General features: G+C 45.3%; 1 protein-coding gene across 4 annotated transcripts; it reads left to right on the top strand.

Annotated features, from left to right (window-relative positions):
• Nucleotides 1-26,537: 26,537 nt before the first annotated feature.
• Nucleotides 26,538-142,216, top strand: LOC119160777 (uncharacterized). Of its 4 annotated transcripts, none has more exons than XM_037413007.2 (7): nucleotides 26,538-26,673; nucleotides 35,494-35,571; nucleotides 39,568-39,706; nucleotides 63,333-63,453; nucleotides 81,485-81,541; nucleotides 127,597-127,642; nucleotides 133,799-142,216. In XM_037413007.2, the coding sequence occupies exons 2-7, from the start codon at nucleotides 35,494-35,496 to the stop codon at nucleotides 133,925-133,927; spliced, it is 570 nt and encodes a 189-aa protein (XP_037268904.1). In that variant the 5' UTR covers nucleotides 26,538-26,673; the 3' UTR covers nucleotides 133,928-142,216. The 4 variants fall into 4 exon arrangements, with proteins under 4 accessions (XP_037268904.1, XP_037268908.1, XP_037268907.1 ...); XM_037413011.2 differs by lacking the exon at nucleotides 133,799-142,216 and adding an exon at nucleotides 128,121-128,280; XM_037413008.2 differs by having other exon boundaries at nucleotides 26,544-26,625.
• The last annotated feature ends 1,963 nt before the right edge of the window (nucleotides 142,217-144,179 follow it).

Raw genomic sequence — 144,179 nt, 5'->3', positions numbered from 1 at the left:
TGTACATATTATCGCTAATAATCTTCACGGCCGATATAGAAAAAAATAAAACTAACATTTACTATTCATATAGCCTTCTACAGATGCACAAACTAAGAGTTCCACGTATTTTTTCCGCGAGCACACAATTTTAGTTGTCTTAGGAAGGCATCTACCTCACTATGCAGCTTGACCTGTGCTTTCCTCCCCCCCCCCCTTCCAATCAAGGTAGATGTTTCAGCCGACGAAGGTTGGAATGGTCGACAAGTAACTGCCAGACCAATAAAGCACCAACGAAAAAAAGTAAAGAAGTATGCAACAGAGTACGCACTTTTTTAGAGCTGTCTGTACCAATTGTTGTTAATTTGGTAAACATAGCTGCTTTATTGTGCTCTATACACACGCAGAAAGCAGCTGCGACAAAGTTCCTTGAAAATCAGCGTGTCATTTGCTTAGGTGTCTGCAGGTGGAAGTGGGAGGAACAGCCGCCCTCACTAAGAAGAGGGGGGAGAGGGAGGATTCACAAGTGGCCCCGTACATAAGATTACTAGGGAGGATAGCTGCTGCGATGAACCTCCGCCCTCCTCCAAGGTGGATGTTTGAGCTGGCAAAGGCTGGAATGGTCATATACAGTAACTGCCGGACGGATAAAGCAATAAGCAACGTTTGTAGGCAACAAGGGGAAAAAAGTACACAGGTAACAGGACCCACCTTTTTTTTTCAACTGAGTTATTTGTGCTGGCCAACTGTTAATATCGGAAATGACCTCGCTTTATTGTATTCTTCTGCATACACAGAAAAGAGCAGTGACAAAGTTTTTTTGAGGGGGGGGGGCTGTAAAAATTTCTATTTTTTTGCGAAGTGTTGTTTCAATTGGGGCGCTGAAAAATTGAAATTTGCATTCAGCTATTGCTTGGATTTTACTTATTGGTCTTCCTTATTTATTATGTTAAAGTAAGTACATAAATTTTGTTTATCGCAGCTTCTTAATATGTTCAATACTTAAATTTCTCATGTGTTCATGAACTTTTGGCAGTGGAGGCGGCAGACAGCGCACAAGCTTATCGTCTACTTGTGTCTCACAGGCGATACCAGGACAGCTGCGGTGGTCGAGCTCGGCATATGTCAAGGAACTGCAGAACTCAAGCCAAGCTAAGCTGGTAGCGTTGTCACCTAGCCACGTCGGAGAGAAGATTATTCAACACCTACGTAACTTTACTGTACCCGTCCTGCGCCTGCGTGGACATTGCTACGCAGCTATAAAGGAGCGCAAGGCCGGCTTCACGGCATTTTGGCAGCGGAGGCGGCAGACAGCGCACAAGCTTATCGTCTACTTGTGTCTCACAGGTTTGAGTATTTCTAACCTTTTAACCTCTTCTTTCTGTTGCCTCTGTGGCCAATAGTGTAGTTCTAAATTGTGTCAATTCGTCTTTTTGAACTGTGCCCCAAAATGGGAAGTGAAAAAGAGAGTTTGAAGCGAGAATTTCGGAAAGAAATCGGAGACCTAAAGAGCAGCTTAGACTTCATAAGCAAGGAATATGAGTCCATTAAGAAAGAATGCTCAGACATCACGAAAGAAAACACAGCATTAAAGGCAACTCAAGAAACCATTTTGCAAGAGCTCGAGTTCCTCAGGAAGACGACGCAAGAAAACGCAACGCGCATCACCGCACAAGATCAATATTCGCGGAACAAAAACGTCGAGACTAAAGGCATCCCGGAAGCATTCAATGAAAACCTTGCACAAGTGCTTACTAAAATAGAGGATGTATTAGGCGAAACTATTACTGAACATGACATTGAGGCTTGCCATCGTGTTCCCGTCCGAAGTGCAAATGCTCGTTCGAATGCTTCCGGCAACCAAGACAGCTTTGTAAACTCAAGTATTGTCGTATCTTTCAACCGCCGGGTAAAACGTGATGCCCTAATGGCTAAGGCAAAACGAACTCGGATAAACACGGAAGACCTTAGTTTTGCCACAAAGCAACCGGTGAACATTAACGAGCATTTGTGCCCACAACTAAACAAGCTACTTGGGCTGACGATTGCACAAAAACGAGAACTGAACTAGCGATTTGCATGGACCAGGGGTGGCAAGGTGTTCGCTCGAAAAACAGACACATCTCGTGCTATCCAGATAACCAGTGAAGCAGACCTGGATAAGATGCGTGAAGGTGGTCTCACTTCGTAAAGTAGTGACTACCTCGTCACATATTTTAGCTTTCTGCTTTGCTTTTTTTTCTTTAACATGGCGTCACCAAAAAATATCGCACTACAGAATGATGGTGCTCACCTGCATTTTCACACTGCAATGCACGATCGGCTCGAAATAAGTACGATGAGCTCACCACCTTCCTAGAAGAATTTTCCTATAGGTTTGACATTATTATGGTTACGGAAACCTGGTACACATGCGACGAGGAAGTTTTTAGATTACCAGGCTATAATAGCTTTTTCTTGAATAGATCTTCCCGCCGAAGGGGAGGAGTACTGCAGTTAATCTCGGAAAAGCTATCTTGTAGCTTACTCACTGAATTTACAACAATCACGTCAGATTATGAAGCTTTAGTGCTAATCCAAGATAACCATGTTTATGTTATTCTTTATCGCCCACCAGATGGGTGTGTTGAAAAGTTATATGTCTTCCTTGAAAGGCTACTAACTTTTGTAGGCACAAATAAGCTGTGCGTCGTAATAGGTGGTGACTGTGACATCAACCTTTTACAAAGTAATGCAACGTCACGTTCATTCCAGCTGTTGCTTGATTCTTATGCATACACAGTCACATTAAACGAACCAACTCGTGTCAGTATTCACTCTGAAAGTCTTCTAGATATATTTATGAGGAATAATAGAAACGACTGCGTGACATCAGGTTCTGTTATATCGGATGTGAGCGATCACTTCCCTGTATATATGATGTATAAAAAGAATAAGCTTTCTAGACACCTAAAACCAAGTCCTTTGGAACCCTATCAAATACAGCGAATCAATTTAAAAACTTTGGAGCAATTTAGACACCATATTGAAAGGCTAAATCAGTGCCTTGTATAACTGCAAAAAAGCTGATGAGGCTTACAATACTTTGATGCATCTTTTAAAAAATGCATATCAACATTGCTTTAAACTAAAGACTGTGAGGGCCTCAAAGAAAATTTGGAAGCCGTGGTTAACAAGCGAATGCCATGAAATAATTTGTAAAAAGAATGCTTTATATCATAGATTTATCAAATGTAGAGACAGCAGTCATCTGGCCGAATTCAAGAAATTTAGAAACACGTTAAACAAAACTTTACGTAACAAAAAGAATGCTTATTTTCTAAACCTATTTGAGAGGGCAAGTTCTCGTAGTGATGTTTTATGGCAGGAAATCAATCGGCTGATTCACTATGGCACTCGCCAAACTAAGGAGCTGGAGCTCGTAGTGCATAATGAAATACTTAGCGGTGAAAAACTGGCAAATAATTTCAACAAATATTTCACGACTCTGGTTTCAAATAGCACGCCATGTGTGGACAAACGCTCTATTTTGCAACTTATAAGCACATCGAATATGAAATCTGCGTTCTTAGAACCAGTAACGGAACAGGAAGTACATTCCACTTTTATAGGCCTGAAGAATAGTAAAGCGCGCGATATTGATGACTTTCAAATTGGCCCAATTAAACACGTACTTGACCTTCTAGTGCCTCCACTTACCTCTTTGTTCAACTTGTGTCTAGCCACAGGAGTTTTCCCCGAGAAAATGCAGCACGCTAAAGTTAGCGTGTTGTACAAATCGGGAAATGAGAATGACTTCTCAAATTACCGTCCAATCGCAATATTGCCTGTTATTTCTAAAGGGCTAGAAAAGGTTATCTGTAAGCGAATTATATCTTTCTGCAATAAGCATTCTTTAATTGCGTCAGAACAATTCGGTTTTAGTCAAAGTTTATCAAGTGTGTACGCTTTGCTAGCACAAAAAGAAATCATCTTAAAGGGATTTGAGAAAAGGAAGCTAACACTGGGCATTTATATTAATTTTTCTAAGGCGTTTGACAGAATACACCACCAAACTCTGTTTATTAAACAAGAACATTATGGTTTCCGGGGTGTAGCCCTAAATCTCGTCAAATCTTATCTAGGGAATAGAAATCAATGTGTAAGCATTAAAGATAAAAGTTCTTCGCTATTACACATAAACACCAGTGTTCCGCAGGGAATTTTTTTAGGCCCCGCGTTATTTAACATCTACGTAAACGACATACTAAGAGTTAGCGAGAACGCCAAATTTTAAGTTTACGCCAATGACACAAGCTTGTTCCTCCAATCCGACGACGTATCTAATCTTAGTATACTAGCTCACGACACGCTAGAAAAGCTACAAAAATGGAATGAAGTGAACTCTCTTGTTATCAATGCTGCCAAAACAAAGGCTGTTCTATTCAAACTAACTACTAAAAATATATTCCAGCTTAGACTTACACCTCGGTGACAAAGAGATTGGGATTGTACAAGACGTTAAAATATGGGGGTCACTTTCAGTGAAGACTTAAACTGGGACTCGCGTGTGTATGATGTTGCTCAAAAGTTTGCCAAGGCATGTGGAGTGCTTTCAAAGTTCCGAGATATAGTTTCTCCAAAAGTTAAACCCCTCATTTATAATGCTTTATTTCACTCGCACATCAATTACTGTACCCTCGTCTGGGGAAACACCACGCAAAAAAAACAAATTAAAATTGATCAGGCTACAGAAGAAGGCAATACGACATATTGCAGGTGTTCCATACGACGCTCATACATCAACATTATTTGCAACATATAACGTGCTCCAAGTAGAACAACTGTACAATTTCATTCTCTTTGCTAAATACAAACATGGTTTGAAAAGTAAAACCAATTTTCTGACACTGTGTCAGCTCAAAGAGTCACCCGCAACACCTTACAACATAAGGAAAAGAGACACATGGCAAATACCGTTTTCGTGAACGAATTACGGTTTTAAAAGTCTTAAGCATATCATGTGAAACTTTTTGAATCACCTAAACAATAAGGGCATTATGTCTGATACGCTGACAAACAAGCAGTGGAAAGAATATTTAATTAGCAACCCCAGAGAGTCTGGGAATGTGATAAAATAATTTCGAGTTCATTTTCACTATGTATTATTTTATAGTATCATATTCAATTTGATAATTCATTCGAATAAAAGTGCATTTCTGACTTTTCATATGCACATGTACAGACATGAACGGTTTCATGTATTTGTGTTTTCGTTATTCATACTGTTTCAAGGTAGTGTTTCTTATATATATAAATTTTGTTCGTTTGTATTCCTTCTCACTTTGTTCTCCCATATTGTGCCGCATTCTTTCAGTGTTTGCGATTTTACATTATGTCTGCAGTTGAACTTTGCTGCTAAATTTGTTGATATTTTACTTGCTTGTGTTATGCGTTCTTGTACTTTTTCTGTTTCACTTGCTTGTATTTTATTTCTTTTTTACATCACCACGAGTCTGCGGCCAATCTGCTCAGGGTCACGAATCCCGTCATGCTGCTTTTTAGCAGCTTTTAATTTCTATCCCTTCATCTTTTTCACTTTTTAATCTGATTTACATTTTGTTTTGTGTTGACCATTGCCATTGTATGAAAACATTGAATCACTGTACTTTAACATGATTGCTGAAAAAGATTGCTAAATAAACTGAAACTGAAACTCAACTTCAATTTATTGTCTCCTGATGCTGATGTTTATTTATTTATTTATTATTTAGTACTTATTTCATTGAGCTATACTTGTCTTTCTTTCTTTTTCACTGTTCCCTCACATTCTGCATCAAAACACTTGTCCTTGCGTCTTTCTATCTGGTTGTTGTATTTTGTTTTTATATGCTACAACAATAAATATATATGAATATTTATGTCTTCATATTCAAACGCTACTGTGTGAAAAAGAATGTTAAAAAACTGGGACTGTATCCCCGAATCAGCCAGTATACTCTGAACCTGGCAGTATACTCTGAAGATCAGTTCTTTTTCCTTTGTTTACAATTTATCGGTAATTTGTGTGACGAGCACAACGAGTTTGTATGTTACCACAAAGCTTGTTTCAAACGAGAAATGCCTGAGAGTGCGGACTCAGACGCGTCAATGCCGCGTGCCAGTGAGTGGTTGTGCCCTCTGGAGGCTGTATCGTAATATTTTTCAGCTTTGCCACCTTGTTCACAACACTAGGAAAAAGTTTCTAGCCACTATATCACCACAAAACACATGATTAACGGCAGCCGCTCAAGCGCAAGCTACTGAATGATGAATGGATGGATGGATGGATGGATAGATGGGTGTATCCGGCTGTGCCCTTTAGATCGGGCGTTGCCATACGCTACTTAGCCATAAAGTTAACCACTATCACTGTGTAAGGATTTAATTTCACTCGCGCCTCAATTGTAGCCGCCAATAAGTTAGCCTCCTCCTGGTTATTTCCTCCCATTTAAAGTCAATTTTGCCTTCACTGTCCCTAAACCCCAATGCTTGAAAATTTTGGCATCATTATCTTCGACTATAGGGTGGAACCCTTTACAGAACAATATCAAATGTTCAGGCGTTTCCTCCTCTTCTCTACACGCAATACATACCGTGTCTGTGCCTTCGTGTTTTGCTCGGTACGACAGTCTTGGTCCACAATAATCCCGTTCCAGCCTCGAAGAGCAAAGAACTCCCCCGAGAATTATCGTAGATCTTATCCCTTGCAATTTCCTGCTTAAAAGTTTGGTAAGTCTCCAGAAGCTCATGCTGAACCAGTGCCTCCTAAATTTTTGTGCCTGCCGCGTCAGCGCCGCTGCGCCCTCTCTCTTTACTCTCTCGATTCTATCCCTCGACGCCGGTTGGCGGCTCTGCGCTATTACTCTCTCAGTTCGCGTCGTTATCGGAGCGAGTACAGGTCGTGCAAGATCGAGCAGGTCCGTTGGTGCAGGAGCAGCGCGCAACAAGAGACAAGCTTTCCTTTCTTTCTTTGTGTCTGTGAACACCATTATTATTAGGGGCGAAGCTCCTTATGGCGTGGCTTGTGCGTCCCTCGTAGAACGTAACCACCAGTGGCACATACCCGAAATAGCGGTCCTTACAATTTCTGCTGGATGAGGGCACTTGTATATGATGAATACATGATGAAAAGATGTGAGATGGCTGTGCTTGGAGTTTTCTCTAGACATATGGACGGACGAACGGACTGACACACGCACGGACGTACAGACAGAGGGGCACACGGACGGATGGATAGACAGAGGGATGGCCGCAAAAAGAGATGGACGAACAGACAGACGAATGAACAAACGGACGGATGCACCAAGGATCACACAGATAGGCAGACGCAAGAACGAATACACAGACAGACTGACTGACGAACGCTGCGCCCCACCAATCATCATTGACTCCGTGGATATGCTGTGATTTTTTTTTCTGTCCTAATTAATAACTTGCGTTGCGAGTACTGTAGGTGTGAGGCACGGGCAACGTTCCAGTGACGTTGACCTCGTGAACGAGGTAAGCGGCTGTTTTGAAAAAGTTCGGGGCGCCAGGTTAGTTGTTAAACAGCTAGAGCCGAACACGAATGGGACCTAGTGAGGGTCTACTAGCGAAATTGAACACGTGTGTATACGGGCTAGGCGACAGCTTCTAACAGTTGTTGAGGTAGTAGAGTTAGCGGAGGTGGCTGGATAGCGGGATTAGGGTGGAGCTTAGGGCTGTCGGGCGCTTGGTCCGATGGTCAAGCGGGCGATGGCCAAGGAGGCTAGAAAAACCATGGTCGAGAGTAAGCTGGTGCAGTGCGAAGAATGTAAGCGCTGTTGCAACTTGGACGAAACGGAATTCTCTAGTTTGGCCAACGCGCAGAAGGCGAGCTTCGTGTGAAGGCTGCGTGAGGCACTGAAGGTAGCCGTGCAATGCATGGAGGCTAGCATCAAGGGGCTTCAGGGGGAGCTTAAGGTGGACCGGGAGCAGAGTATAGAACTCCAAAAACAGCTCGGAGCGTCGCGTGAACGGGAGGAGGCTACCGCCAGCCTACTAGAGCAAATGAAGGGTGACCTTTCAAAAGAACGGGAAGGGCGGACCGAGCTGGAGCAGCGGGTAAAGGAGCTAATGGCGCTTTGCTCCGACCCCGAGCGGTGTGAGACGGAAGGCGTGGGTAGCGGAGAAGGCGACAGGCGGGGAGGAACAGGCAAGAAGGGGGGTCAAGAGGCCGCAGTGTCTGGCCACAGCATGGAGGCTCTGAAAACATACAGCACCGTGGTGCGGCAGTCTTCGAGCTGGGCAGAACCACAGGACAGACGGCAGAGAGAGAAACAGGTGAAGCAAACAGCGGCGCCATCACAAACAGGAAGCCAGTGATTGGAGCGTGGAAGGGTCCTAGTGGTGGGAGGCTCTAACATGGCCAGGGTTAGGGATGGCGTCTTCAAGACAGTGAAGGAAGATGGGAGAGTCAGGGTGGAGGCCCAGTCAGGGAAGAGCATGTTGAATGCACTGGCCAAAGCTCAGCAGCTTGTAGAGAAAATCATGGAGGGCGAAAATCTTGTCATTATTAATGCTAAGCTCAATGATGTGTTGAAGAGAAGGATCAGAAACATCACAGACAGTTAGAGGATGGGATGCGTAAGCTCCGAGAAGCCTCTGGGATTGCGCAAGTGACCATATGCACAGTCCCAGAGATCTGGGAGCAGTCTCGTGGGATTGAAAGGAGGGTACTGGAGGCCAATTGTGTGATCAAGATTATGAGGCAGCAACTCGGATACAGCGTAATGGAAGTTAGCCAAGACGTGTATGAGCCCGGCGCTCGCCCATTTGCACAGGATGGTATTCACTACAGTGGTGCGATGGGCAGGAGGGTGGGTAATAGAATGGGTTGTCAAGCCACAGCTTTTTAGGGGGACCCAGAGCCCTGAGGACAACACTGTAGCCAAAGACGGTTCTAATGAGCACAAATATTCATGCCACACGGAGTTCGCGGGAGAAGAAATCGACGTAAGCACAAGGGCCAAGCTAAGTCAGACGTAGGCTATATTAACATGCAGAGTGGCAAGAATAGGTTAAAGTGGGAAGAGATAGAAGAGCAGTTGAGGCAGGAGGAGCTGATGGTATATGGGTTTGTGGAGACACATCTTCGGGACATGGAGCAATCACTGTGAAATCTGGATTACGTATGGGAATATTGCCATAGAACAGAAGGCAGCAAAAAGGGGGGTGTTATTGGTACATTCATGCATGAGAGCATGGGTTGGCAAAGAGTCAAGCGGGGATGCATGGAACATTTATGGTTAAGAGGGAAAGTAGCTGGGCAGATGACACTCCTTGGTCTTGGTGTACTTGTGGACGGGAGCAAAGGTCAGAGTGGAAAACCAGGCAATGGTGGAGTGTTTATCAAAGGACATTGAGAAATTAGGAGGAGAGTGCGAGATAGTTATAATAGGATGTATGAATGCACACATAGAAGATGTAGATGGGTATACTGACTCAACAGGCAAAATAATCTTGGATTTGTGTGAAATACGTGATTCGATAATTTGCAACAGTACTGAGAAGTCTGAAGGGCAAATGACATGGGAGTTAGGAAGGCTGCAGTCAACGATAGAATACGAACTGATGTCCCATAGGATGTATGATAAGCTCAGGGGAATGCACATAGATTAAGATGGCTCCAGAAGTAAGGGTAGTGATCACAAACGTATCAAGCTAAGTTTTGGAAGAGCAACGAAAGTGGGAAGGAGACAATATGAGCAAGTACAGGTAAATTTTCATTCATAGAGACAAATAGAAATTGCTACTAAACAAATTGAGAAAGTAATCACTGAGGATAATAAAACAGTGTGGACATGCACAAATCTAATTAGACTGTTGGGCTAGAGCTAGCTAAGGCACGTGACAAGTCACTCCGGAAAAGAAGACACAAACCCAAGAGTTGGTGGGATGAAGAATTTAAGAGAGCCATAGAAAAACGTCAGGAAGCTTCTAGAGAACACAGACATGCTAAGCAGCGGGGTGAACCGACATATGATGTTGAATGAAAATGAGACATCTTTCTGAGCTCTAGAAGGGAAGCATTCCTCCTGATCAATCAAAAAATTAGAAGAAAGGGTTCTCAGTGGCTGGCAGAAAAACATAAAAAGGACAGAAAGGCAGCTGCGAAATTTTGGAACCATCTAAACTCTCTAAGAAATGAAACAAACCTAGAGCAGAGGTTTATAACTACAGCTCAAGGTTCTAGGCTAGAAGGTGACGAAGCTGATTTGATTTTTGGGGTTTAATGTCCCAAAACCAAGATATGATTATGAGAGGCGCCGTAGTGGAGGGCTCCGGAAATTTCGACCACCAGGGGTTCTTTAACGTGCACCCAAATCTGAGCACACGGGCCTACAACATTTCCACCTCCATCGGAAATGCAGCCGCCACAGCCGGGATTCGATCCCGCGACCTGCAGCTCAGCAACCGAGTACCTTAGCCACTAGACCACCATGGCGGGGCAAGGTGACGAAGCTATTGAATATATAAGAACAAGGGTGACAGAAAAATTTCAACAAAGTGCCTTATGCACCATAATAGACAAGGATGGATCAAGTGGCGCAATGGCTCCATTTTCACAACGAGAGTGGGAAAGGACTGACAAGAGGGTTCCAAGTAGTAAATCAACAGGCCCTGATGGCATTTCAATTCTGCTGATAAAGACATTGGGTCTGAAGTCTAAACAGACTTTGAGAGAGGCAGTGAGCAGAAGAATAATCGATGGGGAAGTCCCAGATGGATGGAAACTTAGCAGGATGAGCATGGTCTATAAAGGAAAGGGGGACAAAGCTGACATAAACAACTACCATCCTAAAACAGTGACATCAGTGGTCTTCAGGCAGGCGATGCAGATTAAAAAGGAAAGACTGCAGGCATGGATAGAGGATGAGGGGGTGCTTGGAGAACTGCAGAATGGGTTTCGGAAACAGAGGAGGTTGGAATAAAATCTGTTCTCACTGACGCAGTGCATCGAAATAGCAGAAAAGTAACTAATGCCCCTGTGGCAAGCATTTTTAGATATTAAGGGAGCGTACGATAGCGTGGTTGAAGAGGACTTCTGGGGAACACTGGACACACTATGTGTGGAAGGTGGAGTCACTAATCTTTTAAAGTATATCTATAAAAGTAACAAGGTAGTTATAAAGTGGGAAAAATAGGTATCCAAGCCCACAGAGGTAAAACGGGGGCTTAGGCAGGGGTGTCCTCTGTCACCCTTGTTATTCATGATGTACCTACAAGGATTAGAGGCTAAATTAGGGGAAAGTGGACTTAACTTCAACCTCTCTTTCGTCAAACAAGGAGAACTCATTGAACAGGCACTACAAGCATTAATGTACGCAGATGATATAGTGCTAATGGCCGACAACAAGGAAGATTTGCAGAGATTGGTGGACATCTGCGGTAATGAGGAAGATAGGTTTGATTTCAGATTCAGTATGAAAAAATCAGCAGTCATGATTTTTAATGATAATGAAGGTTGTGAGCTTAGGATACACGAAGTCACGCTACAGATAAGATATAAATACAAATATCTGGGCATATGGATAAGCAATGGGACCGAGTACATAAGGGAACACGAAATATACATGACGACTTAAGGTAACAGTAATGCAGCATTGAAGAAAAATAGGGCACTGTGTAATATAAAATAGTTATAATGTTGTGAGAGGAATATGGAAAGGGGTCATGGTTCCTGGGTTGACGTTCGGCAATGCCGTCTTGTGCATGAGATCAGAAGTTGAAGCAAGATTAGAAATTAAGCAACGTGGATCAGATAGGCTTGCTTTAGGAGCTCAGGGGAATACACCAAATCGGGAAGTATAAGCAGGCCCCAGAAACTCTCAAGTTCAAGTGCTCACCTGTAGGAGGCGAAAAAATCAACCGCGGCGCGTTTCTGCTTCAAACACCCAGAGTTGATCTACTAACCTCTCTCACCACTGGCGCTATTGCACTTTCTTGTAGAGGCGCCTTCATCGGGGCCAAGTTTTATTTTAAATTGATCAAATACTACATGTTTGCTTACCGCTACACATAAAAAACATTTTGTTCTTCTAGCAAGTAGTTTTTCTTAAACATGTGCTGCGTCATAAACTTTTTCAAATAGTTTTTGCTCCAGCTGACTCGATGTCAGTAGCAGCCTATCGACATCATTATCCTTATTTCCACGGAGGAAGAAAAGGTAAGGAGAGGCCCTGACGTCACTCGCTGTGAAGCCGCGATGAAGCCGGAAGTCGGCCATATTGACTAAGCAGATGCTCCTCTCTTGTTTACATATGAATGCGAAGCAGAAGCCGCGACTCCCTCTAAGGCTCGGAAAGCACGTGGGCTGCGCAGCGCGTGTGTCGTGACGATGCGAAACTAATGGAACTGGGCTCATCACTCTGAGCCAGCGGGACACCTTCAGAGAAATCGCTTCGTCCGAGTAATAACAGGGAGTAACAGCTCGCCGACAACGAAGCAACTACGAGAGAACACGCGCTAGATGCACTGACAATGCCGAGTGCTTTCACGTCATTAATTCAGCAACTGTACAGACAACACGATCGGTCGTGCGCCTTCTACGGTTGCATTCCACCACGCGGCCGACGCAGCGTCCTGCCATTGTGTCCGTGTTCCGCGTGCAACTCGCCGGCGTGAGCATTCTGCGACCATGGTGACTTTGAGCACGGTGCTAGTGACAGTTGAACGTGGTTGCTGTTACGTTGAGATTACATGCAATGCTGGTAGAGAGTGTACCAAGCGGAACAGAATGGATGGATGGATGGATGAAAACTTTTATATGGGTCCTGAAGGATTCCACCCCCGTTTTATATTGGTAGGATCGCGGGCCGCTCCCACGTTGGGACGGGGAGGCCCAGCCTCACCGCCGCATCGTGGGCCTTCTGGACAGAAAAGGTGTTTTAATACGAACATGCAAGTTGTTACTGTACACACACAACACGAAACTGCGTATGTGCACATGGTCCTCACGGCGTCTTGCTGGGCTCAATAGCGTCGTCCGTTGTCACAAGCAGGAACACTGCTCAACCGTCACTGACCTGCAAGGCGTTCGTCGTCATTCAGCTTCGTCATGGTGCCCAACGCAATTTCGCTGAACACTAACTGCTTCATCCGCGTCATCCGCCGCACGACACATAGATATGCACTTGTTCTACGCACTGTTGAAACCCCGGGATGAACAAAAGGATTTGTAAACGTTGCTAAGAGTAATGTAATAGCCAGGAGAACACTGCGTAACCAATAACGCGACGCAGAGCACAGATATTGTCCGCCACGGCTCAGCACGAGACCTGGGGAGGCACACATTCCGCCGCCAGCCGCGGCCGCTCACTGCTAGACCAACTCAACTGCACAACACGTAACCATCACGGAGGAAGGAAAGGTAAGGAGAAGGCATGCCCAGCCGGCGCAGGGCGTCAAAAATGTGGCGGAAATGACATCTTGGCGGCCATATTCACTAGGCACAATGGCGGCGTTGCTATGGTTACGTGTTGCGCAGTGGAGCTGGTCTAGCAGTGAGCGACCGCGGCTGGCGGCGGAATGTGTGCCTCCCCAGGTCTCGTGATGAGCCGTGGCGGACAATATCTGTGCTCTTCGGCGCGTTATTCGTCACGCAGATTTCTTCTGGCTGTTACATTACTCTTAGCAACGTTTACAAATCCTTCTGTCCATCACGGGGTTTCAACAGAGCGTAGAACAAGTGCATATCCATGTGTCGTGCGGCGGATGACGCGGATGAAGCAGTTAGTGTTCAGCGAAATTGCGTTGGGCACCATGACGAAGCTGAATGACGACGAATGCCTTGCAGGTCAGTGACGGTTGAGCAGTGCTCCTGCTTGTGACAACGGACGACGCTGTTGAGCCCAGAGAGGTCGCCGTGAGGAACATGTGCACATACGTAGTTTCGTGTTATGTGTGTACAGTAACAACTTGCATGTGCGTATTAAAACACCTTTTCTGTTCCGCTTGGTACACTCTCCACCAGCATTGCATGTAATCTCAACGTAACAGCAACCACGTTCAACTGTCGCTAGCACCGTGCTCCAAGTCACCACGGTCGCAGAATGCTGACGCCGGTGAGTTGCACGCGGAACACGGACACAGTGGCAGGACGCTGCGTCGGCCGCGTGGCGGAATGCAACCGTAGAAGGCGCACGACCGATCATGTTGTCTGTACAGTTGCTGAATTAATGACGTGAAAGCACTCGCCTTTGTCAGTGCATCTAGCGCGCGTTCTCTCGTAGTTGCTTCGTTGTCGGCGAGCTGTTACTCTCTGTTATTACTCGGACGAAGCGATTTCGCTGAAGGTGTCCCGCTGGCTCAGAGTGATGAGCCCAGTTCCATTAGTTTCGGATCGTCACGACACACGCGCTGCGCAGCCCACGTGCTTTCCGAGCCGGAGAGGGAGTCGCGCCTTCTGCTTCGCATTCATATGTAAACAAGAGAAGAGAATTTGCCTAGTCAATATGGCCTACTTCCGGCTTCATCGCAGCTTCACAACGAGTGACGTCAGGGCCTCTCCTTACCTTTCCTTCCTCCGTGCGTAACCATAGCAACGCCGCCATTGTGCCTAGTGAATATGGCCGTCATGATGTCATTTCCGCCACATTTTTTACGCCCTGCGCCGGCTGGGCATGCCCTCTCCTTACCTTTCCTTCCTCCGTGCTTATTTCAAAGTTTGCGGCGGCCAACGGTTGCGACGGCAGGTAACGGCTCGCGGTACGTGCGGATGTGTCACGGACTGCTTCGTTTCGCTGTAAGTATCTCGAGCCTCTGCCGACCGACACAATCTTTCTCATTCTGTTTATTTTGACTTGTTCAAATGCTTTCGCGAAGGGAATTCGAGTGACTTTCGGGGAACGAAGCAGCCGTTGAAGCTTTCATCGGATGAATACCCGTTGCAAGCCCGGGCCGGTGAGTAGAAACCAATTCAGTTTTTTAAGGATGGTTGCTTGCGGGGCTAGTTGGTTCATTTCAACATATGTAGTTTTTTTTTTTTTTTGCCAATGACTGCCTAGGCGTCACACGGTGGCAGCGCATCGCTGTAATAAATTTTAAAATTGTTGAACGTCTCAATCTGTATCCGGAAAAACGTGCGTTACTTGCGGCGCGCATGGCTTCACGTGGGAACGAGTCGCTGACTCAATAGTTAATTCTGAAATTCTATCACCAGGTAACACCAACCAGGCCGTTGCAATAAAAGAAGGTAAATAAATCACTGTCGCCTCGCATGTGTCTTCTTAGCTAGCCCATATATTAGTGCGAAAAACCTACTAGTTAATAGTTTACTGCAGTCGCGTTTGAGAAACATCACATAATTATGGGTCTGGTTTTGCTATAGTGTGACAAAGGAACCATCACATAAATGAGAAATACTTCTTTTTCTGCCACAGCCTCCTGGCCCACCTGACATGGAAGCAAGTGTGAACAATGGGCAAGGAACCTGCTACATGACATGCCTTGTGAAGAAGCAGCCCTGAGTGATATACGTGTTGGGAGGTACCACTACATATATGTATAAAATACTGCTGTTTACTAAATAACTGACTTTATTTGTTTACTTTGGAAAATTTCATGCATTGATTTCATGCATCGATATCTGGTGATGTTACTTGTTTTTCCAGACTGCCATGCAATTACAGGAAGACTACTCCCGAATGTCCACTCTGTAAGTACGTTGAAACATCTGAATGTCCACTACAACAGGTCATCTCTAACCTCACACATGTAATACTGTATTTGTGAATGTTTTACCGTGCATATCGTGGAGAGGTACTTTAGATTGGCTACAAGCATTGCCTGCCTACCGTGGCATGGAATCTACACTTCAATAATGTTGAAACTGTAACACTATTAGTTAGACTGTGTGGCGCTGCTGAGCTCAACAACACACTGTTTGATCACAGCCACTGTAGCCACATTTCGATGGGCGTGAAACGCTAGGACGCTTGTGTGCTTCAGGGTTTGTTCGATTCGCCTGCACCACATGATCCATTTTACAAAGTGCTGCACCTCGCCATTCGTTTCAGTGGCGCAGCAATGGCATCTTCCAAATCTTGCCATTCATTTCTAAAAGCGTAGGAGAGATACAGCACCAAAACTATTTCATGACTTTCCTGTACCTTCTGCTCTGATGGCGCTGGTTTGGTGCAGCCGCTCGCACAGCTTAACAAACAACATAGCACCAGACGTATGTGCTGTACCCATTCATATAAATGCGGCGTGTTTCGCCAAGATGTTTGCACCTCATTAAATTAAGCGAACAAAAATAAGGATTCCATCTTGTCGGCACCTTGTCATTCACTTGTGGTGCCGCACCGCTGAACTCCTGCCGCACAAGTTCTGAACTGCTCGTGCACAGCTGTGAACCAGTTCGGATTGGTGCAGGTGAACTAAACTGACCCTTAAAAGATGGTAGCTTGAAAATATGAAAGATATGCTAAAATAAGGGGTCAAAGCAAATGTTCCGACAAGCAGTCTTGTCTCCTATGAGGCTACAATGTCATTTGTTTGAACCCCTGGAAGCCAGAATCAATCTAAATTTGACCACTACTGTACGACTCACGATCACTTCATAGTTGGCATGTGAATCGTCGGAAAATATTAATTGCACTATGAAATGAACACACCCACAGTGATGGCCAATAACACGCTTTCCGACTTTTAGTTGTGCCTTGTGACAGTTTACCGACAACACCCAGAACTGTTTTGTCTTAATTAACTATGTTTAGCTCATACAAATTTACAAAAAGATGCACCGAAGCTCATAAGACTGCACTCACTTGCTTCAGCTTTTTACATATGTTCAATGGGCTCCTAAAATAAATAATCATAAAGGTGATGAGCAGTTGCAGCACAGCTTCCTCAAAGACGTGATGTCATGAAGAGCAAGATTGTGTTCATTGCATGTGGTACTGTTTTTTTTTTTTTTTTGGCAGAAAAACGTTCCAAGTTTCTTTGTTCACACCTGCTTCTGTTTAAATTGAGTTTTCATAACTATAGTTTCTACCACTGCAAATTGAAATTCTGTGCACTGCGGTCATGAAAAAAAATCTAGGAAATCACACAGGTAGTTGAAACATACATGATCTTCACTTATCTAAAGCCTTACTGCAAGATAGTACGTATTTCAAGTCCTAACCTCTAAAAGTAGCAGGAAGAAAACAACTTCATTTTCAAGCACAAGTGTACTGAAAAAGTAAACGCAATAACAAGTGTGTAATAAATGTGACCTTTATTGATCCAGTATTCGGACAGATTCACATCATGTACCATCAATTGATTTCAGGAGTGCTTGCTTGCAAGAGAGTACTCAATTTCTGTGGATATGTCTATGCAAAAAAAGAGATTGTGCTCAGGGCTGAGCAGATAGTGTTATGTAAGAGTACCAACAAAGATGTACAGACAACAAAATTGTACAGTGCATACCTGAAGCTTATTTTTTTAGAATCGGGCCTTTTCGATCTGTAAGCACACACCTCATAAGTGTCCCTTTAGCACACATCTTCGCTGCCTCTCCCCCATTCCTGAAACGCCTAATTTCTAGTGAGGAGCAGTGGGAGGCTGCCTTGCGCAGCTCGAGGCCCGCTATCCAGGAGGCCATCCTGGAGTGGGCTGAGAGGGTAGAGGAGGACTACTTCAAGTAGTTCATCCCCACCACACCCTTTCCTGTTGCCCCCTTCCCTTTAACAAGGGATAAATAAAGTTGTTCATTCATTCATTCATTCGCTGCATACTCAGCAGACTGGTCATTACCTGCGACGAGAAATTTTAGCTGTGGTAACTGTGTAACTTAACTCTAACATTAAATGTAGCAAGTCTGAAATATTTTTAGGCTCATCCCCTAAATACATAATACCTATGATATGGGCTCACGGCTGAGTATTAAAACTAGTGCCTACCCTCTCGACACGACGCGACATTGCAGAATTGTGAAGTACTCAATGTAGCATCGCAGAGCGAGAAAGATTCAGAAATGCACGCATCCGCAATTGCTTAGTTAACAAATTTAGCAAAACTACATTGCTCTAACTGCGCGAGCTATCTATCAGCAATGTGCAAGTTTCCTTCCCGATTCCACATCATGCGTTCACTTCAAGATCAACACTGCGGGGCAAGCGCTGCATCTGACGGCAGAATCGGACCCTTGTCCTGAAGCCACGCTATTAAAATCGAGTGCCGCAACACAATGAGGGCGACGTTCATTCAGCGATTTTCATGTTCAGTTATATGCATATGCTTGTTAGGTTTCAAGAGTCTTTCACAAGGGTTGAAAGCTTTCGATATGTATGAGTGACTTGTTTTGTTCGGACCCGACCATATACATTGATTGTACCAGCTTGGACAGTCGCAATAAACGATGCAAACCTTACTTGATTGACGTTGTTTTTGCCACTCGAGGCCAGCTAGGTCCCCTGGCGATAATTACAGACGCGAAACGCGATTGGGCAACGAAAAAAAAACCAGAGGAAGCGAGCAGCGCGAACCAGCCGCGCCCCCCCCCCCCACCTGCAGCAAAAAAAAGCGTCTGTTTATTGATGATGATAGTACTACTAGCGTCATCTCGCCTCGCGGTATTGCAGTTCAGTACGCCGCCGCTACGTATTTGCATGTTATTTTGGTACAACAGCCCAAAGGTACAGTTTCCGTTCTCTGAACTGGTAGGTGTTCTGTGGTACAAGGTGATAAGGGATGGACATCTTTTGAGGGCTGGGAAGCTAGCAGCAAGATAAAATTTGAGAAGCGATTGAGACAAATGGGGGAGGAGCGTTGGGCTAGGAATGTTTTCAGCTACTTGTACATGAAGAATGTCAATACAAAATGGAGGAAGCGAACGAGGAATTTGACTGGTAAATACTTAAAAAACAGCAGGTGGCCAAACCAAAAAGAACTATCGGTTAAGAAGAAATCGAAGGAAACGGAGACTGACATGTGGAGAATTGGCATGATTAAGAAGTCCGCACTAGAGATCTATCAAAATTTTTAGCAGGAAATTGCCAAGGAAAGGATCTATGATAATACTCAGGGTAGTTCTCTACTGTTTGAGGTCAGGACGGGAGTATTGCGAACCAAGACATATCGGGCCAAATACAAAGGGGTAGACACGGTATGCAGTGCATGCAGAAAGGAGGAGGAAACTTCCGAACACTTGATAATGTTTTGTAAAGGACTTCACCCTATAGTTCAGGATGATGGCGCAGAGTTTTTCAAAGCACTGGGGTTTAGAGACAGGGAGGGCAAAATAGGCTTTAAGCGGGTAGAAGTAACTAGAAGGAGGTTATCTGATTGGTGGCTAAAATCAAGGCACGAGTGAAAATTAAACCATTCACTGCAAAGTACCAGTTATATACTTCACTATTTAAAGGAGAAAAAAAAAGATAGATCTAGTTGGTGGTTCACTAAGTATTACAACTAGGTGGCGTTAGCCGCTGCCCGATGTAAAGGGTACATCCACATCATTCCATTCATCCATCCATCCTAGCAGATGACGCTCGCCACTGCTCGCGCACCGGTTTTCTGCGCTTTTTTTTTTTTTGTCGTCTGCTATCGTGCTCAATGCGCCGGTTCTCGTCTGCTTGGAGTAATAGCGAACCTTGCTCGGAGTGTTTGCCATCACATTAAAGGAAGTAGTATTTGCGCGCAATAAATAGTAAAAGTGAAATAAACTGTCCGTATGCCTCTTACCGGAGTGATTATTCGCGTCCCAGTCACATCGCAGACGACAAGTTTAACCCGTCAATTGGTCGCAGTAGCAGTTGCAGGTTCGTGTGTTTCCTTCAGCGGTGATGTCATCCTGCTTTTTTGTCGGTCACCAAGCGCTGCTGTTGCGTTCTGTTCTGCACTACTAGCCAGTGAAAGAAAGAAGCAGGTGTGTCCTTTCACGAAATTCCAGCGAACACTCAGGTACGTGAACGATGGCTACGAGTTATCGCGCGGAAAAGCTGGGTGCCAATTTCCACTTCGAATTACTCGGCCGTGTGCAGCCTACATTTTGTGGAAACTGACTTTAAGGAAAATACCAAAAGACGCATGCTAAAGCCCGATGTGGTGCCGGGTGTCTTTCCGCATTACCCATCCTACGTGAGGAAGGAGCCACCAACGATGAGAAGCTGCAGCAGCACTCAGAAAAGTAAGCGCGATTCCTCAATAGACACGTTGGTAAGTCTGCCAAGTCAGGAAATCGATTCGCGCCCTGCACCGGCACCAGAAGTTCGCGCAAACACGCTTGACGAAGGCACTGAGTCCAGTAGTCGGCAACAACCAGAAAGTTTTGCTCCAAGTGACATCCAAGATTTGGCTTTTGTAGCAGCAGCTTGTCACTACTGTCATTTCGTAAACTTTATTGAGCCAACTGATGTGAAGCCAGCAGAAGAGGGTGCAGGTACGCGTCCCTTGAGGACCTTTGGTGTTCAAGCCGACAGGAGAAACACTGCAACAGCCTTCTTGGAGCGGCAAAAATGGCGCGACAAAGAAAGAGCGTGGAAGCAATGAAATGAAAGGCTGCAGGCAACACTAATAGAAGCCTACAAGCATAAAAGGAAGAGTGCAAAGTAAGCAAATTTCTTCAAGTAGCTAAAGACTGCGACCAGGGCTACGCTAAAGCCAGAGTGATAATGAACCAAGTCCTAAACTACAAGGTGAAAATACCAAAGTGGTGGGAAACCACTATACAACAGCGCGTGATTCTGAGAAGCCTCTCAACAAAGTTATACGAGTATATCAGGACCGAGCTCCTCGCACTCCCGTGCAGAACTACGCTACAAAGATACATGGGAACAACTGCCGGAGAAGTAGGCTTCAGTGAACTAGTGAAGCAGAGGCTCAACACTGAAATCAAGTGCCTCGGGACAGAGCAAGCCAAAATTTGCAGCCTCATCCTGTACGAAATGAAAATAAAGCAAAGGGTTGAACACCACAAGCAACGAGACGCCTTTTTGGGAGACATAGACATGGGCGCTCTCAACCATAGAGTTTCCTACAATTAACTAGATGGGACTCTGGCGCTGCGATCGTTTAGCGACCATGGGAATGAAGGGTAGTACACACATTTGCCTAGTCTTCGTACTTGCGGGCTGCGAATCGTACTTACGGCTTCGTTTATTGCTGTTGAGGTTTTGTTTTGAAAGAAAGATTCAACCCTTTTGAACTTTGTGACCCGATTTGGAAAGGTAAGTGTTAAAAAATAAGATGGTGAAGCGCAACCGCTGAATATTTGTTAATATTTGTTTTGTAAGAAAGCAGCTCCAAGCCACACGAACACACACGGAGCAAAAAGCAGGCCAGAAGTACGAATATTATACAAATGTGTGTACTACATCATTCCCATGCTCGCTGAAGCACCGTGCGTTGCAGCTCCCACAGACACTAGTGCCAGAGTTCTTTCTAGTGTATATTAGGAAACTTTATGCTCTTAACCAAGTGTTGTCAGACTGGGAAAGAAGCGAACTTGCGAACTCGCTTTTGTGCTTTTCGATCTGTGGCCTTCACGCTAGGTTTCGGATCCCAGTGGGATACTTCTTTACCAGATCATGCTCTGGCGAACTACTTGCGGAAACGACCAAGCACGTCATCAAGAAAACTGAGGAAATGGGATTCGAGATACTTCCATTTGTGACAGACAACCTCAAAATAAACGTCGCTGCAATGAAAATATCAGGTGGGCAATTTAAAACCCAAGTGCGTCATCCCACCGACCCAAGGCGCAGTTTGTTTCTGGCGTTCGATCAGAGTCACATCCTCAAAAACATCCAATCGCAATTTCTGGCATGAGAATTTGGAATAAATGGCGAAATTTCTTCAACCTACATAAAGGACCTTTACAAGATGCAGCGGGGCTCGATTATCAAGTTGGTCCATTTTCTCACGAGGAAACACGTCTGTCTGTCTAATATAGAAAAAATGGGAGACAAGCCTGCCGTCCACTTGTTTGCACCAGTCATGACAGCGGCTTTTTCCTTCATGAAAGATCATGTCGGGATCACGTGCGACGTAAAGTTCGCCAGCGTTGGCCCAACTGTTGAGTTCATTAATAATGTGAGCACATGGTTTACTCTCATGGATGTCAGCAACTTCCCGCAGCATATTATCTAGAACAATCCGGACACCAGGCAGTTTGATGATCTGGAGGACTCCAGACTTCATTGGCTGGAACTTGTTTTTTAGAATACATTGAAGAGCTCAAGATGGCAAGCGCACCAATGAACTTTCTAATGAAAGAAACTCACCATGCACTGGTATTCACCACAGTCGCCGAAGTCCAGTGTATCAGATTTACGTTAGATAGAGGGTTCACATTTGTGCTGACTAGAAAGTTTTCAAGCGACCCCATCGAATCCTTGTTTGGGACGCTTCGACGCAGCGGTGACTGCAATAATATGCTTGATGTCAGAAGTGCTCTTTCGGGCCTTGAGAAGATACTGAAGACGGGCATCGTTGCGGCTTCCCACACAAGAAATGTGCAGAGCTCAGCTTCCTTCGATTCCTCGGGGAGCATTATTAGGAGCGGCGAGTCAAGCAGCACAACAACAACAAGCGCGGTCGCAGCAGTGAACTCGGTGCAGCACCTACTGCAGGAACTCTGCACTTCGACGAAGCCGTTTATGCCCACGCCAGATTTAGCACTAGTTTCTCTCATCGCAGGATACATATTCTCGCGTCGTGAGTGAAAATACTGACTGCGAACGCTGCGTGTCGTTAGTCTTGAAGGCAAAAGAGAGCAGTGTTACGGACGGCTTGATATCCCACCAGGGCAGAGGTGGCTTGTGCTACCCCACTGTGGAGCTCGTGCGTGTGCTGCATACCCTGAAAAGATTTGTGAACGTAACGCTTCTGCACAGCGCAGCTCTCTTTAAGCCTCTACAGACGTGCGTCGTGAAGAGTGCGGATGTAATTGTTGGCCTGCCAGTACTGCTGTGTGACCGTTGTGACCAAATGCAAAGGCGAAAAATAATAGAACTTGTCTGCAGAAAGTTCATGAAGCCACTGTTCACAAACTATGCTCCGACTTCGCCGATGAAAAATCTGTGGCCATGCTTTATTAAAGGAAGCCGTTGTGACGTAAGTTTTCGAAGCTTTAAAAAGCTTGCACGACACGCGCGCACCTTCAACGTTGGACTGACAAGTGGTTTCAGTTCAACCGGCTGTTTCTTAACTTTTTTTTTGACTCATTTCTTTTTATTTTTGTCTTTTGTGCATATAAAATTGCTATGTCTTGTTTCTTTGCTTCAACCTGTGAATTCCACTTATATTTCAATCGACATCGATATTCGACAGAGCACTCCTTTGAGCGCTTGCAAACAAAGAATAAGGCACCTTACGACGCGTTTTTCGTAACACGTTACTAAAACAAACGCACAAATGCGAATTTACCGAATACGAAGGGAAGTAATCGCATAAAATTGGAAAAAGCCAGTGGCTGCGCCCCATCCACCCATAGCAGTCAAGCAAAGAGAGACCACGCGAGAGGATAATAACCTGACGCTACCACGTGGTTAGTCGAAAAAATAGAGCGCCAATCGTAGAGAAATTAGAACGGGTGCGACACAACAGGCACAGAAAAAGTAGAGGAGGCGCTGGCTGAAGCGACTGAAGCGAGACGGGTTAAGCCCAAACTCCATAAGCGCGAAAATGCACGCGACAGCGACGAGCGACGCGACGTAGATCGGCGTCGCGCGATCAGTCACTAGCGCAGGCAAACCTCATTCACGCGACGGCTTCGGCGAGCGAATTCCACTGTTGCTGACATGAGGCCGTCCACTCGCACCAAGAAAACCGCGTAGCGAGCGGTTTTCAATTTAAAAATAAGATATATTGTTGTGTAATGAAACGGAAAGTGTTTATTATTGCCTTGCAGCATTTTTTATATGCGCATGCGTAATAAACATTGCGTTATTTCTTGTTGCGCAAACGGGACTCGGGCAGGGTCACGTGCACCTATGTAGTCTTCGTCTTTTCCGGTTTTTCGCTATTGGCTGCTTGAGCCCAGCACTTCCGGGCGATGAGCGACGGTTTCCAAATCTGGAGAACCGAGCGATCGCGCGAAAACGCGAACGCCCTGTTTCGTCGCTCATAGCGTCGCTCGTCGCTGTCGCGTGCATTTTCGCGCTTATGGAGTTTGGGCTTTAGTCAAGTTCACGACCTGCTGTACTCCTGACCTGCCCAGCTGGTGGCGGTCTACGGAGCTGCCTGCGCCGGCTCGGATTCCGAACTTCGCTGCCTAGGGGGCGCTCGAGTTACCCCAGCTGAGCTGACAAGGATGAATCAAGTGGCGCAATGGCTCCATTTTCACAACGAGAGTGGGAAATGACTGAGAAAAGGGTTCCTAGTAGTACATCAACAGGCTCAGATGGCATTCCAATTATGCTGATAAAGACATTAGGTCCGAAGTCTAAGCAGGCTTTGAAACAGGGGCGGCGCCAGGATGTTTTTACTGGGGGGGCAACCACGAAAAGTGAGTTCCTCCGGGGGGGGGGGGGGGGGGGGCAAGCTAGCTCTGCTCCTACTAGGTTTTCAATATATGCTTCCGGGCACTTGGGTGGGCATAGGGGGGGCAGGCGAGGATTTTTGGGGGGCTCCAGCCCACCCTTCCCCCCCCCCCCCCTGGCGCCGCCCCTGCTTTGAAAGAGGCAGTGAGCGAATTGATAATCGATGGTAAAGTTCCCGATGGAGGGAAACTTAGCAGGATGAGCATGATATATAAATGGAAGGGGGACAAAGCTGATATAAACACCTACCGTCCTATAACAGTGACATAAGTGGTCTACAGGCTGGCGATGCAGATTATAATGGAAAACTGCAGGCATGGATAGAGGATGAGGGGGTGCTGGGGGAACTGCAGAATGGGTTTCGGAAACACAGGAGGTTGGAAGACAATCTGTTCACACTGACGCAGTGCATCAAAATATCAGAAAAGGAACACAGACTCCTGTGGCTAGCATTTTTGGATATCATGGGAGCGTACGATAGCGTGGTTCAAGAGGAATTGTGGGGAATACTGGACACACTAGGCGTAGAACATGTAGTCACTAATCTTTTAAAGGATATCTATAAAGGTAACAAGGTAGTTATAAAGTGGGAAAAACTGGTATACAAGCCTGCAGAGATCAAACGGGGGCTTAGGCAGGGGTGTCCCCTGTCACCCTTATTATTCATGATGTACCTACAAAGATTAGAGGCGAAATTAGACAGAAGTGGACTGGGCTTCAACCTTTCTTTCGTCAAACAAGAAAAACTCATTCAAGAGGCACTACCAGCATTGATGTACGCAGTTGATATAGTGCTAATGGCCGACAACAAGGAAGATTTGCAGAGATTGGTGGACATCTGCGGTAATGAGGGAGATAGGTTAGATTTCAGATTCAGTAAAGAAAAATCAGCAGTCATGATTTTTAATGACAACGAAGGTAGTGAGCTTAGAATACAGGAGGTCACTAGATATATCAGATAAATACAAATATCTGGGCGTATGGATAAGCGATGGGGCCGAGTACCTAAGGGAACACGAAATATACGTGACGACTAAAGGTAACAGGAATGCAGCAGTAATAAAAAACAGGACACTGTGGAATTACAATAGGTATGATGTTGTGAGAGGAATATGGAAAGGGGTCATGGTTCCTGGGCTGACGTTCGGCAATGCGGTCTTGTGCATGAGATCAGAAGTTCAAGCAAGATTAGAAATTAAGCAACGTGGAATAGGTAGGCTTGCTTTAGGAGCTCACGGGAATACACCAAATCAGGGAGTACAAGGTGATATGGGATGGACATCATTTGAGGGCAGGGAAGCTAGCAGCAAGATAAAATTTGAGAAGCGGTTGAGAGAAATGGGGGAGGAGCATTGGGCTAGGAAGGTTTTCAGCTACTTGTACATGAAGAATGTCGATACAAATTGGAGGAATAAAACCAGGAAATTGACTGGTAAATACTTAGAAAACAGCAGGTGGCCAAACCAAAAAGAACTATCGGTTAAGAAGAAAGTGAAGGAAACGGAGACTGACATGTGGAGAATGGGCATGATTAAGAAGTCCGCACTAGAGACCTATGGAACCTTTAAGCTGGAAATTGCCAAGGAAAGGATCTATGATAATACTCGGGGTAGTTCTCTACTGTTTGAGGCCAGGACGGGAGTACTGCGAACCAAGGCATATCGGGCCAAATACGAAGGGGTAGACACGGTATGCAGTGCGCGTGGAGAGGAAAAAGAAACTGCCGAACACTTGATAATGTTCTGTAAAGGGCTTCGGCCTATAGTTCAGGATGATGGCGCAGAGTTCTTCAAAGCAGTTTGGTTTAGGGACAGGGAGGGCAAAATAGACTTTAAGCGGGTAGACTTAACTAGAAGAAGGTTATCTGATTGGTGGCTAAAGTGAAGGCCCGAGAGAAAATTAAACCCTTCACTGCAAAGTACGAATCCTCAAACTCACTTTTTAAAGAAAAAAAATAAAATAAATCTAGTTGTTGGTTTATTAAGTATTACGGCTTGGTGGCGCTAGCCACCGCCCGATCTAAAGAGTACAGCCATATCCATTCATCCATCTATCCATCCAGGTACAGAAGGTGGAAGTCAAGTTACAGCACGTGTTTTGTGACAGTACACTGTAGTCAAGTGCCGTTGTGGAGGTGAAGTCATTTTGAGCGTGTATCTTCAATTGTGCCTTTTTGAGCAACGTGAGTTGAACTGTGTGGAAATTTCTAGTGCAGAGGCTAGAACTGTTTGCTGTCAACATTGAAGGATGAGGTCTACGAGCGGGCACTGGTATTCGCGTTCGTGCACTGCGTTGGACTTTTCGCCGTTCATTAGACACAACGTCGATATGTTACCGTAATTTAGCTTCCCTTGCTGAACGCCTGTGTTTTAGTGCAATAAGACGGCTACTTGCGATAATCGCTATGGGTTCTTTTTTCAGTGTATCCGCGCACAAAATATTTCTGGATTGACAGGCAAAGGTCGACGTACACAACAAACGATGTTGTATCGTTATTCGCCTTTCAGACCGGTTATGTTGCTGTCGTGCGCTGTTACACTGAGGTATGCGTTTTATCGTGCACCGTGCGCTGACACTCGCATTTACCAGGCCAGTTTAGCAGGTATCGGTCGATAGGGCTGCAAGGGAAGGTATCACAAGCTTCATCGCACGAAGCGCATGCGCACTTGGAAACTTGCATTCTTGTGTCTTTATGAGAAATACAAAGATAAAGTGATCGTGTCCGCCCGCGTTTGCTACCTTCTGTCTACTGTGCGCCGTGACGCCGCGGCTACGAATATATGCATTTGTCGTTTTCTTTCTGCGAATGAAAAGCCAAGCCCCCAACAGCCCCCAAAACGTACTTATAAGTGCGAGTGCACTACGAAAAAGTAATTACAGTACATCTTTGAGAGCTAGTTTCGGCTCCTCCTGTACCCTGACCTCACAACGAGGCATGAGCTTCTCGTCCCATGCAAGATATCGTTCTACAGCCGCTCTGCTCCGTTGACCCACAAACGGCCACTTTGGAGGTGAACAGTGGTGATTATGGAAGTTCTAGTAACTGCAGTAATCACAACTAGCCAGATTGTGGCGTGAAATCACCAGCATTTCTACGCCGGAAGATTAAGAAAGTTGATGTTAATAGCAAACTAAAACATCTTATCAGCATTTGCTGAGCTTCACAATTGAGAATCGTCTCTGATCACAGTAGATTACTTTGACAGAGTAAACACGCTTTTGAAATAATGGTGTCAGTATGCGTTTCATATTCCTGTCACACGGCAACCACCAAACTTTGCCTCCATTCGACATTCAACCCCCTACTGGAGGTTTAGTAGAATGGAGTTGTGGCTATGCTACATGGCTTCGTGCAAGCTTTCGATTGCACTGGGAGATACTGTACAGCTGCGCTTGTCAAAACTTTCATCTTTCACATATGCAGTCACCTTTAAGGCAATGTACGTGTGTCTCCTTTTTTATGCATGCATTCTAGTAAAGTGGAAGCGAGAAAGTAGAGTGTGCTCATGCATGTGTGCATATCGTATGTGTATGAGCAAACAGTGCAGTGAAGCACTTGCTTTTGGTAGTTGAGTGAAGTGTTGGGTGTCGAGGGTTCAGGCATTGAGGTCCTCAAAAATAGAATAGAAACTTGCACTACACTGTTTATAATGCTACACTGAACAAATGTATTCAGTTAAACTTTATAATTCAAATTACTAAGTTGATTTCCTTAGTACAGTTCTCTTCGTAGCAGTAGCTATGTGGGAACGAGAGTATTCCATAGAACCTAAATGGCCATTATCGAACTCTCTTACCCAAAAGCTCCATTTAACTTCCACGGTGAAATGGAGGCAATGTGACATGAAAAGACGAAGTACTAAAACGAAGTTCTGTGGTGCCCGTGTGACAGGGGTATCAGAAGGTGTGTGCTCGCTCCTTTCTTAATGGCCTCTGTACGGCCGGACTAGTTGGATGGATGCTATGAGCATCCCTTTTATTACGAGGCAGTGGCGAGTGTGCCACCAGACTCGACAAATGAAGCAAAAACCTTTTTTTAAGCTGGCATAATTCCTTCATTATCTATTTGAAATAAATCTATCTTACTACAGAAAAAAAAACCTCGCTAATTCATAGCCCAGTTCTCTGCCGTTTACAACAATAACCCCGTATTTCCCCCACTATTTATTCTTGTTCTTTCTTGTTTTCTGCCACCAATACCTGAACTGTCTTTTGCATATTTCTATTGTGGGTGTGTTCAACTTTCCCTTGCCATTCCTAAAACCCAAGGTTTCTTGTAGGCTCGGGCAGAAGCATACACCTTGTTGCATATATTCACATTCAATCAGAAAGTGCTCCATTGTTTGCTTTTCTTGCCCACAGCATGTGCATTGTTCTTTACTAAATCTCGCTTCAGAACTTCTAAAGCGACCCAATCTCACTTCAAGCGATAAAGTGCTTCCCCTTTAATTATCATAAAATGCCTTCTTTCTGATTTTACTTTCTGCCATTAGGTAGGAACTCAGAACGAATAGTCTTCTCTGCCCCTCTCTGACTTTTTGTTTAACACTCTTTGTTGTCATACCGCTAGCACTGCCAGCCGTATATCCTGCTGAGCCTCCTAGTTCTTCTTTTCCATTATGTGTCAACACTCATCCTGTACAAATACCTGAACACTTTGGCTACCCATCTACTCTCGTTCATATTCCTTAACCTCTCTTAGAAGCTTATTTAGCTCTGAGCTTCCCTCAGCTCAAAACTTGTACTCCCATGTCGCCCTTAACAGCCTCATTTGTTGTCTTCCCGTAAGCGCCCAAAGCAAGGCGTTTCACATTCCTTTGATTTGCATCCATTCCTGATTGCACCTGTGACCTCATGCACACCACTAAGTTACCAAATTTAAGCCCTGGAATCATTACGCCTTTCCACTAACCTCGAAGTACCTCGTACCTATTGTATCCCCACAATGCACTTTTTGCTCTATTATTACAGCATTCCTGCTTCTCTTTGCCGGCGAAACTTTTTCGTGCACCTCAACGTATCTATCTCCCTCATTCACCCATACTCCGAGGTACTTGTACTTGCTTACCCTCAGTATATCTTGGCCCTGTATTGACACTGCCTAATCATTAAGATTAATCCACATTTTGTTACACTAAATCCTATTCCAACAAAAGCTTCACCTACCCTGCTGCGTACATCAGCCAGCTGCTGCATATCATTTCGACTGTCTGCAAGTAAGACAATATCGTCCACGTAAAAAAAAAAAAAAAACCTGAAAGCGTGCTCAATCATCACACTGCTTTGCTAGTATGACAGGTTAAAAGCAATGTTGCTACCTCATAGCACTTTTTCCATGCTCACTATGTGCAGCCTGAATAGCAGCAGGGACACCCTTGCCTTACCCCCATATTCACGAACGCTCCTCAACTCGACTTTCACCCTTCACCTGACATTGTTGAGCACTGCGCCGCTGCTCGGCTGAAAATGGCGCTGCGCTGCTCAAGAATCGAAGCAGATTATCACTGATATACAGTGAGTTGTCCTAGAGATGGCGCTCCCATCGGCTTTCTCGAGTAAAGGTGAAGCGTTGAGTGAAGGGGCATGCTAGAATACGGGGGTTAGCTCCTAGCTAATATCAATGTTTTCTTTGCTACGTATTTGTTCCTATCCTATGCAAACTATTGTTATAGTATATCTCTCTTAAAAGCTGTACACAGCAGTTGCTTATGCCTATTCCTTTCAATATATTCCCATAGAATTTCCTGAATAATGTTCTATGCACCAATGATGCCTAGAAAAGCCACACACAAGGGCCTGTTTTCTATTTTAGATATTTGTATGCACCGAGTGAGAGAAAACAGGTTAGTGTCACCGCCTGTCTGCTCAATATTCATTCCGAAGTTCTCCCGAAATATTATGTTCTGCTCAAGTTTCTATTTTTGTATGTACTGCTCGCATCGCCAACCTGTATAGCACTGATGTAATGGCTAATAGTCTTTACGAGGTAACATTATCCTTTTCTTTCTTGCCTTTGCCTCGCTACGGTGGTCTAGTGGCTAAGGTACTTGGCTGCTGACCTGCAGGTCGCAGGATGAGTCCCAGCTACGGCGACTGCATTTTCGATGTAGGCGAAAATAATGCTGTAGGCCCGTGAGCTCGGATTTGGGGGCACATTAAAAAACCCGACGAGGTCAAAGTTTTCGGAGCCCTGCACTGAGGCATCTTTCATAATCATTTAGTGGTTTTGGGTTGTTAAACAGCAGATAATATTTTGAGGAACTCAGTTGGAAGAATACAAAGTGTTAGGTTACATCCGAAAAGTAATAGCCAAGTCTCATAAAAGGTCGCCCAGGAGACTACCCCGATGAGTATGATGGAGAGCGCAACTGCAGAAGAGCTAGTACATGAGAATATAAACTGGAAAAATGACTCAAGGAAAAATTCTACAGCACACTGTGCTGGTTTAGTTATGGTTCCCACCAGCCTTCTTAATGAGCTACAACTATCTTGAGCTAGAAATTTCTTGTTTTGTGCTAGCGATGCCCAATAAGGGACCTGTGCAGTGCAGTAACCTGTGGCAGCGAACAGTGTTCCCCGCACAAGCACTTGAGGGAGCTTGCCTACGTGCAGGGAGGATGAAAAGAAACATGAACAGCGCATTTCGTATTTGTCTTCACCGTGCTCTTAGCTTGGGGACAATAAAAAGATGCTAATCCTGTGCATATATATCATGAATGACTGGTCTTTTTATCCAAAAAACGATAGAAAGGGGAACATGAAAGCTTGCGATGAAAAATTCGTAAACAGGGGTTGTGTCGAGTTGACGTTCCGACAAGCGGACTTGTCTTCCTGAAGGCTTGAGGAAGACAAGTCTTGTTATTATCGTTCAGGCTACAAGTGCTTGAAAAGTTATGTCCAGAGGAGCAAGAGATGTACCGCTCGCTTTTGTTATCTGGAGAACTGTATTCACCCACTGGCTAAACAGGGCGATGTGAATGCATTTAAGCAGGGCGTGACAATTTCTACTGTACAGTTTGGCCTCGCTTATTATAATAATAGCCGGATTTCCCATTTTATTTGCACTTCCAAGGAAAACAGTGGGCTTCTGTCTTTTGAAGAACATCGAGTCCTCCAGCTGAAACATTATCAACAGTGACATACTTTTTTTAACTCTATGGTGACTCTCTTTTCGTGAACCTTTCTTTTTGTGAGTTTATCCCACTAATGTTATACATAATCATAATCTTGAATACAGAATGAAATCGTACAAATTGAAAAATGTTAAATTACTTTGGTGACATAAAAAATTTGGCTACGATACTTTGGAACACCCATGTGTAAAAAGGAAAAGAAGACAACCACCCATTTGCAGCACGAAGCAACAGGGAAATCTATACAGATTTCTTGGAAAGAAAAGCTTCTTAGTTGCTGAGAAATTCGTCCTGGCCCATGGTTTGAACTCGAAACCAAGGTCTTTCCGGGGTGTTCGCCCTACCGATTGATTTGATTGATATGTGGGGTTTAACGTCCCAAAACCACTATATGATTATGAGAGACGCCGTAGTGGAGGGCTCCGGAAATTTAGACCACCTGAGGTTCTTTAACGTGCACCCAAATCTGAGCACACGGGCCTACAACATTTCCGCCTCCATCGGAAATGCAGCCGCCGCAGCCGGGATTCGTACCCGCGCCCTGCGGGTCAGCAGCCGAGTACCATAGCCACTAGACCACCGCGGCGGGGCGCCCTACCGATTGAGCTAACCAGAAAGCTAGCAATTGACAGCACACGGACGAATTCGACAACTTGAAGCACATGGACAAATAAGTATTGCAAATAAGTCCTGCGGAAACCCGCCAGTTGGTAGAACCCCGGACGAGGACGAATTTTTTGGCAACTAAAACACTTTTTTTCTGAGAAATTCATTTGTAGTTTCTTGGATTTCCTCGTGGTTTCGTGCTACAAACAGGTAGTTGTCTTCTTTTCCTTTCTTAACCCTTTCGCCATCTTGTGGGTTTCCGCAGAACTCATTTGCAATACTTGCGTAAAATGAATAGCATTTTGTTCATATATTGAATGAATCAAAAACTGTCTTTTCGATTAAGTTCTCTACTGACCCTGTAAGTGAAATACATATAGGTGGCCTTTCAATACCGTGCAGAACCCCGCAATTATTTGACTCTGGTGGCAATTATGATTCAAAGTCTTTATTGTTCTTGAATTACACCAAGAGAAGTACAGAAGCTAAAGGTATGGCAATACCTGACGAAAGGCCTCTGTACGGGTTTTACAAAAATAGTAAACAGCCAAATACAGAAAATTGTTTGTAGCATACAATTTTTTATTTTAGTGCAGATTAAAAAAGACAGACAACAACACAGTTCGCAATAGCTAGTGACTGAACTAAAAAAGTTCTTTTGTACAGAACTAAAAAAAGATTATAACGATAGCGCACCTGCTAGTACAATATTGAATACAATATTTCTATCCAAAATAAGTAAAAAATGGACAGAAAAGTTTAAGACAAGTTCATCTAAACATTGTATGACATGCCATGATACAGAAACAAAAAAAAATGTATATTTATACACAAAATAGTATGTATAGTATGTATTTTGACTTCACAGCCTGAAAGTGAGCACATTGTTTTATAATACCCTTTTTAGTTGTTTTTTGAAAAGGTTTGGGCTAACATACAAGTCCAAATCTCTGGGTTATTCTATGTCTTTTATTATAGCCTATCCGTGTCAATACGGCCGTACTGGTTCTATTAGTGACAAATATCTGCCACTTGTTGCTATTAATATATATCTATTGGTTTTGTAGGGGACAAATAAGTGTCTTCTATTGAACCCTATTGGTGCCAGTGCATGTCTATCAAATGCATCAGCAACGAAAAGGAATACACCAGCCAAGAAAGGAATCGAATACAGAATCTTGTGCCTCAAGACCTTTCTCTACTCCATAGATCCTGACTTAAAATCAAAACTTCCATATCGCTTTCTTCATCACCTCAAGACACTTTATCATCGACTTCGCCGCAACGCAGCATTCACCAATAGCTGCATGTGGCGCCTTGGGTTGACAACAGACCCATACTGTGACAACTGTGGTGCTTTAGAATCAGTCGAGGATATTTTTTGTTAGATTGCCAGGCATACAGAGAACAAAAATCTTGTTTCCAAAGTAGACTGGGCTCAACTTGCGATGAACTGCTCGGTCTCGAGGAAAATAGCTGTACCTGCTCCTTCTCAGCAACGTCACATTTAAAAAATTCTGTTGATATTTCTAGGTGGCATTAACCTAATTGATAAACTGTAATGTAACTTTCATCATCACCACTACATGGAGACATATAAATATGACCATCGTAATATTTTCATTTTTTTCCTACCCTCCTTCTCCTAGGGCCCTTCCTCCTCAATCCCCTTCTATACAGAGTAGCATATAGGTGCCTTATGTACACCAGCATAATTGTTTGTTTTTCAGTAAAGAGCTTTCTCTCTCTATTGGTGCTATGAGTGACCAATAGCTGCCACTTATTGGTGCCAATATAAAATTATGTACACCAGCAGAATCGTTTGTTTTTCATTAAAGAGCTTTCTCTCTCTATTGGTGCTATGAGTGACCAATAGCTGCCATCTATTGGTGCCAATATAAAATTATGTACACCAGCAGAATTGTTTGTTTTCCATTGAAGAGCTTTCTCTCTGTAATGAGTGACCAATAGCTGCCACATATTGGTGCCAATATAAAATTATGTACACCAGCTGAATTGTTTGTTTTTTATTAAGAGCTTTCTCTCTGTATTGGTGTTATGAGCGACCAATAGCTGCCACCTATCGGTGGCAATATAAAATTTATTGGTGTCATTGGTGACAAACAGATTTCAATTGGTTTCTATTGGTGACAATAGAATTCAAAGAAGACATGTAAAATGCAGTTCTTATACAGCCGGTAACATTTCTTTTAGGACCAAAATATTCTATTGGCATTTTTGTTATTGTTATGTTACAAAGTAGTTTGTACTGTGATTGTGTGCATGCAAACCTAGGAGTGTTAGCCAGCGCTGCTGGTGGCCTGTGCAACACTTTTGTTGCCAGCTGGAGGACACTTGAGGGAGTGGGCTGAAAAACAAGTTGAGAATTTTTGAACATGGATATGAATGGGAAGTGGTATGTCATAATGATTTGATGGGATATGATGATGCCGAGGAGTTGAAGAATATGTTGAGATTATTCGGCAGTTAACAATTTTGACAGTTTACCTATTTACTGTCACTCGCCATACATTCCTGCGGACTCTCCGTATTGCGCATTTTTCAGCAAAAGCAAGCATGCGCGCCCCACACTTCCTTTTCTCAGCGTCGTAAGTGCCTAGCCAAAGTATTTCTTAGTAAACACATCAAAGTACATATAACTAAATCTCTAAAAAATTCATGTCCTGAAGTTGTTTCAGTTCAGAGGTACTCCTAAGTGTTAAAAAGACTGAAACACTGTGTCATGTGTCATTTGATTCTTTTTATGCAGAAAGAGAACATGAATGACCTCAAGTGCAGGATAAGTTGATGTGTAACTACACTTAAATTACGATTATTTGCTATAAGATGCATAAATCAAGATATAGCCTTTTTATGAGATAATTCTTGTTGAAAGAAAAAAACATATATTGCCTTAAATGAACATGTTAATTGGAGGTAGGGTGACAATTTCGCATAGGTCATTCCTGAAAGGATTAATTCAAGGTCCTTCACATTGCATGCCTTGTCCTGGAATCAATTGTGGAATTATTCTGCTCCTGGTCACTTATGCGTTTCATGCAGTACGTCTAGACCCTTCATCTGTTCAATGCTTTTTTTTTTGTCAGTACACCGATATCTTACTGCACATTTTGATAAGTGGATGTATACAACCTGCACGGTGATAACTCTCCTATTAGCTGTGCAAAAGCAGCATTAGAGGCCATAAATTTCATTTGGAGTAAAATTGATTGATCAACATTTACTTTCATTTTTCTATGCAGATGGGGAAAGTCAAGGTGAAGCCTACCGAGAGCAATGTTCGCAACAAAGCGAAGATACAGTTATATCCAATGCCCTTGGTATGTTCATCAGAATGGTGGTCAGGCTATGCTGGTAATCTATAAGTATGAGCAAATAAGCGGGAATTGACATAGATGCGTGATTAGGGCATGTGGTCGAGCCGTCAAGACGCTTTTGGACTGGGGGGATCCATGCTCAAACCTCGGGTTCGGAAAAAAACAAACAAATTATTTTGTTTCATTATGTCTCGACCCGCTGCAAAGGTCCAGTGATAGTGCAAAGTGTTTGGCTGATTAGTGGTCATGGTGCTTGGTCAAGAGATCAAATCCCAGCCACGGCAGCTACACTTGATTGTAGACAAAATGCTTGAGGCCTGCATACTTATATTTAGGGGTGCGTGAAAGATTCCCCGGTGGTCTAAATTGTCAGAGCCCCACTCTGTGGCATCCCTCATAACCATATCATGGTTTTGGAATGTAAAACTCTTGCAGTTATCATTAACTGCAGAGCTGTTTAAGCTCGCCATAATTTGACGGAAACAGCAGTGATGATCATCGTGAATGAACATGCGCTCTCTTCTTCATCTTCGGTCAGCTTCGCTCCCAGAACGCGTGTGCTGCTTTCTCCGGTCTGACCTGTAATAATTGCAATGGGTGAGGAAACTAGCACACTGAGGAAGAAAGCGAAAGAAAGGGATATAGAGAAAGGGAAGTTTGTTGTGAAAAAAATTTGGCAGATCCCACGTACCTGGAACCGACGTTACGCGATGCAAGCGGAGAAAAGGTGGCCATGTTGCATTTTTTTTATTGAGCGACACGTCATGAAATAACGCTAAATATATGTACAAATGTTGCACGCAGAGACATATGCTGAAGAATGGCAGATGTTTATATAAGTAGTTGTTTGCACTTCAGCAACGATGTCAACTGGAACATTCGTATTAGCAACACCAGAAGCTGATATGAAGCGGTGATGCTCGCGAAGATGCTGGCCCTTGATACTGGTACTTGAATCGATTTCAGCGCATGGCACCTCACCACAATTGACATTAACCCGACTTGAAGACTGTTTGAAAGGAGTACATATGTAATGTTTATAAAGTTGGGTAGGCAGCACTGCAACCACTATTGACGTTTCACGAAGATTAGCCTGTATTTGAAAAGCAGTTCCGAGACCTGGTGTAGCTTTGTGGTAGAATGCTTGACGGCCATGCAGAATGCTTGGGTTTAATTCAAGCTGGGACCCTGCCATTTATTCTTTTCATTCGTCGGGTCGACGCTACTGGTGTCAGGTATTTCTTAACGCTCGCGTGTTAAAATTGCCCATGTGTGTTCTCTTCTTTCCTGGTTAGATACTAAGTGTCAATCACCTGTGGCTTATACCCGCCCGTGGGTATGTGCCACTGTGTGGCGGCAAGTGTTTGACGACGTACACATACACGACGGGAATCTTACCATCCATGCTAATTTTAGTTTACGCCAAGTTAAGTGGGTGACCACGAGAGCACCCAAACGTAAGCGGCTAGGTAGATAGATACACTCAAAGTTGCCGAAGTTCGCTAAGAAGTGCTTCGCATTTAAAATAGACCTTCACAAGGCAGCATTCGAACTCGCGTACCCTTGGTCCAAAAGTGAGCGTCCTGACAACAGAGCTGTTCAGGCATGCTATCTAATAGCCTTGTAGAGTATACGTAGTATAGCAAGGGGTGGGAAAGGGAAATGTGTGAGGAGGAGAGATGTGATGAGCTGAAGGAGGGGAGAGAGCAAATCATGAAAAAGACGAAAAAAAGGGGGAATAAATAATACAAAGAAATTGAGTAAAAGACAAAAAGAGAGAGAGAAAAGGATAGAAGGAAGAGGCAAGCAAAAAATATAGAGAAATAAATAGGAATAAGCAGAAAAGAGAGGACAGAAAAAGAAAAGAAATAGGCGAAGTATGAGAAAAGAGAAAGCAAAACTCTGGAAAACAGCAAAAGCCAGAAGTACATAGGCGCCCATCAGCTTGGCTGTCTCTTTAGCATTGCACCTGCAGTGCAAGCTATGCTAGTTTCTCAATATCATTAAATGCATAAATAAAGGCATGCGTGATTGCATGTAAATACAAAGGTGCATACACATAGACAAGCATTAGTAGTGGCAGTCCACGACTTTTGTTGAGGTGAAGATGACACACATACTTGGAGGTGGTTTGGACAGTTGGGCTAAATGTGTGCCATTGTATATAAAACAAGCAAGGGATGAAAAATCATTTCGATGCAAGGTGTCACTGGAGGCAGCATTTGGACTAGCACTCTTGTCTTCTTCAAGGCTTTCCACAAGACTAGACTGCTTGTCATAGCATTGGCTCTAGCAACACCCTGTGCTCTGTAGACTTCACTGCTTCAAGCTTCACCCTTAAGACAACAGATTTTTTTTGACCCAGTTTTTTATGGCGCATCAAAAACCTCACCCTTCATACAATTTGTAGCTACAGTACTTAATCCCAAAAACACTTAGTTATTTTACTAGCACTATTTTTCAATCTTAAAGGCTCTAAACAAGGACTTACTTTTTTCTCCAGCAACTCTGAGAATTGACCAGTTGCAAAAATCTCCAAGGCGGTTTTCCTGAAATGATGTTCCCAACCAAGAGCTCTCGTTCACAGACTGCTTTTTTTCTCACCCCACCCCTCCTTTACAAACAACAGTTGCGTTGCCTTACCCACCTTGCCATCTGAGGCTTCTTATGAGGCGGGATAACCCCGTAGTAATGGTTTGGGGAAAAAGTAGTTTTATTGTACTCAAGGGCCTTCACTGAAATAGGTATAGCAAAAACACACTAAGTGGAAAAAAGCAGTCTGCGCACGAGAGTTCTTGGTTGGGAAACAACCTTGCAGGAAAGCCACCTTGCAGATTTTTGCAAATGGTCAATTGACAGCGATGCCGTTAGCCCTTCTCACAATTTGTGAAAGTTGCGTCGTTCTGCTTTTGCAGGAGTCCCTGTAACTATGCTTGACACTTTTTACTTCGAGCTTTTTAATGATTTTTGAAAATAACAGGCTGTTTTAATGAGATGATGAGGCCTGACACAGCTTTCCTGTATTTATACGTGCATTGTGTGCACTTGTGCCCAATAATTGAAGCCGGCCCTGGTAGTGTGGCACAGAGGTGGTCTGTCGCAGAGCGGTCGCAGTGCCTCAAAATGCTTCAGAACAAGACTGATGCACTCTTCGGCAACACTGGCGTCATGTCGAGCTCGAAGTCAATGTAGCAAATGCATGGCAGAAGTGTACATTGCCATCGAGTGTTGCATCATGTGAAGTGTGCAATGAAGGCATAGTTTTGGAGATGGCCTCCTACTACAATGGGCTCACATACCTTTAGTTGTCAACTCTGTAAATCATGCCAACTAAGCCATAGGTGCACACATTCCCTCACCGACAATCATGGGTGCATCACTACTTAGCACAATGCCAAGGAGTGTTGTCGTGTGACTCGAGCGCATCGCAGCCCCGCCATGGTGGTCTAGTGGCTAAGGTACTCGGCTGCTGACCCGCAGGTCGCGGGTTCGAATCCCGGCTGTGGCGGCTGCATTTCCGATGGAGGCCGAAATGTTGTAGGCCCGTGTACTCAGATTTGGGTGCACGTTAAAGAACCCCAGGTGGTCAAAATTTCCGGAGCCCTCCACTACGGCGTCTCTCATAATCATATGGTGATTTTGGGACATGAAACCCCACGAATCAATCAATCAATCAAGCGCATCGCAAGCAATAGAGAGCGTGATGGAAACACGGCTTTACATTGCTGTTGTGTTCAACTTTCAAAGGCAAAGATTAAGTGTATCCAATGTTAGTCGAGAATCAAGTTTTCAAGGAAGCTGAGTGATATATCTTTTACCGTGCACTAGAAACAGAAGGCCAAAAAGAGGTCAAAGCAGGTTTTTTTTTTTACAAAATTGCTTACGCTGACACTGGTGCCTTCCCTTTTCTTTTGGCGATTCTTTTGAGCAGAGTCACCGCCTGGAAAACCCATTGCAGTCTTTCGTTTGAATGCCACATCATGTCTGAATGCTTCGCAGATTGCCGGTGGCCTGCCAAATGTGCAGGTGGGTACAAGTGCTGATCAGCTGGGGCACAGATTAGGCCTAGCCAGCTCTGCTGCCAGTACAGTTACGAAGAAGGAGAAGAGGAAGATGCGTCATGAGGCCCTTGTGAAAAGTCGGTATCTTTTTTGTGTGTTGCTTTTCTCTCTGCACAGGCTTTTACTGCTGTACCATGTGATGTTTTTATTGCAGTAGCAATTATGTGAATACCATTGGTGGATTTTTGCCATTGCCATCATGTTCTGGATATGTTGTGTATATTTAAAAAACTGCACAACAAAAAATAAATTGAAAAAAAAAAGTTGCGAATCACCCGATGAGGGATTCGACCTGATGGCTCCTTGCTCTGCAGCACGCTACGTTGGGCAACTCTACCACGTGCCACGCATCTGCCAGCATAGTAACAGCGAGCTATTTATAAACACCATTTACTGCTGCTGGTATGCAGATTTCAAGGGAGCTTGAGTGTGTTCTTTGTCATGCAGACCTGCTACATTTTTCATCAGTTTGAAAACTGCCTATAAGACGCGCATGAAAAAGTGTCCCTTTTTGTCCCCACGCATGATATTAAATGAAAAAAAAAAAAAAAAAGCCAGGCACTCTTTGCTTCAGATAAAACCGCATGTCAGTACAAGTCACTACATGTGCCACAATTTAACAGAAAAAGGAGTGTCTAAGTGCATCAAGTTCTGCATTGTTGGCACTTGCAGTTTGCTGCTCAAACACAAAGGTGTAACAACTGTGAGATTCGTTAATTCATGCTTGTCCTGTGTTTACCTGTACATTTTTTTCAAGCTTCCTTCTTTGGGATTCAGTGGCACGCTGCAAGTATCGAAGTGCTTGCTATTGTTTGTGCAATTTTCAATTTCTTGCTATCGCATTCATTGCTTTGCCTTCGTGGCAAAACTGTGACCTTTAGAACACAGTCAAACGGTGCGACAGGTTCATGAATATATTTCTTTAATTTCCTCACATGATTATCCTCATCTTCTTTTAGTATGTATAGCCAATTTTAGATATATCAATTTCGGATTTATTCAATTATTGGCTCTATACAACAGCTCAGAAATACCCTTGAAATCCTGTGCAAAAGTGTGGGTCTGGTGCACACATACACAGAATATAAAACACTTGCGCAGCTAAACATGAAATGCATTGGAAACACGGCACTATGCTGAAGTCCTAAAAATGCATTATCCCTAACAAATTTTGGTCGCCTTTTAGCCGGGTTCTAACAAGTTTCGATTCCTCTTTTGCGAGCAGGTGGTGAAAAGGCAGTGTCCTTACACTGCGTTGCTTTGGATGGTTGTGCAGCACTTGGGAGTGCACAAAAGTGTGGGTCTGGTGCACACATACATAGAATATAAAACACTTGCGCAGCTAAACATGAAATGCATTGGAAACACGGCACTATGCTGAAGCCCTGAAAATGCATTATTTCTAACAAATTTTGGTCGCCTTTTAGCCGGGTTCTAACAAGTTTCGATCCCTCTTTTGCGAGCAGGTGGTGAAAAGGCAGTGTGCTTACACTGCGTTGCTTTGGATGGTTGTGCAGCACTTGGGAGTGCACATGCATGATCTGTAGGTTGTAAAGTGCAGCCATGATGTTTTTCAAATAGGCCAATGGCTAAGAGCACCAAAACGCAAGGAATATTAAGGGATTTTGTCACATTGTTCACGATTCCTTCATTGTTTGTTCGTGCTCAATGGCAAGTGGGTGCTTAAATCGTGGCCTTCGAGATCCACAACCTAGTGATGTAAATGTTTTCGGTTAACGAGCACAGGTCTCATAGGCTGTGCTTCTTCCTGCTTTCTGTTTCAAAGCAGTGGCTTCCTGCTGCTAAGCCACAAGTGCCATCGCGAAGATGTTAACAGTGTGTACTTGCTTCTTGGTTGTTTGCGTGCTGCATTCTCTCTTGTGGCACTGTGGACTTTCATACTTCTTGCTAGGTTTCTGATAAATCGTCAGTCAGAAGTTGAGCTCAATATTGACCCGCTTGTAGCAATGAAAACAATGACTCACGGAGTGGCGTGAGGCATAGCACTGCTATGAATTGTTTTGTTACTGGCTTTGACGCCATGTGACAATTTTCGTTTGTCATGAGTCGAGTGCAGACAACAGTGTGTGGTAACTGTGAATTTTCTAGCTTTCTAACATTTCCGGGCGCTGTCTTGGGTTGGGGGAGAGCAAGCGACTTCATCTGTGCAAATGACGATGTAGCTGTTTGACTACAGTGGTGCCGAGATCATGGCCCATGCCGCAAAAGTGGATCTGAGCAGGGAGGAAGAGGCCAGTGCAGCCATTTTTTCTGTGCTCTAGAGCTTGCAGGAGCATTCAGCGTCGTTCACCGTTATTGTGGTGTAATGGAGGTTGCTGAATGTGCTTATTTAAAAACCTTCAGGGATGTTGAGAATACCTTGATGAGCTTGATGGCGCACAGAAGCAAGGCAAGCATGTGGACTATCTCGATCTAAAGTAAATGCGGTAACTTGCAAAAGAAGTTTTCACCTTGTTCCTTAGCATATTGTGGGAATAGGCACGCTAGCCCTTGTTATATTATATCCTAAAACTGGTTTGAGACCTGTAATGCATTAATATGTCTTAAATATGCTAATTTTGCCTGTCTACGTATTAATATATCGAACTGTTTTGCAATCCCCTTCCAGTTTGATATATCCCAGGATCGACTGTACATTTCCCCAGCTGATTAAAAAAGATCTGTCACTTGCATAGCACGTACGTGTTCTTTTAGCTTCAATGGAGTTTCAAGGTGCGACGAGGCTTTGGTATCGCAAAAAATGGCAAAAAAAGTCAATTTTTTTTTAAATCTAGTTTTCAATTTCTGGAACCCTTTTTCTATCTGATTCCAAAATATCTACATTAAAAACTGCGCAGATGTGCTTTGAAAAATTCGTTTTACCCTCATAGGTAGTGAAACTTTTTCTGGAAATCGCGAGAAAACAGCGATTTTCAAAAAAAAAAAAAAGCTTCGCAATGGGGGGGGCCGGGAGCTGGCTCATCGGAAAAAGCATTTCTCTGATCTAAATTTCCTGCCTCGGCTGGCTCCTTCTTTTAAAAACAAGCGCACAAAAAGCAAATGTTTGAAGGTCCTTTGGAGGCCCCTGATTGGCTGTGGCCGCCATGTTGCCTCAGCTCGCCTCGGCATTGGCTTGGTGCTCGCTCCAGGAGATCGTCGTCTGCTGCTTGTGCCTCGGGAAGACATGTCCCGCAGGGGCGCCTGCGCAAGTAGGCGTTTGGTGTGTAGCGACACCACGGACCTGAGCTAACGAGGGAGTTCTACTCCCTCCCACGCCTAGCCGTGCGTGGCTTTGCCGTGTCCGGAGAAAAGGGGATCCTGGGGGTTGAGCCGACGCTGGGTGAATGGACCTTTAAGTCCCCCCGGCAGAGGCAACACACCCCTTTGGCCCCGGCTTCACGTAGACGGCACCTCTGGGCTGACCCACCCAGGGGAAATCGGCAGTCGCCTTTTCCTATCTCTCTCTCCCTATATCTTCTTCTTTTGTTCTCACTTTACATCTTTCCTGTCTTCTCCTCACTTCATTTTACTTCCAATTTTTCCTGGCAGCAAGGGTTAACCTTGTGTGGCTATCCAAACTAGGGTAAACCATATTGGGTTATAGTAACTGCGTACTTCTGGCGTTGCGCAGACATGCCCACATGCTCTGTCACGTAGCTTTGTTGGACTCCGTGGTAGGTGGTAGGCGCTGTTACCGAAAAATCCACATTTTCCCATGGGATCCTCGACCCCCTTTCTAACTGATCGTGCCTCGAAAAGGGTACGCACCGACGCAACTTTACTACTTTGGCCTAAAAACAGAGAAACTTTCCCAAAATACCATGTCCTTCACGTCGAACAATCATCTACAAAAGCTAGAGCAATCTCACCCTTCCTTGTAGCCAAGTGTTTGAGAGAGACCATTGGAACCGGTTATAAGGCCACGAAGATGGCAAGTGGTGATCTGCTTCTCGAATTAAAAAACAAAGAACAGTACAATAAACTCTCGCACCTTGTAGCTTTTGGTAACATCCCCGTCTCTGTAAGCGCACATCGTACCATGAATACAGTGAACGGCGTGGTATCGGACGAAGATTTGATGACACTGAGTGAAGAAGAGCTTCTTGATGGATGGAAGAACCAAGGTGTGATACATGTCCAGCGCATCAAAATCAGACGTAACAACAATGAAATAGCAGCAAAGCACTTGATACTCACCTTCAATTCAACCACTTTACCTGAGACTCTCGAAACTGGCTATGTAAAACTCCATGTCCGACCCTTCATTCCAAACTCGAGGCGTTGTTTTAAATGCCAGCGATTTGGTCATTCATCCCAGAGCTGCCGAGGGCAGCTGATGTGTGCTAAGTGTGGCACAACCGGCCACAGTGCTGATGAATGTAGTCATGACGAGATCCTCTGTGCAAACTGCGAAGGTAGCCACCCCGCATACTCCAGAGCGTGCCCAGCCTGGAAAAGAGAAAAAGAAATAATAACTATAAAAGTTAAGGAAAATATCACATTCAGGGAAGCAAGACAACGAGTCTCGTTATCATTAGCACTAAAAACACCTTTTGCCGAAGTGGTGCAACGAGGGGCGGCACCGCAAAGGCCCTTGGCAGTTGCCCAAACCACGCCTAGCGTGCCGAGGCCAATGCCACACGCCCCTGCGGCGGGAGCAGCCAGCGCTGCCCTGCCCACATTCAGCCTGTCCACACCAGTGACCTCTACAAGCTCTGGCAGCAGCCAGGGCAATCACGAGGCCAAGGGGCCTCCATCAACCCCCAGCTCGGTGGGGACAAAGACTTCGTCGATCGAGGCGAAGTCTAAGCGACGCACAGATCGCTCTTTAGAGCGGGTGTCCAGCGCCTCGCAAGAGGCTATGGACACCAGTTCAAGCCAAACGGCGCAGGAAGCGCCGAAGGAGCGGCGAGCTTCGCTCGACCGCCCCAAAAAGGACAGAACGCCGATTACAGGGCCTGACAAAGGCCCTGTAAAATGAGTTAATCCCCGTCTTCTTTGCACACAGCACTTTTTCCCTTTTTTTTCCGCTATGGACAAAATCATACAGTGGAACGTAAGGGGAATACTTAGAAATTTAGATGACGTCCAAGAACTTCTGTGTAAGTTTAACGCGAAAGTGCTATGTGTGCAAGAAACGCACTTAACTCCTAAGCACAAGGACTTCCTACGACAATATATTATTTTCCGAAAAGACCGGGAGGATCCTGTTGTACCATCTGGCGGTGTAGCCATTATAGTCGATCGTAGTATAGCATGCCAGCATTTGAAGCTCCAAACGGCCCTGGAGGCAGTGGCCATTCGAGCTGTACTTTTTAACAAACTTATTACCATATGTTCTGTGTACATACCACCACATCAACAGCTACACAGACGTGATCTGGAATCACTAATAGATGAACTCCCAGAGCCATTTCTGGTTCTAGGTGATTTTAATGCACACAATATCGTTGTTGGCTAAACAACGTTATCGTTGTTGGCTAAACAACGATATTCCGAATGATGTGGTTGTTCCTCCTGGGTACAGAGTGTTTCGCTGGGACAGAAATTCCCGTGGTGGGGGCGTTGCAATTGTCATAAAAAAATGTATCTCAGCAGTTCCAATTAATTGCAATTTATCGGAATCTGTATGGTGTAAATTTACGTACGCGAACACCAATTACCTTATCGGAGCCGTATACAGACCACCTGCCACTTCGCCCGAGTTCCTGGAAGACCTTCAGACGTTTTTGAACTCAAATGTAAACAAGACAACAAAATTAGTCCTGGCCGGAGACTTTAACCTACCAAATATAGACTGGATTTCTTTATCGGCCGGTAATAAGGATGCTACTAGCAGCGAAAAGTTATTTGAAATAATGATCAGCCATAACCTAACCCAAATTGTTCAACAGGCCACTAGAGTAACATCGGGTTCTCAGTCACTGCTAGACCTGGTATTCCTTTCGGGCACGAAAGGAATACCAGGTCCTTCAGTGTTACTATTCCTTCAGTGTTACGGTCGAAGACGGCATATCTGACCACAAACTGATTTCGGTTGAGATTCTATGTGGTACAAAACCTGGAAAACGACCCTTCGTTCGGGTGCCTGTTAGTGACTACGGCCGGGCAGATGACACGTCAATATTAGACTTTTTGGAAACTGCTTTTGATGATTTCAAGCAAGCCTCTGATAGCGAGCCAGTTGATTGTTTGTGGCAGAAATTCAAATCAATAATTAACAGCTGTATAGAAAGGTTTGTTCCCATTCGATTGAAAAAAACAAGGAAGACTAACCCCTGGATCACTAGAGATGTTATCCACACTAAACGCAAAATAAAGAGATTACGCAAAAGACAAGGCCACTCTGAGCAGATTTCCCAACTACGAGCAGCGTTGAAAATCCAAATCTCCAAGTCCAAAAAAAAGTTCTTCAATGAAACGCTTTCTGGGTTCTTGCGCACTTCGCCTAGAAAATTTTGGCTATACTTGAGCGATAGGAAAGAAGCGATTGAACATATCGCGGTTGGCTCTGATGTTGTAACCCAGAAACAAGATATAGCTAATGGTTTCAATCGCTTTTTCCAATCTGTATTTACAAAGATGGCATTCACGGATGAAGATAAGGAAATGGCCGATACTTGCACATGCCCCATGGATCCAGTTTCATTTGATCAAGCGGGCGTGTTTCAGCAGCTACTTAATTTGAACGAAAAGAAGGCTAATGGACCGGATGGAATACCAACTGTGTTTTTGAGGCGGTATGCGGAGTGGATGTCGTTTTACTTAGTCGTTATCTTCGAAAAATCACTCTTGACACATTCGCTTCCAAAAGACTGGCTGAGCGCCATTGTGAAACCGGTATTTAAAAGTGGCGACAGGATGCTTTTTACCAACTACAGGCCAGTGTCTCTGACGTGTGTTTGTTGTAAGGTTTTTGAACACGTCATTGCCAAACAGATGGCTATTTTCTTGGAGACAAATGGGCTGATATGTAGGCAACAGCACGGGTTTAGGCAAGGGCTTTCCACGTTATCCCAACTGATTGAAACTTTCCACGATTTTGCCGCTGCCGTAGATAACAGAGAACAAGTCGACGTGATATGCATAGACTTTGCAAAAGCCTTCGATAAGGTCTCCCACCATAAATTGCTCTTCAAGCTCAAACGAACAGGCGTAAATGAAAATATCCTGAAGTGGATTGAAGCATACTTAACGAACCGCAAGCAGTTGGTACGAATTGATGGGTTTGAGTCTGAATCACTTGATGTTTATTCCGGTGTGCCCCAAGGCTCCGTGTTGGGCCCATTGCTGTTCTTGGTGTATATAAATGATGTCGTTGACATTGTTAACCCTCCTGTAAAAATTAAATTGTTTGCTGATGATTGTTTAATCTATGCCCCAGTGACGTGTGCGAATGACCAAATTGTAATTAATGATTGTCTTGATGATTTTCAAACATGGTGCGACAAATGGGAGATGAAAATAAATTATTCTAAGACAACATATACGCATATAACTACCAAGAAACACGTTTTACCATTTACGTACAGCATTGGACCTAATTATTTACCGCAGGTGTGTGCATTTAAATATTTGGGAGTGCATATTACGAATGATTTGAAATGGCGTGCACATGTCGAGAATGTATGCTGTGCCTCTTACAGAAAACTGCGTTTCTTGCGTGCTAAATTACCGAATGCTACGAAAGACGTCAAGCTGCTTGCATATAAAACATTTGTGCGCCCTGTTTTAGAATATGCTTGTGCTGCCTGGAGCCCCCACCAAAAGGATTTAATAGATAAACTGGAACGAATTCAGAGACTTTCCGCGCGATTTATATGTTCGAAGTATAAAAGGACTGATTCGGTTACCGAGATGCTAAAATTAAGTGGTTTGGAATCTCTAGAAATTAGACGACAAAAGCAGCGCCTAAAAGTATTTTTTCAGATATTGCATGATCAAATAAAAATAGATAGAACAATTTACGTACACCCCCCGCATAAGCTCAGCAGCCGGATCAATCATGACGCGGCAGTTCGCCCCTTCGGTGCTCGCACGGACGTCTTTCGCAAATCTTTTTTCCCTGATGTTATAGAAGCGTGGAATAAATTGCCGCGACATATTGTTGAAAATTCTGACGTTAAAAAATTTGAATGTGCTCTTGATGTTTACTTTGCCGAGCAATGAATATGCTATTGTGTTATTGTTCAAAGTGCTGAAAATATCAATGTCTGTATTTACTTTCCATATCCTATGCTTCCCTCCCTGTAATGACCCTCAAGTGAGGGTTGACAGTATAAATAAATAATAAATAAAATATCCTGTGGGGCGATGCTCACTGTGATGCGCGAGAACGTCTCATTGAGCAGCTCCTTTTCTCTTCTAGTTTATGTCTTTTAAATATAAAGGAGCCTACGTATTTTAGCCTTTAAACAACAAGTACTCCTCCATAGATCTTAGCATTTCATCGCAATCCGTTTTACCTGTTTTTAAGTGGAACGTTCTTAAAAACCCTTATGGGAGTGACCACTTCCCAATCATCCTGAGTGCGCCGAACAAAGATCAACTACCCCCGCAGGTTCCTCGATGGAAGATTGAGTCAGCTGATTGGGAAGGGTATAGAACTCTTACACACATGACATGGACTGAGCTGTCTGCCCTGACCATAGGTGACCCTGTCACGTATTTTACAGCTTTTATACTTGATGCCGCATCTAAATGTATTGCCAAAACGAGTGGCATGTCTTCTAAACGGCGAGTCCCATGGTGGAACGACGCATGCAGGAAAGCACGGACCACTCAGAACAAAGCATGGGCGTTGCTTCGCGATTCCCCTACAGCAGAAAACCTGGAAAATTTCAAGCGGGTCAAATCGCAGGCACGGAGAACGCGTCGACAAGCTAGACGAGAGAGCTGGACAAAGTTTATATCGAGTATCAACTCGTACACAGATGAGGGAAGAGTGTGGAATAAGGTAAAGAAAATTAAGGGCCAACAAACGTATTGTCACGGAATCGTGACGTGGCCAAAGACAGAAAACTTCGTGTTGGGATTTAACTGTTTATTTGGGCGAACCTGTGCCCGGTAAAGGGAAAGCCTAAATACAGCAGCAGTCTTGCACAGATAGCAGTCTCGGACTGATAGCGGCGAACGCAGCGTCGGCCTTCGATCAACAACTGACAAGCGGCGAAGCGCGTCGACATTTATACCCTTGCCGTCGAATGTTCTAGCGCTATCGCTGGCGGTGGCGTAGGTTCCAGAACAATCTGTACCGTTCGCACAGTGGGCGTGATCTTATCGAAATGATCTACTACAGTCCGGAACATTCTCGAAACCTGCAGGCGCGGTTTGCGCCGAGAATCGTGTGGTGTTTCGGAACGATAACAAAAACTTGTGAAATGGAACGTGGCATTGCCCCCCCTCTGAAAAAAGGCATCGTCCCGATGCTTTAACTAAAGATGAAGGTACAATAATAATGCAAGAAAGTACAATGAATAAATTACAATACAACAATAATACAAAAAAAACACTGTTTCAGTTTGTTAACGTGCATGAAACGGCTTGAGGCGCGCGACATGGACGACTTCAGGTCGCGATCGGCGTCGTTGAGAGTTCGTGATGCCGTCGGGGACAACCTCGTAATCAAGTGGGCCGAGACGTCGAACCACCTTGTACGGTCCGAAGTACCGTCGCAGAAGCTTTTCACTTAGTCCACGTCGGCGTATCGGCGTCCACACCCAAACACGTTCACCGGGCTGGTATTCCACGAAGCGTCGTCGAAGGTTGTAACGGTGGCTGTCGGTCGTCTGTTGATTCTTGATACGAAGACGCGCAAGTTGTCGGGCTTCTTCGGCGCGTTGAAGGTACTCGCTCACATCGAGGTTTTCTTCGTCGGTGACGTTGGGTAACATGGCGTCGAGCGTCGTTGCCGGGCTCCTTCCGTAGACCAATTTGTATGGAGATATCTGCGTCGTCTCCTGCACCGCCGTGTTGTATGCGAAGGTCACATATGGAAGAATGGCGTCCCATGTCTTGTGTTCGACATCGACGTACATTGACAGCATGTCGGCGATCGTCTTGTTAAGCCGCTCGGTGAGGCCGTTGGTCTGTGGGTGGTACGCTGTCGTCCGGCGGTGGTTTGTTTGGCTGTATGCCAAGATCGCTTGAGTTAAGTCGGCAGTGAATGCCGTTCCTCTGTCGGTGATAAGGACCTCCGGGGCGCCGTGACGTAGGACGATATTTTCAACGAAGAACTTAGCTACCTCGGATGCACTGCCTTTTGGCAGGGCTTTTGTCTCGACGTAGCGGGTGAGGTAGTCGGTAGCTACCACGATCCACTTGTTTCCGAAAGCCGACGTCGGGAACGGCCCCAGTAGGTCCATACCAATCTGCTGGAAATGTCGGCAAGGTGGATCAATTGGCTGCAAAAGTCCCGCTGGCCTTGTCGGCGGTGTCTTGCGTCGCTGACAGTCCCGGCATGTCCTCACATAACGAGTGACGTCGGTGGTAAGACGTGGCCAGTAGTACCTTTCTTGTATCCTCGCGAGCGTGCGGGAAACACCGAGGTGCCCTGCCGTCGGATCGTCGTGCAGGGCCTGCAGGAGTTCTGGTCGCAGAGCTGAAGGCACCACAAGGAGGTACTTAGCTCGAAGCGGTGAAAAGTTTTTCTTTTGTAGAAGACCGTTTCGTAGAAAGAACGACGCAAGTGCGCGCTTGAATACCTTCGGGACTTCGGCGGTCCTGCCTTCGAGGTATTCTATTAGGGCTTTAAGTTCCGGGTCGGCCCGCTGTCGTTCAGCGAAGTCGTCGGTAGTTATCGTTCCCAAGAAGTAGTCGTCATCCGAGTCGTCGGGTAGCGGTTGGTCGACAGGCGCACGAGAGAGACAGTCAGCGTCGGAGTGTTTTTTGCCGGACTTGTAAATGACAGTAATGTCATATTCTTGAAGTCTCAGGCTCCATCGTGCGAGGCGACCTGAAGGGTCCTTCAAGGTGGCTAGCCAAAACAAGGCGTGGTGGTCGCTCACAACTTTGAAGGGCCTGTCGTAGAGGTAGGGGCGAAATTTCGACGTAGCCCAGATGATGGCGAGGCACTCCTTTTCTGTTGTGGAATAATTTGCTTCTGCTTTGGATAGCGATCGGCTGGCGTAACTAATAACCCTTTCAAGTTCGTCAGCCCTCTGCACAACAACGGCGCCAAGACCTACGCTGCTTGCGTCAGTATGTATTTCTGTCTCGGCGAATTCGTCGAAATGGGCAAGTAACGGAGGCGTCTGGAGGCGATGTTTAAGCTCCCGGAAAGCGTGTTCCTGCGGCGTTTCCCACTTAAACTCCACGTCGGCCTTGGTAAGGTTAGTGAGAGGATCGGCGATGCGGGCGAAGTTTTTCACGAACCGCCTATAATAGGCACACAGGCCCAGAAATCCGCGCACGGCTTTCTTTTCAGTGGGCGGCGGGAAGTCGGCGATAGCGGCTGTTTTCCGTGGATCGGGACGAACTCCGGACTTGCTGATAACGTGCCCCAGAAACAATGCAAATCTGCACTTTTCTGGCTTCAGTGTGAGTCCGGACGTCTTGATGGCTTGAAGTACAGCTTCAAGGCGCCGAAGATGCTCGTCGAAACTCGAGGAAAACACGACGACGTCGTCCAAGTACACAAGGCAAGTCTGCCACTTCAATCCTGCCAGTACTGTATCCATAACGCGTTGAAAAGTTGCAGGCGCTGAGCAAAGGCCGAAGGGCATCACCTTAAACTCGAAGAGGCCGTTCGGTGTTATAAACGCCGTCTTCTCTCGGTCTCTTTCGTCGACTTCGATTTGCCAATAGCCAGTCTTGAGGTCCATTGACGAGAAGTACTTGGCGTTATGGAGCCGATCAAGGGCGTCGTCTATTCGTGGGAGAGGATACACGTCCTTTCTTGTGATTTTGTTCAGGCGGCGATAATCGACGCAGAAACGTAGGGTCCCATCCTTTTTCTTCACTAACACCACAGGGGATGCCCACGGACTCTTGGACGGCTGGATAATGTCACCTCCACCAGATGTCACGGGGTCGTGACGTGGCCAAAGACAGAAAACTTCGTGTTGGGATTTAACTGTTTATTTGGGCGAACCTGTGCCCGGTAAAGGGAAAGCCTAAATACAGCAGCAGTCTTGCACAGATAGCAGTCTCGGACTGATAGCGGCGAACGCAGCGTCGGCCTTCGATCAACTACTGACAAGCGGCGAAGCGCGTCGGCATTTATACCCTTGCCGTCGAATGTTCTAGCGTTATCGCTGGCGGTGGCGTAGGTTCCAGAACAATCTGTACCGTTCGCACAGTGGGCGTGATCTTATCGAAATGATCTACTACAGTCCGGAACCTTCTCGAAACCTGCAGGCGCGGTTTGCGCCGAGAATCGTGTGGTGTTTCGGAACGATAACAAAAACTTGTGAAATGGAACGTGGCAGTATTCTCTTCCACTAGTAAATAGCCTCGGGGAAAGCTTGGAGGATCAAGCCAACTTTCTTGGCACACATTTCGAACACATATCGAGCTCCTCACACTACTCCGAATCCTTCCAGAATTACAAGGCACGAATAGAAAAACAAAAGTTAGAAAGAAAATCCCCAAGAAATGAGGCATATAATGCACCATTCTGCTTAGCAGAACTGCGAACAGCACTCAACTGCTGTAATACATCTACCTCAGGTTCTGACAACGTAATATACGCGATGCTGAAGGAACTACCCTCCGAAACTAAAGAAACCCTCCTCTCTCTTTATAATCGCATATGGTTTTCAGGTGTGATCCCCTCCTCCTGGAAGGAGGCTGTTATAATTCCAATTTTGAAGCAGGGAAAGGATCCCTCTACTGTATCAAGTTACAGACCTATAGCGTTAACAAGCTGCCTCTGTAAGCTATTTGAAAAAATGATTAATTGCCGCTTACTCCATTACTTAGAAACAAACAATTTGCTCGACCCATTTCAGTGCGGGTTTCGAGAAAGTAGATCCACCACAGACCACCTTGTTCGTATTGAGGCACAGATCAGAGACGCCTTCGTCCATAAACAATATTTTCTCTCTGTGTTCCTCGATATCGAAAAGGCTTATGATACAACATGGCGTTTTGGAATTCTAAGAGACCTGTCCCACCTTGGTGTGCGCGGAAGAATGTTTCACATAATTGAAAGTTACCTGTCGAACCGAACATTCCGTGTCCGTGTGGGCAGTGTTCTCTCCCGAACATTTGTCCAGGAAACAGGCGTGCCACAAGGTGGTGTACTTAGTTGCACACTTTTTATTATCAAAATGAATTCCTTGCACTTGTCCATCCCCCGCAATATGTTTTATTGTACATATGTCGACGACGTTCAGCTTGGCTTCAAGTCATGCAACTTGGCAATGTGTGAGCGGCAGGTTCAGCTGGGTTTGAACAAGGTCTCCAAATGGGCTGATGAAAACGGATTTTGACTTAACCCACAAAAAAGCACCTGTGTCTTGTTCTCTCGAAAGAGAGGCATGCATTCGGAACCTGACATTGAACTGAACGGTCAACGTCTGTCTGTCAATGCGGAGCATAAATTCCTAGGCTTAATCTTGGACAACAAGTTGACCTTCGTACCGCACATCAAGTATCTAAAAACAAAATGCTTAAAAGCCATGAATGTTATAAAAGTGTTGTCACGTATTACGTGGGGTAGTGACAGGCAATGTCTCATCAACCTGTATAGAAGCCTCATTCGCACCCGCTTAGATTATGGGGCCGTTGTTTATCAGTCTGCGACTCAAAGTGCTTTGAAGATGCTGGACCCCGTGCACCATTTGGGCATCCGCCTTTCTACGGGTGCTTTTCGCACCAGCCCCGTAGAAAGCCTTTATGTTGAGTCAAATGAGTGGTCGCTTCATCTGCAGAGAACTTACATGTCCTTTGTATACTTCCTGAAGGTGAAAGCAGACAAGAAGCACCCCTCATACTCTACTGTTAATGATCTGTCGAGCTCCATTCTGTTCCAAAACAGGCCTTCAATGAGGCAGCCCTTCTCAGTACGCCTGAAGGGTCTAGCTGAAGAAACTGGAGTGTCACTTGAACACAGTTTAATGGCTCCTGTAGCATACCCGCCACCGTGGCAGTGGCAGATTATAGACTGTGATGTGTCATTCCTAGAAGTTACAAAACATGCGCCTATTGCCCATATCCGAACATACTCCCTGGAACTTCAACACAAATACACACGTCCTGAGTTTTTTACAGATGCCTCTAAGTCCAACTCCTCTGTGTCCTACGCTGCTGTCGGCCCATCCTTTTCGGATGCTGGCCCTCTACATCCAAGTACAAGTATCTTCACAGCAGAAGCTTACGCGATACTTGTGGCAGCTGAACACATCAAACAACTACAAATACAAAAAGCAGTAATTTATACAGACTCCCTCAGTGTTGAAACGGCTCTGCGCAGTCTTAAAAAACAAAAAAACCCTGTCCTCGTCTCACTTTACTCTATTTTATGCACACTCTACACACTCAACCAACGTGTTGTAGTGTGCTGGGTGCCAGGGCACCGTGAGATTCAAGGCAACGTGATGGCGGATCAGCTTGCTGCATCCGCCCACGAAAGCACCGCCATTACACCCACATCAATCCCGGCCCTTGATCTTAAGCCGTCTCTCAAACGAAAACTCAGGGACTACTGGCAGAGCAAGTGGGATACACACACACAAAACAAACTACACGTTATCAAGCCACACCTTGGTCATTGGCTGCCAGTATCAAAATCGCGTCATACAGAGGTTATACTAACGAGACTCAGGATAGGACACATATACACGACACACACATATCTTTTGTCTGGTGGCGACCGACCATTGTGTGACAGATGCGGTGAACCATTGACCGTCCTTCACGTGTTAATCCAGTGTAAACACTTAGAAACTATAAGAAAACAGCATTTTTCATTGCCCTACCGACAACATATACCTTTACACCCTGCAATGTTCGTTGGTAGGGAACCGCTTTTTAGTCATAAATCATTGTTAGCGGTTTTAAAAGAAGTTCGTAATTTTCATATCATATACCCGGGCATCCCGTAGCTCGACCTCTCCAGGGAGGTTTTTGCTGCGGTGGCTACACAGGAAAGCACTTGCCTCACGGCCCTTGCACGCAAGGGTATGAAGCAGTGAGGCACTTGTGCTAATGCCATACATATACACCATCGTTTTTTATTATCACCAACTTTTGTTATCTATTCACACCACACACACCTTTCACGGCATGGTCATGATTTTATTACTTGTATGTTTTTACCCGCCTTACCGCGAGGAATTTTATGGCCCTTATACAGCCGGTAATCACAATCATTGTCCACATTCCTTGTCGCATGAACTGGCGCTCTTTGGCCATCAAATGGCCCTTGCGCCAAAAAACACCATATATCATCATCATCATCGGGAAGACATGGCTCTCAAAAATCGCTACTTCGTGATGTGTTCACGGCTCAACGATCACTTAGAATATAGTTATGCTTTAGTTGGAGCTGTAAGCGGATGCACGATCAGATTACTATGAGCGGGCGTGCGGTCTACGAGCGCGGTGAATCATTGGAGTAGCCTTTAGGTCTAACTAAGCTGACGGCAAGACTGCGGGCAAGAACGACTCGCTAGTGCACTCGTGACGACGTGCTTTTTCGCAAGCATCATCGCTAGCTCCTCAGAACCGCGGATGGGCATTTTACACATCGGCAGCGGACCCTACAGTCAAGATCCTCAGCCCCCCCCCCCTCCCCTCTTCTACTGCCAAGGATTGCTTGGAACAACAGCTAGCAATTTCGTGCGTTGTCACTTCTGTTGTTGTATCCTGCAGTAAAAATGCTCGATTCCGTCGTTGGATTTCGCTGTATCCTGTTGCTGTGACATAGAGGGACATTGACCATTGTGTCGTTTGCAGTACAGTCGAGCCTGCTTAGAACGAACCTGAGCGTGACGCGGCATCTGTTTGCTCCATCCCTAAGTTCGTAGTAAATGGAACACAGCTTTTAAAAAAAGTTGCGAGTGAAAACACAAACTTTTCTTGCCCTAAAAAGTACGCGACGCATGTGTTTCGAACAGCAAAAGCGATAAGGGCGGTCTTGAGTTCACTTAAAATGGCAGGGTGCTCGTTCGCCGAGGCCCGTGGCATAAGCTGCATGAGGCACTGACTCCACAGTTTCGTAGTTCTCGCAATCCGATTCCTCCAAATCACTCTCGCCACCTACTTCATTCACAATGCCCTAATCCATGCACGGTTCCATAGTGTCGGCATCATCATCGGCCGTAATTAAACCATCGCAAAAGATGCCCCACCTGCTCTCCCAGGTCAGAGTCAGCGACGCGCTGCCACAAATCACCGCCGCAGTGGTCTTGCTCGGAAGCTTCAGGCTCGGCATCGGACCCGACGTTGACGAAGTCGTCCTCACGAAAACAGTTTTGCGCGCATGTAGCCGTCACCGCCGCTAACGAAATATTCACCATCTCCACAGCTAAATACCGGGACGCCCGAAGCGGCAAGTTGGCTGCCAGGTGGTCAACAGCTATGAGCAAGCACTCCACAACGCAGCACCAAACGCTGCGGATTACGCTCAAGCCAAGCGGTCACACTTTCTACGTTTTGTTGAGCGGCAGGAAAAAGCGTGCTAGTCCTCCCGTCGGCCATCATGACCACACACACCAAGAGCGAGCAAGACGCGCATACGCAACACACATGCCAAAACGCGTAAAAACAGCTCTGGGCCCGTTTTCAGTCAGAAAACGAAACAAATTCGAGCTAGCGTGGCCGGCGTCGCGGAGCGGTGGAGACGGGCGAAGGGGTTGGGATCAAGAGAGGAGAGTAGACTTGCGAGAGAAGGGCAAAGAGTTGCGATAAAGAGAGGGGAGGATGCGGCGGGAGGGTGACCTTGAAAACCATAAAACACGAAAAGGAGGCAGGTTGGGTAGCTTGCTTGAAAGGTCTGCGAAACTCGCACGCAGAGAAACTTGGAAAGAGTGCATGGCCGCCTGAATTGGTGTGCGCGGCGGCGTTCGAAGAATCGGCGGCCGTGGTTAAAAAATTGTTTTGTTGCTCCGGCAGGTTCGCGGGGCCTCACGAACTTCGATATTTCGCGATTCGTTCTGCGCAAATGAACAGCTGTTTTCACACTTCCGCACACGCGCGGAAGGCATGCTGAGTCGAGTGCGAAGTAAGCGAGAACAAGTCCTAAACACGAAACGAATTGCAAATTATCAGAGTCGGTGTGGTAGCGTACGCTTGTGTACTAGACGCAGACTATCAGATACATTCGGTGGCCGACGATGTTGGCAAAAGGTATGGTCACTCCAGGCCGTCGACGTCGACGACAGTACCAGCGATGAAAAATGGGGTAGATGACTGACCGGTCTTCGAAAGATCAATGGCAGTATGAAAACACGGGCCTTGTCCGGCGATGCCGAGTGCTCATAGTGGTTAGAAGAGGAGAAAGGCACCTAATTTCTGCAGCCTGGTCGGGAGCACGGCGCAGTGCCTGGGACAAAGGACGGAGGGGTGCGTAAGAAAAGTGGTCGTGGAGAGCGGCAACTAGAGGGGCACGGAGGCAGGGTCGCCGTTTAACAATAAGAATGTATAGGCACCTCACCAATGTCTGATCGGATCGGTGGTCGAAATTGGTTTCTTGGGAAGTCAGCAGACCTCTGACTCCGTTCGCTGTAACCGATCAGCGGCGCTCGGAGACGTTCGTTGTAAGTGTGATTTTGTGCCATTGAACCAATGTATATTTTCACGGTCACGCGGATATTGTTCGCTTTTTGCGAAAGTTTGAAGTGGAGCCGTTATATGTGGGCTCGACTGTACCTGCTGAGTGAGAACAGTGACCAGTCCTCAGCAAATGGGAAAAAATGCCCCACCCTTTATTCGCACGCATTTTATACCCAGCAGGGGAAAGGGCACACAAGTAGTGAGCATGCGCGGACGATGCTGCTTGCAGGCATGCATCACTTCAGCTGATCTACCTGATACAACCACGTTGTTCACCCACAAGAAACAGCCTGGAAAAAGCTCAGCATGCAGGGATAGAGCCCACTGTAGAATGCCTGGGTGGCTGTTTCTCAACTTCTCTGTAGCTACATGGTGTGTCGCTTCATGCATGGTAGCGTTTCATACTTGACTGTCTTCCAAAAGAACCAACGCTGGCCCTCATTGCTCGATGATCCCTTTGGGGCTTGAGAAGTGTGAAGATGTTTTTCCCTGAACTGACAACTTTCTTACACGGACGCAGTACCGTCCAGTTATCACCACTGACGGGCGTCCTGCTCAGCAGCTTTGTGCATATTTGTGTGCCTGTCCATTGTGGTAAGTGGACGGCATGCACTATACCATCGCCAAGGCTTGCTGCTGTTCGGGTTTCATTTGACACTGATAGTACAAGTAAGAAAGTGACTGCAAGGTGTTTTGCTCAAGCTCTACGACTGCGGTTTCTTTTGGAGATGCTTGATTTTGTCTTGCATGCTGATGCAGCTGTTTCATTGCTGTTGCGAGAGAAGGAATATCTGCAAAATCAACAAATGTGTTTGTGAGTCATCCATGCAGGTTAGGGCAACTTCTGTTGTTGCATGAAGTGTGCAGTGTCCATCTTGGTGACACTAGTATCACTCCACTCATGGGCTGCCATCTGGGCAACAAATTGACGACTTTTTTTAACCTTTCTGCAAGGCCGGCAGCTTGAGGATAGCAGACAGAAAAAAAAAAAAAACACCCAATGGCGTAAGCCATGTTGCTAAAGGAGCTCTTCCAAGTTCAACCAAGCTGTACTACAGGTCATGGTTAAAGACTATTTTACAGGGCTAACAGTCATGAGCAAATCTTTGTAGCTGAAAGTTCTCGGCTGTTGCGGTAGGAACTTGTCTTGAAATAAATACTCCTGGCCATTTGCTGTGGTAATCAATAGGCGTTCCAGAATAATGGCAATTGATGGGATCTTGTGCAGCTGGCCCAATGATATGAATGGCAACGGTCTCTCAAGATTTCTCAGGGTAAGCTTCTGACTGTATAGGTGATGTAGCTGGCAGTCAGGATACTTGGCATTACCATCCTGTTACTATGGTAATGTCATGTACAGTAGGCGATTCTTGTTCTTTGCACCCACCAATCATGCATATTATTGAACATGCTTGTGTTCTGCTGTCAAATGGTCCTTGACAAAGTCTTGTGTTGGCCACGTCTACTCCTGACATGTCGAAAGTGCAGTGGCTGTCTCTGTTTCTGCTCTTTGTTATCGGCCAACGCCTCTTCTGAATAACTTTCCTATATCTCTATGTCCACCACGGGCTACCTGAACTGGCCATTTGCGGTGGTCTTTGCATTCCACTAGTTATGTCCCATTTTCGGTAGTTTTGCGGAGTTCTTGTGACATCATGTGTCAAAGCTGTGCCATGGATCTTAACACACTCCGGTATTATTGTCTCGTGATAATACCAAAGTGTAATTCTTGTCTCGAAAAAGAAATACTTGTGGCCATTTGCTGTGGTAATAACTAAGCATTAATACCATGCATCTGAGCTGCACCATCGAACCTAACGCACTCTGGTATCATCCTTTTGTGAGAACACCTAATTGTAATTCTTGTCCTGAAAAAAAATATATATGTATATACAGTAAAAGCTCGTTAATTCGGATTTTACGGGACCGGAAAAACTGTCCGAATTAACCGAATGCCGAATGAACAGGGAAAACAACATTTAAAGTCAAGCTGCAGAAGCATACCTTTATTTGTTGAAGTATTTTGTAATCGTCGTCTGCGTTTTCGCGCAGATTCCGGCTGACATCACAATTTTTCTTTACTGTTCCAAATGGCCAACAGCACGCAAGCTGTCGGGAGTGTACAGGCAAGCGTCCTCTAATATTAACAGCGCCTCCGAGACTTCCCGTGAGGTGCGATGAGGTCGCGGCTGTATCTCCTCGCGTGATTCTTCTTCGGAATCGTGGTCTTCATGGGCGCCCGTGACATCATTAATAATCTCTTGAACGGTCAGGAGACCACTCGTGGCGACACCATGATCAATCGCGATGTAGTCCTGAAAGGTCACATTTGTGGGAAGGACAGCATCGCAAGTTGGGCAGTCATCGTCGGTGGACTCGGCTGACACCTCCTCGATGCCATCGTTAGCTACTGCTGCATGCTCGGGCCTCACAAAACCGCTGTGCCGAAAACAGTTGGCGATGACTTGCGGCGGAGTGTTTTTCCACACGTGGGCGATGATGTGCACTGCGCCGAGTAAGTCCACTTGATACAACTTTGCAGCTTCTGAGTATAGAATCATTCACTCTAGCAGGTGCTTGCAGTACTTCGAACTTCACGTAGTGAATGATACCCTAGTCCATCGGCTGAAGAGCAGACGTAGTGTTGGGCGGCAAAAAAACTACTTTGATGCTCTTCAGTTCGACTGTACAGTTATGGGCACTGCAGTTGTCAGCAACCATAATTATCATGCGGTCCTTCGACGTGAAGTGCCGGTCCAACTGCTGCAGCCAGCCGCGAAAAATGTCTGATGTCATCCATGCCTTCCTGTTCACTGTGTACTCGACAGGAAGGCTTTTGACGTTCTTAAAACAACGTGGCTTAAGCGCCTTCCCGACGACAAGTAGTGGCAAGCGCTCCGTGCCAGTCATATTGGCGGCAAGAAGCACAGTTATCCTTTGCTTGCACTTCTTGCCACCAATGCACGTGTCCCCTTTGAATGTCATCGTCTTGTCGGGCAGAGCTCTGAAAAATAGAGCAGTTTCATCTGCATTGAACACGTCGTGGTCCATATGTGGCGATGTGCTCCAGCCGCTTCACATTTCTCCGCTCGGTGGTCACGCTTTCGTCAACACTGGCCTTTTCGCCGCACACACTGCTGAAGACAAGTTCGTGTCTCTCTCGAAACCTCGCAAACCACTCTTCTGACGCTTTGAACGATTCAATGTTCATTCATCATTGCAGCGTAATTCTCACCTTGCGCCATGATGAGAGGTCCGCTCAAAGGCAGATGCGTGTTGCGACAGTCAGTAATCCACTAGAGCAAAGCTTCTTCGAGCTGGGGATGAGCTGCGGTTCGCAACCGCTTTCTAGAGGCATGAAACTTCTCGCTTTCGAAGGCTTGTCGAATCTGTTGTTCATTTTTCACATACGTTCCCAACGTGCTCCGCTTCACGTTGTACTTGGTCATAACCTGCTGTCGCGATTCGCCATTCTTCAGTGGTTCCAAAATTTCCACTTTAGTCGCCAAGTTCTTCGCGTCGTAGTTCTGCCGCTTTTTCGGCGTTGCCATCACTGTAGCGCACGATGGTGGTGGCATGCAAATACGGTCACAATGGAAGAAAAAGAGAACTCCGCAAGAAGAGATGGTTCCGACACGACAACACGAGGGAAAATGGCGTCGGAGGCGCTGAGTGGAGAAGAAAGAAGCCGCCAACGTTCGGTGGCGCTGCGATCGGCCCCACTAGTTGATGATAATGGCGATGCTACTCAGGTTTCGGTTTCACTCCAGTGGTGCCAGCGCTGCTTTATCACACTTTTGTGTAGCAGCAGCCATCAGCATTTGTCCGAATTCAGCGGTGCGGAGCCGAATTCCGACGAAATAACGAAGGTTTGGTCCCACAGATTAACATGCACTTTGGCCAGGACCAATAGAGCTGTCCGAGTTATCCAAATTTCTGAATTAACGGGTGTCGAATTAACGAGCTTTTACTGTTTATAAATACACTCCTGCCCATTAGCGGTGGTACAATCAGCGTCTGATTTATGAGACTCTCTCGAGACCACAAAATTGTTCGAAAAATTGTACCATCTGAAAAAATGAATTTCCACTTCTTTACTTCGCTCAATTGGTCAAGTCACTGCACCGACGTCTCAAAAAGCTATCAAGGCCTGCCAATACACGTATCAGGCATTTCAGTACTCTCACAGGTTCTCATGAACATGTTTGATACCTGCGAGGAACCCAGCTGCTCCTTCCTATTTGCTTGGAGCGTGTTGCCTATTAAGCTGATGCAGTCACTGTCAGGACATGTGCTGCACCGTATGCACACATATACCACGAGTGCTCGTCATTCCCAATAAGTTCCTGACCACACACAGGTGTGGTGGTTGCAAGCTACTTTCGCTTCTTAAAGCAACGCACTTAATGGTCTTGCACAAAGCAGTCTATGTTGGAACAGCGTGTTTGCCTTGTGTCACAGCACACTTATAACTGTGCGAGGCCACATGCCCTACTCAACAGTTGAGTGAAAATACTTATTGTAATTGTGTTTTCAGAGATGAACTCGTACTGGCCCTGTTGCCTCCTGCCACCTTCTTACCTCATTGCATTTCGACTGTTTATCCGTGTGAAGGCCTTGCAGCACTTCGCCCCGACAATGACCCCCCTTCAGATACTTAGAATGCTTCACTTCACAACACTTTGGCATTGTGGCAAGGCTAACTTTCAAAATCTGGCACAGCTACAAATTGATGCGTGAGCAAAAAGTGACACAAAAGCACTGGCCTCCAACGTGATCAACATCTCGGCTATGGTGGCTTCAACCGATGCTATTTCAGACTTGCAGTTTGAGCAGAAAAATCGTATGCTGAATTGCTTGAGTGACTGAAAACTTCGGGCACTACACACAAATAATATCTGATAATAAATTTTCCTGAAGGGCAAAGATTTGCTGCAGCAAAACAATTAAAGATGTATATTTACACTCAATGTAAGCACAATGTAAGCTGTGTCATTATATCTCATGAACAAAGCAAGTGAGGACATATGATATTCAATTTATGTTTAGGGAAATCGTGTTTTGATTGACATAAGCGCTCACCGATAAAAAAGTTTGAGCGAAATTGACGTGGGAGTTTATTTCATTTTATTTTTAAAATCAGCTTTGTTGAAGAAAGCTTGCTTCTTTAACCATTTTTTAAATTTTATTTTATGCTCCCTATAGACAAACAATTTTTTTCAGAAAAGTTGCAATGGCCTTTTTGATATTTTGCAGTGTTTTCAAGGTTCTCTGTGAATTAGAAAACACAGCAAGGAGCATCAAAGTTAGCCAACTTTTTTGTTTTGGGCCGAGTTTGCTGTTTTCTGAGATTTTTTCTCTTTTGAGGGCATCACAAAGAAAGTTTTGATATATTTCACAGTGACGCATACTAAAGTTAGTAGGAAAAATTTTAGACACATTTATAATTCTGGTAAACTTAGCCACGAAAGCAAGAAATATTGCGGTGAGCAGGAACAGGACGCCTGCACCTCTCCCTTCAAATATTGTTTTTTGTGTGCTGGGAGCATTTTTACGAAATGGAACTTTTGGTTTTGTACACCTAATGTGTTCACATAACACATAAAAAATCCAGGTAAATAAAAAAATATCGACCGGGCATGCATGTTTTATCTCTCATCGAATCACCCATAATTGCATTTTCTCATTTTTAGTAAGCCTATGGTGGTGAATTTAACATTTAACTAGGGTTTTCACAGTATAATTTATCTGTCTAAACTAATTTATTGTTTCACTTTGTAGTGTATATTTTAAAAATAAGAGGGCCTGGGCACTGAAGTTCATAAAGAGACCTGGATTGTTGAGGAGTAGTGGTGATGAGTAGCTATTTGGGGAAACAGTTAACCTCTATTATAGAATATGAACTCATTTTTTAGAATCAACTGATGGTCATGTAAATGCCCAAGTGGCAGCACTACACAAATCACGCATGTTTATACCATGCAGAACTCGAGGCTGGCAGGGTCACCAAAAGGAAGGATCGCAAGAAGAAAGCACGTGTGCTTGACATGAAGAAGCTGATGGATGCCCTGCCAACCGTGGCTGAAAGGAAATCCTCCAAGGCAGGGTGCGTGTCTCCTGAGCGAGATTGCTGTCAGCTGAGCTTTGTACCGCTTTTTGGGGTGACAACGCGCAAAAGTGTTTCTCCAAACTTGGTTCTGTGATGATTGCGTGCAATGTAGTCTCACTGGTCGCGGACCGAAGTGGCCACAGCAAGCATCTCAGTCACAGCTGTGTGTGCGCGTCACTTTTGCTGTGACCATTCGCCCCACTTGCCTGTTCCGCGTGGAGGTTGGGGAGAGTGTGTGCGTGACCAGTATCACTGTGGCACTCTTGTCCAGCTACTGCTAGGGTGCCTCAATGCGCGCGCCCTCTCGCATCAAGGCACCGTAAGCTTGGGCGAATCGGAGGTGGCAATGCATCTTGTTCGCGATGAGGCCGCACTGCAGGCTCACACTCCAGCTGTACTTCAAGAAGAATGTTTACTCGCACCATCCTCGCACTTTTTTTCGTGCAAAGCCGATGAATAGTTCAGTTGTGCGAGAATTATGGGAGAAAAAGTTCTCGTGAAAACGTATGGAGTGAAAAATAAAATACGAAAAGAGAAAGTAACTTGAAGTTGGGATTCTCATGCTAGCAACTAACTGCAAGCTTTGAGAAGTACTGATTAAGACTTATCTCAATAAAACTAGATGTTCACCACAAGGCGAGATTTATTTGAGACTCGAAAGCTGCAGACGATTGGTAAAGAGTTTTGGAATACCGTATGGAAAGCTTGCGAGCGTTCGTCACTCAATGGGAGCCCGCAAAATATTAGCGTACATTGTCAACCTTGGGATGATGGCCACTTAACACGAAATCGTTTGTAGTTACTTTCTGACAAAATAATGTTTTCCCCTTCCCTCCCTGTTTTAGCTACACAGAATGCCCTGTGCGTGTTGGTGCTTTTCAGTTGCCTGGGCTGTTGTTGCCAGTAACAAACACAAAACTCGTCGCCTCTCAAGTACCCACTGGCGGCCTTGTTGCCATTGTTTAATGCATGATCAATCACTTTCAACTTGAGAGCAGCCCTGTAGGTTCTATATCGCCCCATAACGTAGCCACAGAATGGACACAATGTACACTAACACTATAGTGCCTAGAATATACTTACTAGTGTGCCAACCACGTCAGCACGGGCATCGCGGTGGCACAGAGAAAGATTCCATTCACCGAGGGCCACCAAACGATGATAGCCGCAGGAATCGTGCTATGTCGAGCGGCTTGAGCGGGGAGAGGTTGGCAGCATCTCTACCAACACTCCAGCCAATGAGGGCATGCAACAGGCTCTGATGTGCTCTTCCAGCCCACTTATAGCTGTGGAATGCTGGTTGGGGGGTGAAGCGTAATCAAAGCAATATTAGATATTGCGCAATTGAACTGCATTTCATGGCAAATTCAGACCTGTGTACGAACAAATCAAGTTTCTATTTGCGCTCGATGCAACGAGTTTTTACACCGAAAGCTGTTATGAGATCACTTTTCGGGCCACGCGCAGTTGTCCGCCGCCGCCGCCGGTGTTCGTAACCACATCGTGCGAAATTAGAAAAAAAAAAAAAAAAAAACCTAGCACCAACGACACAGTGAGGCTCGAACCCGGGTCGCAGGGTGCCAGCCCAGTATTCTACCACTGAGCTACGTTAGTGATTGTGGCTTGTTGACAAACTTGCTTTAGGGAGGCTTGATGTTGGGAAAGCAATCGCCTTAATAAGACTTATAAAGTGTTTTAATACAGCGAAAAAACAAGCAGTCATCGCATAATGCCAATAGCGTAACGTGTGGGCCGTCCAATGCTCCAACCCATTTCAAAAGCTTGTTCTTGTTCCCCTATTAACTGTGGCACATACTGACTTCAGCCATAATTCCTCATTGTTATCAGCCACTGCATGGACAATTGGCCTGAAATTCCTTGCAAGTGTTTAGAGGATACCACGCTTCTCAGAATGATGAAAAATAGCATAGTGAATCCTCGTGTAGTACCCAAAAGTTTATTATTAATGCCCTAGTGGGTATCAAGCAAGTGTGCTTGCTGTAGTTGCCCAATGAGTGTTTTGAAAAGACTCTGAAAGGCCGCTCTTTTAGCTTTTGCTGTGACCGTGCTGCGCCTTCTGTGCAGGCCTGGCGTTTTTTTTTGTTGCACTTACAAACGTACGTAGGCCTCGTTATAATTAAGATGGTACATGATATCGAGTGTTCGACCAAAAACGACCAATAGATATATCAATACATGTGATTTCTGAGGGACAAGGTCAACTGTAATGAAGTTTGACAAAATCCAGCGCTGAAAATCGCGGCATTTGGTTGATTTCAATATGCCACAACGTTCACTACAAGCCAATTTTTTCTTTACTCAAAGCTAGGATGAGCTCTTTGCATAAAGACCTTGAATTCTATCATGATGTTAATGCTAGTTAAACTCATTAAAATTAAATAATTAAAATTCACAATCATGCTTCAAACTACAGCACTTATCAAATTTTATTGATTTTCGAGTATTTTGGACACATTTCTTGAAACACCCAGTACATATGCGGACGTCGTGTGGTGTAACGAAAATGATGACTATTAACACAATAGCATCAAAGAGCTTATTTCGCTAAAATGTTGGTGGCAGTGATGCTAGTTTCAGCAAGACATAATCTTGGCCATGTAAAGAATTCGAGGGAGTTGCAAATAAAATGAAGGATGAAAATCTTTGGTTTGAGTTTTTCAAGGGGAATTTCACTGATGACACCATCGACAGTAATTTTGAAGGCGTGCTCCATGTATCAATTACTACAATGTTTTTCACTAACGACAGCCGCCGGAGCTAAGTCTTCAATCCTTTCGCTTTATTTTGCCCCGCCGCGGTGGTCTAGTGGCTAAGGTACTCGGCTGCTGACCCACAAGCCGCGGGATCGAATTCCGGCTGCGGCAGCTGCTTTTCCGATGGAGGCGGAAATGTTGTAGGCCCGTGTACTCAGATTTGGGGGCACAATAAAGAACGCCAGGTGGTCAAAATTTCCGGAGTCCTCCACTATGGCGTCTCTCATAATCATATGGTGGTTTCGGGACGTTAAACCCCCACATATCAATCATATAAATCTTTTGCTTTAATTCGCGCACAAAAAATAAACACGGCAAAGACATGCGGAAGCATGCGCTGAGTGTTCAACAGCAGAAATGCCCCTCAGCTACACTGCAATCGACTCGGTTTGCGAACGGGCATTCGTAGTGCATCCAAAGCGCAAGTAATGCGTGTGAGATGCGCGCTCTCGATGCGCCCCGCCGCTCGGATAGCACGGTCCCTAAGAGCGTCTCCCATTAGAAACGCTCGGCGGTCGGCACACTAGTAAGTATATTCTAGGTACTATACTAACATGCTGCAATTAACTCTTGCCGCTTTGGCTTGGCTTGGATTAGATTGGGGCTTCTTGCGTTGATAGTTCCCATAAGGCCTAAGAAATGGTGCCAGGCTGTCGTGTCCTATCATCATCAGTTGTAGTTGGAAGTAGCAGACAACATTCTGGCTGCAATTTTCGCCGGTGTGATAATTACTCACGGGAAAAAAAAATCATATTTTTGTTGGGCAATGCGGGGGGTGTGAGAATTATGCGAGTGCAAAGATTATGCGAGTAAATACGTAAGCTGTCTTAGGCTAATTATGATAAAGCATGTGGGCATGGGAAAGTCTGTCATACCTCCTATAGACCCTTTTAATAAATACGCCACCTCATGGAGAGCTTTTTGTCAGTTTCGCTTCGCAAAGGAAAGTGGGATAGCTAGCACCATCATGAGGGCATGGCATAGAGGAAGGAAAGAAAAACTTATGAGAGGCCCTGACATAACTCGTGAAGCCGTAGTGCAGCCGGAAGTCGGCCATATTGACTGGGCGAATTCTCCTCTCTTGTTTACATCCGAATGTAAAGCAGAAGGCGCGAATCTCTCTCCGGCTCAGAAAGCACGTGGGCTGCGCAGCATGCGTGTTGTGACGATCCGTAATTAATGGAACGGCACTCAGCACTCTAGGCCAGCGCGACACCCTCAAGCGAAATCATTTTGTCAGAGTATTAACAGCGAGTAGCAGCTCGCCAACAACGAAGCAAGTACAAGAGAACGTGTGCTAGATGCACTGACAACAGCGAGTGTTATCACGTCGTTGATTCACGCACTGTACAGACAACACGCCTTCTTTTACGATTGCATTTCGACATGAGGCCGACGCAGCGCCCGACCGTGTGAAACTCACCGGCGCCAGCATTTTGCGCTTGGGGTGACTTTGAGCACGGTGCAAGTGACACTTGAAAGCGGTTGCTCTAACGTTGAGATTACAATGCGGGGGCGAGTATAACAAGCGGAACAGAAAAGGTGTTTTATTACGCACATGCAAGTTGTTACTGTACACATACTGAACACAAAACTTCCTATGTGCACATGGTCCTCATTGCGTCTTGCTGGGCGCAATAGTTTGGTCCGTTGCCACAAACAGGAGCACTGCCCAATCGTCACTGACCTGCAAGGCGTTTGTCGTCGTTCTGCGTAGTCATGGTGCCCAACACAAAATCACTGAACACTTCAACTTCTTCATCCGCGTCATCCACCGCACGACACATATGGATATCCACTCGTTCTACACACTGTTCAGGCATCGTGGTGGACGAAAAGTTTTGTAAACGTTGCTAAGAGTGCAGTAACCAATAACGTGGTGCAGAGCACGGATATTGTGGGCTACGGCTCAGCACGAGACCTGCGGAGGCACACATGTCGCCGCCAGTCGCCGCCGCTCACTGCTAGACCAGCTACACTGTGCAACATGTAATCATAGCAACACCGCCATTGTACCCAGTGAACATGGGCGTCATGATGTCATTTCCTCCACACTTTTCACGTAGCGCACCGGCTGGCCATGCTGTCTCCTATCTTTCCTTCCTCCGTTGGGCATGGAAGCGAGCCGCCAAATGCGTGAGGGCTGTGATGTTTGTGTTGGCGGCTAGTTCTTCATATCATCCGCTGCAATTACATGCTTTCTAGCTTGATCGAGCTCCTAGTACTCTCCGATAAGCTTTCTGAGCTGCTTCCACTGCACAATGAGCAATATTATGTACCTTCAACGGTTTGGACGAGTAGTTTGGCTTGTTATGACTGGCAATGTGTGGATCCGGCCTGCAAGAGACTGTCATCGGCGTGCCCTCCCGATGCGGTCCGCGTTCTGCAGGAACGCGAGAGGTGTCTGTGTGCGCTGCAATAAACGGACATCAGCGTCGCTGAGACACACAGCCTGCGTCGTCTGCTGCGGTGCCCTCACAATGGCGGCAGACTGTAGTTCGCATCCGCAGCACTAGGGGCACCCTTTTTCGAAAAGGGTCTATATATGTGCAATGGGCAGTGATGCTGTAGGCAAATAATTTCTTGGATTGAATTTTGGGTACACTCGATTTTTCGTAGTTGTGGGTTGGCAGTGAACTCTGTATAGCAATGAAGGTGAAAATCACCTGTCTGTACACCACTACTTTAGCGACCAGCCAGGCGTTTCGGGCTTGCTGGTGGTAGGGAAACGGTGTGAAGGTGGCTAGGACTACAGTAACACCGATGTAGCACAAGGTATGTGAACTCACTTTGAACTTCTGATATTCCCTGAGAGTGAGTTAATTGACACATTGCACAAAAACATGAATATAGGTTGGAAGCATTCGTGCATCGAGAAATCTCCAACAGGGTGGGAGGAGAGAGAGCTGTGATGAGAAAAAATTCCAAAATGCCTGTCCAAACTGTAAAAAAAAACACTGTTATTGGGATTAGTTACAGCTCGCTAATGAGTAGTTTAAGACTGATTGGTTAAGGGAATGCTGAAACAAACCAGCAGTGGTCACCTTTTCGTTGCTGCAAGGTATTAAATATTGTACGGAACTCATTGTCCTCCTATCACGGCAGTAACCACTGCATTGATTGATGAGTTAAGACTTTGTACAGTGCAACTTTTGTCTGGGCTGTAACCACTTACTGTGGTCGAGCAGTGGGACTCTGTTTGTTGTAGACTGTAACAGGGTTTTAGGCTCTAATTTAAGGAAATTAAGCTGAAGGTGCTATTATGTCCATGTTGTGAGCAGTGTGTTTCAGAAAGCTGTGTATCTTAAGGTGCTGCCATAGAGCAAGTGTCTGAGCTTCGTCAAGGAAAAATATGGAATGCTCAAGGCGACTACGCACGTTGATAGGGCTTCTTGGACCGGTATAATTTTCAGCATGTTGATTGGGAGGAGAGAAAGTGCTTGCAGGCTTCCGCAGATCCTTGTTACTCTGCGTTATGAATTTGAAGAATTTTCGCTGCGACCGGATGTTCGTAAATTTGGACAGTAAGGTCATTTGAAGATATACTTGGAAATGAATGGCGCAGTCAGCAGAAGTCAAGGAATGGACAACTTCTTCCTTTCGTTTGTAGTTTTGCGCATTTCATTTCCAGTATGGATTTTCAACTTGCCTTGTATTCTGTTCTTTCAAAGGGGTTCTGCAACACTTTTTCGAGTAATCTTTATATGACCTCATTAGGAGAGCTTATTGCCTCACAAAGTGACTGCCCCCAAATTTTTACAATCTGTCAACGAGGAGCGGAGTTGCAGTGATATACTGCATGCTTCAAGCGCTTTCTCTCTACTTTTGTACTAGCGAGTGCACTGAAAGCTACACTGGGAAGGGAGATGACAAGGGGACAATAAGGTGCGTCCCTTCGTCGCTTTTAGTCATGAAGTACGAGCACTTTCCTTTTTTTTTTTTTTTTAAATGCTCAGCTTACTTTGGATGTAATGGCGAGCGAGCACAGGAACATGGGTTGGCATCCTGTGGCAGTCTCATTAGCAATGCTGCTCCCAATGTTTAAATGAGCCAGTGGTCATGGACATTGTATTCATGGCCCCGCCGCGGTGGTCTAGTGGCTAAGGTACTCGGCTGCTGACCCGCACGCAGGTCATGGGATCGAACCCCGGCTGCGGCGACTGCATTTCCGATGGAGGTGGAAATGCTGTAGACCCGTGTGCTCAGATTTGCGTGCACGTTAGAGAACCCCAGGTAGTTGAAATTTCCGGAGCCCTCCACTACGGCGTCTCTCATAATCATATGGTAGTTTTGGGACAATAAACTCCACAAATCAATCAATCAACCAAATCATTGTATTTATGGTATGAAAATCTGCATTTATCGCATCATTTGTCAAGAGAAGAGGGAGTGATTTTCAGCTTGCTTTGAGAATTAAGGTGCAGGGTAGGGTAAGTCCACCAAAAAAGAGATTTTCTTGTTTCATTAGTGAAAAATTCAGTTTCATCAATAGTAAGAAATTGTAATATCATGAGCAGTAAGGCTGGTAGCTAATTCTTTTGGACCCAACATCGCATAACTCTACAAAACGCTGGTGTAAGATGATGCGAATGCTCCAGGGAGGTACACTCTTTTTGCAAAGTTATTTCGCGTTGAGAACGCAGCACGTGGAAAGTTTTGCGAGCCGAGCACTGATTTCTGTCGAGATAGTGCGCGTGCCAGCAATCGCGACAGTGCCCTTAGAATCAAAGGTCACAGTTGCTGCTCTAGCGACGCCCTCTCTCACTATTTTCCTTGATGCTGGGTAAAGACGGGCGGGGCATTTCCTGTCTGCTTGAGCATACGATGGGAGGCCTAGAACGTGGGAAAATGTTATCTCGTGTGCCGTGCGAGTGGCAAAAATGTGCTGGCTCATTCTCTGCTTCGGCCGTGTTCATCGCCCCGCTCGCACTCGTATGCCCATGCGTAGCGCATACAAGGCATGGTGTATGTTATCAATTCGGACTTCACACGAAACATTATGGTGACGCCAACAGCGATGGCAGAACCTGTTGAGAGTGTCCGTATAATTTCTGTCACAATAAAACATTGTACACACTGAAGAGCAATTCAATGCACGTGCGAGTGCATCGCTCCAAGACATTTAACTGTGGCACTAAAAGCTGACCCTCCAGACAGTTGTGAGGGTTTATTCTATGTTGTTTTCCATCATTGGTCCTTGGTATGTACATTTTTAAAAATGATAAATCTAGCTGCATCGGTTGTTCATTTTGTGCCATTTTCATAAGCGTTCATTGCACATTGACCCACTAGGAATCATTTTGTAGCCTAGTTATTGCTTTGTCTTGCGAACACTTTCCGCACATCGTTTCAAAAAGAAAAAGAGTTTTGCTGACAATCAGTTTTTCTAAATTATGCAAACTTGATTTACTTCTTCTGGAAAACTGTCTGACTGATTGCACCGAAAATTTCCAAGATTATGCTTAAATTTTTTCAAGTAGTCTGAACCCAGGGTTTTGAAAAAAAATCATAGTTTCGTGGCAAGGGTTAGCAATGAATGCGATGTTGGGATGTCATGCGAAGAACGGAAGATTGAAATTTGAAGCTCGTTGTCCGAGCACAAAGGATGCACGAAAGGAACACACATGATGAGCGGGTACTAACAGCGTTCACAGCTCGGCACTTTAAGGCCCTTGCTTCTCAAACACAGAGGACGAGGGCGAACAAGTCACAGTTGTTACTTCAACAGCACGCTTTTTTTTGCTAACGGAACGGGGCCTCTCCAGTGAGCGAGTGACCTTTGCACACTCTGTAGCTTAAACACATTTCTCGCAAAAGCACACGACATGCAAACTGCCCTTCAAAAGACAAGTGCGGTGCACACTGGAAGGGGTGACTACGTCTCGTTCGGCAAAGTGTAGGTTACAAGCCAATGCATTGCGACTAGTGGGGCGCCATGCGCGCTCTTCATGCTGGTTTGCAGAGAGCATGCCCTTAGATCGGCGTATCGCCCGTGGTAAACGGTATATATAAATAGCTCGCTGTTTGTGTGCCGAAGGACGTGCGCTGCTTTGGTTGAACGTTTAGTGCTGTGTGCTGTGGAGGGAGAGGCCGCCTCTTCCTTTCCACGCTTCAGAAAATGTTTTCCAAGTTATTTTTCTTCGTGGTTTCTATACACACACACTGATATATATATTTATATATATATATGCAGTCGAGACCGCTTATAACGAACCAGAGCGTAACGCGGCATCCATTCGCTGTATCCCGAAGTTCGTAGTAAATGAAACTCAGCTTTGAAAAAAGTTGTGAGTGAAAACACAAACTTTTCTTGCCCCAAAAAGTCTGTGATACACGTGTTTCGAAGAGCAGAAGCGATAAGGGCGGTCTCTAGTTTATTTAACACTGCAGGGTGCTCGTTCACCGAGGTTCGTGGCATAAGCTGCATGAGGCACTGAGTCCGAAGTTTCATCGTTCTCGCAATCCCATTCCTTCACATCGCTCTCGCCACGAACTTCATTCACAATGCCCCAATCCATGCACGGTTCCGCAGTGTCGGCATCATCATCATCGGCCGTAATTAAACCATCGCAACAGATGTTCCACCCGCTATCCCAGGTTGGAGTCGACGACGCGCTGCCACCAATCGTCGCCGCAATGATCCTGTTCGGAAGCTTCAGGCTTGGCATCGGGCCCGACGTCGACGAAGTCGGCCTCGGGAAAACAGTTTCGCGCGCATGTAGCCGTCCCCGTCGCCCACGAAATATTCACCATCTTCACTGCCGAATACCGGGACGCCCGAAGTGTCAAGTTAGCTGCCAGGTGGTCAACAGCTATGAGCAAGCGCTCCGCAACGCGGCACATAACGCGCAGATTACGCTCAAGCCAAGTGGTCACACTTTCAACCTTTTGTTGAGCGGCAGGAAAAAGCATGCTAGTCCTCCCGCCGGAAATCATGACCACACACCCACACCAAGAGCGAGCAAGACGTGCACACGCGACACACATGCCAAAACGCGTGGAATAGCTCTGGGCCCGTTTCCAGTCAGAAAACAAAACTAATTCGAGCCAGCGTGGCCGGCCTCGCGGAGCGGTGGAGACGGGTGAAGGGGTTGTGATCAAGGGAGGAGAGCAGACTTGCGAGAGAAGGGCAAGGAGTTGCGATAAATAGAGGGGAGGATGCGGCGGGAGGGCGACCTTGTAAACCAAAACACACGGGAAGGAGGCAGGTCGGGTAGCTTGCTTGAAAGGTCCGCGAAACTCACCCGTAAAAAAAAAACTTGAAAAGAGTGCCTATGCGCGCAGAAGTCAAAGCACGGCCGCCTGGTTCGGTGTGTGCGGTGGTATTCGAAGAATCGGCGGCCGTGGTACAAAAATTGTTTTGTTGCGCTGGCGGGTTTGCGTGGCCTCACGATCTTCGATATTTCGCGATTCGTTCTGCGCAAATTGAAAGCCGTTCTCGTGCTTCCGCACTAACGCGAAAGGCTGCTGAGCCGAGTGCGAAGTGAGCGAGAACAAGTCCTAAACACGAAACACATTGCTCATTATCAGAGTCGGTGGGGTAGCGTACGCGCGTGCACGACGCAGACTATCGGATACAGTCGGTGGCCGACGATGTAGGCAAATGGTCTGGTCACTCCAGGCCGGCGACGTCAACGACAGTACCAGCGATCAAAAACGGGAGATGACCAACCTATCTTGGAAAGATCGGTGGCAGTGTGAAAACACGGGCTCCGTCTGGCGATGTGGTGTGCTCTAGTGTATCGGGGGAGGGGGGGGTCAAAGCACGGAGGGAGGCGTAACGAACAGCGGTCGGGGCACGGAGGAGGAAACAGCTTTCCTTCCTCCATGGGTCGGGGAGAGCGGCAACTAGAGGGTCGCGGAGGCAGGGTCGGCGTATGGGCACCTCGCCGATGCCTGATCGGTGGTCGAAAGTGGTTTCCCGGGAAGTCGGCAGACCGCTGACTCCGTTCGCTGTAACCGATTAGCGGCCCTTGGAGACGTTCGTTGTAAGTGCGATTTTGTGCCATTGAACCAATGTATATTTTCACGGTCACGCAGATATTGTTCGTTCTAAGCGAAAGTTCGTTTTAAGTGGGGCCGTTCTTTATATATGGGCTCGACTGTATATATATATATATATATATATATATATATATATATATATATATATATATATATATATATATATAAGGCTTATATGCAGAAGAATAACTTCGGTTGCCGCAAGGTTATAAGTATGAAAGTAGATGCACTTTCACATAACAACTGTTTATTCAGCCGACGTTTTGACAGGAGCCCTGTCTTTTTCAAGGTGTGATAATATTTACACATTTTCCGTGTCTTCTTATAGCTTCTCGAGACAGAAGAGAAGGGGGACAGAAAAAGAAAAAGGCCGGAGGAGAAACTTCCAAAAACAAAAATTTAAAAAAAATAGGAAAAGAAGCAAGAAAAACGCGACGGGATTAGGAAGGGACAACATCTCAAGAGAGAGTAAGAGGAACGTAAATGAGCAATGCCATAATTGTCAACAATACCTCCCACGCACCCACCCTTCCCCCAACTATTTTGGTATTGCAGCTTTTGGTGCAATTCGCTGGCGGCTTGTCCACCTTTGAAGTTTACAACAAATCGATGGGGACAAGCTTAAGCGCTTCGAGTGCGTGTTGGTGGCGTCAGAAGATTTGAAAAAGCCAGTAATTGTGGTACCGCCATCAATATGCATTATATACATTGGCTCCTGTTAGTGAAGGAAAAGGGAAGGGGCATTAGAAAAGTAAGAGAGAGAAAGAAGTAGAAAAAAAAAGAAAAAGACTCTGCGACATCCGGGACACTTATCTGTGCGTTCCGGCTGTGCTTGAAGCGGCAAGCCGATTCTACATTGTCAGATGCATAGGCTTACAGCTTTGTTAGGGGGTAATATTGTTGTCGCAATAGGAGGCCACAGGGAGAGGACTGATTTGGGAGGGAGAGAAGCATTTGTGTATTTTAGTTACCATAACGCTGCAGAGTGCTTGGGTGTTCAGTTATTCCATTTTTTATCGTGTTGAATTTGTAGATAAAGTAAGATTCCCGTTGTTCATGTTCTCTGATTGTTCAAAAATTGTTTTCCATTAGTGTAACCCTGATGTCATCAAAGCTGTGGTCTTTTAATGTCCTGTGTTTTGAAAGTGGAAGGCCTGGCAAGGAACGTACATGTGCCTGATGGTTGTTGAATCTAATTCTCAACGGAGTGTCTGTTTGGCCCACGTATTGCATGTTACATACCCCACATTCCAGAAGGTATATGATGTTGTCTGAGTCACAGTCTAGTGCACCAGTTATCCTGTGCTTAAAATCAGAGTGTTTACTTTCCTTCATTGGCTTTGTCTGCATGTGCTTCCATACCTTGCATCTGTTTTTTCCACAAGAGCGGCACGCAGTTTGAGGTGTCATTCCTACCTTTAAATTGATTAAATAATTTTTTATACTTTTTGGCCGTCTGTATACCACACCAAGAGGAAAAGTGAAAATTTTGGATAGTCGCATACTCTGTTCCAATATGTTAAAGTGGTTTCTTAGGACCTTGTTTATGTTCGGTCGGTTGCTCGTGAAAAATAATGGCAAATTTTTGTTGCGGTGCTGGTCGGCATCTTTCTGCTGGTTTAGAAGTCTGGCGGTCCAGATTTTCCGCTTTTTTGATGGTGTCATCGATGATAGCTGGCGAGTATTCTTGACGAAGGAGCACTTCGTGCATATGTGTGCTGTTTTTGTGGAAGTCCTCGGTGCGAGAGCAGGTTCGTGAGAATCTGTGTGCTTGGGAGTAGAGAATGCTGGTCTTGCAATGTCGCAAGTGGCAGCTTTTGAAATGCAGGTACTGTTGCAGGTCCGTACGTTTTCTGTATACACTGGTTACCAACGCACCATAGTCCATTTGAATAAGTATATCAAGGAAGCTTATTTCAGTGTTAGAAGAAGAGTGTATAAAATAAATGCTGGGGTGCATTTGGTTAAATGCCTGTATGAATTTGGACAGCTCGTTTTCTGAATGTGTACAAATCATGAATATATTGTCTAGGTACCATTTATAGATTAAAGGTTTGATATCACAAGATGCAAGAAAATTGGGCTCTATATGGTGCATAAATATGTTAGCGTAGTTTGGGGCCATTCTTGTACCCATTGCCGTGCCGCTGATTTGAAGGTAGTACTGATTGTTAAATTTCAATTCGACTACAAGTCTCATTAAGATTTCAATTACTTTTTTGTTTGGATATGCGTCAGGGTTGTGGGTGCCACATGATTCAACAAGTGCCCTTACACCATCGTCATGTGGGATATTTGTGTAGAGTGAATTAACATCCAATGTTACAAGGAATGCACCTTCTGGAATTTTCACGAATGGTTTGTGTCACACAAGAAGGACTCATGTGTGGGTGGTATGTCGTTGATTAAAGAGTCAATAGAACTGGAAATGGGTTCCGTTAACGTTTTCGTGCATGATATAATGGGTCTCCCAGGGTTTCCCTTTAATGAATCTTAGGCAGGATGTAAAAACGACCAGGCGCCGAATGTACTGTAGTAAGTGCCTTTTGAAGCTTTGAATCAATGGCGCCTTCACATGTGAGATCTTCGCGGTTGCATGACGAGATCTTCGTGGTTGTTTAACGGGAGTAGTGCCTCTATTTATTTTCCTGATATGTTATTCATACTTGGTTCAGGCACCTTTTACGCATGTATGACATCTTTCTTAACTGCATCTATATTGAGATCCAGATGTCGATCTCTGTTGGTGTCTGGGGTCCATCGCCGTCCGATTACCCCATGAAAAAGTGGGTTATCTTTGTGGGATTTATCAAAGAAATATTCCTCCAATCGTAAATTTCGTATGAAGTCCTCTAGGTCTTTTAGAAGTGTGAATTCCTCGTACTTTCCATTGCCTGGGCAGAATGTAAGTTCACGTGATAGTACACTCAGTTCTGGGTTCGCTAAGTTCTTTATCTGAAAGGTTAATAACGTTTGGTTCTTTGGGGTGCGGTGGCAAATCTTTCTGAATGTGAGGTGGCTTGCTATTTTTCATGTAAGCAGCAGTGGGCATGACTTGTGGGGAAAAAGTTGTCCCGCGCGAATTTCTTTCTCTTAAGTTTTTCTAACCTTTTCAAATCTTCCGACGCTACCAACATGCACTTGAAGCGCTTAAGCTTCCCCCACCGATTTTTCTTTAACTTCACAGGTGGACAAGCCGCCAGTGAATTACACCGAAAGCTACAATACTAAAACGGTCATCACACTGTCCACTTGAGGGAAGGGTGGGTGCATGGGAGGTATTGTTGAAAATGATGGCATGGTTCTTTTACGCTCGCCTTACCCTCTTGAGATGTTGTCCCTTCCTAATTCCATTGTTTTTTTTTGCTTCTTCTTTTAAAGTTTCTCCCCTGGCCGTTTTTTTTTTCTTTTTTCTGTCCTCTTCTCTCATGTCTCGAGAAGCTATAGGACACGGAAAATGTGTAAATATTATCATGCTTTGAAAAAGACGGGGCTCTTGTTGAACGTCGGCTGAATAAAAAGTTATGTGAAAGCCCATCTACTTTCATACTTATAACCTTGCGGCAACTGAAATTACTTGCTCGCTGTTTTCACAGTTGCTTTTGCTGTGCTTTTGTGCTGTGCTTTTTCACAGTTGCTTTTGCAGTTTTCACTGTGCTTTTTAGTTGCTTTTGCAGTTGCTTTTGCAGTTGCTTTTGCCAGGCATCTAAAGCGGGCTGAAAACTTCATTTGGAACAGTACTTAGGAAAGTTAAATTAATTTTTATCAGTGGAGTTGGGCAGTTAAGTCAAATGGGAAAATTGAAGTCCTTCATGCGGGAAAACCCATTGCCGTTCTGAGATTTCAGAAAAGTGGCCTCTAGTAATAACAATATATATATATATATATATACACATATGGGGCATGACAAAAGAAAAGCAGTCGACGTGTCCATAAAATTGCTATTGCAATAAAAATATGTCGTGTACAATTAAAAAATATTAATTGCAAGAACTTTTACAACATGTTACAAGTGAAGATGATATTTTTCTTGTTCGAAAAATGTAGATAAATTAAGGATGTTGGAATATTTGTACTTTAAGGTATTTTGCGATTAGTGTTTGCTATTTGATTCACACAGGAATTTTGCTATTCGAACTTCTCATAGACAAATACCATCAACATCAGATTGGCAGTGGCCCCTTCAGATTTTTGTTATGCTTCACCCCATCACAGTTGCATTTCGGCCAAGCTGCCTTTCAGACTCTACTACTGTGTCAGTAGTATGGACTCGAGCAAACTCTGGTTTCAACATATACCGTATTTACTCGCATAATGAACCCACTCTCATAATGAACCCAACCCCCACTTGATACTTGAAGAAAGAAAAAATTTTTTTATGTGTCTGTTATTTTTATTTTTGGGGTGAAAGCCAGTGCTGATCACAATCGAAAAAACCGTATATTGAGCCAATATATCAAGCCAATATATGACAATATAATCACCCAATAAAAGTCAAAACATAGTTTCGCAACCATGCTAAACAGTTGTGCAAGCAGCACGATTGCTGATGGTGTGAATAAAAATTTAAAGTTGCATCTTTTGCAGCACAGCGTCATCTGTCGAACGAATGCAGGAGAAACCTTTTTGCTTATGGCGCCATGCAAGCACAGAGGCTCAAAAACAAAGCAAAAAAAAAGAAAAAGAAAACAAAGTGCATGGCCTTCGAGATGGCGGGCGCGTGAAGTAAACACACGTCATGCGTCCGCAATCTCGGAGGCCATGCAAAGGGCAACTGCGCCGCCATCCATTGCTGCATTTTTGTTGTCAGGTTCGTCGTAGAGAACTTAGTTGGACAATCACTGCGCTGAGCGCATTCGGGCGGTACGTTAACTACACGGCTAGTTTTAAACGTACTTGGTTGAGCATGTGCTGGAGCACTGGAACCGAACGGCTGGACGACACTTAGGCGTCAATCCGTGCGCGGTTGTTACGGGAGAAAACAGGAAGAGCTTTGGGCTGTCAAAAAGATTCATCAGACATTTCGTGGGCCAAAAAAGCAAAACCGCCATGCGAAACTTTCGCTGTTATAATCCCATGACTTCTTTTCTCCCGTGTAATGAATGTTCTCCAAATTGGCATCAACTTTTCTGAAAAAAGGTAGGTTAATTTTGCGAGTAAATACGATAGATGTGGCGCAGTCGGGGGCTCGACTAATGCTCTTTTAAACAAAAAATCTGAGCAGAAAGTCTTAAAAATTGGACACCGTATATTTTTATTATCCAGAACCTCAGATGTTTTTACATATTAACGTCTATGAGGCAATTACTGCTCCACACTCGAAAGGAGCTCACCCTCGTCCTCCACATCAGTTGGGCTTCCACAGAAGTTTAAAGAGGGGGAGAGGCTGAGGAAGTAGCAACTTTGCCTTTCACGTGTAAAGTGTTGTGACTCTGGTTGCACCAAGCCATGTACATACATACAATCGGCCTCTGCATTGCCTTATTCTTAATGAGACAAATATGAGGCACTGCCCCGCTAGCGTTTCATCAACCTAACCAAGAGAAATGCTTTTATCTAATAAGAATATGCGTCGAAATCCTCTCCAACTTCTTTTTCTGCAATTTTGCTTCGAAGTATTAAAAAAATATACAAGAAATATGTAAGAAATATTTGAAGAATATTTGATTTAATTTGTACTTGCACTTAAATATCCTAATACGCTTCACACCGAAAATATTGCTATTCGCTCAGCTCTAGAATGAACTACACCTACGTGGAATCAGCATGCACCATGGTCATGCTGTTTTTTTTTTTAATTTCTGGGAAAGGTTACATTTCATTTTACAGGCCAGTCTAAAATTTGATACTCCGTCACAAAAAAGTAAGAAAATCTACTGTCTAAAATTGACACAAAGTAAAGGCGAAAATGTTTTTCAATAAACACGCTAAGTTTCAAAAAGAAATATGAAATAGTTCTTTAGATATAAAGCTGAAACTAGGACGACCAATTTACCTTACCATACTTCCTTAATAGTGAAATTCTAAGCCGTGTACAGTGCTTCAACGTTTTGCTCACGTGTCCTCAGGAGCCTCGACTATTGATTGCAGCGTTTTCTGAGGATGCAGAAAAGGTGTTGCAGAGCCCCTCCTTTAAGATCACTTAGAAATGTATTGCATCATACCTTGAATAGCATATTAATCATCAACACATTTGGTATCATTAACAAAAGAATAACTTGCAGCATATAGTGAAATACCGCTGCCTATTTTTGCAGACTTTCGTCAGATTCCATCTGTTTGTGGGAACCAGGCACCGTGGTTGGCTGCTGTATGCCCACTTGGAACCACGTTCATCAGCTCTTTATATTAATACGACACTATAAGCCTGGTTCGTCTTTGAGCCTTGTGTTTCCACTGGAGGTGGACTGACAAGAGTAGTGTTCATGCGAGTGAGCCAGCCGCCTTGAAACAAACAGTGCTGAAAAAAACGTCAGGCCTGCACGATAGGCGCAGCACAGTCACAGCGAAAGCTAGAAGAGTGGCCTTTCAGAGCCTTTTCAAAACACTGATTGGGTAACTACTGCAAGCACACTTGCTTGGTACCCACTAGGGTATTAATAATAAACTTTTGGGTAGTAGGCCAGCATTCGCTATGCTATTTTTCATCATTTTTCTGAGAAGTGTGGTATCCTCTGAACACTTGCAAGGAATTTCAGGCCAATTGTCCATGCAGTGGCTGACATCGATGAGGAATTATGGCGAAAGTCGGTATGTGCCATAGTTCATAGGGCAACAAGAACAAGCTTTCGTTAGGGTTTGAAGCATGGGACGGCCCACTCGTTAAGCTATTCGCATTATGCGATGACTGATTGTTCTTTCGCTACTGTAAAATGCTTTATAAGTCATATTAATGTGATTGCTTTCACGACATCAAGCCTGCCTAAGACAAGTTTGACAACAAGTTACAAGCACAGTCATAACTCAGTGGTAGAATATTGGGCTGGCACCCAGTGGACCCAGGTTCAAGCGCCACTGTGTCATTGGTGGAAGGTTTTTTTTTCTAATTTCGCGCGATGTGGTTACGGACACCGGTGGCGACGGCAGCAGACAACTGCACGTGACCCGAAAAGTGATTTCATAACAGCTTTTGCTGTAAAATTTCGTGTGTGGAGTAGGTCTGAAGATGACTTGTTGGTGCCATTAAGCCCTGTTGGTTGCATAACTGCTAGCGAGACATTAATTCCATCCTGTGTTCTGTCGCATTTCAGGACGACTCGACAAAAGCCTCGTGCATCAATGAGCTTTCAAGTGAACAAGAAGTTAATGTGAGTATTTTGGATGCTCATTTCTTGGTTTTATACCAATGAAACAAGCTCTCCAGCCACTTTTAATCTATACCTTGCTTTTAAAATGAAAAATCTCTGTGCTTCGGGACCCTTTCGGTCCCTTCCTCAGGGCGTGACTGTCCAGCTGGCTCCAAAGCTAGCGACTTTTTTTTAGTGCTGTCCTCCTCTCGAAGCCGATCTTGTTGCTGCGTTGTTTTACCCACTGGTTCCACAGACCACGCACATATACACTCGGTAAGGTTTCAGTTAAGCAGCTAAAGGGACTGTCTACTGCTCAAAAAAAATTTAATTGTGGCACAAATGAAAATATCTTTCATCACATTGGTGGCAATGAGCATGCTTTCGGGCCAGAAAAAGGAATTTACAATTTTAACTTGATGTTGAAAGTGAATAAGAAGTGACCACTAGCGACACCTAACAGTGAATGTTGTCAGTCTTGACAGTCTAATGGTAGAAGAAGACATCCTTGCAGGGAGATTAAGTTTACGTAAAAACAAACATGTATAATTTGAAATAGTATTTTATGCACATCAGGCTGCTTTAGGTTGTGACAGAGTCTTATTTGTGCTTTTTTTTGTCAGGCGTTCAAATAGCTGTTCGGTAGCGCTGCCGGCAGTGTGTTCGCTTGCCTGCATGCCTGCCTGCAAACTGCGGAGAAATGCGAGCACTATTTCCACCGCCACTCATGAGAACAACAACAACAAGAACAAAAAAAAAAGGGTGTGCATGCCTCAAATGACCACTAAGGTATTTGTTTTAATTATAAACAAAACTTGATGAAGCCTGCAAAAAGCACCTGCAGTTTCAGTTTTTGACATTCACCGGCGTCGACCAGTGTTGTGGGCATTCATCCCACCGATGGAAGGAGACAGAACACGAACAGAAGAATTCTGGTTTAAAAATTTCTACGCGCTCTGCAGAAAAACCGCTGCAAGGTTAGACACTTCACATGGTACGCTTTCTGTTGCGACACAGAACGGTAGAGCAATGAAGGATGGTAGACAGTCCCTGTAATATTTTCAGGTGGTGTTTGGATATGCAAGGACTCTTAAGAATGGCCTTTTGGTGTGTCTACCTTCAGTGTCGATGACCAGAACGTTAAAGAGTCTTGGCATATCCAAACACTTGGAAACATTAACTGCCCAAATGGGGCCCTGCTGGTCTGCGGGAACCAGTAGAGAAAACAACACTGCAACAAAAATGGTGTGAAGAACGTGGTGAAGAGGAGGGCACCACTAAAAAAAATTAGCTAGCTTTCGAGGTGGCCGGACAGTCACCCCCTGAGGCCAAGAGACTGAATGGGCCCCGAAGCGTAGGGACAGTTTTTAAATCTATAATTAAAAACTACAGACCAAAAGTGTCAGGAAGGAGACTGTGTCATTCATATAATTTTTACCCAGCCAGACACATCTCTGTCAAATATGTTTACCTTCAAATTTCTTGGTATTGGCTCTCATCAGTGATCAGATGAAGATGGCCAGAGCAAGGGTGCAACAGCAACGTCAATTGCGTTAACGGGATACAATTCCTTATTTTACGCGAAGCTGAGTCGAAACTGGGAAATTCGTTGACATTGCAACATTGTGCGCCGGAATGCCTAGCCAGCCTCACAATTTTCAGTTGCGCCAATATTACCTAGAAATAAAGGCTCCATTGGCCACCTACAGTTTGAGCATTATTTTCAAATCCTGTCCAGCGTCCATATAAGCAGAAAAAGCGTAAGCGGGCTTGTGTTGGGCTAACAAGGCGCAAGTCTGGGCTATAGTTGGTCGTCTAAAAAATGTTTTTTTGCCGAAGATGGTGTTAGGTGCCTGAAACCTTTTTTGTTTTGCTGGTATCAATGCTGCTCTATGTACCATCTCAAAATGACAACGGAAGGTTCGTGTAAAAAAATGTCGATAGCATGACGCTTTTGTAATCATTGGAAGGACTGACTGCCATTTTCCATCCTGTGAACGGTTTATTTTCCTCTGATAATTCTGAATTTCGAGCAAACTTTCCGATTGTGCAGATATAGCCATTAATCTCCCAATATATAACTATAACCCCCCCACCGTGCAGAAAAAAAAAAAGGGCAGTGGTTTGCAACTTTTGTGATGTCGTTCTACTATTGCATGCAGAGCACTGTTGCGATTTCTTATGCCTCTTTTGCTGCAATATACCCGTGCCAAACGAAAAAGCGTGCTAAGATTTGTAATGGGATATAAGTATTAGCTATCACGTGACATAGTACATTTTGTTTATTAATCACTGATGTGTATACGTGCAATATAATTACGAGTACCAGTGTGATCGGTGATGTCCTGTCTACAAAATCATCCAGAGGTGTGCGGGACATTTCCGTGGCCTTCATTTTTTTTTTTTTGCTACCCCTTCTCGCTACTAGCTGTGACTGAATCCTCCAAATTTTGAGGCCGTTACGTTGGCAGGTTTCAGCGCGTGGCACATTATTTGATTGGCGCTGCAAATGCTAATGTGTACATAGCAGAGGTGAGAAAGCTACGCATATTGTGCATTTTAGATACTTCTTTTATTTTCTTGTGCCAAGCTGCTCCAAAAGTATAAAAATCACAAATTGCGCCGATTTGCTCCAAAATAGCCTCAATTGCAAGAATTTTGATGCCAAACTCGGCTTCAGGGGAAAAAAAAAGCTGAGTTGACCACAGGATTTTGTGAGAAGTGCCTGGAATACAAAGAAATAAGACATGCCTAAGCGTGTTTATTACTTTGCGCCTTTAATTCTGGTTCAAGCATAATTTCCTCGGGACTGTTGCGCCACCCCGAAAAAATGTGCTGCCGTGCATCGAGCGTGCTGCTTCTACTAGCTAGGCTGTGTGTTCTGGTGCCACTGTAGACTAGCGAAAACCACCGAGTAGGCATGTGTAGCGGGGTTGACTCTCAGGTTCTTTGTTGCGCATAACGTTTTATTCCGATCGCTGTGGTTTTCATGTTGGCACTGCTGCGTGCGGTCACCTACGCACGTGCGTTTGCCATGAGTGAGTATACGTTGTTGCATAATAAACATTCTCAAACTGGGTTCCGTGAGTGACAGAACGCATGCGACCCTCTCCCGATTTATCCCACATTGCAAATAATTTATTTAGATGATAGAGTTTTCATTAGATTTTTTAAAAAAGCCTTCGCACTCCGAATCTGCACATGGTGTCTGCACCTAGCGAGAGACCCTCTTGATTGTTTATGAACCCGTGGTGGCAGAAGAAGCTTCCAAATGGGAACCTCGGTGCTTTATTCGTGACTCATGGCGCCTTGGTGATCACGCAGCACAGTTTTCATAAACGGTGATTTGCAATACTGCTCTGTTTTGTAATCTGATCACTGTAACGCCACACAGATCTATGAACACAACCTGTGGAGTAGTATCTGATGCTGATCTGCTCGGCTTGACCAAAGAGGAACTTCTGGAGGGGTGGAAGAGTCAGAATGTGACTAATGTACGAAGGATCATCATTAGAAGAGACAACAAGGTAACACCAACAAAACACCATATACTCACGTTCGCTTCCAGTAATCTGCCAGAAAGTATTCAAACAGGGTACATGAAAACGTCGATCAGGCCATACATACCTAACCCACGTTGTTGTTTTAAATGATTAGGTATGGCCACGGCTCACAAAGCTGTCGTGGTCACCAAACTTTTGCACAATGTGGAGTGTCAGGCCACAATTCTGACAATTGTTAAGAACCATCACACTGTGTGAACTGTGGCGGAAATCATGCCGCATACTCACGGTCTTGTTCATTTTGGAAAAAAGAAAAAGAAATCATCACATTGAAAATTGAAGAGAATATCACATTCAAAGAAGCAAGACAAAGAGTGTCGCCATTTTACGGCGCTACATATGCTGATACGGCGCGTCAGGGGGCAACGCCGCACCAGCCCTCGCCACTCCTTCCTCCAGCGCAGAGCGAGCCGTCGGCTGTGGCGCCTGCCCCCAAGGCGGCAGTAGTTCAGTCTACTCCGCCTCCTAGCGAATTCAGGCTGGAGACTCCAGGGTCCTCTGGTCTGAAGGCCTCCCCTCACCAGGCGAGGCTTAAAATCCGAACCACCAGCTCGCATGTGCGGGCACCCAGTGCCTCTGAGGAGGCAATGGATACAACGATACCCTTGGTACCAAAAGTGCGGCGCGGCTCCTTGGAGCGCGCCAAGAAAAATAAAAAACCAATAACTGGGCCGGACGACCGTTATGCCACCTGAATTAACGAGCTCACTCTAACACAGGATACTCTTTGTACACACAGCAGCACCTCTTGTTTAAATAGGCAGACAGAAATATTACAGTGGAACATCCGAGGCCTTCTTCGAAACCTCGATGACTTACAAGAACTCCTCCATGAACACAATCCTAGAGTGCTGTGTGTACAAGAGACACACTTAAAACGAACAAACACAAACTTTTTACGTAACTACGTAATCTTCCGAAAGGATAGAGATGATGACATGCCACCATCCGGTGGTGTAGCGGTTATAGTTAGTCAAGGTATAGCATGTACACAATTACCCCTTCAAACTTCCCTTGAGGTGGTGGCTGTCCGAGCAGTTATTCTAAACAAACTCGTCACTGTCTGCTCTTTGTACATACCTCCGCACCACCGTCTTGAAAAACTTCAATTCCAGTCTTTAATAGACGAACTACCTGAACCTTATCTGGTCCTTGGGGGCCTGAACGCACATAATGGTCTGTGGGTTGACTCTCGCTGTGATGCACGAGGTCGTCTCATTGAACAATTCCTCATTTCATCAGGTGCTTGTCTGTTGAATAGGAAAGAGGCAACATACTATAACCTTGCCAACAAAACTTACTCTTCCATAGACCTCAGTATCGCATTTCCTTCACTTGTACCATTACTTCAGTGGAAAGTCATAAATAATCCATACGGAAGTGACCATTTTCCTTTAGTTTTGAGTACACCAATAATATATGAATGTCCTCCACATGTTCCCAAATGGCTGGTAAACAAAGCCGACTGGGAACAATTTCAAAAGATTACTCACTTAAGTTGGACTGACATATGCGGATTAGGCATAGATGAAGCTGTGCAGTACTTCACGGCTTTTCTTACTGGCGCAGCAGCCAAGTGCATTCCAAAAACATCTGGACTGCCCGGCAAACGACACGTCCCGTGGTGGAACACTGAGTGTCAAAATGCGCGAAAGGAACAGAACAGGGCATGGAGGTTGCTGCGGAACTCACCGACAGCGGAAAACCTTGAGAGCTTTAAGAAAATAAAATCTCGAGGCAGGAGAACGCGTCGGCAGGCCAGAAGAGAAAGCTGGCACAAGTTTTTATGAGGGATAAATTCATATACACAAGAGGCTAAAGTCTGGAACATGGTTCGTAGGGTAGCAGGAAGACAAGTACACTCACTCCCACTCATAAACACACAGGGTGACAGCCTGGAAGATCATGCGAACTTCCTCGGTGCACACTACGAGCAAGTATCTAGCTCGTCACACTATACTGAAGCTTTCCAAAGATATAAAGCAATGATAGAAAAGCAGAAACTAGAATACAAGTGCACAAATCACGAGGCATACAACCAACCTTTCAACTTAGCTGAGCTACAAACGTCACTAAACTCTTGCAGTAATTCTGCCCCAGGCTACGACCGTGTCACGTATCAAATGTTGAAAAACCTGCCGCTCAAAACGCGAAAAACTTTACTCTCTCTATACAATGCTATCTGGCTTTCTGGCACCATCCCTGCTTCCTGAAAAGAGGCTATTGTTATCCCTATTTTGAAACAGGGCAAGGACCCTTCCTCAGTTTCAAGTTATAGGCCCATTGCACTAACCAGCTGCCTTTGTAAACTTTTTGAAAAAATGATAAACCGCCGACTTTTATATTTCCTTGAAACACACAATCTGCTTGACCAATACCAATGTGGGTTTCGAGAGGGTAGATCCACCACCGACCATCTGGTGCGTATCGAGGCACAGATCCGAGACGCTTTCGTCCACAAACAATACTTCCTCTCGGTGTTTCTCGATATCGAGAAGGCTTACGACACAACATGGCGTTTTGGCATATTAAGAGACTTGTCTCACCTGGGTGTGCGCAGTAGAATGCTTTCCATAATCGAGAGTTACTTGTCCAATCGGAAATTCTATGTCCGTGTGTGCAGTATTCTCTCCCAAACATTTGTGCAAGAAACGGGAGTACCGCAAGGTGGTGTACTTAGTTGTACACTTTTTATTATCAAAATGAATTCCTTGCACCTGTCCATCCCCCGCAACATGTTATATTCCATATATGTTGATGACGCCCTGCTTGGCTTGCAACCATGCAAGTCATGCAACCTAGCAATGTGTGAGCGGCAGGTTCAGTTAGGTTTAAACAAGGTTTCCAAATGGGCAGAGCAAAACGTATTCTGGCTGAACCCAGAAAAAAGCACGTGTGTCTTGTTCTCCCGAAAGAGGGGCATGCACTCAGAGCCTGACATTGAACTGAACGGTCAACGTCTGTCTGTCAATGCGGAGCATAAATTCTTAGGCTTAATCTTGGACAACAAGTTGACCTTCGTACCACACATCAAGTATTTAAAAACAAAATGTTTAAAAGCCATGAATGTTATAAAAGTGTTGTCACGTACTACATGGGGTAGTGACAGGCAATGTCTCATGAACATGTATAGAAGCCTCATTCGCACCCGCTTAGATTATGGGGCCGTTGTTTATCAGTCTGCGACTCAAAGTGCTTTGAAAATGCTGGATCCCGTGCACCATTTGGGCATCCGCCTTTCTACGGGTGCTTTTCGCACCAGCCCCGTAGAAAGCCTTTACGTTGAGTCAAATGAATGGTCGCTTCATCTACAAAGAACTTGCATATCCTTTGTATATTTTCTTAAGGTGAAAGCAGACAAGAAGCACCCCTCATACTCCACTATTAATGATTTGTCGAGCTCTATTCTGTTTCAAAACAGGCCTTCGATGAGGCAGCCCTTCTCAGTTCGCCTGAAGGGTCTAGCTGAGGAAATTGGAGTGTCACTTGAACACAGTTTAACGGCTCCTGTAGTATACCCGCCACCGTGGCAGTGGCAGATTATAGACTGCGATGTGTCTTTCCTAGAAGTTACAAAACATGCACCTATTGCCCATATCCGAAACTACTTCCTGAAACTTCAACACAAATACATACGTCCTGAGTTCTTTACAGATGCCTCCAAGTCTAACTCCTCTGTGTCCTACGCTGCTGTCGGCCCATCCTTTTCGGATACTGGCCCTCTACATCCAGACACAAGTATCTTCACAGCGGAAGCTTATGTGATACTTGTGGCGGCTAAACACATCAAGCAATTACAAATACAAAAAGCAGTAATTTATACGGACTCCCTCAGTGTGGTAACGGCTCTGCACACTCTTAAAAAACAAAAAAACCCAGTCCTTGTCTCACTTTACTCCATTTTATGCACACTCTACACACTCAAACAACATGTTGTAGTGTGCTGGGTGCCAGGGTACCGTGAGATCCAAGGCAACGTGAGGGCGGATCAGCTCGCTGCATCCGTCCACAAAAGCACTGCCCCTACACCCATATCAATCCCGGCCCTTGATCTTAAGCCGTCTCTCAAACGAAACCTCAGGGACTACTGGCAGAGCAAGTGGGATATACACACACAAAACAAACTACACATTACTAAGCCACACCTTGGTCATTGGCTGCCAGTATCAAAATCGCGTCATACAGAGGTAATACTAACGAGGCTCAGGATAGGACGCACATACACGACACACACATATCTTTTGTCCGGTGGCGATCCACCATTGTGTGACACATGTGGTGAAGCATTAACAGTCCTTCACATGTTAATCCAGTGCAAACAATTAGAAACTCTAAGAAAACAACATTTTCCATTACCCTACCGACAACATATACCTTTACACCCTGCAATGTTCGTCGGTAGGGAACCGCTTTTTAGTCATAAATCATTGTTGGCGTTTTTAAAAGAAATTCATAGTTTTCATATCATATACCCGGGCATTCTGTAGCACGACCTCTCCAGAGAGGTTTTTGCTGCGGTGGCTACACAAGAAAGCACTTGCCTCACGGCCCTTGGATGCAAGGGTATGAACGAGTGAGGCACTTGTGCTAATGCCATACATGACCACCATCGTTTTTTATTATCACCAACTTTTGTCATCTATTCACACCACACACATCTTCCACAGCATGGTCATGATTTTATTACTTGTATGTTTTTACCCGCCTTACCGCGAGAAATTTTATGGCCCTTATACAGCCGCTTATCACAATCATTGTCCATATCTTTAGTAAGATGAACTGGTGCTCTTTGGCCGTGAAATGGCCCTTGCGCCACAAAACATCAAACATCATCATCATCATGCTCTGTTTTGTAATCGAAACTTGCAACAAGGCGTCGCTGCATGCTGGCTCTGGGCTACACGAGCTTTTAGGCTTAGCTTTGCGTTCGACCAGTGTATAGGTGTGTGGCCATTCCGCAGTGTTACTGGCATAAATCTTTTTTTGGAGAAAAATGGCCTCTTTACGTCCGGCAATTCGTTTGCGCGGACACATTGATGACCTTGTGGAAGAGGGCCGATGGCAGTATTATCTAAATTTCTTCATCAACAATGATGGCCTACAATATAAAAGAAAATAGAACTGGGGAACGTACGTGGGCAATAATAATGTGTGGTTGCGAGCGGCCTGAGGCGTTATCAGTACCATTTGCTTATTAGTGCAGTACCCACATGCTTTACCAGAGTCGGTGTGGCAATGTTTTTTGCGCTCCACTAAGTGGTCCCACACGAAGTGGCCGTGAACAGCGGTGCCCCCGCTTTTTTTGTCTGTTAAAAGTTTGCTGTAGGCTTGACGCTGTCATGTCACTTTTCCTAAGTGAAGGCCCACTGTTATGTAACTATCACTTGCAATTTTAAAAATTTTTTGAGTGTGATGTGTTTTGCTTTTAAGTATTGCTGTTGAACTTAGTTTTGAAAACCTCTTTTTTTTAAATATATGTAATTTCGCAGGTTTGTTACAAGGGCTATATAGGTCACGTGGTGTGTAAAAAGGTTTACTTGGCAATGACCTCTCCAAAAACTTTCTTTAAAGTCTGTTTCGGTGTTATGTGTAGTATAAGCCAATTAAAATATACACTTGTGCCCCCACGTTGCTAAACATTTGTTTTTTCAATCTCCTAGGACTGCATACGAAATGCTGCTAGCTGCCCTAAAGCAATGTTCGTCAGCTCCAAAATTGAAATTTTGCTGCTCCAAAAAGTGCTCCCAATTTAGTATTGGCCGTCTCACCCCTGACATAGTCATTGTTTGCTTTGTGGGGTGGTTCTCACTCTACAGTGTGAACACTGCTTTTATTGAAGCAGTGATAATGCACTGCGGATGAGTTAGCTCATTGAGTGGATTGTATTTATTTTTGTGTTTATTTCTTACTCTACAGTGCAAACACTGCTTTTATTGAAGCAGTGATAATGCACTGCGTATGAGTTAGCTCATTGAGTGGATTGTATTTATTTTTTGTGTTTATTTCTAAAATTAAGCTGTCTTTGTTATACTTTTCCAAACTTATTTCGTGCTGAAAACCTTGTCACCCCGAATTGCACATGTAAATTTGGACATGCATGTTCGCAGCAACATTTTGCTGCCCCCTAAATTACTCCAAATCTTAGATTGGCTGTGGCACTCCTAATAAAGAGTGTCTTCTGATAGCTAGGCATGCAGCGTGCATGTGCAAGACTATGGCCGGCCTTGCAAATAATTTGTGTGTTTTTAATACATTTTTCCGCTAAATATAGCTTGTGCACAATACTCGCTATTGTTCGCAAAGCTGAACAGGATAATAAGCAGCTAGGGAAACACTATGCTAGCGTATAACATGGTTACGGTTTTCTTACTTCGAAAACAATTAGCCGTGCTGTATGTTATTGTGGGACTAGTCGGGCAGTGTTCATGACCACAGTTTTTTTTCTTAATGACCGGCAATCATATTGTGTATCATCTGTCTGATACAGCTAGCTGTTCAACGAAAGGTAGAGAACCTCACTACAAGGATGCCACTGCGTCTTTTTCAAGCAGTGGTGACTGGATGACCGAGGGTTGCAAGGCCATCACAGAGCACAAATTACTAGTCACCATAGTGGAAAATGGCACAATACAACGAAGACAAAAAAGACCAAAGAAAACCAGTACTGTGTACTGTACAGAGCTCTACAAGACAATTTCAGAGTGGCCTTCTGTCCTGACAAAGCTAAGGAAAAGCTCTTCAAAAATGGTAGAAGCCAGCCTTTCGAAGCACTCAGCTTGCCTGAAAGGCTCTAAAGAACGGCATCTCTCAGGGTTTTCACTCTGAAGACACAAGAAGGTTGAGCTTTTCAAATGATCGATTCTGATATGGGCATGTGGCAGAAATATTTAGGAGCATAGCTTCAGAAGAGCCTGACTTTGCTTGAACTGGATGACCTGCCCATAATTCGCAAAGCATTCAAAGTATCGCAGTACTTGCACAGCACGTGCATGCACCGGAAATGCAAGTGTTTTTTTTTTTTGCTGACATCGAGGGCATTTATTATACTCTACGCCAAGCAACGCCTTCCAGGAAGGCATTGAAAGATACGGTGCAACCTGCTTCCAGAATGCGGTAAGCACAAGCAACACCTGGTTCAAGGACCTCTCTACCTTTTTCCCCCCATCATCAAACAAGATGACGTCCTCTCTGCACACTGAGAGGGCGTCTGCGTAACCGGGACTTGCGTAACCAGTGATCTGCTACTAAGCTCGTTATGACAGGGCACTGCGAGACGGAATTGGGTGGTCCGGTGTGTGGACAATTAATGGGGTTTTGTTGCAGGTGACTTTTGAAGAGACCAGTGACGAGATCAGCCAGATTCTTGCCCACTGCTGGACGTGTTTTGCTGAGTTCTCTTTCACCAAGGAGCTCCTAGTGAACTCTTAACCTCAAGTTATCCTTCGTTGCAGTGTGCACGAGCTGTCAGTAGGCATCACGCTCACAGAAAGCCTTCTTCCATTTACGTCTTATTCTTAGATGATCATCTAGTGTGCCATCGCGCTCTCCTCAGTGGAAAGCACCTTCACTATGACTTGTTCTCATCAAGCTGCAACGAGCTTCTCTCTACAAGTTTACTGATCGATGATGGCAGGCTTTCTCATACAGTTTCTATCAGGCTTAATGGAAATCGTCTTATAGGGGAGCAGTGCTGTTCATCTACTAGTACCGAATCTTTGGACGATGGAGCGAAAAATTCTGTGATACTCTATGTACGTGGCGTGCCCCACCTCACCAAGAAGGCTGCCGCTTGTGTGAGCGTCAAGTGGTTTATTCGACAGCATCAAGCTTGGTTTGTTGTGCGGCAGAGTGCACAGCTCATGTCCTGAAAATTGGGTGCGCAAGAAAAAAAAAAAAATTGTCGCCTGCTTTGTTTCGTGCAAGGTTGATGCCATATACATTCATACGTCTTGCAGTAACTTTTGCAATGGCCTAGCTTCCTGCGGGAACATTCTAGCTACATCATAATATCCATGTACATTTGCATCTATATCTTTTGCTTGAATTGTTTGTATTCTTTCATTACTATGTCACTGTGTTGCCCTTCCTGCATGGGCCAACATATTGGCCGGCAGTATAAAGGAATTAATACAAAATAAATAAGTAAAAACATTAGAACTAATGTAATTAGCAATTTCAAGGTTCAATCATACTTAGCACAAGGCAATGTCAAGCATTCATCAGACGTGAAATGTGTGCTGTGACCTAGATAACCGCGCTTGCGAGTTAGTATATGAAGCCATCCACGTTGCAGATAATTCATGTCTCTGCTCGCAGTCAATCGCACTAACGGGCAAAAAGATTGAGCACCTCCACAGTTAGGCGTTTCACGTTCTGTGACAAATCAAGCCATCTGCGCAAGTCACAGGAAAGCCTTCTCCCTCTCCTCCGTATTGCCTCTTTCTAGAATGCTTATGTATTTGTACAGCAAGAAATGAATGCGCATGTTCATATAGTAAGTGCTGGTCTTGTTTAGCCTTTAGTGTTTTCGTTATATTGTGCTACTTTCTACTATTATTATGTGTCAACAAGCTCATGTTCATATTGTCACGGTTATTAGCCGTAAGCACAAAAGGAGGAAGAAGCCAGCATCACGTGTGGCGGTCTCTGGCGTTTTCCAGGAAGACGACGTTGCGCGTCTGCTCTTGCGCTTTGTTTTTGTGTGCCAATAGAGCCTTGCTGTTATTGCGAAAGGAAGCCTTGTGTCTTGTTCTTTGCGTGTTGCGACACTGGTGGAGGTTCTGGACTTCTACGACTGATGCTCGGGACTCCTTCGCGGCCCTGTACTTCAAGTACGACACTGCAACCCGTTCCTTCAATGGATACCCCTGTCCACCGCTACAGTCGCCGACAGCGAGGCCTTAGTCCTGAGGCGATTTCCCTGGAACTTTCCCAGCATAGCACTCCGCCTGGAGAAATGGCAACTGCAGGTACTTCCCAGCTGACTTTTGAGCAGCCTCAGATTTCGGAGACATTCCATGGTGAGATGTATGAAGACGTTGAGGACTGGTTAGCCCAGTATGAGCGAGTCGCTAAGGCAAACCGCTGGACCACCGAGCTAAAGCTTTCACGCGCCTACTTTGCTTTAGCAGACCGTGCTCGTACGTGGTATGAGAACCACGAAGCAACGCTGTCTTCATGGGATGAATTTCGCCACCAGATTCTCAGCACCTTCACAAACAACGACCGCCGTGACTTTGCTCAGCAACTCATCGAGTCTAAGGGTCCAGAAACCGAATGAGAGTGTCGCCATGTTTGCGAGGACATGACTCGCCTATTTGGACGGGCTGACCCTGATATGCCTGAAGCCAAGAAACTGCCATCTGATGCGAGGCGTCAAAGAACAGCTGTTTGCCGGCCTTCTCCGCAATCTGCCGACGACCATTGCGGAATTGATCAAAGAGGCTACAGCTATCGAGTGCGCACTGCAGCAACGGTGTCGCTATTACGACCGACCAAACAGTGCCTCAATCAGCGTCTCTGCTCTGACGGCCGGCAGTGACGGTTCTCTGCCTGAGCTTATTCGTGAGGTTGTTTGTGAGGAGATCTGCAACTTCCTTGTGACTCCGCAAAAACGGGCGATGGCTTCAGTTAGAGAAGTTGTGCGGCAGAAAATCAGGCAAGCATTTTTCCAGCCTGAATCACTACCAGCCCAGCGATCTATTAACTATGCGGCAGCCACCCGTCATCCATCGCCAGTGCCGCACGACTCGTCTGCACTGGCTCTTCTTACGACACGCCGGCGGCACCAGTCTACAACCCACCGCCACCGCCGCCACCACGAACGACGACAACTCCGCAATATAACGCACCTACTGAAACTCCCCTCTACCCGCCATTCTACCTTCCGCCAACACCTGCAACTTGGTCGCCGAGGGTGCCTACCAGCCGACCATTCGTTCGGAAGACGTATCTGTGGCGCACTATTGACCGTCGTCCACTGTGTTTTAATTGCGGAGAAGCTGGACATGTTTACCGCATCTGTCCATATCGTGAAAAAAGATACCCGACTTATGCGCCGACTTTTTCACGACCTCGTTTCGACACCCAACGTGACAGCACGCACCAGCAAGGAGAGCCGTCCGCTCTGTATCGTCGATCCCGCTCTCCGTCACCTTCGCCCAACCGTCGTAGTTTTGCGACGCTGTCCGGGGCAGGTTCCCAAGCCCTCATCGGGTAAACTAACAGCTGCGACCTTTGGAGGGAAGGTTGCCACTCGTCAAGATGCTGCAATACCTCCAGTACCAGTACGATACGACGAACCATGCAACGCCACCGACCCCACAGAAAATCGTAAGCGCCGACATAGCTGTTTACATAGACGGACGCCCTGTGACAGCGCTAGTAGACACTGGAGCGGATTTCTCACTCATGAGCAGAAAGCTCGCTGATTGGCTTAAAAAAGTTGAAACGTCATGGACGGGGCCTAACATAAGGACCGCGGGGGGCCAACTGATGATGCAGACTGGAAAGTGCACTGCCAGAATTAGTATCGGTGATTATGCTTTCATTGCCACGTTCGTGATTTTGTCCGAGTGCTGCAAAGACCTGATCTTGGGGATAAAGTTCCTTTGTGAATGCGGCGCCGTCATAGACATTCCAGACAGGTCAGTTACATTTTTGATGGCCCCAGATCAAGTTTCAGATATGAGATGTAATGACCAGCGGCGTAAACATCTGCGCGTTTTCGAAGATCACGTGACCCTTCCACTCCGTTCAAGTGCTCTTGTAGCTGTAACATGCGATCACCCCGGCAACTTCGACCACATCGCTGAACAAATTCCAGCATTGCTATTCAGCCATGGCCTATCTGATGCAAGAGCCGTCGTAAGCCTCAATTGCGGACACACGCACGTTCTGGTTACGAACTTCAGTACTGAGCGACGACATCTTGCAAAAGGTATGGCAGTTGCGTACGTCGAGGAGCTCATTGAGGTTGCAGGCTGCTTGACTGTGGAGAAAGCCAATGTCACCAGGTCAGCCTCTCTTCCGTTATTCGTCGACGTTGACCCAAGTTTACTGCCCCCACAGAAGCAAAGCTTCCTGAAGCCTATTAATGAATTTCAGGACTGTTTTTCTTCCGCGTCCAGAGTTCGCCAAACGCCGTTGACGAAACATCGCATAATTACGGATGAAACGGCCAGACCCATACGGCAGAACCCATACCGAGTAGCTCCGCGGGAATGTGAGGTCATAGAAAGTCAGGTGCGAAAGATGCTTCAGGATGACGTTATTCAGCCCCCAAAAAGTCCTTGGGCATCACCGGTAGTATTGGTGAAGAAAAAAGATGGCACCTTACGTTTCTGCGTTGTTACCGCAAGCTCAATCAGGTTACAAAAAAGGACACTTACCCGCTGCCTCGTATAGACGATTCTCTCGATCGGCTACGCCATGCGCGGTATTTCTCGTTGATGAACTTACGGAGCGGATATTGGCAAATAGAAGTTGACGAAAGAGATCGAGAAAAAACAGCATTTGTGACAAACGATGGTCTTTATGAGTTTAAAGTTCTCCCGTTCGGCTTGTGCTCAGCACCGGCACTGTTTCAGCGGCTCATGGACACAGTCTTGTCAGGCCTAAAGTGGCAAACGTGCCTGGTATATTTGGATGATGTAATCGTATTTGCAGCGACATTTGACGAGCACTTGAAGCGACTACACACGGTATTTCAAGCGATACGATCGGCAGGACTAACACTCAAGCCAGAAAAATGTCACTTTGGCTTCGAAGAGCTTCTTTTCTTGGGACACCTTGTCAGCAGTGAAGGTGTACGACCTGACCCAGACAAAATAGCCGCTGTTGCAAGTTTTCCTACGCCATCAGACAAGAAGGCAGTGCGGCGATTTTCAGGCCCGTGCCCTTTTACCGACGCTTCATTGAGAATTTTTCGCGTATCGCATCACCTTTAACACAAGTCACCCGAGAAGACGTCACGTTTGTGTGGGGTTAAGAGCAGCAGGAAGCGTTCAACGAGCTGCGACAACGTCTTCAAAGCCCGCCAGTGCTCGGACACTTCGATGATGACGCTCCGACAGCGGTTCACACCGACGCCAGCAATGTCGGCTTAGGAGCTGTGTTCGTTCAGTGGCAAGATGGGGCCGAACAAGTAATTGCTTATGCAAGTAGGACTCTTTCCCGTACAGAGGAAAATTACTCTACCACTGAAAAAGAGTGTCTTGCGGTGGTGTGGGCGGTCGTGAAGTTTCGTTCATATTTATACGAAGTCATCAGTGATCACCACTCGCTTTGCTGGTTGACGAACATAAAGGACCCGTCAGGACGATTGGCGCGCTGGAGCCTCAAGCTTCAAGAATTCGATATGGCTATAGTTTATAAATTCGGAAAGCGACATACGGACGTCCATTGTCTTTCTCGCGCCCCATTAGAAGACGCAAATGCTGAAGATGATGACTATGCGGCGTTTTTCGATGTAGTCAACACGTCTACAATCGCACAGCAGCAACGTGACGATCCCGAGTTGCAACCCTTTATTGATTTCTTAGAGGGACACACATCTGCTATGCCAAAGCTCTTCGCAAGAGGGGTAGCATCGTTTTGTTTGCGCCACGAGGTCCTTTATAAGGTGAACTTTTCTCCGAGCGGGAACACCTACTTACTTGTCGTCCCAACACCGCTCAGGAAACAAGTACTAGAGGCGTGCCATGATGAACCGACATCCGGTCATTTAGGCCACACACGAACGCAATGCCGAGTGAGACAGAAGTATTACTGGCCGAAACTGACGGCAACCGTTCAACAGCACGTTTGGACTTGTCTTGAGTGCCAACGCAGGAAAGTGCCAGCTGTGAAACCAGCAGGGCTCCTCCATTCAATTGATGTACCGGAAACTCCATTCGCTCAAGTCGGAATGGATCTTCTAGGACGATTTTCAACTTCGGCTGTTGGTCACAAATGAATAATTGTAGCTACAGACTACCTTACTCGCTATGCCGAAACCAAGGCTTTGGAGCGGGTCACAGCAAGTGAAGCAGCCCGGTTTTTCATTGAGAGTATAGTCCTGAGGCATGGCGCTCCATCTGTAGTAATAACTGACGGAGGAAAAGCGTTCACAGCCGAGCTATTATGCACAGTTTTAGTCTAACTGGAACTTCTCACCGGCGCAGAACAGCATAACATCCACAAACAAATGGTCTGACGGAACGGCTGTACAAAACTCTTGCGGATATGCTTTGCATGTACCTCGATGTGGAACATAAAAACTGGGACGAGATACTGCCTTACGTCACTTTCGCTTACAATACGGCACAGCAAGAGACTACACGCATGACACCATTCCGTCTTCTCTATGGCCATGATTTCACAACCATGCTCGACGCTATGTTGCCGCATGAAAGTGATGGCATCGACTCAAGTGCAGACTACATAACTCGGCTTGCTGAAGAAGCCCGCCAACTTGCCTGCGTACGTATTCGTCGCCACCAGGACTATGATGCAAGACGCTATAATCTTGTCACAGACCTCTCTCCTATGAACCAGGACAGAAAGTTTGGATCTGGACCCCAGTTCGCCATCATGGCCTCTCGGAGAAGCTCTTGAGACGGTACTTTGGGCCGTATAAAGTCCTCTGTCGTCTCAGTGATGTTAACTATGAGGTGATTCCCGACAGTCCACATTGTTAGACGTCAAAGACATGCGCCAGAAGTTGTGCACGTGGTTCGGATGAAACCTTATTTGTCCGAATGAACCCGTGGGCTGCCAGTGATTACAAACCCTTCCGCCATGATGATGAAGCATCGGGACGATGCCTTTAGGAGAGGGAGGCTATTGTCACGGTTATTAGCCGTAAGCACAAAAGTAGGAAGAAGCCTGTGTCACGTGTGGCGGTCTTTGGCGTTTTCGAGGAAGACGACGTTGTGCGTCTGCTCTTGCGCTTTGTTTTTGTGTGCCAATATAGCCTTGCCATTAAGGGGAGATGCGGGTCGAAAAACGCGAGCTTTTTCAAAATTACTCATTTTTTTATTTTTGCCTGTTTTGATAAGATTAGTACCTCTACTGTTATCAAAAAAAAGTACATATCGAGACTTCGCTGGAAATGCTTTTAAATTGTATCTAAAGAGCACAAGGTGCCTGTTGAAAGGTCCAGAGTGTGCAGTCTTCGAGCACCCTGCCGCTGATAATGCACCGCCGCTCGCCATTGTTGATCGCATGAGTCGAAGAGTCTAGCCTCACTTTTCAAATAACAACGGTTTCTCTCGCTGACGCAGCGCTAAAAATAATAAAAAGAAGCACGCTTCTGCGCGTTTCTCGAGCGCCGCGACTGGTTTATTACGTGGTACGGATCGGGGACCGTCATTGGCCGCTGCGCGCCTGCATGTGCTGTGCAACCTGTTTGCCGGGTCCATGTCTTGTCAAGCAGCACAGCTGAACAATGCTTTTCTCGTGTAATTATCTCTGTTATGAATGAAAAAAGGAATTGCTCGCAAGTGAAAGCTGTTGTGCGGCGTGCTCTGTAGGAATAGGCTACGAGCAGCTGGTCCCATTTGCGGCAGTTAATTTGTTGGCTTGCGAAAGCCAATGCGTTAAAAGTTATTCACACCCGTCAGCCAGAAAGTTCGTGATGCGGCAATGGATGACGTCAGCGCCAATCTTGTGAGGTCGAAAGAGCTGGCAGTGAGAGAACTTAGCAGGGACGAAATTGCCAATATGTACGATCGTATGTGGAACAAACATGGCCACAAAGTGGCATGACACTGGACTTAGTTTGGATTTCGCAGCCCTGTCGAACTTCTTTCTATCTTGCAGTTGGAATAAGGCTCTGCCAGATGGAGTGGAAGCTTGGCAAGGGTTTCATGGCCCTCTCTGTGAGCGGAATGTCTATTAGGTGTCGGCTCGAAGATGAGAGGGACAAACTCTTGGTGCCGGCGTATTTTAGTCACAGTGGCCACTACAAGAAGGATTGTTCTTTTAGGTGTGCAAATTTCATCAGATATAATGATATCTTTCGTAAATAAAAACTCAATTTTAACTTTAAAAGTCGTTTTTCTCAAAATGCCAATTTTGCCATTTTTTTCAAAGTGCCCTTCCTTTTTCGGGCACTTCTATCTCTCGGATCTACATGAAATTTTAATCAAATTTTTTTCAAAGTATGACAAATGCAAGTATCTAGTTTAAATTCCAATATTTTATTGTATAATAAAAAATTCTATGTAAACTTTTACTAGAGTAGGTCAAATGTGGACTTTTTACATCTGTTATTTTTCACGCATATTACATATTTTGTATCTGCTTCCTAATTATTTATTTGCATGCTACACTTTATTTGAAACATTATGAACTATGAATAGTAAAAATTTACAGAAGTTTAGGGATGAAAAGAGGGGGGGGGGGGGGCAAAAGGTTTAATGTTCTCAATTTGTCATGTTTGCAGAGCTAAAGGTGTGCAACCTGCAAGAAAACTAATTATATATTTGAAATCAGCATAAAAAGTTTCATAAACAGCTCAAGTTTCATTGCTTTAGGGTGAATATTTAAAAAAAGTGTCTTCGAGTAGCATGTCCCCTTAACGTCGTGTCCTGTTCTTTGCACGTTGCGACAATATGCTTTAAGAATACTTCTCTACCATGTGAATTGAATACAGTCGAACACGGTTATATCAAACCCACATATATCGAATTTTCGGGTATATCAAACTCGCAAATTATCCCTTGAAATTCCTTTGTAAAAGTATAGAAATGCGCACGTTTATATATGACAGGTTCAGTGCTTCGCTGCTCCTTCTCTCGCAGTTTGCTCTCTCCTCCCTGCGCCCCACTTTCCTGTTCGCTCCTGCCTCACCATTGACCGTACGCTGGCTGGGCGCTTCTCTAGAACATTCAGAAATGTGGGCTCGAGACGCCGCTGTGAAACGCCAACGCCGTGTCAAGAACGCTGTTTGTTTTGTTCATAGTATTTTCTAACTGTGCACGCTAGCTACTAGAGTTGGACATGCATACCACGTTTCTCACGACAGAAAAACACCACGTGTGGCTAACAGCGTTATTGGCTGCACGTGCACGATTTAAGAGAAAAAAAAAAAGAAAACATTGTTTTTTTAACGGTGGGTTCTCATGTCCAAAACGCCATTATGGACGCTACGTAATTGATTTGCATTTCCTCACGATTCCGTTCGAGCAAGTGGGGGCATTTTTTTTATGGTTTTCAAAGACTGCCAGCGTGCTTCCTCTCTGCTTCAACTACAGTCTTCCGGGGGGGGGGGGGGGGGGAAGTATCGGATCTTATCGCGCGCGTCCTCTGAGTGGCAGAGATGGGCCGGATTATTTCATCATCTCTGCTTCGGCCACGTTCGTCGTTTTCGCTCGCGCACTTTTACCCGCGGATAGAACGTACGTTGTGGGGGTATGTTATAAATTTGGAATTTATGCGGGGCATGGCGACAACGACAAAACCCGCCGGTGGTGTCCATATATTTTCTATCACAATAAAGAGGTTATTGCATAATTTAGCTGAGTCTTTGGAAAATGCAGCATTGAACAGATGGTGCTTCGCAAGTTATTTGAACGGGACTGATCTGCTCTCAATGTTCTTACTGTGATAAGATTAGTTTGCCGTTCCGGCGCCCGGGGACGTCGATGTTGCAAGAAAATAAATGCGGCGCACATGACCAGCCAGTCAGTGTGGAACCCGCCAACGTACGTGTGTGTGATTCGGTCCAGCGACCGGCATGGCTCAGGACTATCCGGTTATCACAAGTGGCGACGAGGTCGACTGACGAACCGAACGGGCACAGCACAATCACACGTCGTCATGCCTGTCGTTGGGAGCTGGATGCGTTCGACCCGAGTACATCGGAGTGGGCGGAATACCGTGAGCGGGCCGAGCTGTACTTCATCGCGAACGACATGCCGAGCGACAAGCAGACAGCCGTATTTTTGACATGCTGCGGTCCAGAGACTTATTCTCTGCTGTGAGGCCTCCTAGCACCAAGCAGGCCCGCCCAAGCAGGACTGACCGAAATTTTTACCACACTTGGCAAGCACTACGCCCCTTGCGTATCAGAAGTAGTGGCAAATTTTAAGTTTTTCTCAAGACATCGAAAAGAGGGGGAGACCATAAGTGACTTCATTGCCTCGTTGAAGAAATTAGCCGAAGACTGTAATTTCGCAACATTTCGAGAGTGCATGTTGCGCGACCAGATAGTCAGCGGAATCAATGACGTAACCATGCAAACACGGCTGCTGGAAACGACGTGTTTAACCTTCGAAACTGCAAAGGACACCGTCGGGGCTATGGAGGCTGCGCGTAAAGATTCCCGCACATTGAGCTGTCAGCAAGCACAGCTACTATCTCGCGAAGCTCCGGAGCAAGCGAACGTTGTCACCTCGGGGAAAAATGATAGATGTTGCTTCCGTTGCGGGGGAGGTCATTCTGCGCGTCGGTGTAAGCACGGCAGCACGATCTCTCACAACTGCCGCCAAAAAGGGCACCTTGCAAGAGTTTGCAGAGTTCAGCCGGGAAGTAGAAATTTCGACCGGAGCCAGTCTAGTCGCGTGAACAACCTGGGTGACCTGCCCGTCTCTGCTGAAGAGCCCGAAGTTTTCGACTTGTGAACGCTTCACACGGCTAGTTCGGAGCCAATGCGCATAGCGGTTGAAGTTAATGGCATAATGCTCGATATGGAGTTGGACACCGGCGCTAGTGTGTCGACCATTGATGCTGGCAAGTTTGCCGAGCTTTTTCCGTCGGTGCCGTTGGAGCCATCGAGTGTGCAGCTGAGAAGTTTTTTCGGCGACATGAAACGCGTCCAGGGAAAGCTGGAAGCAATGGTCAAACTTGGCGACAAGGAGCGCCAGCTACCACTATTTGTCGTGAAAGGGGCGTGTCCTACGCTGTTTGGACGAAGCTGGATGAAGGCCTTCAAGCTAGGCATCGCTCAGACGGAGGGAGTCAACGTCGTGAAGTCTACGGAAGACCTGGTAAGCCAATATCACGAAGTTTTTTCGGAGCAGCTTGGCACGTTTCACAACGTTACAGCGTCTATATCCGTACAAAAGGGGGCGGAGCCACGTTTTGTCAAGGCACGTCCGATACCATTTGCTTTGCGCGATAGGGTTTTTGAAGAACTACAGAGGATGGAACGGGAAGGCGTTATCAAACCGGTGAAAACTTCCCAGTGGGCCGGGCCCATCGTTCCTGTATTGAAGCGCAACGGCCGGGTTCGGGTCTGCGGTGATTTTAAGACTACCATAAACGGGTGACAGTTGTCGAGTCCTACCCTATTCCTAGGATTGAGGAACTTTTTGCGCGACTTACAGGGGGCAAGAAGTTCACAAAGCTTGACTTGCAAGATGCCTACCAGCAGGTTCCACTCGATGAGGAGTGCCAAGAGCTAGTCACCATTAACACTCCGAAGGGGTTATACCAATTCACAAGGCTGCCGTTCGGGGTTTCATCAGCTCCAGCTATATTTCTGCGAGAGATGGAAAATCTGTTGCACGACCTTGACCATGTCGTAGTGTACTTTGATGATATTCTGGTCACAGGAACCAGTGACAAAGAGCATTGGGAAAATTTGGGCCGAGTGTTGGATCGCCTGAAGACCGCGGGACTGCGACTGAAGTTATCCAAATGCGAATTCATGAAACCAGAAGTCCAGTACTTGGGCCATATCATTAGTGCGGCTGGGCTGCGTCCAAACCCGGCTAAGACTGAAGTAGTGCTGGAAGTCCCCGCACCCCGAGCGGTCAAGGAACTTCGGAGTTACCTCGGGTTGGTTAATTTTTACAGAAGGTTTTTGCCGAACCTTTCTTCCGTATTACAGCCGCTCAATAGTTTGTTGGCGTCGGGAACACCATGGCGCTGGGAAACTGATGAAAAGCAGGCGTTTCGGAGAAGCAAGGAGTTATTGGCCTCTGCTGCTATATTGGCACACTTTGACCCAGGAAAGCCAACTGTGGTTGTCACTGATGCATCTCCCTTCGGGATTGGAGCAGTACTGGCGCAATGAGAGTCATCTGGAGAAGAGCGCCCCATTGGTTTTGCCTCCCGCGGCCTGGCAACCGCGGAGAAAAAAATACAGCCAATTAGATAAGGAGGCATTGAGCCTTGTATTTGGCGTTACAAAGTTCAGGCAGTACTTATGGGGCCGGCAATTCGAAGTCGTCACAGATCACAAACCGCTGCTCGGCTTGCTCGCAGCAGACAAGCCAGTTCCCGAATCCTGTTCTCCGAGAGTGCTAAGGTAGGCCTTGCTGTTGTCGGGGTACAGTTACGACCTGAAGTATAAGCCGGGTTCACAAATTGCACATGCTGATCGGTTAAGTCGGATACCTCTTCCAACTGCCGAATTTGTTGTTGACTGCCCTGCCGAAGTGTTAATGCTGGAAGGAGTATACCCAGGGGTGCTGTCGTCAAATGCTGTTGTGGCAGCCACCTCCAGAGACCCGGTGCTGTCACAAGTAAGAGCAGCGTTGGGGTCAGGCTGCCAGATAAACCTAGGGTCAGAGGGAAGACCCTACGAGACGCGCTTTCATGAGATGAGCGTGCAAGGGAACTGTCTATTGTGGGGCAACAGAGTCATTGTTCCAAAATCCTTGCAAAAGGAAGTCCTCCAGCTGCTGCATGAGAGTCATCTAGGACTGTCCAAAATGAAGGCAGTTGCGCGTAGCCATGTGTGGTGGCCTAGCCTGGATAACGATATAGCGATAACCATTCAAAGGTGCCGTATTTGCCAGGAGCATCAAAGAATGTCACGACCAGTGCCTGTCATGCCCTGGCTGTTCCCGGAGAAACCGTGGTCACGGCTGCATGTGGACTATGCCAGTCCTTACAGGAACACCTATTTTTTTATCGCAGTCTATGCATTTTCGAAGTGGATTAAAGTGTTCCCGGTCTCTACACCCTCGGCTGAAGCAACTATTTCCTGCATGCGCAGTATGTTCGCAAACCAAGGCCTTCCAGATGTGGTCGTGTCGGATAATGGGCCAGCATTTACCAGTGAGCTTTACTCCACATTCCTCAAGAAAAACGGGGTGAGGCGAATGCTGGTGCCGCCGTATCATCCAGCGTCAAACGGGGCTGCAGAGCGGGCCGTGCAGACTGTCAAAAACAAGTTGCGGAAGGCTGGCCCTGGAGATATTCGCACTCAAATTGCCCGCATGCTCCTGACATACAGGTCAACGCCTCACGAAGTCACGGGTTACTGTTTGTCGGAGCTGTTGTTGGGGCGGAAGCTGAGGACTGCGTTGGACCTGCTACACCCAGACCTCAGGACCAAGGTGCTACAGAAGCAACTTAAGCAGAAAATCAGATGCGACCAAGGAACAAGACCCAGGGTTTTGGGCCACCCGGGTGACCAGGTGTTCGCAAGGAACTTCCGTCCAGGACCTGCGTGGCTCCCTGCAGTCGTCACCGAACAACGCACTTCGTTCACGGATGTTCTACTGGAAGATGGATGACAGTTAACTCGACATCTGGATCACATCCGCCAGGCCCCTGAGGAACTGAGTGCAGACAACCAAAAATCAGGCAGCCCAGTATCTACCGGTCTTGCTCCAAGCTTGGACGTGGGTCAGACGCAGCTAACTGGTCTTGCTCCAGGCTTGGACGTAGGTCAGAGGCAGCTATCTCCGGATCGTCTTCACGACACAGAGTCTAGGCAAGATCCCAGGGAAGACGTGGCGAGGGAACCGGAACTTGCTGTCACAGCACCCAGTACTCCTGTTCTGCGTCGAAGTACCAGAATTCGACGACCAGTATCGCGCTACGCACCTTAAACAATTGTTTGCAACCATTAATAAAGGGGGGAGGGATGTGATAAGATTAGTTTCCCATTCCGGCACCTGGGGGCGTCGATGTTGCAAGGAAATAAATACGGCGCACATGACCAGCCAGTCAGTGTGGAACCGGCCAACGTACGTGTGTGTGATTCGGTCCAGCGACCGGCATGGCTCAGGACTATCCGGTTATCACACTTACTGTTTTAAACTTGCTCGAAAAGGCCCTTTTGGCTGCCCCAAGCCTGCTCCAAATAGTCTTTCTGGCTGCTCCAAGCCTGCTACAAAAAGCACTTTTGCATACTCCGAGGACTGCTCCCAAACCCATGTACCCTGATCAACCCCTGCCACCTACTCATGCTTTTGTTTTTCCAGGCGGGGCTATGCTTGACCCCTAGTATGTTAGTTCGCCAGTTAGGCCACATCCGAGTGCCATTTGGCTGCGTAGAGCAGTGGGCATTCTGGATATGTTGCGGCATTTGCCGACTTGTTACCAGTAACGTAACACAAACGACTGGAAACTCCGCAGCCGGTGACACTCTGCTGCGTTCGATGAAGCGCATCGCATACTTCTTCAGGCAGCAGTTTTTTTAGCTCCCAGTGGAATCGAAAATGGCATGATGACTTACTATGGACCGTTTGCTGGCTGGCATCACACTAACGGAGAAGAAAATCTGCTCTGCAGGTCTACTTAAAACGCACCAAAATTGTTCGACAATGGCACACACCAAAGCAGCAGCACGCACCCGACAATCCCCCAGCACATTGCAGAGAAGAGAAAAGCGTCAGTTGCCAAACTTGCCCTCCCTGCTCGCGAACCGACTTCAGTTAATCTTGGTGAACAGAATTGAGAATTTTTCGACTATGTAGGGTGTTTTTTTATACAATGCAGACTTTTATAATTAAAATGCAATGAAAGTCATGTGAAAGTTGACAATGACAGTTGTGTTCATGCATGAACTCCACGTCGAGGCGACAAAACTATTCTGCACTTAGGTTACCTCAAATGATCAGCATAAAATTATTAACTAATTCATTAGTTATTACCTTGGCAGCCGTTGTTTAGGTGAAAGAGTTTAAGGATGGGACAATTAAAGGGGCCCTGCAAGATTTTAATAAGTAGCCATGGAATGAATTCACTGAAAGATAGATAGAAGGGCCAGCATAGGGGCTAGTTGGTTGTACATGGTTGACATTCGTGACGTGCTGAATTACAGATAAAAAAAGACACAAGGAGGCACTGGTAGGACACACACGAGCGCAAACTAACAACTGTTTATTCGACAGAAACATGACGCATACGTATAATGTGAAATGGAAAAGACAGAGAGCATAAAACTGTGCACTGCCCACTAAAAGTGAGCAATCATCTGCGTAACATCAATTCTGGCCTTGTCAACTATGTAAAGTTTCCATGTAAAAAAAAATCGTCGGGCAAATGTATAGATGACGCACAAACACACCTGTCTTTGCCAAGCCTGTGAATCGTGAAAGCTTTCATGATCTCCTTGCTTTGTATCTTAAGATCTCGATAAAACAACTGTATTTTCAATATCTGGCTTAAAATGGCACTTTCTGCAATGGGTAACTAAGTACCAGGGTGACTAATGTGCTTGTAGTTGTAATCATGCTCCGGTAAATGTGAATTAAGATGTGTATTAATTCACGTGTGCCTAGGGGTGCTAGGGGTTTTCTGTAGAGGCAGAGGGATGCCAAGAGAGTCTTCAGGTGAGCCATTTGCACTTTCATTGTCGAAAATTTCTAAAATAAAAAAAACTGAAGAGGGGTCTTCCACAGTAGGTCTCTTTCACATGTCTCTGAAGTTATTTGGAAGAAATAAAACAGGTATTTGCCTTGTCCGAAGAAAAAACACACATAATGACGTCTCGGGGCCACTACAGGTCCCTTCATCTTTGTTGAACAGTGCACACGAGATGACAACTTTGTGAGTCAGCGCCTGTTTGTGTTCTTTTACTTAGTCGTCGTCTCATGTACGCTGCTCAACCAAGATGAACGCACACCAACTTGCTCAAGCTTCCATTCTTATATAGGTGTCTTTTTCATAAAGAAGAGCATGTCAGAGGGTGTGACTATTTATGGAATGGGTGGTGCAAAGTGTGAATGTATATCTTGGGGAGAGTACCCCGCATTTGGCTAATCATGTTTTAGGTTGTTTGAATGTGCAGCAATTGTAAAAGTAGCCATGTCCATGAGCGTTTCTCTGCTGCAGTAATGCTCGCAGAATCTCGGCCGATGATGTGGTTAATGTTCAAGTGATGGTCCACCAAGGGATTCGAGTTTGCATTGGTTTTCTTGACATCGTTCTGATGCTGCTGGATTCTTCTTTTAAAATTTCCAGTTTCACCAATGTAGGATGCGTCACAATTTTTGCATGGCATATTTTACATTGCCCCCTTGAAATCTTGAGCTTTTTTAAACGGGGTTTTTCATGCGTGTGAGTTTTTGCTTTAGGTTGTTGGTCGGCACGTGTGTGATTTTTTGCTGTCTGTACCCAGCACTTGCAAGTGCCTCACTGACACCTTGCTTGTAGGGTACAGGTGCTCATTTTAGCCTGTCAGCTTCACAAACCTCTTCAGGGCAAGCAACTGAAGACTGCAATTGTTGAGCCCTCAAAAGCTGCGAGGGGCAGCCATTGCTGCAGACGTCCTTCCTTACCATAGTTAGCTCTTGCTTGCGCGGACCAGGCTCAAATCAGATGCGGATTGCCCAAGGGGAAAGAGCTGTGGCAACTGAGCGTTATTTCCTTACAGGATGCGCAGTGTCAAACCTTAAGTATCTAACCGTGTGGGTTTGCTTCTAATACACATTGGTTATAAGCCCTCTGGCTGACCGTCTTATAAAAACATTGAGGAAGGCAATTACTCTATTATTTTCTTGTTCCATGGTTCAAGGACAATATTTGCACAGGCCAAAAAGCACAGAAACTGAAGCCCCCATTGCTTTTCCAAACTGCTGCTTGTAAAATTGTCCGTTGAAAATAAAACACATGTTCTCCATGCAGAATTCCAGCAGCCAGCATAGGTCTTCAATCTCAAAGGGCATACATAAAGGCAGAGATGCATTAGTGCCAAGTAGGTTCTTGCAAGACCAGACTACGTAATCGACGGGCAAGCATGTAAAGTTCTGTGTCTCAATAGATTTCCAAGCAAAAATTCGCCCAGGGTTGTTCCCTGCCATAGTGGTCTAGTGGCTAAGGTACTCCGCTACTGACCCGCACGTCACAGGATCGAATCCCGGCTACAGCAACTGCATTTTCGATGAAGACGAAAATATTGTAGGCCCATGTGATCAGTTTTCGGTGCACGTTAAAAGAACCCCAGGTGGTCGAAATTTCCGGAGCCCACCACTGTGGAGTCTCTCATAATACTATGGTAGTTTTGGGACGTGAATCCCACATATAAATCAATGAATCGCCTAGAGTTGCTCCCACGTTTCACATAAGGGAGTATAAGATTTGACGATACTTCTTAAATTTTCGCCATGGGCTAACGGAAATGTTGTTTAAGGAGTTTGTGCTTTGCAACAAATATGGTCATTCTAATTAACATTTTTTCTTCTTAATCTTGTGACAGAAGCCACTGTTTGATGGATTCTTGCTGCAGCACTGTGAGAGGATGATCAAGTGCAGGTTTTCGTATGCTACATTTTAGTGCTACATATCTCAGCTGCTTTTCAACGTTTTTGTTGGCGGCCCTCAAATCGGATTTTCTTTCTTGGGGCTGTTCTGTATTTTCAAGCTTACGCTTCACAGCATACTTCTCCAGGTGCATACTTTCGAGCTGTTGTGATATTGCTGAAGAGAGCTTTTGATAGCCCTTGTAAGGTGGCTTCAGCCTTGAATGGCTTGAGTTTTTTGGCTGTTAATTGTTTGCTCGAATGCTGCTTTGTGCCCTACATTGCTATCTGAGCACTTGCCATAAGGCAACTGGTGTCATCAATCCTTGTGCAGCTTTTATCCTCATTGCTCTGAGGGAATGCTACACAGCTAGCTGGATCTTGCTCTGACTGCAGCTCCAATGAAGTGACTGTCTGCTTGCACATGTGCATTACATGATCAAGACTTGTCCATGCGTACGTGTGATGGCAAGCTTCGCATTGCTTGCTGTGCAGCTCACAGCTAATGCAAATCACCTGTGTCCTCTCTACGGTGTAGTGGGAGCCAGTCTTGCTTTGTGATTCCACTTTCCATCTCCAACCTTTACAATGTTTGGTGGCAGAGTTTCAAGTCCTAGTTTGTGCTTCTTGAAGATTGCAGTTTTTTGACGGTCTCCTTTGCCTTTCAGAAGTGCAATCCCCCTACTGAATGCCGTGAAGCTAAACAACACTAGCAGTCCTGTCAAGCCGCTGGTTTACGTTGCCAGCAAAGTAAGATTGTTTCAGTCTTGTGCATAGACTTTATGTGATTGTTTGTAGTCAGGCCAACATTGCTCTGGTAGCAGTAAGCCAATTGCTGTGCTCTTAAGTCTTTGTAAAATATTTGGTGAACTTCTCAAGTTGCCCTTTGGGAGGGAGGCCATCTGTTTCTCTCTCTTTCGTTCCAAGGTTCAGAAATGTCTGCAGTATCTTCTCAAAGTCTGCCACATCTGTGCATTTCATCAGAGTGTCTTTCACGGTGCTTTTGCACTCTTTGTTGATAATTGAATTTATGTGTGTGTTTCCAGTTATGCAACACTTGCCAGGCACATAGCAGCCGCTTCAACAAAGACCCCATCGCTTGCTCCCATGCATTCCCATAGACAGGAACATCATCTGAAATTAATGCCTGGCTCTGTATGACACCAACCTTCTTTTGAATAGCTTCAAAAAATGTTTCCATTGTTTCTGTGTCCACCCTCCTAGACATGGCATTCCAGATCTATCTTCAGCTATGGCGAGCAGGGTTGTTAATTGGAAGTGATATCTGTTTGTTCCATGTGTGGAATCATTGCACAGTTTTTGTGTGCCTAGCTTGTACAGGAGTTGCATCTGTGGGAAGGTCATTAAAGCAAGCTCAAAGTTTATGTCATTGTCCCTTGGGTCACCCAGCTTCTTGTAGTAAAGAAGACGAATCCCGGCTGCGGCGGCTGCATTTCCGATGGAGGCGGAAATGTTGTAGCCCCGTGTGCTCAGATTTGGGTGCACGTTAAAGAATCCCAGGTGGTCGAAATTTCCGGAGCCCTCCACTACGGCGTCTCTCATAATCATATAGTGGTTTTGGGACGTTAAACCCCACATATCAATCAAATCAATCAATAGTAAAGAAGAGGAGAGTGTCCTTCTACCTGGCTGGCTTCATCAAAGTTTACTAGGTCATCGTTTGCCTCTTTTGCCCCATTCTTTTCAGTCATTTCAGCTACCCATATTTCAACGCTCATTCGGATGTCGCTGCTCTTGTTTTGTGATTTTAAATTTGTTGCTGATGTTCCGGAGGTCCTCTCTTGTGACTAGATTCATCCAGTCACTGTTTCTGGATGAGGCCGCCTGGATTTTTTGTAGAGGGATTTTGGGGGCATTTCTAGTTCAAGTTTTCCTGTGAATTTCAAAAAAGTTTGAACAGCCTCGTGAGAAGCCATGTGTGCTTCTAATTTATTTGCATTTAGCCATATGTGCATTATGAAGGGTCATTGCAAAATAAGAGTGATGATGAAAGCAGACATGCCAAGCATTTAAAATGATTTCATCGATAAAATGCTTTAAAAATACATAACATTGCATGTGACATTAGTGACATTAGAGCAAGTTGTCACACACATTTGAACATACATGCTAAGATATTTTGATTGTTTGCAATGTGGCAGCAGTAGAAACTTGTTTTAATAACATGAGAAATCATCTTTGTTCTATCCAAATGGCCACTTTATATGCAAATATAGTCACTCCTTTTGCAGTGATCTTTTTTTTTCTTAAAGTTGTCAAGGCATTATTTTCTTTCGTGTTTGTTGGAACGTTTGAAAGAAGCTAAATGCTTTGCAGCGATGCTTCCTGCCATTAGTGTACCAGAAGTTAAATGAAGTTGAGCCTCCAAATAACAAAGTTGAATTTAGAACAAATATTTCTCTTTCGAAATTTTCTGTAAAGGAATAATTGAAAATTTTAATTGAGCATTCTATACCTTTGGTTGAGCATCATAAGTGTGAGTATAAACAGTTAAGATATAAGGCAATGGAGGACTACAAAGAACTGAGAGGGGAGTGTGCATAGTGTCCAAGTTCCTCTAAAGTAGCTTGCTTCTTGTGCTCACGGCAGTATGCCCAACATGACCCCATTTCTATCTTTTTGCTGGACTTCACAGATTGTCACATAACACTCCGTCCCAGTTCATTTTTCTCGTCCTCCACGATAGACATACATTTCAAACATTTTCATTGAGCTATGAATCATAGATCATGTAAGGTCAAGACAAGCTTTGCACCATATGCAGGCCTATTTAAAACATTCGAGAGAGGCCAGCCAAAAAGTTTAGGATATTGTAAGGTATTTAAAAAAAGTGCATAAATATATAAAAAGTTTAAACCTCTGGACTAGCTTTGTGCCTTTTGTTGAGTCGAACTACAGAGTTTATTTTACCAAGAGAAGATGTTGACTTTGGCTAAATCAATAGAGTAGTGTTCAACAAAATCAGTAACCAACGATTGAAATCAGTGCTCTAATAAGTGAGAAAGTAAGGCGAACATAAGCGGAAAATGAGACCCTACCAAGGGTGAATTTCACCACCATGTGCTACGCTATCCTTGTTCAAATAGCCATTGGTACTCAACCACTGGTAGTCTCCCCATTCAGGAGCATATATCACTTGTAAAATTACACCACTTCAGCAATTGTACGTGGTACAGACTAGACGGTACTTAGCCTGTGTTATTATGGTTTTCCTTCTAACACTTTCGTCCTTGCGAGAAATTTGGCCGTTCTTGGGTAGTCCAGAAAACCTTATTTTTTTATGGCACCCAAAGTTACTGATGTTAATGTTTATGGTGCCAAATTCTACAGCTAGGAGTCATTTTTCAAACACGGTCAGTTTGAAACCAAAAATTCATTAACAATAGCACAAAAATATCATCAAACGAAAAACATTGTAAACAAGAACAAAGAAATTTTATAGAACCATTAACACTGCTCTGAACAGGCTAAGCATTAAAAAAAGTGAAAATATACATTTTAAGTGCAAGGAGCACACACAATTATCTTGTAAATATAAGCAATGTAAGTAGGGAAGTTTTTGTGTACATAAAATAACATTACACGTAGTGTCTTTCATGCCACCGTGCCAAGCAGTTTCGCGATGCGGTAAAACACAGGTTTGCTACGCATGCTTCACAGAAGAGAAGAGAAAGAGTAAACATTTATTAATAACAAATGCACACTGAGCCTTCTTTGGGTGGGGCCCTCAGTCCAGGGCTCCATTGTCTTACGCGACCCTGCGAGCCCGCTGGACCAGCTACTGCTGTTCCTGCCGGCGTAAGCTGAGCAGTGCAGACTCCCAAGAGGAAGGGGTGGGATTGGGAATGGGAGGAATGCCCTGTGGGTCAGAGCATTCCCACGTGGAGTGGTACACCCCCCGCAGGGGCGCCTGCGCAAGTAGGCGTTTGGTGCGTAGCGACACCACGGACCCGAGCTAACGGGGGAGTTTCTACTCCCTCCCACGTCTAGCCGTGCGTGGCTTTGCCGTGTCCGGGGAAAAGGGGATCCTGGGGGTTGAGCCGACGCTGGGTGATTGGACCTTTAAGGCCCCCTGGCAGAGGCAACACACCCCTTTGGCCCCGGCTTCACGTAGACGGCACCCCTGGGCTGACCCACCCAGGGGAAATCGGCAGTCGCCTTTTCCTATCTCTCTCTGCCTACATCTTCGTCTTTATCTCTCACTATCTATCTGTCCTGTCTTCTACTCTCTTCTGTTTACTTCCAATTTTCCTGGCGGCAAGGGTTAACCCTGTGCAAATAGCCTACCTTGGTCTAGGCGCATTGGGTTATGGCAGTGTTGTACGGCTGACGTCTGCAAGCTTTAAGCACCTGTAAACTTGCAGCGTCCCCTTGTTGGGCTCCGTGGTGGGTGGCTGCCAACGCTGCTGAACAAAAATAAGACCGGCATGCATGGCGCATTCCCTCTACTATCTGATCGTACCGGCCTAAAGCGGGTACGCACCGACGACATAAATCTCTTCAATCAGCCAACAGAAACTTTTCCCCATTTCCACGTCATTCACTGTGAAAAAACTGAAAAGCAAGCCAGGACCGTCTCTCCTTTCCTAGTCTCTAGATGTCTTACCGAAACTCTTGGCACAGGATACAAGGTAACCAAAATGGCTAGTGGAGACCTTCTCCTCTAAATCCGTGACAAAGAACAACTTAAAAAGCTAGACCGTCTCTCGGATTTCGGTGGCATACCAATAACCGTAACACCACATAGATCAATGAACACAACTCGCGGAGTGGTATCCGACATGGACTTTCTTGACTTGACTGAGACTGAACTTTTGGAGGGGTGGAAGAGCCAAAATGTCACTAATGTACAGAGAATCATCATCAGAAGAGACAATAAGGAAACACCGACAAAACACTTGATACTTACATTTGCATCCAGTAAACTACCGGAATCAATTCAAACAGGCTACACAAAGACATCTATCAGGCCGTACATACCAAACCCTCGTCGTTGCTTCCAATGCCAGAGGTATGGCCATGGCTCTAAAACCTGTCGTGGTCGCCAGACTTGTGCGCAATGTGGAGTCCTAGGCCACGTGTCTGAGAACTGCAAACAACCGCCACACTGTGTAAACTGCGAAGGAAACCATGCCGCATACTCGCGCTCCTGCACATACTGAAAAAAAGAAAAAGAAATATTTACGTTGAAGGTGAAGGAGAACATTACATTTAAGGAAGCACGGCGAAGAGTCGCTCCATTCTATGGACCTACATACGCTGATGCGGCGCGTCAGGGGGCACCGCCGCACCAGCCCTCGCCACCCCTCCGGCCCGCGCATACCGAGCCGGCGGTTGTGGCACCTGCCCCCAAGGCGGCTGTAGCCCAGGCTACACCGCCTACTCCCAAACAGAGACCAGAGACTCCAGAGTCTTCGGGTCTCAAGGCCTCCCCTCACCAGGCGAGGCCCAAAATCCGAACTAACAGCCCGCATGTGCGGGCATCCAGTGCCTCCGAGGAGGCAATGGATACGTCGGCACCCTTGGTGCCGAAAGAGCGGCGTGGCTCCTTGGAGCGCGCCAAGAAAACAAAAAAGCAAATAACAGGGCCTGGTGATGGCCCTGTTAAGTGAACTCAAACTCCCCGTCTAAACAGCCACTCGCTTTTCGTACACACAGCACTATTTCACATTCACCATGAACACTCAAATTATACAATGGAACGTCAGGGGCCTTCTCAGAAACCTTGACGACATCCAAGAACTCTTACATGAACACTCGCCAAAAGTGCTGTGTGTACAAGAAACACACCTTAATTTAAAACACACAAATTTTCTTCGTAAATATGTTATTTTCCGAAAAGACCGTGTTGATGCTATGACATCATCCGGAGGTGTTGCCATCATAGTGAATCAAGGAATAGCATGCACACACCTACAACTCCAAACACCCCTTGAGGCAGTGGCTGTTCGAGCGGTTCTTTTTGATAAACTGATCACAATCTGCAGTATTTACATTCCTCCTAGCTATCAGCTGCAAAAACGCGATTTACACTCTCTAATTGATGAACTTCCGGAGCCTTATGTTCACCTTGGAGACTTTAATGCGCATAGCAGGTTATGGGGTGACTCTCGGTATGACGCGCGAGGTCGACTGATCGAAAAGTTCCTTATCTCGTCGAGCGCGTGTCTCCTAAATCGAAAAGAACCAACCTATTATAACCTCGCTAATAACACCTACTCCTCCATAGACCTGAGCATAGTATCTCCATCTCTCGTGCCTCTACTCCAGTGGAAAGTCATCAGTAATCTGTACGGAAGTGACCACTTCCCCGTAGTTTTGAGCACAACGACAGTAACTGAGTGTCCACCACGTGTTCCCAAGTGGCTCATAAACAGAGCCGACTGGGAACAGTTTCATACTATCGCTTGTCTAGGTTGGAATGACATCTGTACTTTGAACATTGATGTTGCTGTGAACTACTTCACAGTGTTTTTGATTGATGCTGCAACAAAATGCATCCCACAAACAAATGGACACCCTGGAAAACGATGTGTGTCATGGTGGAATTCTGAATGCCGAAACGCGCGAAAACAGCAAAACAGAGCTTGGAGGCTGCTTCGGAACTCACCGACAGCCGAAAATCTTGAAACCTTCAAGAAAATAAAGTCTCAAGGCAGGAGAACGCGTCGGCAGGCCAGAAGAGAAAGCTGGCAGAAGTTTTTATCAGGGGTTAATTCATACACACAGGAGGCTAAAGTCTGGAACATGGTTGGTAGGATAGCAGGAAAACAAGTACACACACTTCCACTCGTAAACACTGAGGGTGATACCTTGGAAGATCAGGCAAACTTCCCACAGACCACCTTGTTCGTATCGAGACACAGATCAGAGACGCGTTCGTCCATAAACAATATTTTCTCTCTGTGTTCCTCGATATCGAAAAGGCTTATGATACTACATGGCGTTACGGAATTCTAAGAGACCTGTCCCACCTTGGTGTGCGCGGAAGAATGTTTCATATAATCGAAAGTTACCTGTCAAACCGGACATTCCGTGTCCGTCTGGGCAGTGTGCTCTCCCAAACATTTGTCCAGGAAACAGGCGTGCCACAAGGAGGTGTGCTTAGTTGCACACTTTTTATTATTAAAATGAATTCTTTGCACTTGTCCATACCCCGCAATATGTTCTATTGTACATATGTCGACGACGTTCAGCTTGGCTTCAAGTCATGCAACTTGGCCATGTGTGAGCGGCAGGTTCAGCTGGGTTTAAATAAGATCTCCAAATGGGCAGATGAAAACGGATTTCGACTTAACCCACAAAAAAGCACGTGTGTCTTGTTCTCGCGAAAGAGAGGCATGCACTCGGAACCCGACATTCAACTGAACGGGCAACAACTGTCCGTCAAAGCCGAGCATAAATTCTTAGGCTTAATCTTGGACAACAAGTTGACCTTCGTACCCCACATAAAGTATTTAAAAACAAAATGTTTAAAAGCCATGAATGTTATAAAAGTGTTGTCACGTACTACGTGGGGTAGTGACAGGAAATGCCTCATGAACCTGTATAGAAGCCTCATTCGCACCCGCTTAGATTATGGGGCCATTGTTTATCAGTCAGCGACTCATAGTGCTTTGAAGATGCTGGATCCCATGCACCATTCGGGCATCCGCCTTTCTACGGGTGCTTTTCACACCAGCCCCGTAGAAAGCCTTTATGTTGAGTCAAATGAGTGGTCGCTTCATCTGCAAAGAACCTACATGTCCTTTGTATATTTCCTAAAGGTGAAAGCAGACAGGAGGCACCCCTCATACACTACTATTAATGACTTGTCGAGCTCCATTCTTTTTCAAAACAGGCCTTCAATGAGGCAGCCCTTCTCAGTTCGCCTGAAGGGTCTAGCTGAGGACACTGGAGTGTCACTCGAACACAGTTTAATGGCTCCTGTAGCATACCCGCCACCGTGGCAGTGGCAGACTATAGATTGCGATGTGTCTTTTTTAGAAGTTACTAAACATGCGCCTATTGCCCATATCCGAAACTACTTCCTGAAACTTCAACACAAATACATACGTCCTGAGTTCTTTACAGATGCCTCCAAGTCTAACTCCTCTGTGTCCTACGCTGCTGTCGGCCCATCCTTTTCGGATACTGGCCCTCTACATCCAGACACAAGTATCTTCACAGCGGAAGCTTATGTGATACTTGTGGCGGCTAAACACATCAAGCAATTACAAATACAAAAAGCAGTAATTTATACGGACTCCCTCAGTGTGGTAACGGCTCTGCACAGTCTTAAAAAACAAAAAAACCCTGTCCTCGTTTCACTTTACTCCATTTTATGCACCCTCTACACACTCAACAGACATGTTGTTGTGTGCTGGGTGCCAGGGCACCGTGAGATTCAAGGCAACGTGATGGCGGATCAGCTTGCTGCATCTGCCCACGAAAGCACCGCCATTATACCGACATCAATCCCGGCCCTTGATCTTAAGCCGTCTCTCAAACGAAAACTCAGGGACTACTGGCAGAGCAAGTGGGATACACACACACAAAACAAACTACACGTTATCAAGCCACATCTTGGCCATTGGCCACCAGTATCAAAATCACGTCTAACAGAGGTAACACTAACAAGACTCAGGATAGGACACATATACACGACACACACACATCTTTTGTCCGGTGGTGATCCACCATTGTGTGATAAATGTGGTGAGGCATTAACAGTTCTTCACGTTTTAATTCAATGTAAACATTTAGACACTCTAAGAAGACAACACTTCCCACTATCCTACCGACAACATATACCTTTACACCCTGCAATGTTCGTCGGTAGGGAACCGCTTTTTAGTCACAAATCATTATTAGCGTTTTTAAAGGAAATTCATAATTTTCATATCATATACCCGGGCATACCGTAGCACGACCTCTCTAGAGAGGTTTTTGCTGTGGTGGCTACACAGGAAAGCACTTGCCTCACGGCCCTTGCACGCAAGGGTACTAACGTGTGAGGTACTTGTGCTAATGCCATACATGTGCACCATCGTTTTTCATTATCACCAACTTTGGCACCTATTCACACCACACACACCTTTCACGGCATGGTCATGATTTTATTACTTGTATGTTTTTACCCGCTTTACTGCGAGGAATTTTATGGCCCTTATACAGCCGCTAATCACAACCATTGTCCACATTCCTGTCTCATGAACTGGCGCTCTTTGGCCAGCAAATGGCTCTTGCGCCAAAAACACCATATATCATCATGGAGTGGTACACCGTCGGTACGGATCCACAGAAGGGGCAGTAGGAGGGGTAGAGAGTCGGATGAAAGCGATTTAGCATATAAAGGCAAGGAAATGAATTGGTCTGTAGTTGCCGCTAAGTGACAGAATCTGCTCTGTTAAGTGAAGGATGAGGGGGAGGATACGTATAACGGCTCTGTTGGTAGTACTCCAGCGTAGCGTTGTAGTTTAGTAGTTCTGTCGATGCGTCGTCTGGATTGGACAGCTCTACCAATGGAGCCCGGCCGGTCAGCTCTCGGGCAACAGCATGAACGCGTTCATTATCATGGAGAGAAGCGTGCCCAGGAGTCCAGACGATACGCACAGGACGTGATGCGGACGGTGAGACAGAAGAGAGGATATTGTGTTATGTGCAGCCACAAGTCCTTGAGCGAAAGAATGGCAAGCAGCTTGTGAATCTGTTACAATAGTGACAGGGGAGTCATGTTACAGTGTCGTAGTGTGAACAATTGCCAGAGCGAGAGCTCCCTCTTCTGCCAGACCACTGTCTGTAGTGCGAAGTGTGGCAGACGCCACAAGGGCGTCTGTGTCATCTGTCACGGCTAAACACATGCCTGACTTCTCTGGGTAGCGTGCTGCATCAGTGTAAAGTACTTGTACGTCTGAGGTATCATCACCAAAGACGCGTGTCATAGCCTGAACTCGGACACATCGACGACCGGTGTGGCGGGAGGGATTGATATTGCGTGGAATCGGAGGCACTTTGATGAGTGCGCGGACACTAGAAGCAAGTTTATGTTGCAGTACTTGTGCGGGTTTTTTGGGAATCGGGTAGCCAAGACGAGACAGGATGGTGCAGCCCTGACAGGTCTGCCTGAGCCGTTAGAGCTGACTGTTGTGCTGGGCCTCGATGAGTTTGGTTACGGTGTTGTGGACTCCTAATTGAAAGAGGCGTTGTGTAGATGCATGTGGAGGCAAGCCGAGAGCCGCGTTCACAGCTGTCCGTAGAAGGATGTCCAACTTTTTTATTTGAGCTAGCGTGAGATTGTGAAAGGGAAGATGATATGTGAGCCGACTAACTATGAGTGCTTGTACTAAGCGGAGGGCATCCTTCTCACAGAGGCCTCTCCTGCGATTGGTGATGCGTTGGATCATGTGTGTAATTTGAGTTATCTGCTGAGCCAGAAGGTGTGTAGTGTGCAAGGCCTTGCCGTCGGACTGAAGGTAGAGGCCTAAAATGCGAATTCGTGGTACCAGAGGGATAGGACGGTCATCAAGAAACAGTGAAATGTCAGGAGAATCAGCGGTTTTGTGGCGCCACTTGTATACCAATAACAACTCCGACTTATCCATTGAGCACGTAAGGCTGCCAGCAGCAGCATAGTCTTGTACCACAGACACAGCTTCCTGTAGGGCGTCCTGAATGGTTCCGTCTCGACTTATCCATTGAGCACGTAAGGCTGCCGGCAGCAGCATAGTCTTGTACCACAGACACAGCTTCCTGTAGGGCGTCCTGAATGGTTCCGTCTGATCCTTTGGTTGCCCAAATTGTAATGTCATCTGCATAGATGGCATGCTGGATGTTGGGAACCTGTTGTAATAGGGAAGGAAGTTTAGCCATAGCCACGTTGAACAAAGTGGGCGAGAGAACCGATCCCTGTGGTGTTCTTCTGCCTGCGAGACGAATGACGTCCGAACCGAGGTCTCCAATCCCAATAGTGGCTGTGCGGTCAAAAAGAAAGGACCTGACGTAATTGTGGATACGTGAGCCACACTGAGATGAAGCGAGATTGTCAAGAATAAGGTCACGGGAGACGTCAAAAGCACCCTCCAGATCCAAGGCCAGAATAGCTTGGACCTGATTTAAAGTGGGGCTATCCAACACGTCCTCCTTAAGCTGTAATAATACGTCCTGTGTAGAAATAGCAGGACGGTAGCCGAATAGTGTATCAGGAAAAAAGTGATTGTCTTCGAGAAAGCGTCTCTCATAATCAAATAGTGGTTTTGGGACGTTAAACCCCACGAATCAATGTCTTCGAGAAATAGTTGTAGTTGAGAGAGGACAACGCGTTCAAAGAGTTTAGCTACACATGAAGTTAAGGATATAGGGCGAAGATTCTGGAGGGATAGCGGCTTGCCAGGCTTTGGAATAAGTATGATTTCTGTGTGTCGCCACTCCTGTGGTAGCGTGCCCTTGTTCCAATGTTCGTTGTAAAAAGTGGTTAAATATTGGAAGGACTGGTCATCTAAATTACATAGAAGTGTGTACGTAATCCCATCTGTACCGGGTGCTGTGTTACGCCTAATGCTTTGCAAAGCTGTCTTAACCTCTGCTTCTGTAATGGCCTCATCTAGAGGCGTATCGTGTACGTGTGGATAATCACGGTAGGCGGGACAGGGGCCCGTGGATACATAGTGTTGCTTTAAGGTGTGCAGCAGAGTGGTATCGTCAAGCCCCGATTTGTGGAGAATGGTGCGGATTGCGTAAGCAGTGTGTGATTTCGTCTGCGTGGGATTTAAAAGAGCACGGAGTATACGCCACGTTCGAGGTGTACTTAGTGAGCCGTTGAGTCGATCACAGAAGTATGCCAATTGTTGCTAGTGAGGATGTTCGCATAGTCATGTGCCTCAGTAGCTAGTTGGGTGATTCGGAGACGAAGTTTTCGGTTATGTTTCTGTCGCCGCCACCGCCCTGTGAAGCCTCTGTGGGCATCCCAGAGATGCAGCAGATGCCAATCCACATCCGGCGTTTCTGTCGTCGCAGCGATGAGTTTGGTAGCTCTTTGAAAATTGGACTGAAGTTGTAATATCCAAGCCTCTAGGGAAGGAGAGTCTTGATGGGTAGTTGTACGATTACGCCTATATGCATCCCAATTTGTTAGTTTTATGATGCGCTCTGGGGCACGCGGCGCTGCTACTTGGAGCTCTGTAGTTAGTATATGGTGATCACTGCCTAGATTCACCATGAGGCTGCACCAGGAATGGTGACTAACCCCCTTTGACTATCGTGAGGTCGGGGCATGTGTCCATGCTCACACTATTACCTAGGCGAGTAGGTTGATCAGGTTCTGTCAGCAGGGTCATGCGATGAATCGCGAGAACCTGTGCGAGTCGTCGGCCTTTAGGCGTTTCTGTTGCGTAGTCCCAAGCCGGATGGGGGGCATTGAAATCTGCTACAATAAGTATGTGTTTACTCAACATGCATAGTTGTGCAAATAGATGACCGAAGTCATCGTTCCTGGTGTTAGGTGCACTGTAAACGTTAAGCACGTACAGGCTGCTACTGGAACGAGTGCACGGGACTAATTCGATAAGTATGTGTGAGATGGAGGTGCTTTGAAGGGTGTGTTCTATGACAGTGACATGCTTAGAAACTAATGTAGCTGTGCGATGTGGTGTATTGTTCGTTATGTCCGTGTATGTGGTGTAACCCGGAAGCGTGGGGGTACATTGTACTTCTTGTAACGCTATGACATCGGGAGTAATCCGCTGCGTCGCAATGAATTGCATTAGAGCTCCGCGTTTCCTACGGTACCCCCTGCAATTCCACTGCCACACACGTAGGAGTTGAGGGGTGTCACGCCTTGACCCACGGTCTCTCGCCATGATCATGCAATAGCGGGGCCTCGGTAATACACGGAGGCATTTCAGAATGTGCTAAATCTTGGTGGAAGGTGGTGGGAAGCGGGACTGCAGCAGCTGCGGCTGTTGGGATGGTTTTTTGAGACGGTGATAGGAAACGGGAGGGGCGTATGTAAAAATGCGGTCGCTGTGTTTCACGTGTCGGAGACGTGGTGCGTTTTGGTGCAGATGGCGCATTAAGTTGGCCAAGTGCAACCGATATCTGCTGTTTAACATCCGTTACAATCTGCTCGACAGCAGATTGCAGGGCCTGCTGGATCAATTGTTGGCGTGGAGCTGTTAGTTCAGCCATAATGCTATCCTTCATTTTCTGCATTTCTACCTGCATCATAGCTGCGAATTCGTTCTTTAAAGAAGTGGCCATTTTGTTCAACGCCTCTCGTGTGCTATAGTCGGATCGTGCCGTAGTTGACGGTATGTCAGGGTGAAGCTGTGTGTCTACTGACATGGGTTGTGGTAGTCTAGGTGGCATTGGTTGTGGTGTTCTTTACTGCGTTGATGTTTGTGTGAGGGAGTGGGACTGGTGTGGAGAGGGAGGGAGAGGAGGGAACTGCCCTGCCCAGCTTACCGTTTGTGCTTTCTTGTGGGAACCGCTTTGCTGGCCATGATGATGCGTTGTCCCGTCCGTGTGCCAGCCTTGAGATCCCTGCTGGCCAGCGAAACCGCTCCGCGATGACGAGCTTCCTCGCTTGGGCCCCAACTGGAATGGCTCCTTCGCCTGGCTGCACTCCCGGACGCACTGCTCTGCCGCCCGGGGCTGGTAGATGGTGAATGGGCCTTCCTGGTGGGAGTAGCTGACCGGGGTGGTTTGCGTCGGTTGACTGGTGGCAAAAACCGCTTTGGGCATGGTTTAACAGCCGTCGGGTGGTCGCCACCACAAAGCATGCAAGAAGGGCAGCACTCGTGGTTGTTAGGCGATAGTGAATCCCCGCACACTCGACATTTTGGTGTGTCGGGAGGCTGTGGGCACACATCTTCGCGGTGTCCTGTTTTGTTGCACTTTCTACAGTGGGGAATAGTCTGTTTGTAGAGGTAGCAGCGAAGAGCCTGTCTGTACGCGTTGACGAAGAAAGGGACTCGCTTGCCACAAAATGTGAGCATTATTGCTCCGGAGTTGCCGAGGCGTCTGCACGTTAAGGACCTCGTAGCCCGGTAGTTCAACTTCTGTTAAGAAGTTGTCTGGTGTGATTTCATGGCCTATTCTGTTGACCACACCTTTGCACGAATTATCAGGCGCAATACCATAAGAGGTGACGTTGTAGGTTGTTGCGTGCACTGTAATTTTGGTGATTTTTCCAAGTGCAGTGGCGATGTGTTCAGATGAGGTGCTTATTGTTAGCTCATTTTGATTTTCGTCAATACGAGCTTGATATCGGGCTTCTCACTGCGTATATTTGCTGTATGAGCTACGGCGAGAAGTAACGCCTTGGGGCTAACCTTGCTCAGATTTAATCCACCAAGGGGACGGATTGCTAGCTTGTAGTCCTCGGCAGGGAACGGTGGGAGTTTTGGTAGACGCGTCTTAGGCCGGCTCTTGTGTAGAGCGGGCTCAGACGGCGTGCTGGGCAGCTGTTGAGTCAGTTCGGTATGGGGTTGCAGCTGTCGGCGTTTGTTCGCTCTCTTGGTAACAGTGATCAATGGATGTGCGTTGTGCTCATTGCTCGCCGGTGTATCGGCGTCTTGACTGGTCTGCGTATCCATCATGTGGTCCGTAGAGCGAGAGGGCAATGAGTGCTTCTCGTCGGCTGCGACGCTCCCAGACACGCTCTCCATCCGCTGTATAGCGGGGCAACGTTCTGTCCAAGCCGCGTCTCCGGCTTGTTAGGGTTAGCGAGGTGGACCTGTTCAAGAACTTTCGGAAGCGTTAAGACATTTCAAAGCGCACTCACAGGTTGAAGTCGGGTATAGGCTTGACAGTGGTGATGCTAGGAACAAGTTCCTATCATTGCAACAGGTCGCCAGGAAGAAATTCTTGAAAATGAACGTGAGCAGGAGCCGATGTGATTCGCGTCCGTCGCATGCTCTCGCTACTCGGCGACCTTCACAGAAAACACTTACTTTCTGTTCAACTTTTCTTTGTTCATAGCTTAATATACAGTTCCTGATTTTTTTTTTTTTTTTTTTTTGTTGGTACCGTTAGCCCTGAGGAGCGTTTGGTGTAGGAGCATCAAGATGAACTGTAGGACCTCCAAGAACCGTCTCTCTCGTTGTACGTCAGCTTCTGAAAAATATGCGTCCAAGCATATTTATTTGGGCTTTTGCATAGCTCTCTAATAACCTGAATTGTAAAAAACAAAAAGTCGACTGCGGTTGCGAAGTGCTGCGCGGCACTATGTAACGCGGCTCCAAGGTTCACTCCTGGCTGCCTCCACGCACGAAACTGCACTCCCTGCACTGTCGCCAGCAAGTACTCCCGCCCGAAGGAAGTGGACGTTCTGCAGATAAGAGCTCTAGCCTTCAGAATACATCGGGTCAACTTACACAGACACGTGCCGGCAATAACCTGGTCCGAGCGCAAAGCCAAACTCATTGTTGGACAACTGCTGATCTTCCAAGGCGGTTCGACAAACTCCCGTACTGAAATCAAAAGTGTTGATGTCGTCTTTCGAGCTTGTGCTGTTGTTGTCATTTGAATATCTCACTCGTGCGCATGGAAAGGCGCTTTAAAAACACCACAAAGTGAAAAAAGAGAAACACAAAAGCGAAACTGATAAAATACTTTTTCTTTTACGCGTTAGATAGAGCAAGGGGTCCAAAAGCGTTCGAAACAGGGCAAATATACAAGTTGTAAACATCGAAAACATACCATTGATGGGGATAGGTGTGGTCGCGAAAGTGTTAATCTAAGTAAAGACATTTCCACTAATTTTAGGAGTTGCAAAGCGATTTCTTCTGTAACTGCTACTTCGCTAAATTTGAAGCTTATGCTTTGTCATTCCAAATACATTCCAAAGCCCACTGATGCCATTTTTCGATGTCATGATTGTGGGGGCAAAAGGAATGCTTGCTACTAACCAAGTGATGACTTTGCCCCATGGTGTCTTGATTGAAAACACTGAGTGTGTGCATACCATCTTTTCTTCATAGCCTTGTGGCTGTGGTGGTCCCAAGTTGGGCGGCCTAGTTACCAGTCCAACCTTGGGCACTCTCACAATTTGCACTCAGTTGAGCCATTGGTGTCCCACCTATGTTGGCTCAGTGCGACCGGCTTCTCACACTTCTCTAAAAGTGCTTTCTATTTACCTGGTTGCAACAATTCTCAGGATTGACTGCACATTCACCAATTGTGTGTGCAGTCATTTTATTATGGCATTCCAAAAGCAGCATGAATTGCTGTCTGCTTTAGGTGTACCTAATTACTCCCCTTACGAGGTCACCTTAGCCGATGTAAATTGCTGTTCTCCTTGCATCGCTGTTCTCCTTGCATCGCTGTTTTCCTTGTTTATAAATGACCTTTTGCGGATATTTGTCTTCTAACATACTGATGTATGCTTACTATACTTGCGTCATAGTAACTGGTCAAAATCTAGGTTTGCTCATTGGTTATAAATTAGTAAACTATTTTTAAATACTGATAAGACCAACTGTATTACATCTCACTCTAGAATAAAATAATTAAAGCAACTATTCTCTGATTGAGCAAGTAATCACCAATAAATATCTGTGTCACTATAGATAATAACTTACATTGGCAGATGCATATTCAGAATGTGTGTTCCAAATTAGTCTCAGGGTGTCATGCACTTACTCAGGCTTGTCAACATTTTGGTAGTACTCTACGAATACTTTATTATGCTTTCATTCATGGTCGCATCTCGTATTGCATTGAGTCTTGAGGCGGTTGGTGCACAACTTACCAGGACTCAGTTGGAAGACTTCCAAGCTGTAAGAATTATTACTCATGCGAAGTATAATGACCCTAGTGAATCTCTGTTTTTCCGATTACTCATTTTGCCATTCAATAAGCTATGGAAATTAAAACTAGCCAATTATGTATACACGGTTAATAATTACAGCCACCCTTTCAATGTGTCGATGTTTTCCGCAGCTTCTCGTTCTACCAGACAACTAACCTTTGGTAAATGGAATATCCACGAACTAACAACGTATGTGGTGAACAGATTTTACAGAGCTGCTATTAAGATCTGACAATGCTTATTTCGCGCCAAACGCGAAATAAGCATTGTCACACACTCGATGAGTATTCCTTCAAGAACAATGTTTTTGACCATTCTTTTTTTCGCGAGCCATACGCGCTTGGAATGCTCTGCACCCCATCGTGTTGACAAAGCCGACAGTTGATAAATTTGTTTTTTGAGCGAGTGAATGTGTGCTGACTTTTATTTAGCCGAGATTTCCTGAATTGATGATGTCGCAAGTTTTAACCCTGTCTGTACAATTACGTTTTGTATTTGTTTTTTGCTTGCCCTTGCAATTCATCTGATGTTTATATTCATGAAGACTCTTTGCCTATCACTACGGCAAATTTTGCACTGTGTTTGAGATATATGCTTGAAATTTCAAGTGCTTGAAACATGCATTTTTAATCTATGTATGCTTGTTTTTTACAATGTACAATCTGACACCACTCCTGTAGTAATCCCATCTTGGTATTGACAGTATTCTGAGATAGATAAATAGATAAAGATAATGCTATACCTTTTGAAATTAGTGTGTTTATATTTCACTAAGACACTAGAAAAACACTATTTAGAAGAATTTCCTGATTCATTATTGGCCAGTTATGTTTAGTGTGATGGCTATCCTAACTTTAAGTAAAGGTCGTTCTTTTTTTCCTCCTGTTATGTAACAGTTTTATTTTTTTCTCTTTGTATGGTTATTTCATGTACGATACAGCTTCTTTTCAAATTCTTTATTAGATGTTATATAACTTCTTTAGTTATACTTTTTCAAAGTGTTCCTATAAAATGTATCTTTTTGGACCCAAACTAACCAATGGCTAAGGGTCCACACAGTGTGTACAAACTTCATGAAATAATTGTAAGCTATAAAATTCCAATTCCCGAATTCCAGTTCTAATATCTGGCGCAGGTCGCCTTCACGTGAGCTCGGCATAATTGCACAGCAGCTAGCTGTGCAGCAAAGTTCTACTTTGTATCGAATGCCTGAAACAATCTAAACAGCCTCCTTGAATTAAAGAATAATTTTCGTGGCCATATCTTAATTTTTCATTTGACTTCACCCCAAAACAGCAGTACCGATGCGTACCACTTTTCAAGCCTGGCTATAAAGAGAGTGGTATGTACCACTTCTTACTCAGGATCTATTCTGCTGAGTTTCTTGAGAATAATGTAAAATTTTTTCTTAGATGGGTTGTTCTGCCGATTTTGAAAAAAAAAAAAAAAAAAAACATGACTCAAAGGTAGAGCCTTTCAAAGGGTTCATCAAGCATTGTTGTTAGCGCTTTGAAATGACTGAACCTCTCCAAACATACTTATTAGCTTCTACTTTCATCACCGAAGGCATTTCCTGTGTATCAGGCACTGTTTTCCCCCAACTGCTTCATTCACGCTGTTCAAGAAATTGCAAACCAGTCGATGCTTTGTTTATTCAGTGGCTGTAGCCTTCTTATTAGCAGTGATTAGGGTGATGTAGCTTGAAGAATTGTGCTATTGAATGTAGCTATTGTTTACTACCACAACTATCATTGTGTTTCGCTCTGGTTTAGGCACGGCTCGCCTTCAGTTTGTTTTTGACCATGCTTCATATGATGCAGTGAAATGCTCGAACTACCTCCTCAACTCAGCCCCCACCCCATACCACATCGTGAAGAAAAATGGTGCATTTCCTGTAACCACTGTAGTTTCACCGACGGAGAGCCTCTGGTGTGAGACATCCATTAAATGGCCCTAGTGCTGCCTCTGAAATTCCTTGAAGACCTGGTTGCCTTTTTTGTGACATCTAGTGTTGCAAAACAATGCTTGTCTATCTTGCAGCTGCCATGCTGTTTCTTCTGCCATTGACGCTTTTTGTGTCTGAACTTCTGTGTACGTCCCTGGATGATGACAATGGAAGCAGTGCTCGAAGATGCCCAGTGAATTTTCTTTCTTTCCTGCGGAGGCAACAAAATAGCAGCAAGTTTTTCTTTCCATTTATCCTTCTAGGACAGGAACTCTGAAAACAAGAGGTCATAGAAATATCTAATTGTGCTCCACCCCAAGAATAAGAATGTGCTCCACCCCAAGAATAAGAATGGGGTGGAGCACATTTGGCAAGCACTCTCAAATTATGACAGGTAGTTTGCCACTATCCCTCAAGAGGAAGGTATATAACAGCTGTATCTTGCCGGTACTTAGCTACGGAGCAGAAACCTGGAGACTTACAAAGAGGGTTCAGCTTAAATTGAGGACGACGCAGCGAGCAATGGAAAGAAAAATGGTAGGTGTAACCTTAAGAGACAAGAAGAGAGCAGAGTGGATTAGGGAACAAACGGGGGTTAAGGATATCATAGCTGAAATCAAGAAGAAGAAATGGACATGGGCAGGGCATGTAGCGCGTAGACAGGATAACCGCTGGTCATTAAGGGTAACTGACTGGATTCCCAGAGAAGGGAAGCGGGTTAGGGGGAGACAGAAGGTTAGGTGGGCAGATGAGATTAAGAAGTTTGCGGGTATAAATTGGCAGCAGCAAGCACAGGACCGGGTTAACTGGCGGAACATGGGAGAGGCCTTTGTCCTGCAGTGGACGTAGTCAGGCTGATGATGATGATGATGATGATGATTGCGAAACTTGTATAGTATGACGTAACTGCTTGGCGAACATAAATGACAGACCCTAACGTGGAAATCATGACATGCATGTCATGTAAGTCATGACTACACACTACGTTCATGATGTGCTCATGGTGGTTTCGCTAGCTTTACTTACACAAAATTTGGTATTTTGTGACGAGAATAGACAAGGAAGGTAAATGACATGTCCAAACATGATAATGATGATATGCATGTCATGTAAAACATGACTACATGCTATGCTCATAGCAAGCTCACGGCCGTTTCGCTAATGTAGTAATGATTGATATGTGGGGTTTAATGTCCCAAAACCATCATATGATTATGAGAGACGCTGAAGTGGAAGGCTCCGGAAATTTTGACCACCTGGGGTTCTCCAACATGCACCGAAATTTGAGCACACAAGCCTACAGCATTTTTTGCCTCATCGAAAATGCAGCCGCCGCAGCCGGAATGTGATCCCCAACCTGTGGGTCAGCAGCCAAGTAACTTAGCCACAAAACCAATGCGGCGGGGCAGCTGTTTCGCTAGCTTCACATATACCAAACTGGATATTACCTGACGTGAATGGATTACGAAGGTATATGACTGGTGCAAACATGGTATTCAGGACGTGTGTCATGTAAGAACATGACTACGTGCCACGCTCATGATGCCCTCGTGGCCGTTTCGCTAGCTTCACATACACTGAATTTGATATTGCATGACGTGAATGGACAACGAAAGGTAATTACATGTCCAAACATGATAATCATGATATGTGTGTCATGTAAGGCATAATGGACATGCCTATCACTGTTGGATGCCTATCACTGTTGGGGCTCATATTGCAAGGGTTAGTGGTGCCATACTTGCATCTTATCTAGATACCTAAGTACACATAACATTTCTACTTGTGTTTACTTTCTACTGCATCCATGTGCCTCGTAACGTGCCAATTTTAAAGTGACATATCAACCTTCCTCATTCGTGCTTCACATATCATCGATTCCGACTGTACCTAGGATCTGCCAATTTTTTTCCTCTCAAATTTGCGTTAGCCGCGTCGTCCTGGTGATAGATATCCAATGTAGAATGCGCCTTACAAGTGAGCCGAGAAGTTATGCCCTAAACGTAACCCCATCGTTTAAAAAAAAGGGGGGGGGGGGGTAGTAGTGGTGCTCTAAAATGTCTTGGCCTTATTGTAATTCATGGAGAACACTGCTTAAGCCACCTTCGCTGCAGTGCACTTGTGCTTTGAGTGAAATCATGGTATGATTTGGAAGGGATGACTAGCACTAGTCACGGGACACAGCACATTTTCTTCAGTTACTATTCGCCGCATAATTGTGAGTTGAGCGCTGACGTCCGAAAAAATACTGGCTCCCATTTAGAGTAGTGTGGGACGTTTTTGGCGCCCTTCTGCACCAGTTTTTGTTAACTTTTCTTCTTCTTTTCTCACCCCTACTCTTCAGTTTCTTGAATCCCCTGAATTTCAAGGTCGCCAGCTTAGCAGATCAACATTTCTATTCGTAGAGTGTGTCAAGTTTATAATTATAATAATTTTTAATAATAATTATAATTATACAAATTTTAATTATAATAATTATAATAAGTTCTATAATTCCTTTTTTGTGATGACCATTAGAGATTGGAACCGGCTGCAAGACAAGCAAGTGTGCTGTATAAACGAAGAATTGTTTTATTCCAGTCTGTAACCCCCTTGCTGTAACGCCTTTTTGAGCAAAGCGGGGCACTCACCGAATAAAGAAAGAATAAAGAATAAAGAAAGGATTTGACAGAGGCGGCAAATGCTTATGTGGACTTTGTCATTATTTGCTCAGTGGGGTGGTTCAAAATACTGCTTCTATTGAAATAATAGTGCTCATGTTTACTCTGCACAATTTAGCTGATATTGAGTGGCTTATGCTTATTTTTTTTTAAAACATAAGGCTTTCTTATACTGCCCCAAATGTTTTTTTTTTTTGTGATAAAAATGATGTTTTTTTCTGTAATCTGCTTCAACATCGAATTTTAGTGCTCCAAAAGTAACATTTTGCAGCTCTGAAAATTGCTCCAAATTTTGTGTTGACTGTTGCACCGCTGTTTGAAGGTAACTTTAGGTGCATAACAGTGTTTCTGCCTCGTCGTAGTTTTTTTTTTGCGAGAACAACGAGAGCCTGATTATTACGGCAGTTTTATGAAAATCTGTATTAACTAAAAAAGAAAAAAAATGTGCCATGTGTTGGCATAAATTCTCAAGTCAGTTCGCCAAGAGACCCACCGCAGAGAAAATGTCTTTACCATCCGCTCATTCTGGCAAGCAAAGCTCCAAGTAGTCTTTAATGCAGAAACCTAGTTAGGTCTCTAGCACGAAGTACGTTTTACGGAAGCATCTGAGCATCGAGTCATCACGTGCATAATCTTTATGGCACCTTAGTCGCACCTATGCCCGCCACATGTCATATGTCATGGCAGCATCCCTTCAACATTACTCTTTGTAGAGACTGTAAACTGACCAGTTGTATCGTTCACTTGACGCTGTGGCATCAGAACGGGATCGGCGGTGGTTGCAATGGGAAAATGGTTCGTACTGGACGTATGGTGCAAAATATTGCTCAGTTATTGCTGAACTGAGGTCAGCGTGCATAGACTGATTGTAGCTGAATAAGTGAAGAGAAAAGCATACAGGTTGAGAAAATTAATTGTATCTCCCGTAGAAAGGAAGTGCTGACTTGACTCTTGATACCGAGTCGACCAAAAAGGCAAAGCCTAATAAATTACATTGGTAACTCCTCTACAGCGCAGGTGGACTCAGTGGTTTTAGGAACGGGGTTAAGGAACTGCATTGCATTCTGAACAAGAGCTATGCCAGAAGCCCCCCCTTTTTTTCGTTGTATTATTCAAGAAATATTTCACACATAAACACAGCTTGCCTGGGCTGAACGTTGTAGAAGTGTGTCATCTTTCCATCACACTGTTAGCAGCCCTATAACATTTATGATGTGTAAATGAAATGAAGGCTCGTTTTCTTTTCATCACATTGCGATTATGAAGATTATTGTTGGTGGCAGTGTGAACCCATCAGCTGTTAACATACGGTGTGTTGTGAATGTTGTTTTGAGAAATGTGACTGCGATCCTATGTGCAGTGGCAGTGGTGAAGTTGCACGAGGTTCGCAGTAGTGTCTTCAAACAAATGACAGCATGCACGAGAGAGGCTGTGTTTATCATGCAGCTGTTTATTATTGTGGCTATGACCATGCATTTTTGTGTGCTGGGCTGGTGTATGGTGCTGTTACTGTCATATGCTGGAGTCAGAGGAGGCATAAAGGCTATTGTCACAGAAGAATAGTGATCCTAGCGAAAGGTGTTGGCAGGCGGTGCCTACCTAGTTAGGTGGGCTTCGTAGCGTGAACGAAAGCATGTGATGGCATCCTTGCATATCCATTCGTGCCTCACAAATGCAGCCCGTTGAATGGTTGCTTACCTTTTTTTCCTGTTACCTTTTGCTTTCGCGTATGTGCAGCACTCAGAATATGTGGAACGCTGACAACTCTACTCACGAGCCTCATTAGAAAAGGGCATTTTGCCTGGATTTCGGCTTCCTGACGCATTTCACCTATACCCGTCTAGCAAGACATATAAATTGATAAAATATGGCTTCAAGTTAAACTTCGCACTAGTCAGGAGACGTCATCTAAAGGGACAACTAGCGGTTCATATGCAACAAACCGGTTGAACGATTATTTGGAATGTTCGCGCATGGATGGATGCACAAGGGTCTAAGCGCTACAGACTCACTATGAGTGGCTTCAAATGAGAAGTTGATGGACAATAGTAGTTGGCATACTCGGTGTAAAATGGTCATATCTCCAGTTGGAGGGCTGCTTGCTTGTATTGTGCAATGTCAGTGCACGGTAAAGAACACCTGATTTTTTGGAGCCCTCGACTACGGAGTGCCTCATCGTCCTAGTGTGGTTTTGGCACGTAAAGGCTCAGGTAATAATAATAATAATAATAATAATAAATTTAATAATATTCCTTCTCCCTGAACAAAGGTGTAGCGGCTGCTTCAGTGGCAGCATCTAAACCAATATTTGCACTCTATATCTGGGAAGATTCGGTGTCCTAGAAGGCGAGTTGAAAACCTGGAATGCTTGAAAGGCCATTTAGTCTACGCCATTGAAAGGCCATTTGAAAGGCCATTTAGTGACATAGGCTGGCATTATTTGGGCAAATAATTTGTGAAAACTCTGAACCACTCATCGAGTGCTTCCAGTTAACTGGCGTGCAGCGGTCAGTGTGGTACTTTAACAATGCCGTGCGAAATGCACAAGGTTCGTCTCTACAGCCCAAGTACAGGCATTACAGAATTGCTGGAGGCTTGTGTGGGAAGAACTTGTTCTTGGGCTAGTTGCATAGTTTGGTACATGCGTTGTATTTTTCAGTATATATTCTGTGTGTGTAAATTTTTATGAAAGTGCCGTGTGTCTCATTGTCTTCTTTTTGTGTGATTGTGTGAAGAACAAATGGCAGCTAGAATGCTAAACCACTAGATAAACCTGGTTATGACAGTTGGAGTGGCTACTTACTGTTCCACTTTGAAGAGAATGCCAGTAAAGAGTACAAGCAAGATAATCATGGATGCATTCTGCCAATGTGACGTGCCTTCCTTTGTGCAGGGCGAAGGACATGAAGCACTTGGAGGAATTGGCGAACCACCCGCAATTCCGGGCGAATCCCTTCGATGCTGTATTGAACCACCTGCGACAGGCATTCAAGCGCTGAAGAAAATTGTTCTATACTGTTGACTTATTGTTCTTCGTTATATTAATAAAGAGGTAGGCAGCAGTGACTGCCTACCTCTTTATTAATGCTCCTTTTACTCTGACTTCGAAATAGTTTGGCACGTGCTATCGCAAGCAGCATGAGCGTGAACTCGTGAGCACCTGCAGATAGCCTCAAAGCCAAAGTGGGGCACTTGGTAACACATGGTGATTGGAACGAGTGTGAGAAAATGGTGCCACAAGGCAAAGGAATGTCCTGGGCCGCTATTTGCTTTGATGCAACTTGGTATCTCTGGCGATACTCCCTTTTGAACGAGCCAACACTGCAAAAAGGTCACATCCATCCCCCAGTGCGCACTGCGTTTCATTGGCTACGATGGAATGTGGCGTCATATCAAGGGCGGTCGGCAAAGTTCGGTCCTGTGTTCAAACCAGTGGCATCTTCTTTCATTTCTTTGTCGTTACACTAAGTGCAGAAGTGCACCCGTGCTAGAGAAGTCACAAACTTTTACTAACAATATTTCTTGGACGCACCGGGTGTTTGATTCATTTTCAAGCTTTTTAATGCCTGTACAAAGTATGCTTTGAAATAATCAGCACCATGACCTCCGAAATTAGTTCCGGCCGAGCGTCTTACAACATGGCGGCCGTAATTTATCGCCGAGGCCACGTGTTTAATCATCGTCGGCCTATGCATTATTGCGTCCTGGTCAGCTAGTGTGCGGCCTCTTCGTCATTGTGCTACATCGTTTGCTAGCTCCCCAAGCAGGTGCGCATGGCTGATTAGCGCTGGTTGGTATACCCAGGGTGTGTACCGGCCGTCAAAATCGGGAATTCACAGGGATTTTTGATGATCTGGAAAAGCTCGAGGATTGATTGATTGATATGTGGGGTATAACATCCCAAAACCACCATATGATTATGAGACACGCCGTAGTGGAGGGCTCCAGAAATTTCGACCAACTGGGGTTCCTTAACGTAAAAACTTAGGGAAAACTTTATTTTAAGGGAACGAAAGTTTCAGTAATGCTGGCTTGATATTTTGTGAACGCATTTTTTTAAGCTTGTGCGAATAATCGAATGCTCTGACGATTCGTACGAATATTACAGTATACGTATTTGCCTTGATTCAAATTTAAATTATTGAAAATTTAAGTGTTAGAAATGAACAAATAAGTGTATATTAGTCTGCAAGCGACCGCTTTCAAAAATGGTTTCACTGCAGCAGAAAGGTAGTAAGCTGTGAAAGCACCCATCAAAATGTATACTAATGCGAATATATGTTTTTTTTTTCTAAATGTAGTTTTACTGCCATTACTGCAAAGCCCTACTTCAAGGTTAAACGAACATATTGCCATCTCATCGATTCATTTTTTAAGCTTAAAAGCTTGTTATACCGGCTCATACGCTCTAAAGATAATAAATTTTAAAACGTAACATATTTTACACCTAACACACTTGCATTCTACCGAAAGTGAAATCGTGCTACTATTAGAGATGTCTCCACTAAGAAATGGCATTTGCACGAACCTTGCTTCAGTTTATATATATTGTGCACGGGTGTGTTAGGTCATGGCAAATGTGCTCATTTATTTATAATATGTGATACATGCTATTCGATTTGAAATTATTTGACACAAATCGATAGTTTCTGTTTAAAAGATACATTGATCATTTCATTTCCTGCAGTGGCCAGTCTTATGTGGTAGTAGTAGCGGGCTGCTATCACTGCCCTAAGCCAGGCAAGGTGTGGAGGGATTGTAGGGTGGCTAGAATATGGCTTCAAGGTGAAGGAATCCCACACTATGGTGGCTAGAAAAACCTTTCTTGCCGTTATATTCACACTAGCCATCCTAGTGTGGGAAGTGGGACTTGGGAAGCTCTAACCCCACCTAAATTTTTTGAGTTTGCACGTGTATAAATGCACAATCAGATGCAAATGTACTCACAAACATGCATTACGCATTATTAAGGTGGCGGTTCCACTCCCTTCTTCTCGCAATAGTTCGAAAAATGACTCCGTACGACGCCACTCATCCACGCTTGCAAAAAGCGAGAAAATTGCTCGCGCAAGTACGGTCAGTGTTGCCTTGCGCGTCTCTTGTATTTCGCGTGAGGCGGCGGAAATCGGCCGATGAAAACCAAGGAGCACAAACGCAGATGACGTCTTTCACCTCCGTCAACTGTGGCTGTCGTTTCAACGACACGACAAAAGGTGCCCCGGTTAGAGAGTACTGTACCCCGGTGGCATATTTGGCATTGCTGGTCCCGCATGGCACGAAAGAGGGAACAGAAAGTGTGCAGGAGGACGCCAGCGACAACTTCAGGATTTCCTGCAGGTGACGCACGCACGCACCCGCGTTGGAATGTGGGGAGTTTTCCCGGCTGTTCCATCGTACGGAAGCACCCACAACCTGCTGCCGCACTTATTTTCGACCTTCTCTTCATGCCTTTCGGCGTCCCTCTTTTCCCCTCCCTATAAGAGCTGAGCTGAAACGTGCTGCTCGCCCCACCACGGTGGTCTAGTGGCTAAGCTGGTAACCCGCAGGTCGCGGGTTCGAATCCCGGCTGTAGCGGCTGCATTGCCGATGGAGGCGGAAATGTTGTAGGCCCGTGTGGTCAGATTTGGGTGCACGTCAAAGAACCCCAGGTGGTCGAAATTTCCGGAGCCCTCAACTACAATGTCTCTCATAATCATATGGTGGTTTTGGGACGTTAGACCCCATATATCAATTAACCGTGCTGCCCGCAAGAGTTGCAGAAGAGTGACTGCTTTTTTGTTTTATTCAATCAATCACTACTACATACGTGACACTGCTGGCGTGGTTGACGTAAGGTCCCTAGATGTTTAATTACCATCTAACGCTCGGTCACGTGCATCACGCTTCTGTCGCACACTGTACCAGTTCCAACTGCCCTTGCAGAAACGTGATTCCGACTGCCACGGCAGACGCTCACCCCTGAATTAGACGCTAGCACATCAAAAGTGAAGCGTGTTTTGATTAACGACGCGGTTCCGAATGACTTGGTAGCCATGCGCACATTTACGTGCAAATTAGACGCCAGTTCAGCCGGCCCGTCTGACGTGAAGTGCCTCCTCGTCGACCTCTGCACGGACGGATGCGCACGAGTGGCTTGCCAGCTACAACAAGGCAACTAATACGACGATCCACGTCGTATTAGTTGCTTGATGTTGTCTGTGCTGAAGGCGTCGCGGAGGCACTTCACGTTGATAGTCCGAACCTCTTCGCTCGTTGAAACCATCACTGTACTATCTCCATTTTATCCAAACCCACTCATTCGCACTCTCGCCGCACGGTAGCGATCCATCCAAGGTACCGAAGGGTCGAGGATGCTGCTGCACGATGGAACAGCCATAAACATTTCTCTGTGTTTCCGTGACTCAGCGACGACGACAGTAACTGTCGGCGTGTCTTCGGGAGACCGGCGGTTGAGTGAAAATTCGACGCATGTCTTTGCTTCAAACGACCCCCCCCCCCCCCCCCCCCCGACGCAAGCAATCTTGGGGGAGTTAACAATGCCCTCTTCGAGATTTCCGCGGCGTCTGAATAGGCAGCTGGAGCACCTAATGGAAGTCTTTTTTTCGCTACGGTATACCCAACCCCGTTCCTCGTTACCATGGCTTATGCCGGGGGCTGCGCCGCTTAGCCGGAGAGGGACAATGGCAGAGCTGGGAGGATGGCAGAAAATGGGGTGCAGGTGTGCAAGTCAAGTCCGTCGCTGTGTCACCAGTGCACGCGTCACCAGCATGTCACCTTCAGAGGCGAACCAATAGCGTGCGAGCAATCCTGACGCTGGCGTCCTCCTCACGCTCCTTCTTTTCTCTCTTTCGTGTGATGCCGAACCTGCAATTCCAAATACGCGCTTCGGTGACAGCTGGTAGAATCAAACCGGTGTCGTTCATGAAAGTGTAAACACACGCGCCTACGCACATACACAAACACACACTGTCTCTTGTTTCTCTGACTCACTCAGGTTCATGGAATAACGATTGAACATGACATCAACCGAATGCTTTAAAGCGTTTGAGTGCACTGGCATCGCCGCTAACCTCCTTTTTGATGTAGCAACCTTGGCACTGGCCTAATGTAGTGTCGCGCGAGTGCGTCCTTTTTTTTATTGCGATAGCTAATATATGGACACTGTCGGCTGGATTTTGCCGTCGGTGTCGACGTCATGCTCCGTATATGCATAAGTATCTATATATGTGAAAACGTAAGAAAAAAATTGGAAAAAAAGACTCCAGTGCGCAGAATCGAACGTGGGACCTTCGTGTCGTAAACGCGAGGCGTTACTACTGAACCACCGTGGAGTACCTCCATAGACGTTCAAATGGCAAGCTGTTTATATCTGCCACTTACCACTGTTAGTGGACGTTTCGGAGGGGGGGGGGGGACTATTGTGTTTTCAGCATTATCAGCAAGAGGGCACAGTCAGCGCGCGGCGGCTCTCATCTCTCACGCGTGCTTTGGCCCATGTAGAGAACAAGGGGGTGTACGCTCGATCACGCACCCTTATCTTGCAGTGGGGATAATCGCACGTACCCAGCGCACAAAGGCTACTGCAATCGTTGTACATCCTCCATTTGCAAAAAGGGCGCGCTTTTCAGACAGGGCGAAGTAACAACTGAGACGCTTATTCGCCTTCATCTGTACCTGTGAGTACGTTTCGTGCGTCATTTGTGCGTGAGAAACGCGGGGCACGTTTCGATCTGCTTGCCATCCTGCGCGTGACCTTCCAGTTTGTTGCTATTGTGTTCATTGCTTCGCCTTTGCGGCAAAGCTGTGACTTTTTTTCTTGCCACGCGAAACTGTTCAAACTCATCCAATGTAGCTTATGCTACAAAAACAGCCAGGTACGTTTCAGCACAAGATAACCTGAAGATCCTGAGGTTATTGCTAAATTTCACTCTCTCCAACTTCAATAAAAGGGTTACCTAAATAAAGTGCCTCCTGTTGATGATTAGTGGAACAAATGATTTACACTAATATAGAGGAGTTAGAAGCTCCTAGAACCCATGGTTTTTCTAAAACTTTTTATGGGAATTACGTGGATCACCAGTGTATGGGACGACGTGGGATAATCTATAAGTTTGAATGCTTCTAACGGTGCTCGCGTAAATCTGAAATATGGTAAACTGTTTTTAAATAGGCAAATATACGTGTACGATGAAAGTCGCGGCCAGGTTGTGCAAACTACATGACGCATGCGCAGCTCTATAGCAGATGTAGCTTTCCTGGGTGTCAATTGCCGTAGCATCAAAAACAAAGTTGAAGATTTCCATAACCTGCTTTGCATGGTAAAATCAAGCATTGTGCTTGGAACCGAATCATGGCTAGATGCTGACGTAAGAGACGCCGAGGTCTTTCCAAGCTGTTACAACTGCTTTAGGAACGATAGAAATCATCATGGCGGTGGGGTCTTTATACTTGTTGATAGTTCGCTGTCTTGTTCCGCACTTGATCTAGGTGGCGGCACGTGCGAGGATGTATGCTGCATGATCAGATTGCCAAATGGAAAAACATTATATCAGTGTGCTCATTTTATAGGCCTCCTGCAAGTTCTACAACTGTCATGACCGATTCTTCAAAGACACTAGAGACCCTCTATACTGATTATCTTGTTATAGGCGGGGACTTTAATATTTTAGAGCTTTTGTGGAATGATCCGTCTTCCAGTGTGGGGGCTATATATGCAGCAGCATGGGAAATGTTGGACATATTTAACAGCTTTTCCTTAACTCGGATGGTAAAGCAAAGCACGAGACAAAATGATATTTTAGACTTTTTTTTTTAACTAATCAGCCAAACTGGGTAAAAACGGTTTTGGTGGTACCTGGCATTAGCGACCATAAAGCTGTTTTGTGTGAAATAAAACTAACATACGAAAAGACTCAGCCGCATCAAGAAAAAGGTATAATTACAGTGAGGGAAACGTAAACAAGATAGGCCTTGCATTGGAAGCTTTCTTTCCAGAATTCGAACACCGTTCCGGTGCTTGCAGCATTCAAGAGTTATGGCTCTTTTTTAAAACAAAAATGCTTGACCTACAAGAAAAGTACGTGCCTTCATGGGTGCAGACTACATGTCGTACTAAATTGAAGCCATGGTTTAATGGTGAGCTGCGGCGCCTTACCGGTAAACGGAATAGGGTATATAAAAAATTTAAGAAAAACCGCACCTCTGAGACTTGCCAGCAACTTGAAACCATCAGAACACTTCTGCAAACAAAAATCCGTCAGGCAAAAAAAGAATTTTTCAACAATCTGCCTTCTCGATTCAAAACAACAAAAAAGTTGTTTTGGAATCTGGTCAAATGTAATGAAAAAGATGGAGTGTGTATTCCTTCGCTTCAGCATGACGGTAAAGAAATGGAAAATAGCTTAGATAAGGCCAGCTGTCTTAACACATTTTTTTCCTCCATATTTTCTCCGTGTTCGTCAAACAGCATTTTGCCTACGCCTACTAACAGATGTATGACAGATATGTATCACGTAGCTGTTGATGAAAACGGCATCCACTGTCTTCTCGAACACTTAGACCCTAGCAAAGCAGGAGGGCTGGATGGATTGAGAGGCGGTTTTCTCAAAATGTGTGCGCCATTTATCGTGCCTTTCCTTAAGGTTCTATACTCGAAATCATTGAGAACAGGAAGCCTGCCACGCGACTGGAAGGTGGCATGCGTTGTGCCTGTGTATAAATCAGGTCCTCGTGAACGAGTCAACAATTACAGACTGATATCCCTGACAAGTATAGCCTGCAAAATATTAGAGCATGTCTTGTGCAGCAATGTAATGACACACATAATTAATCAAAATCTTAATCCAAGACTGCATGGTTTTAACAAGGGCTTTCCTATATAACTCAATTAACAGAATTTGTTCACGAAGTTTGCAGTTCACTGGATGAAAGCTCCTGTGTTGATTCAATAATTGTAGACTTCAGGAAAGGGTTCGACCTCGTAGATCACGGGCTTCTTGTATGTAAGCTACGTTGTTATAATATCAATGAACAGGTGATAACATGGATTCGGGAATACTTGTCTTTGCGTTCTCATTACATAGTGGTAAATGGCTCAAAATCGGGTATGGCTAGCGTAACATCTGGTGTCTCTCAGGGCTCAGTGTTGGGCCCTTGCTCTTTTTATTATTCATAAATGATCTTCCCGACACCATCGCTTCTTCCATCAGATTGTTTGCTGATGATCTAATAATGTATAGGGAAGTTACAAGCGTCGATGATACCGTTCTTTTACAAAATGATTTAACGAAAATGGAAAACTGGTGCCGTGATTTACATATGCAAATAAACGTACAGAAAACTGTTCATATGCGTTTCACAAAAAACGTATGGCATTGACATTTTATAGTCTATCTGGTTCTTCGTTACAAACTGTTTCAGAGTATAAGTACTTGGGCGTATTCCTTACATCATCCATGTGTTGGCACAGGCACGTCGATTACATTACTGCAAAGGCATGTAAGGTGTTGGGATTCTTGCGGCGTAACACAAGGCCGTTTCCTCAGCAGGCCCGCGATCTTCTCTACAAGAGCTACGTCAGACCAATATTAGAGTGTGGGTGCATTGTGTGGGATCCTCCCACAAATGCCAATTGCGACAAGCTTGAGCGAGTTCAGAACATGGCTGCAAGATACGTTATCGGTAGCTATGAGAGAAACCTTAGCATTACTGCTACATAAGAAACATTAAAATGGGAGCTTCTAGAAAAAAGAAGGCAAATTTTGTGCTTGAAGCTTTTTCACAATATATATCATGGCCACATTGGAATAGACCGTAATCAGTATATTCTTCAGCCCCATTATGTATTGACGAACAGATCGTGAGCTCAAGGTTAGAGAATATAGCTGCAGGACTAATCTTTTTAAAAGCACTTTTTTCCCCAAAACTATTTCTGAATGGAATCGTCTGCCTGTTGACGAAGTCCGCATAATAGGTAACGAAGCTTTTGCGGCCGCTCTTTGACATCTCATTCTGTCTTCAGCTGCAGTCGAATTTTATGCAGTGTTTAGTTCTTATCACATCGTTTCTGTACTTTTTATGTTTGTACAGTATAAATTTCATTTTTGTTTTCTCTCTTCGTCTAGGTTAGCTGATCTTGATGAAATTCATGTGTATTGACAACAATGTATGCCGCTATTTTTCTTTAGTTTTTCACTACCAATGTTCTTGAAATGTATGATTTATAAATTCGCTGTGTAACCCCCCCCTCCCCCCACTGTAATGCCTAATGGCGCCGTGGGTACGAGTGTAAATAAAGAAAAAAGTTGGTTCACGCTGTTTCCTGTCTTGCTTTCATCATCTTTGTGCTACTGCCTATATCGCGGTAAACTAAGCTTCTACGAAATCTTTGCTTTAGGAAATTCTTCAAGAGCAGATTTCCAAATGCAATGTAATTGTACAAACACACAGATTATTGAGTAGCAGCACAATCGAGCTCAGCGTCGCTCTTAGTGGGAGGGCGAGAGAAAGGGGGTTATGCATATTCGAAAATCATAAGGGATCATGACAGCACCCACATAAAAGCCACACCACTGAGCCCATGTTAATGTAATCTACCAATGTATTTTCCTATACTACGTTTCCTGCATCAGGTGCAATGCTGTGAAAGCTAGCGAGAATTTTTGCAATGAGTCCGTTCGCACTAAGAACCAATACAATTATTTTTAAATCTGAGACATGATTTATTTTCTTCTTTCTGCTTTGCGCGTCGGAGATAAAAACGTCCGTTATACGACTTGTCTTGGTTCGTATTTCTTGATGTTTTACTTGTAGCCTTTCGTGACGCTCTGCAGGCGCGTTTGTGCTCGTCTCGCACGAGCGTTTACAATGAAGAAAGTTAAGCGTGAAACGCACAAAGTTACACATGTTTCTCGCTGAACTTCTTGCATAGCTTTCGCAGCGTTGCACCTGATGTATGAAACTGAATATAGCTACATCTGTCAGCATAGGTGTGCGCGCACAAGGGGGACACTGTGGGCGCACCCCTCCCTTTGCCCCCTAAAAGTCGGTGTGCAGTCCGATTCGTACTATAGTGCCTAGAATGTGCCCCCATACAATGCATTGATAGAGAGGGGGGTGCTGCTTTTATCATTGACTCCCCCTCGAAAGGGAACCCTCTGCACGTGTATGTCTGCCAGACGACGGCAGCGATGCTAAAATGATCAATGAGAGTTACGTAGCACCCTTGGGTCACTCAAAGGTGCTTATAAAGTAAGATATATGGTCTAAACATGCAGTCGCTGCATAAGGCATAGTTATTTGCTAATTTTCCTCATTGTATAGATTATCGACTTCGTGTAGCGTAAATTGTGCACCGATTTAAACTTTTACATGCTATTAAAGATTTATTTCTTTTATGCTATATCAGTTGCCATTCACTGGAAAAAGCAAAATACACTTCAATTGATGACTTTCGAATGTACAATGAATATAGAAAAAAAAAAAACTCATTTAGTACAATTATGCAACTGTAGTTATTACACGCATAGATACATGTGTCAACGAGAATACAGTGTACCGAAAAATCAGGTGTTGCAATACTTCTGTCTTTCTTCTTCCTTTAGTGCGATATGGTTTTATTGTAAATGAGTCATTGCAGAGTATTGTGCCTGCGAAATTGATGTGGTGTCTCATGATGGGGCTGATCGGTGAATATATAGAGCGCTTTTGAGAAGAGGTTCCATACGAAATGGATGTTTTATTTTTCATTCTCATTTTTTTTCTTGCAAGCGCGAGCATGCCAGCATTTATAAAGAGATCGGAACGCAGCACTTTTCTGGGAGCGAAACAGTTACAGAATCACTTTTGTTTTATACTTCTGCTCTAACAGCAGGAATACACTTATTTGTTCTAGAAAGTCGTGGGTTTTTTTTATGTAGACTTTCAGGCACTGTGAACAAGTTCGCCATACAGGTTGCCGCCACAGTTAAAAAAATAAATCGCCTTATTCTACGTACCCTAATAGTAGACGCTATGCGAAGCATGCGTAGGAAAATTGACCATGTTGCAATTTTTATATCGCGACATGTCATGAAATGGTGCTGATATATATATACAAATCTTGCACGTACATATACATGCTGCAGATGTTTGTATAATCAGTTTTTTGCACTTGCGCGATGATGTCAACGGGGAACATGAGTATTAGGAGCACCAGAAACGATTAGCTGATATGAAGCACTGGTGCTCGCGAGAATGGTACTCCTGAACGCTCTTACATAAATCGACTTTAGCGC

Source organism: Rhipicephalus microplus, chromosome X (genome assembly GCF_043290135.1).
Source record: "Rhipicephalus microplus isolate Deutch F79 chromosome X, USDA_Rmic, whole genome shotgun sequence".
In the NCBI taxonomy this organism is placed as follows: domain Eukaryota; kingdom Metazoa; phylum Arthropoda; class Arachnida; order Ixodida; family Ixodidae; genus Rhipicephalus; species Rhipicephalus microplus.
This window is presented reverse-complemented; position numbering and strand designations above follow the sequence as displayed.

Coding starts and splice junctions, on each gene's coding strand:
- LOC119160777 (XM_037413007.2), top strand. CDS start 35,494: ATGGGGAAAGTCAAGGTGAAGCCTACCGAGAGCAATGTTCGCAACAAA. Junction 39,707..63,332: donor TCATGAGGCCCTTGTGAAAA/GTCGGTATCTTT, acceptor TATACCATGCAG/AACTCGAGGCTGGCAGGGTC. Junction 127,643..133,798: donor GCCTGGCTATAAAGAGAGTG/GTATGTACCACT, acceptor TCCTTTGTGCAG/GGCGAAGGACATGAAGCACT.